The following is a 114,173-nucleotide window of genomic DNA, read 5'->3' on the forward strand; positions in this document are numbered from 1 at the left end:
GCATAACTGTACATGATTATTTGAAGGTTGACGTTTTTTGTATTAAAAACACTTTTCTTTTATTGGTCGGATGAAATATGCTAATTTTGTGAGATAGGAATTTTGGGTTTTCATGAGCTGTATGCCACAATCATCCGTATTAAGACAATAAAAGACCTGAAATATTTCAGTTAGTGTGCAATGAATCTAAAATATATGAATGTTAAATTTTCATCATTACATTATGGAAAATAATGAACTTTATCACAATATGCTAATATTTTGAGAAGTACCTGTATAATAATAATAATACGTCATCAATGCTAAGGCTTTATAGAGCCAAACACAAGAACACTCAGCCTCCTGCCACCAATCAAGGTCAGCATAACATAGATATACATGCAGAATTAGAAAGAATGACAGTTAAATGTTTGTAAGTTAAATTGAAGTTATTTTTCTTTATTTTATTTAGGATCCAGGAAGAAAGAGCTTGATGAAGCTCTTGTGGAGTTCATATGAAGGTCTCCCAGCCTTTCTCTGTATCCAAACCTAAACCACCCAGCTAAACTGTTCCTTGTCACACCAGCCTCCTCTGTTCCCTGTAAAAGAGTATTTTCCATAGCTGGAGAAATTGTCTCAAAAGAAAGAAACCGTTTGAGTCCTTCTACTGTACAGAAATTACTTTTCTTGAATAAAAACACCTGAAGTAACACAAGCTCCCTCTTTATTACATCAAGCACACTCCCAAAGAAAATATGAATGATAAATCAAAAAGTTTACTTCATTTATTTTTTTAGTTATTTATTTAAAATGGGACAGTGGAATTTCATAAAACAAATGACAATTAAAGTTTAAGACAGAAATAATGCCTATATGGCTATTTTTCATCTGTAATCCCCTACAGTTCGCATTGTTTTTAAATTATTATTTTTTCATGAGTTAATTACTCAGAATCTTTAATGAATTACTAAAAACACACATATACAACATGCATATATACATACATAAGTGCTATTATTTACACAAGAGGTGCATCACATTCGCAGGGCTTCATCTGGTGCAACAATCACTTATGCCACTAGATGTCACCCAAGGGAATTGAATGAAGCTTCGGGTAGTGAACCACTTTATGACACAATGCTTCAAAATGATTCTATGCTTCAAAAAGCTTCATTTTGACATCACTAATCTCAAGCCTTTTACAGCCTCTTTTACAGACTCTCGTTGATTTGACAAGTTTGTTACCTGGAGGTTTGTAAGTGTGTGAGAACGGTAGAACGCTCTCACTCGGCCCAACACACCTTCGGGAGCCATAGGCCACGACGGAGGCCCACCACTCCAGTACACAGACAACACCCCACCAACGTGGAGACACCAGGGACAGATAAACTGTGTGTCATCAGCATAAGTAATGGAAATGTGAAGCGTGTGGAGGGTGAGGACAGGCGGATGTGCATCAGCACGGAGTAGGGTGGCTTCGGAGATAACGACTTCCTTGGAGACATCCTGACGGAGTTTTTTTAAATCGCACGTTTTTAACCAAAGTCAAAATGCCAAATGTTAAGTTGCAAAGCTCAACAAAAGTTACCAAGAACTTAACAGAATGAACAGAAATTCAGAATGCAGCTTGTTTGCTAATAGTTTTTGTTAATAGTACAGGATTGTCACCGAGCACAAGTAGCTAATCTTACAGGTTTTTGGAACTTGGAACTGTAACACAGTTAAGTTGGATTTAAAGTAATTTCCAGATTCAAGTTTTAGCTCCAAAAGGTAAATGGAGCACAGCCTAAGCATCCTCCAGCACTTGTTTCTGGCTCACAGTCTTCCAGTATTACACCAAAGATAATTGTGCATATCTTTGAAATAAATACTTCTGAGTATTACTAATGTATAACAGAGTACTAAGGCCATTGTAGTTACTGTAAAAGAATAAAAGTAACGTGGCGAAGGAGGTCACCATGCCTTTGCAGTTAAAGAAAGAGATGTCATTCTGATACAGAAGAAGAACCTGAAAGTGTCAATTACACTTTGGAAAATATCCAGATGCACAGCTCCTAAATTTACCACTTAAACCTCAGAAGATGTCTGGCATTATTTGTTGCAAATGTCTGACTTTATAATTCAGAAAACATTGTTTTTTTTTCTTACAAATATTTAACTCAGAAAATAACCTAGTTTTAATATCGTAAATTTATGCCTTTAGTCATGAAAAATATGTTTTCTTGCAAACTACAAATATCAAAGCTTTTTGTTGTAAATATGCAAAATTAATCTAGAAATGACTTTTTTGCCATAAAGATCCTTTTGCATGTCTATATTAGTTTTTAAAAAAATATCTACATTTATCCTAATACTCTGTCATACTAATGCTGTCTTAACTTGAACCATAGTTGAACCATGTAACATAATGTTGGAATGTTCATCGTTTGGCCACCAGAGGGCAGCAGACTACAGAAACTTGGTGAGATGTTTTTCTTCCTGTCTTGATGATGTGTTGTCCTGCTGCTTTGAGAAGATGATCAGTGGGATGTTCTTGGGGGAAATTGTTTGGCTGTTGCTGATAAAGCTGACGGAGGAGAAGCTGCTGTTTAAAACTGAGGCATCTGCTGCTCTGTTTACTCCCGGAAAGTTCAAGACAAGGTTCATCTCTGAGATTGAAGAGTAGATGTTTGTTCAATGTTTAATCCAATTCAATTCAGTTTATTTATATAGCGCCAATTCACAACACATGTCGTCTCAAGGTTCTTCACAACAGTCAGGTTCATACATTCCAGTTAATCCTAATCATTGAACAGTTCAGTCAGATTCAGTTATTTATTCAAATTGGATAAAAAGTTTTTCTATCTAAGGAAACCCAGCAGATTGCATCCAGTCAGTGACTTGCAGCATTCACTCCTCCTGGATGAGCATGTAGAGACAGTGGACAGTCACTGGCGTTGACTTTGCAGCAATCCCTCATACTGAGCATGCATGTAGCGACAGTGGAGAGGAAAAACTCCCTTTTAACAGGAAGAAACCTCCAGCAGAACCAGAACCAGGCTCAGTGTGAGCGGCCATCTGCCACGACCGACTGGGGGTTTGAGAGAACAGAGCAGAGACACAAAGAGAACAAAGAAGCACTGATCCAGGAGTACTTTCTATGGGAAGGAAAAGTAAATGTTAATGGATGTAGCTCCTTTAGTCATTTCATCTAGAAAGAAAGAACAGATAAACTCTGAGCCAGTTTTCAAGGTTAGAGTCTGAAAGAGAGCACATAGAGTTAGTTACAGTAGAAGCTCAGTCAGTAGCCATGTCTAGGAGAGAGAAAGGGTTAAACACTAAAAGACAGGGCCATGTGGATCATCGGTAGAAGGTGAGCATTAAGTTGTTGTCAGCAGAAGCTCAGACGATGCCCCTCTCCAGAAAGGTGTCACAGGTAGACACAGAGTCAGGCCAGGTGTAGCTTCTAGGAAGAGAAAAGAGGTCATTTAAGGGTCATTATTAACCAGATTTATTTCTTATTAACCTCTCTGTGGTGATTTATGTCTGTGTGTGTTGATTTTTCAGGCTGGAAAGTGGTCTGGAAAATGCCAAACAGATTCTGACTAAACTGAATCTGAAGTGGAATTTGGTTGATGCCCGCGTGGTGCCACCCGTCTGTAACACCATCTCCTCCAGATTAAGGAACATTCTGGCTTTAAAAAGAGTTACAGTTACTGAACATAATTTGAAGTTCAGGTCTTTAAGAAAAGGAAGCTATGAAAGACCAGGCACAGAAATGCATCATTATTCAGTTGCAGAGAAAAACAGCAAAATTATCTAGATTTCCTCAAAGCATATAGATGATTATTAGTATTTATTAAGATGAACAAGTCTTGTGGTGTTACTGAAATGTATTAACATTTTGCTAATACAGTGCATTAGTCTAAAATTCAACAGAAATCTCCACTAGCATTTTTTTTTTTTTATTAGGGTGAGAATTTCCTCAAACACATTTAAATTATTCATTTGTCACATTCATGATTCAAGCATCAGCTGCTGGAGGAATCAATTGGCTGATCTGATCATTTCCAGGTAAAGAGTTTAAATTATATCTGGGTTATTATATAAAGTGGTGTTTTTCAACCATAAGCTTTAGTTGAACTGCAACTCATCTGAATCAGGTGTGTTAAAGCAGGGAACCACCTAAAACTGCAGTGGAGTCCTTTCCATGTCCTCAAGTGGGGTAACTACAACATCCAACATATAAACTGGTGACATTTTACACACTGGTGATATTTATTTAAAAAACAAACTTGTCATGCCAGCTTGTGTTTTGAGTTTTTGAGTTTGAGTTTTTGTTAAATTACCTGTTCTAGTCCTTTGCTTTCTGTCTCCCTGCAACCCAAACCCACACCTGTTCTGTGTTTTCCCCTGATTGTCTGGTGCAACGTATCATTGGTTCCCCCTGCTGTCCAGTTCTGTATTTAAGCCCGTTTGTTGACTTTGTTCCCCGCTGGTTCCTTGTGTTTGTGTGTGATCGCTTGCTACCCCGTCTGTGTCCTGGCATGAGCATTAAAGACTCATCTTACCTGCAAAAAGGAGTTCTTCTCTGCACTTTGGTCCGACCACAAACCGCATTATGACAACTCTACTACAAAGCAGAAGCAGGAAGTAATTTTTACATTGTAAATTGTCCTGCATGTGTCACGTTCCTGGGTTTGGCAGCAATAATAAGACAGCTGAGATTATTTACAGAGAGTCAAGTGAAAATGAAAGTCAATTCACGGCTCTTCAAAGAAAAGAAGGCAATAAATCTGCTTTAAATCCATCAAATGCACTCCATGACGCTCAAATTCATTCTATTATCCAGTTTATCCCAGTAAAATACAAGCAAATGCACATTATATCTGGCTAAAACAATCCAAGAAAGACATTTTCAAAAGAAGATGAGACTAGATAAATATCTATTATTGGACGTGACAATCAAATTTTCCTAAGAAAAAGTTTACAAATGTGAAGGGCTTAGGCTGCATAACCAGTTATTAATCAACAGACGGTTTCGAGCATAAATGGAGTATAAATGGAGTATGTTAATTAATTAGAAACATAAAAATGAATGTAAAGACCGTCTTCAACATGCTGTTTTATGAATTCAAAAGTTTTTCTCACTGGTGTAACAAAAGGAACAGGCACAAGGGAGTAACCACCTTTGTTCAACACCGGATCTGCAGTGGGGTTAAACACTGATGGTCCAGTAATGTGAGCTTGATCCGTTTCATCTGTGATTCCCATCTGACTATTCTGCATAAAAAATACTATGTCTGCATAGTCCGTATAAAACCTCGGTTCTTAAACATACATATTCATACTAACTGTTATATCATTGCATCCTTTTATTAGTTTCAGTTTAATTAAACTTTGCTTATTTTAACACTTTTTTGTAGTTTTTTTCCTTATTCTTTTAATTTTTACTTAGTAGTTTAATTGAATGTTACTGGCCTTGTTAAAGAGTTTCTTGACTAAAGTATTTTAACTGGAGATTGAAGAATTGTGTTAATAAATGCTTGTATTGTAGAGTTTATTCTGTATATGTGTGCAGTGCTTTCTGCTTGAGAACGCCAGTACACAAATTCACTTCATCTGTTCTATAATATTCTATATTTTAAATTGTTCCTTAATATCACACCTCACCAGGCAGGTTTTCATAAAACAATATCTGACAGAGACTGAGGGCTGCTTGGCTGTCATTTCCTGATAATGTGGTGGTGCCCCATCTTGATTATTTAGATGAAAATGAACTCATTTTGTTAATAATCGCGTTTGACACTAATAAATATGCGCAACACGGTATGGTTTTAAATAATATCAGTCATTTGTGGGTTGCTAATAATTTTTGTCTCGCAGCTAAAGGAGTTGAAGAAACCTTAATCACGAGGAAGGATATCTGGGCCCCTGCTTTCATGTAGTTTTCTTAAAGATAAATGACTTGGACTGTTTCCTCTTTCCTGAACTGAAGATGTGTCACACCCACACTTAACCGATATGAACGCCCTTGTAGTGCCTTCGGCAGTCTGCAGTTATTAAAGCAAACACAAAGTATGTGAACTTACATATTTCTTTACTTGCGTCAGGCCATGAGTTATTTCAATGTAACCTATACAGAGATGAAAAGATTTGTCAATATGATATTCAGATCTCAGATTGCAACGATTAATTTTGTTCTTTTAAGTGGGGAATACCTAAAAGTAGATTAATGAGGTTCTGTCTTATTCTAACTGAGATTTAAATTTAATTTAAGATCATATAAAACTGTCCTTAGTCATTCACAGTAAAATCATTCTGTAGGTGATTTTCTTCTACCAAATTCAATTTAAATTGGGCATAAAAGTTTCATTCATTAGATCAGTGTACATGTATTCAGAATATTCATTTTAGCCTTTAAATTATCACTGAACACAGATTTACTCTTCAGTAGACTGTAACAGCTGAAATGACACGAAACGTTTGAGGAACATTGCTTGCTTTTCATAGCTACTGCTTTTGGGCCAGATAAGGATTGCACTCTAAAAACTAGGCAACTTGATTGCTAACTGTGATTTCCTCTGTTCAAACTATATGGGATGTCCTTCAGGACTTTTATGCAGGATTACAGGGGTTGATCAATAAATTACAAGAAAAATCAAACGCAATTTTATTTATAAAGCACAAAAAACAAGCTCTGAGGCCAAAGTGATCTGCAAATAAAAGCAAAATCATATTTTACAAGGTGTGTCTATAATTGTGCCTGTTGCGATTGTATTAAATGGGGAATAAAATTAAAACCAGAAGCTATCTAAAAAAATAGTTTTTTCTAAGAAATGCACTTAATATCTTTATCAGTTTCACGAAGTTTGCCAATTCAATTCAGTTTAGAGAACTTCTTTGTTCAAAAGAAAAGACGGAAACTGAAGATGAAAAGTTATGCATCAGAAAATGGTTTATCGTTTCATACATGGCAGCTCCTTTAACAATTGACATATACATATATATTGTGTCAAGTGATTCTAATTTCTGCCTTATGCAGAAAGCCTACAGTATATATATATTTGCATCCATATTTGCCCCCAGTGCCTCCCTAGATTATTAAGGGCTTTATATGTGAGGAGGAGAATTTTAAATTCTGTTCTGGATTTAACAGGGAACCAATGAAGGGAAGCTAAAATAGGAGAAATATGATCTCTCTTTTTAATTTTCATCAGAACTCTTGCTGCAGCATTTTGAATCAGCTGAAGGCTTTTAACTGCATTTTGAGGACATCCTGATAGTAAAGAATTACAATAGTCCAGCCTTGAAGTAACAAATGCATGGACTAGTTTTTCAGCATCACTCCTAGACAGGATATTTCTAATTTTGGCAATGTTCCAGAGGTGAAAGAAGGAAATCTTAGAAACCTGTTTAATATGGGATTTAAATGACATGTCCTGGTCAAAGTTAACACCAAGGTTTTTTACTTTATTACCGGAGGTCAATTTAATGCCATCCAGGTTAAGTGATTGACTAAGCAGTTTCTTTTTTAAGACTCCGGTCCAAAGACGGCAACTTCTGTCTTGTCTGAATTTAGAAGTAGAAAATTTAACGTCATCCAAGTTTTTATGTCTTCAAGACATGCTTGTAGTCTATCTAACTGGTTGGGTTCATCAGGATTTATGGATAAGTAAAGCTGAGTATCATCAGCATAACAGTGAAAATTTATTCTATGCTGCCTGATAATTTGACCTATTGGAAGCATATATATAGTAAAGAGAATTGGCCCAAGTACTGAACCCTGTGGTACTCCACAATTAACCCTGGAGTTTAAAGATGATTTATCATTTACATGAACAAACTGGAATCTGTCAGACAGATAAGATTTAAACCAGCCTAGCGCTGTTCCCCTGATCCCTACAGCATATTCCAGCCTTTCTAAGAGAATATTATGGTTGACTGGATCAAATGCAGCACTGAGATCTAACAGAACCAGAACAGACACAAGTCCATTATCTGAGGCCATAAGAATATCATTAGTGACTTTCAGCAGAGCTGTTTCAGTGCTATGATGAGCTCTGAAACCTGACTGAAACTCTTCAAACAGGTCATTGTTGTATAAATGTTCACACATTTGATTAGCAACTATTTTCTCAAGAATTTTAGATAAGAATGGAAGATTGGATATAGGTCTGTAATTTATTAAGTCATCTCGATCAAGTGAAGGTTTCTTAAGTAAAGGTTTAATTACAGCTACCTTAAAAGCCTGTGGTTCTGATCCATTTACTAAAGATAGATTAATCATATCTAAAATGGGGCTGGTAATCAGAGGGAACACTTCCTTAAATAATTTGGTTGGGATTGTGTCTAACATACAAGTTGAAATAAAAGAATCCCATAAAGTCATGGCTGCTGAGAGCTAAGGGAATGGATGGCTCAACAGAGCTATGACTCTGTGTAAGTTTAGCAACTGTACTAAAGAGAAACCTAGGATTATTCTTGTTCTCTTCTATTAATGATAAGAAATAAGCTGTTCTAGCTTGGTGAAGTGTCTTTTTATACAACAATAGGCTATTTTTCCAGATTAAGTAGGAATCCTCTAGGTGTGTAGAGCGCCAATTTCTCTCCAATTTTCTAACATTGTGCTTTAAAGTACGCAGCTCTGAATTAAACCAAGGAGCCTCCTATGAATGATTACCTTCTTTTTCAAGGGGGCTGCATTGTCTAATGAATCACGCAATGATGAAGAAACACTATGAACAAAAGAATCAATTTGTGAAGGGGCAGAAACAGAATTATTGTCCTCCACTGTGTATTGTGTGATAATCAGGAAATCAAAAGTGGAGCAGATTCTTTAAAGGTTGTTACAGCATCGCCTGATAATGATCTACTATAATGAAATTTTCTTTCAGGTGTGGATTAGTTTCAAGATTAGTTTCACTTCACAATCAACATTCAAGCATGATTCCAGTCAGACCTGTATGATATAGAAGCTGCTTGATTAGTACGTCTGACAAGATGAGTTAGGCTCAAATTTCTGAATAAGCATCACATCGTGTGCAATCTACAGAAACTCAAGAGCAGATTAGAAACAAGGTTATTAGTTAATTAGCCTGGAAAGTGGTACAAAGCCATTTAAAAGGCTTTGGAACTCCACTGAACCACAATAAGCGCCATTATCCGCAAATGGAGAAGATAAGGAACAAGAGTGAAGTTCCTCATAAGTGTACAGCCGACCTAATTACTCCAAAAGTACATCAACAACTCAACCAGGAGATCACAAAAGAGTCTCCATGGGAGAGTTCTAAAGCAAAAACCACTGCTGAGCAAAAATAACATGAAGACTCATCTAAAATTAGCTCACTTAATGATCAGACTATGCAAGCCTCTGACAAGCTCTTGAATTGAGGTCTTTATTACATGAGAAAGTTTGAGAGTTTGATGAGTCACATGGGGACAGGAGGTGGATCGGCTGGTGCACTGGTACGGTCAGAACTACCTGGAGCTTAGCCGGTTCAAGTCTGTCAAGATAACAGTAGACTTCTGGAGAACTCCATAACATATTCATATATACATATTCAGTATATTTTAACAAAACTGAAACTTTTATTGGCATTTTAAGTCTTGCTTTTTTACTGTAAAACTAAAATTATGTAGAATTTCTGCAAGTGTGTACCATGGTTCACTAAGGTTCATAACTAACTTTATCTCCATTACTCATCACCATACACTCCTCAATAAAGTTAACATGATGCCATCAAAATGGATGCCATGATCTTCAAATAATAGATGTTCTTCAGTTCCACGTTCTTCAAATAATAGATGTTCTTCAGTTCCACGTTCTTCAAATAATAGATGTTCTTCAGTTCCACGTTCTTCAAATAATAGATGTTCTTCAGTTCCACGTTCTTCAAATAATAGATGTTCTTCAGTTCCACGTTCTTCAAATAATAGATGTTCTTCAGTTCCACGTTCTTCAAATAATAGATGTTCTTCAGTTCCACGTTCTACAAATAATAGATGTTCTTCAGTTCCACGTTTTTCAAATAATAGATGTTCTTCAGTTCCACGTTCTTCAAATAATAGATGTTCTTCAGTTCCACGTTCTTCAAATAATAGATGTTCTTCAGTTCCACGTTCTTCAAATAATAGATGTTCTTCAGTTCCACGTTCTTCAAATAATAGATGTTCTTCAGTTCCACGTTCTTCAAATAATAGATGTTCTTCAGTTCCATGTTCTTCAAATAATAGATGTTCTTCAGTTCCACGTTCTTCAAATAATAGATGTTCTTCAGTTCCACGTTCTTCAAATACTAGATGTTCTTCAGTTCCACGTTTTTCAAATAATAGATGTTCTTCAGTTCCATGTTCTTCAAATAATAGATGTTCTTCAGTTCCACGTTCTTCAAATAATAGATGTTCTTCAGTTCCACGTTCTTCAAATAATAGATGTTCTTCAGTTCCACGTTCTTCAAATAATAGATGTTCTTCAGTTTGTTGTTTCTCAAAGTTGGAACTGAACTAGGGAAGAATTAGTTCCAGTTTTCAATTAACTACAAACTAATCTTCAACTTAAACTCTAGTGACACTGAATGAGTCTAAATCTCTACTGAAGCCATTGCAGTGTAGTACATTTGTGTGGAAGTGTTTTATATAAATAAAGTATTTAATGTAATTGGTATTTCTTTACTGTTTTCAGTAATGTAACTGTGTTACTGCCTCCTTGGCCAGGTCTCTCTTGTAAAATAGATATTTAATCTCAGTGGGATTAACCTGATGAAATAAAGGCTTAATAAATACTGCCTCCCCTCACCATCCTGTATAACACTGTGTATCGGGACCTGAGATGGTTCTCACACGTAGAAGAAGAAGGCCAGGAATGTACTTACTGCTGTAACTAAGAATGCAGAACGGTTTACACTTTTACCTTCATTTCTAAAATCCAGCTGTGACTCCATGCCTCATTTGAAAGCTATTTAAGCTATGTCTTACTCACACAGGGAAGATGGAGTTATTAATTGCCTTCAGTGGGGAGGACTTCCTCTTCCTTCTATTGATTCTCTTCAAAACTAGTCTCTTCAAAGAAAACTTTTTCAGACGGACATTTTTACCCAAAACAATTGACCTAATCATCAATGCCTTTTTAAGTTGCTCTCTTTCTATTATTCTTCTGAACTTGTTTGAAAAAGCTGCCACATCTGGTGCTGCAGATACATTTTTGTGATTAATAACACTGAACTTTCCAGACTAACAGAAACAAGTATTACATGCAAGAAAAGATTTGATCCAATAAAAAAATGAAAGCAATTCATCTGAACAAGTTTTTTTCATTATCAAACCGTTACCTTTTAAAACAATACAAACAATTCTTCAAGATGATTTCTTTTCTGTGACCAGAAAGGTTTCTAAGAATATTTGAGGTCACCAGAAAAAAAACATCTATTGAAATTAGGATTTTCTGTTAAAAAGGATCAGCTTTTCTTAGGCAGGAGGCAATGTTTGCTGTTTTCAGATCCATATGTAAAATGCTGTTTACAAGACAATGATGTCAATATAAATCAAATTATTCAAACTTGTTTTGTTTTTTGTTAAAATTGTATTTTAGCAAAACGTAAAATGATATTTAAAAAAATGGGAGGAGACTGAAACGTGACATACAAGCCAAACTGGCTGAGCTCAAACAGTAATTTCACTTGTAGAGTATAAAAGGTGTTGTAAAGATCTCAGATCAGTATAGAAGTAAGAGGACAACTGATCTGCAGGACCCAAGGGAATATAACAATGAACACGCTTTTTGTGACTCTCATCTGGGCCCTCGTCAGCGAAGGTAACACTTGTTTCTACATTTTCACCTGGTGAATGTAAATTAAAGGTGTTTTCCTTTTATTTCCATGAAAACAAAACCTAAACATTCTACAAAAAAGCCTTGAAGAGAAAATACTTTCTAATGCTTCAGTTTGTTAGCAGAAATAGTGAAAAACTGGAAAATCCCAAATGACTAAGTTGTGTACTTTTAATATACATTTTTCTTCTGATTTCAGCTGGAGCCCTGCAGTGTCTCGTCTGCAAAGAGGAACATTGTTCAAGTTCAGTAAGCAAGAAATGTCCCTTAGAGAATATGTGTATAACAGCTTCTATCAAAGGTATCCTTTTCCTTTTGACATATTTTACTTTGTGAGGAAACACAGTTCATGTGCACTAACAAACTGTACTTGGACTATCCAGCTACTTCGTCCGGACAAACTGTAAACCAAATCTACAAGGGCTGTGTTGCATTATCTCTGTGTCAGAACCCAGGCATTCAGACTTTTTCAGTAAATATTGGTTACCAACGAGTAATTGCATCTGCTGAGTGCTGCAACACTGACAACTGCAACTCATACACTCTGAATAGTAAGTGTCATCATATCTTCAGAGATTATAGTCTGTGGTGTTTTGTTTCACTCTTTTAGAAATAAAATCTGTTTATTTGTTTTAGTCCCAAAATCTCAACCCAGAAACAAACTGCGATGTTTTGTTTCTGACAACAAAACGTCTAAACACGACTCTACAACAGCATGTTCGGGAGTGGAGACCAATTGCTTTGCAGCATATTGTAAGTTTTCACATTGAAACATTTGACAAATTTTATCAGTGATATTTTTTAAACAACTTACAATTATTTTAGTTGTTTTTTTACCTGATGAACTACTAGATGTAAAAATGTTTTAAAAATGCATAGACAAATTCATTGTTTAAAATAGAAAAAAAGGGGTCTAGTTTGTGACCAAATATCAGAACAATTCTCAAAGGATATCATATAAAATCATAAAAAAAAATGAATTTCAGTATTCATAATCTAATACAGATTAGTAAAGATCATGTCAAATGAATTGCACATAACTTGTTCTTTACACATGTTCTTTACATTCAGTTATATAAAAATGCGGTAACTTCATTGTTTAATTAAAGTATGTTAAGGATAGAGAAATCATTTAAGTAAAAAGAAACTTTTTTTTAAAATCCATAGTAACTAAAGACTCCAGAACCTTTCCTGGACTGGGCTGTGTGTCTCCAAACGCATGCGATGTTGCTATGGACCTGAAAACTTTACCATTCATAGAAAATATAGGTGTAATAACAAGGGGACCAAGCTGTTGTGAAGGTAATAGATGTAATCACTTAAATCGAATTACCAAGAGCACTGCTGCTCCAATAGCTACAACCACTGCTGCACAAAAAACCACAAACACAACTGTATCACCAACTACAACTGCTGCACTGACCTTCACCGCTGATGTAAAGACCACCACAACTACAGCACCAACCACTACAACTGCAGCATCAACCACCACAACTACAGTACCAACCACTACAACTGCAGCACCAACCACTACAACTGCAGCATCAACCACCACAACTACAGTACCAACCACTACAACTACAGTACCAACCACTACAACTGCAGCATCAACCACTACAACTGCAGCATCAACCACTACAACTGCAGCATCAACCACTACAACTGCAGCATCAACCACCACAACTACAGTACCAACCACTACAACTGCAGCACCAACCACTACAACTGCAGCATAACCACCACAACTACAGTACCAACCACTACAACTACAGTACCAACCACTACAACTGCAGCATCAACCACTACAACTGCAGCACCAACCACCACAACTACAGTACCAACCACTACAACTGCAGCACCAACCACCACAACTACAGTACCAACCACTACAACTGCAGCACCAACCACCACAACTGCAGCATCAACCACCACAACTACAGTACCAACCACTACAACTACAGTACCAACCACTACAACTGCAGCATCAACCACCACAACTACAGTACCAACCACTACAACTGCAGCACCAACCACCACAACTACAGTACCAACCACTACAACTACAGTACCAACCACTACAACTGCAGCATCAACCACTACAACTGCAGCACCAACCACTACAACTGCAGCACCAACCACCACAACTACAGTACCAACCACTACAACTACAGTACCAACCACTACAACTGCAGCACCAACCACTACAACTACAGTACCAACCACTACAACTGCAGCATCAACCACTACAACTGCAGCACCAACCACCACAACTACAGTACCAACCACTACAACTGCAGCACCAACCACTACAACTGCAGCACCACCCACTACAACTTTAGCGCTAACCACCACAACTGCAGCTCCAACAACAAGTCATTCAACAAGTCCAACTACTGCACAAACAATCAGAACTTCATTAGCTACTACAACTGGTAAACCAGCAACCACAACTGCTGCAACAGTATCAATTACCACAACCACCACTCAATTTACACGTCCAGTATCAGTTACCACTACAACAACCACTAGTGATGCATCTGGTTTCAAGCTTGGTATCCTCCACTTGCTTCTCGGACTGCTGTTGTTCTTGTTATTTAGATAGCCAATGATTTTTTTTCATTCTTGAAGAAAGCCTTGAAAGGTTTTTTGTTGCTGTTGTTTTTTTGTTATGGGGGGGTGTTTTAAAAAAGTCTATCATGAGTAAAAAAAAGAAAAAATGGAAATGTGTCATTTTCACCATGTCATTCATACATTTATAAATGTCATAATACCACATTAAATATTTAATTAACAAGTTAAACATTCAGTTTACAAACTAAAAATATTTTTCCAAACTAAATGTTTAGATCTAGCTAAATATTTTGTTTAGAAACTAAATATTTAGTTTGGAAACTGAATGTTCAGCTTGCTAACTAAATATTTAATCGTACTCGTCGTCTTCCGCTTTATCCGGGACCGGGTCGCGGGGACAGCAGACTCAGCAGAGATGCCCAGACTTCCTTCTCCCCTGACAGCTGCTTATATCCGGGATCTCGTTCTTTCGGTCATGACCCAAAGTTCATGGCCGTAGGCCATATTTAATTTGTAGCTAAATATATAGCTTGCTAAATAATTATTTATTTATTATTTATTATTTATTTCTAAAATAAACATTTACCTTGCTAATTAAATATTTAGTTTAGAACTGCCATATTTCAAATTGTATGAACAATATGATGAAAATATGACTTTGAAAAATGAACACCCAATTTTTCCTCTTATGACAAACTAAATAACCCAAAATATTGCAGTAACCTTTTGACTGTGTAACTTTACAAATGACATATTTTTTGTCCCTTTATTTGGCACCTACAGTATAAATAAGGAAACATCTTTAGAGTGAAACTACAGAATCTGCACATATTGCTCTTTTAAAGCTCTTTTGATTTTCCATGCTTCCAGGCTTCAACATGAGTTCATGGCAATCAATATTTATATTAGCAAACATGTCAGGATTATTTTATGGGTAATGTCATACCCTATTACATGTATTCTGGTATGAGTGGTACTTACTTGACATATGCGAATTTTAGATTCTATCACATTAAGATGACAATGGGATTTTACTATGTAATTGTGTTGATGCATTATTCTTCAATCAATGTTTTGTAGCCATACTAATCCAGTTAATGTATCTTTTAATAATGGTTTCAAACAATAAAAATATTATTTTGTGTTAATCAATAATGTAAAATGTTATTTTGTATAGTGACTTATGGGCCCTCCAGGTGTTTCATGATTAAAAAGACACAATGACTAACTAGACATGAGGACTGTGTACCTGTTCATTTTTGTTGTGAAAAGATTTTAACACATCGTTGTGTTTGCTAAAACGTAAATTTCACCTGTGCTTAAATTTAACATTAAGTTGACACAACTTAATGAAATGTATGTAAAAACATGAGATTAAATCTTGAATAAATTGATTAATGAAGTACTGAAGAAATTAATTTTTTGATCAATCTACGTGACAGAGTGACCACAACTGTTGCAGGATAAACCAGTACAGAACCCAGCATTTAACTGGTTTATCAGCATTTCTAACTATAAAAGAGGCATCAGGAACAAATTATCTTATGACACTGTATATTTGTTGGTATTCTTCCATTAGAAAAAAGACTTTTACCTGAATTTTACAATGGCTTGTAATGGGATGGATGATGGTCTCACTGGTAACCTTACACACAATGCATGGCAAGCATTAATATTAAATAACACATCAGTCACAATTGTGTCTAAAGTCTATTTGTATTTTTATTTCCGAGGAACATCAAACACAGCATGTCCCTTTAGTTAAGTACAAATAGCAAGCAGGGCAAAGCCAAGCCAGTCCATAAAGAAGCTTTTTTTATTGACTCGGTCAACAATGCAGAAAAACTCAAGGCAGATGTGAGCAGATGTCAGGCTCACACCTTCATATCAGGGGCCCAAAATACGGCCTTACACTTATACTGCACCTGAACTGCTCTTTGTGAGAAAAATCTTACTCTGACAAATCATTTCCCAGTGTAATAGTGTCAAATGTGTGGTCTTCTGCTGCTGTAGTTCATGTCCTTCAAGCTTTGAGGTGTTGAGGTGGTATTAAACAGACCTTGATTGTTATGAATGAACCAGTCTGAACATTCTCCCATATATTGTCGCTGTTTTTGGGCCATTCTGTTTCAGTCCAAGAGGTGGTTGTACATCAGTATTTCAGTGGATCAGCTGTTTTTGGTCCCTGTCTGGCAGGAAGTCATTTAAACCTCTTTTTTTATCCCGTTTGATAATCAGTTTGAACTTTAACAAGTTTACATCACCTTGTCTGGATGCCTAATTGCATTGAATTGTTGACATGTAAAAAAGCAATTGAACAGATCTCAGATCTAATAAAACTAGCCAGTGAGTTTTATTGAGTGGCTGCCTTTAAAACTACTGTACATCTTTTCCAAGGCATTTTGTTCGCCAGGTGAATGAAAAAGCTATTCACATTCTTAAAATCATGGCTGAGGGATAAGAGTTTATTGAGACTGGATTGGCCTGCATGCAGTCCTGACCTGCCCCAGAGAATTTAGAAAGCAACAATTCATGACCATGTCAACCCTGTACTGTTGGACACCTTAAGTCGTGTTTGCAAGATGAATGGAGAAAAACAATAACTGTAACTCTTCTTGGCCTGGTATCTACAATGCCAGAACATTCCAGATGAGAAAAAATAGGACATACTTTGGATTCATTCTGTTTGCAGTGGGATGAAAGTCAAAATACATACACAAAACATAGTTCTTTTTTTACATTTCATCTTTTCTTTTGAGTTAAACTTTTTAGGGTTAAGATTGTAATTTATTCCTGAGAAATAAAAACAAAAAGTGTCCTGTAGAGTCATCATCCTTAAATTTAAAGTCCCAAGGAGTTTCTTTGAAGTTCGTGTTTGAAATAACATGCCCAAATCTAATTGAATTTTTCCCAGAAATTACGTACTCTAAATAAAATATGAAATAATCATTATGTTAATAATTGTGTTTTTCAAATGTTAGTGATGAGTGATATTTCTGGTATTTGCTGTAACAACATTTATATTGTAAGATCTCGGCTTTCAGCAGACATATAGAATCACCTTTGGCTGCAGTCACAGCTGAAGGTCTTTTAGGGTATGTTTCTACTAGCTTTGAGTACTTTCTTTGCAAAACAGCTCAAGCTCAGTCAGACTGGATGGAAAGCATCCATCACCATCTGTTTTTCAGGTCTTGCCACATATCCTCAATTATATTCTAGATTTAGATTTAGACTGGGCCATTCTAACACATGAATGAGCTTCGATCTAAACCATGGATGGTGTGTCAAGGTTGATGTTGACTGTAGGTTTTCTTTAATGTGTCCCTTGCATTGCATCGGACAAACTGAAAATAGGCCTTCTTCTCAAAGTTGCCATGAGCTTCTCTTAGCAATGCTTTCCTTGGAGATCCTGTTTGTTCACTAATCTTCTGCATTAACCTCTGAAGCCTTGACAGAACAGCTGGATTTATACTGAAACTAAACTACTGATTAGACATCTGGATGCATTTAGTCTGGATTTTCTTAGGTCTATCAAATTTAAAGCAGGCTGAATATAGACACACAACACATTTTTTAAAATGTTATTTGTAACAAACCATCCATCATTTTCCTCCCCCTTAACAATTAAACTTTCTGTTAGTCTGTCACATTAAATCCCAATAAATGTATAGATGTTTTAACGGGGCAAAATGTGAAAATATTCAAAATAGTTTTGCAAGCCACAGTATTTTATAGATTACATGAGAATGTCTCTTTTCTGTAATGGTATCTACTTTATGAATGGCTCAGTTATAATTCTGAGAAAACCAAAGTTCTTCAGTAATATAAAGCATTATTCAGTTGTTTCGACTCAAGCTTCAAAGGCAAGAAAAAACTAGAACTTTGTATTTCTTTATGGTATCATGAAACTTTTATAGATTATTTGTAAAGTTAACCAATGAAGAAAGCTTTTTTAAAGTTACATGCCCCCTCTAAATGCCATAAACAATAATAATGTTCTTTGTTTCTCTGCTTCATTAGGAAGTTTTTGCTGAGATCAAATGGTAGCACCCAAAGCTTTATAACCACCCAGCTCATATTGTAATAATGAAAAATCATCTGGAGCACACACACAATACCAGGGTGGAAAAACGTGAGCAATGACTTCAGTGAAGCAACTGTCACTGCCCATCATTCTTTGAAAGAAAAATGAAAGAATATTGTATTTATCCCAAATTTCCAGTTTACCTGTTCACTGCAGCCTTAATGTGAACAACCTAAATGATCGCTGTTTACTCCCCATGCTGAGTAGAATCATTTCTAAAGCAGCACTCATCTGCTGTCTGGTGGATCTGCCTCATTTTTTTCTTTAACACCAACTTATTCTCATATATTGGTATTTATATTATTTACTCACTGGTTATGTAATGATGAATTTAGTTAGTTTCTATTGCACAAAAAATGTTTTAACGCTAATACATACTCCCCAAGAACAATAAAATGTATTCTTCCACCTTAGATTGCAAAAAAAGAACAAAATTCTTTCTGGCCAGGACATTTCATACTTCACAAGAACTAAAGTGCTGAATTCCTGAAAAGTCCTCATAGGTCTCTCCAACTGCAACCCACAACTTTCATATTTCTCAAATACTAAACAAGAAAATAGATCTGCCCAGAGTGTGTGTCAAGAAAAAGCTGCAGGTGTCAGGTTTGGTATGGCGGAGGAACCCGGAATGCAGACAGGCAGGAAACATGGGTGGTGAGTAAATTATTTAATAAATCAAACTTATTTCAGCAAGTGGTAGCAAAAACAGGTATGGAGAGACAGGCAAGACAGGCTTGACATGAACGAACGACATGACATGAAGGGAGATGACGTGATCCAAACTGTTTCTGCGAGAAATGAACAGAATGAAGGTGAATAAATGGAGCATGGTACAGGTGGACCGAATGAGGCTAATTGCAAACAGACAGAAGAGAACAAACCATGACTGGAGCAAAATAGATATTCAAGGATACAAACTAATCAGGAAAACTTAACGTACAGAACATGCCCTTTGTCACCGGTCCTGTTCATATCTTTTATGGACCGTGGTTCCTACAATATTCATACCTTCAGTCTATAATGGTTTATTTGCAAAGAGATTAAGCTGATAAGAGCCAAATTATAAAGTGTGGATGTGTGCCAAATTCTTGGCATCATCATGTACCAGCTAGCAGCTAAAACCCAAAGGAGAAATGCTCACTAATTGAGGTCAGGAGTTCTCCTTACTGGACATTTAAACTCTGTTTTTAGCCCATTTGTCTGCATTTTCGAACATGGCGAAATGGAGGACCATCCCCTTGGAGTGCTGTCCTCAGATTAAATGCCTTATAATATGTCAGACCTCTTGTCACCAAGGTGGATGGAAAAACAGCTCCCATGCCTATTGGTGATGTGGGTGAGTAAAGTCTCAGTGCTGCTTTATTCATTAAATACAACTATAATAACTTCATCTGAGCAGCTGCAGCAGCTGCTGCTGAGATTTCAAGTCAATGGACTTGTCAATCAGAGTCTCTCTGGGATGCAGTGATGCCTTTTCAGGTCCTGTAGATTCAGAGCTGGTGGGTGGAGAAAGAAGCATTTTAAGTGTCACAGCAGTCAAGCAACTGTCTGATGGAGTTGACATGATTCAGATTACCTCACAAAACTTCATTTAAATAACAACAAATGCAAATAAGAGCAGAATCAGTGTTGATAGAGGCTTGGTGCACACAATACAAACATACAAATAAGCATGTCTTTAACTGAATGTTTGTCAGACTCTGTGTATCGGTCTTCTAGCAAAGGTATACAGCACTGATGGTCTTATTGTTCACCTTAATGTACAGTTCAGCCACACCATCAGTACTACCGTGGGGGAAAAATATGTATTCAGTTAATTATTTTTTGCAAGTTTTCCCACTTGTAAACAAATGACCAGTCTGGTATTTTAATCAAAAATGTATTTAAAAAATACATAAAAGTTAGAAAATAGATTGTTGGTCACAGAGTGACGTACACATTTGTTCACCAAACACATATTTCTGTGTTGCCACTTGGCAGCTCAAAGCTTCTGCTCCCTCCACTGATTTTTAGTAGGATTCAGGTCTGCAGACTGGGAAGGTTACTCCTTGTGTTATGCTGTTATGCTCGAAGAGCCGTTTATGACCCATCTTCTACAGGAAGGAAAGTTCTTATCCAAGGTCTTTTAGTATAGGATTGTCCTTTGGCCCTTCAGTGTGGTGAAGTTGTCCTGCCCCCTTATCAGAAATACAGTCCCAAGCATAATGTTTTATCGTCTTTTCAACCCCTCAATGCTTGATTAATGGGATCGTTTTGCTTATCTTTATCTTCAAACATGGTGAGTTGAGTTTATGCCAAAGTGGTCAAACTTTCTGTAGTCTTATCAGGCCACACAGCGTTTTAATGGGCCTTCTCTAACTCGTTTAGATGTTCAGTGGCAAACCTGAACTGAACATGTACCTTCTACAGGTTGTAAAGTTAATTTATTTCAGTAAATCAATTAAGAAAGTGAAACTCATACTTTAAATAGATTCAGTATACACTGAATGATATACAAGGGTTGGACAATGAAACTGAAACACCTGGTTTTAGACCACAATAATTTATTACCATGGTGTAGGGCCTCCTTTTGCGGCCAATACAGCATCAATTCATCTTGGGAATGACATATACAAGTCCTGCACAGTGGTCAGAGGGATTTTAAACCATTCTTCTTGCAGGATAGTGGCCAGGTCACTACGTGATACTGGTGGAGGAAAACGTTTCCTGACTCGCTCCTCCAAAACACCCCAAAGTGGCTCAATAATATTTAGATCTGGTGACTGTGCAGGCCATGGGAGATGTTCAACTTCACTTTCATGTTCATCAAACCAATCTTTCACCAGTCTTGCTGTGTGTATTGGTGCATTGTCATCCTGATACACGGCACCGCCTTCAAGATACAATGTTTGAACCATTGGATGCCCATGGTCCTCAAGAATGGTTCGGTAGTCCTTGGCAGTGACGCGCCCATCTAGCACAAGTATTGGGCCAAGGGAATGCCATGATATGGCAGCCCAAATCATCACTGATCCATCCCCATGCTTCACTCTGGGCATGCAACAGTCTGGGTGGTACGCTTCTTTGGGGCTTCTCCACACCGTAACTCTCCTGGATGTGGGGAAAACAGTAAAGGTGGACTCATCAGAGAACAATACATGTTTCACATTGTCCACAGCCCAAGATTTGCGCTCCTTGCACCATTGAAACAAACGTTTGGCATTGGCATGAGTGACCAAAGGTTTGGCTATAGCAGCCCAGCCGTGTATATTGACCCTGTGGAGCTCCTGACGGACAGTTCTGGTGGAAACAGGAGAGTTGAGGTGCACATTTAATTCTGCCGTAATTTGGGCAGCCGTGGTTTTATGTTTTTTGGATACAATCTGGGTTAGCAACTGAACATCCCTTTCAGACAGCTTCCTCTTGTGTCCACAGTTAATCCTGTTGGATGTGGTTCGTCCTTCTTGGTGGTATGTTGACATTACCCTGGATACCGTGGCTCTTGATACATCACAAAGACTTGCTGTCTTGGTCACAGATGCGCCAGCAAGACGTGCACCAACAATTTGTCCTCTTTTGAACTCTGGTATGTCACCCATAATGTTGTGTGCATTTCAATATTTTGAGCAAAACTGTGCTCTTACCCTGCTAATTGAACCTTCACACTCTGCACTTACTGGTGCAATGTGCAATCAATGAAGACTGGCTACCAGGCTGGTCCAATTTAACCATGAAACCTCCCACACTAAAATGACAGGTGTTTCAGTTTCATTGTCCAACCCCTGTATATATATATATGTTTGCCTGACATAAATATTTGACAGTTTAAACATTTAATCTAGCACAATTTTAAAACCAGTAGATGGAATGGTCTTGAATACCAGTAGTTTTCTCTTTAAATTAGCTTGTTAGTTGTTAGCTAAGTTAGCTTGTTGGTTAAGAAAACATCCTCACTGTTAAGAAGAGTAGAGCAACGATGTTGATGGGTATAATATATACCAACATCATCTTATCCAACAGGTATAATAAACAACACAACTAGAGAAACTAGAGACAAACTACTGTGGTGGGTTGCAAGTTTGAATCTCTGCTCTTTCTGTCTCAGTCATTGTGTCCTTGGGCAAGACCCTTAGCCCCAGAATGCTCCCCGGGTGCCACACAATGGCAGCACATTGCTCCCTAACGGATGGGTTACATGCAGAGGAATATTTCGTTGGAATTTACGATTGAAATGACAAATAAAGATTATTATTATTATTACAGTACAACCACCTGAAAAACTGTTTAGTAACCAGACTGCGCATGTGCAAATAGACGGACCAAAACTAACAGGCAACTGTAACCTGGATAGTGTCTTTAAATGTTGGAACCTTAAAGTATTTAACAACACTTCGCTACCTAATTATCAATCCGGACAATTCAATGCTTATAACGTAGAGTCTGTATCTGTCTGCTCTGGTCTTTCTGACCAATTAACTATTATCTACTATCAATTGTCTCTATTTCCTCTTGTGTTCAGTGATAATATCACTAGTCGAAAATACAATCCTCTTCTAACAGTCCCTCTTTTGTCGGAAAGGTGCTGAGTAGCTTAGTTAGCCACTGTGCTAAGAGTAAATAACTTTCAGCCTAAAGTTTTTACCCCCACATCACTCCAAACGGAATACTATCTTTTTTTCTTTTTTACAGGGTGACCGGGGTTTTCTAAGTGCATGAAACCATCTTATTTAGGATATTGTTATAAACATGATATAAGGCTCATTACCCGGGATTCTCAATTGAAGTATTCGAGGAAGTTAGCCTCTCTAAGCTAGGCGATGCTAGTCCTATCATGAATTCAAAGAATATTATGTTTAACATGTACATTCAAAAGATTTTATCTTTACCGATACATACATTAATTATTTCACGTACCTTGATCGTCTTAGTTGATCATTTTAATCACCATGGTGGCTCCTAGGCTCCACACAGCATCAAGTATTCAGTGCTGCTCACTCAAGCAGTTCAGAAGTTCAGAAGCCAATGTGCTGCACAGTTTAAAATACTGAGAATAAAAGTCGTAATTATGATTTTTATTCTTGTAATTATGGACTTCCGGTGGTGACGCGCCCAAGATGGTTGCATAGGAGAAGCGGGCCGAGCCGGCTTGGCTATTATCCCCTTTTTTTTCAAAAATACAATTTACAAGCGTATGTATACTGGTGACGAGACAGCAACCTCAAAGAAATATGTCAGTTGAAAGCCATTATTTTACCCGCAACGCCTCACAAAATCAACGCAACAAAAACACTGAGGAGACAACGGACGCACTTAAGATGGCAGACTCATCTCCACAAGAAGCCAGAAATGTGATGACGGAGCTGCAGGGTATCAAGAATATCCTCGAGACCCTAGCTGTTGAAGTCTCGTCTGTAAAAAGTGGAGTAGAGGCATTGAACGAAACAGTGAAAAGCCTGGGCTACAGAATCACCGAAGCAGAGTCCAGAATATCCAAGCTGGAGGATGAAGAGGCAAAAAGGGCCCCGGTGGTTTGTGGCTTGGAGAGACAGAATCACATACTGAAGGAGAAAATAACAGTGCTGGAAGGCTTCTCCCAGCGTCAAAACATACGTATCGCAGGGGTGAAAGAAGGAATGGAGGGCCACAATTGGGATGGCTTTATGAAAACACTGTTATCAGAGGCACTGGATATTGATGTTGTCGACTGGTATGAAGTTGACAGGATCCACCGGGTTGTCCCTGACCAGGAGACTACGCCAGGCCAAGACACATCATTGTCCGGTTCCTACTGGACAAGGCCAAGGCTGCCGTGTTAATGGCTGCAAGAAAGAAGAAGCCAGTTACCTGGAACGGCACAAGGATTTTTTTTTTCTTCCAAGACTATGCTCATGAGATACAGGAGAAGCGCAAAAAATAGGAGGAGGTGAGACAAATTCTCAGTAAACATAATGTGGAACACGCCCTCCATTGTCCAGCAACTTTGACTTTTTTACTGAACAACCGGCGGTACGAGTTCACATCTGCGGCTGATGCCAAAACATTTCTCACCCGCAACATAGGAGATGGTATGACGGGGGCCGGCGGAGGAGAAACGATGGAATAATACCGAAAATGCGTTGAGAATACTGATCTGATCGAAAGAGGTTTAAGTTGCTTTATATGGCATGAGGTCAGGTAAGATTTAATTGGTTTTCTTTCCTTAATATGTGGGTAAGTGCATATGCGCTCCTTTGTTTTTGCCGTTGGAGTTGCTGCTTGTTTATCATACAGTTATCACACATCATAACACCCCTGTAAATTTAGAAGTTCAGATAGTCACCTTGTAAATTTAGGCTTCATAACAGGTATGTTTCTTGTAAGGGTTAGAAAGAATACTTAGAATACAGGGGGAATGGAGAGTTGACTGACCTCTGAGTGGCAGCTGAGGAAATCATACATGAAGGTTTGATGTTGGAAAATAACATGTTCGTAGGCAGTTTATAAGTTTTTATTTGTTTGCTCAGTGTGTAACCCTAGGTGTCTCATGCAGTTGTAGCTGCTGTAATATTTGTAACGCTGTATTCCTGAAAACATATAATATCAGTGGAGGGGCATCCAAGATAGTGGGTCATAATATAAAGGGATGGTTGTATGATAGTATACTAAGAGAGCAATATGGTGCTGTGTAAAATTGTAATATATCAGAGTCATAGCTGTCAAGTCTCCCGTCCGGGAAACTACCGTATTTTACCCCTCTTTCCCGCCGTCCTCCCGTATTAGTATTCTCTTTCTTTGAATTCTGTCACTAGCCTCGCGAGAACTGCCACCTGCAGTAACCTGGGTGGCAGTTGTCGCAAGATTAATGCCAACGCCGGGAACAAACCTGGAACAACAGAGGAGAGAGATGGATAGATGTGACGAACGGGAAGGCATTCCTGACAGAAAAAGAAAGACATCGACACAGTCACGCGTTCTGTAAGATTTGTAACTGCGATTTTAGTGTCTCCCATGGGGGAAGGAACGACATCAGTCAGCATGAAAAATCGACCAAGCACAAGCGCTGGCTAGAGGCACAGAAACATGCCCAGGCAATGACAACATTTGTGACTAGAAATACCACCGAGGCAGACCAGGTCATAAATGCGGAGGTTAAAATGGCAATGCTGTGTGCCAAAAACAATGTTGCTTTCAACTTCTGTGATGACTTCAATAAGTGTGTAGCTGAAATGTTCCCGGACTCTGCTATCGCACGGAAATTCTCGGCGGGAAAAACCAAGGCTACCCAACTCATCAAAGGTAAGCTCAGTCAAATTAAGTATGAGTATTGTTTATGCATATGACTATTTAATAATGTCCCGTATGCATATTGTAGGGTAATGGTTAACTAATTTTAATTACTGGGCTCTCTCAACAGGTGCCATAGCAACAGAGCTAGATGACGAGTTGGCCAAAACATGCCGATTTCAGCCATTTTCTGTGATGTGCGACGAATCGAACAACAGAAAAGCAAATAAAGAATTTGTCATCCTAACTAGACTCTACAATGAGGCCACTCTGCAGGTCGTTACAAGATTCATGGAGATGTCTGTATGCAACGTGGGAAATGCAGAAAATCTGTATGAAAAACTGAGTGAAGCACTAAGGTAAGGGAACTGCACTGTGTTGTTGACGTGTGTAATAGTTTGCATGTAATTATAACCATACGTTTTGTCTAAGTCGTTTTATGGCATTTCTTTCTGTTATCCATAGAAAAAGAGGCATCCCAGGGGAGAACCTGATAGCCTTTAACTCTGATAATGCGAGCGTCATGAAAGGCAGACACAACTCTGTTATCAGCAGACTGAAACAGAACCAGCCCCACGTCCAGGACCTCAGCTGCATCTGCCACCTGGCACAGCTGGCCACTGGCTGTGGCATCAGAGCAGCCCAGGTACCGGTGGAAGACATCCTGGTGGGGATATACACCCACTTTGATAAAAGGTAGATGCAAATAAATTAAATAGGACTTCTATTTTTTCTAGGTCTGCAGTTAATATTTTTATAAACATTTTTCTATCTTTCAGTGCAAAAAGATGTGAAATCTACAAAAGGTTTGTAGATTTCACTGATTCAGACCACCTGGAGCTCCTCGGGTACTGCAGCACCAGATGGCTGAGTCTGCTAACCTGCATCCAGAGAGTGTTGAACCAGTGGGATGCACTGCAGGTAAGGATGGTAACTCCAGCAGATATATACATAGTTAACTATGCTAGATTTCCATTTTAACCATGAATTGCTACCCTGTGTCCATATGTACTGTAGGCCTACTTTAACAGTCATGAGGAGGTGGAGAGGAGTGCCAAAGTGTGCGATCTAGCAAGCCACGTGCATGATCCAATCGTGAAGGCTTACTTCATGTACCTGAGTGCCCTTAAGCCTTTATATGAATTTAATATTGTCTTCCAGGTGGGTGTCAATCATATTGGATGAATTAAATATGGTTGTACTTATTGTAGCCTTTTTATTACAGTGTGACCAATTATATGTTCTTCAGTCAGAGGCCGTGCAGATTCACAGACTTGAAGAGGAGATCTGCAGGCTGATCAAGAGGATCCTGGGGTTCCTCATACCAGCCAGGGCCATCATGGGTGTACCTCTCAAGGAGGTGGAGTATGGAGAAGGACATCAGTTGGCTGACGAAGAGCTCTTTATAGGAGCAGAAACAAAGGCATTCATGGCAAGGAAAGAGCTCCCTGTGTCAGCGGAGAAGAAAATCTTTCAGTGAGTATATTACCCAGCAGTTATTTAATTATATCATCTTTTCACAGTATGAGATTATAGGCTGTAGTGTTTTTTGTTTACTCTTATGCTGTTGTAGATCTGTGAGAAGATTCTATGAAGCAGTGCTTCAGAAGATGTTCTCCTCTTTTCCTCTTGACCATCCACTCCTGAAGGACATGAAAGTGCTGGACCCTGCTGCTCGCCTTGACATTACTCCAGGGACAGGTAGATGTTAGAGTCAGTTCCTCATTGATTAAATGAATATTGCATGGTTTAGATCTGCAATGTTCAGTCAAACTCTTGTTTTACTTTACAGTGGCAAGGCTAGGGGCCCTTTTCCCTCAGTTGAGCTTGAGTGAGGATAGGCTGAGAGAGGAACTCATTGACTACCAGGTGACAGATAGCAAGCATCTCCCTCAAGAAGACAAAACTGACAGATTCTGGGGACTGGTAGGGAAAGATGTGAGGTTCAGTGAGCTGCCAAGATTAATGAAGGCTTTACTATGCATTCCCCACAGCAATGCCAGTTCTGAAAGAGTGTTCAGTATGGTAAGAAATATTGTTACAGAGAATAGGATGTCATTAGACAACAGCACGGTTTGTGCTTTACTGTCATGTAAAATCAACCACTCTGGCCCAGGCCACAAATACACTCCATCCAAACGAGTCTTAAAGGATGCAAAGTCTGTAACAAATCTGGATAATAAGTCTTTAGTGAATGCCAGAGAGCCACCTGAGTGAACATGAGAAATTAAAAAAAAATGTGTAATAAAAATAAAATGTAAATGTTTAATCTAAAGACAGAAAATTTCCCTTATTTTAAAATCCAAAATTGGACAGGTATGATCAAGGTGCAATAACGTGGTCAAAAGAAAAAAAGTCCTAACATACCTTTAAAAAAAGGCTGATATAGCCCTCATTCAAGAAACCCATCTTAATGACGAGGAAGCAACCAAACTAAGAAGAGAATGGGTTGGACAGGAATATCATAGTACATTTTCCTCGAGGAGAAGAGGAGTGAGTATTTTGATAACGAAAAATATTGACTGCCAGATACATAGACATGTCTTACACAAGGAAGGTAGATGGGTTATATTGGATGTCACTCTAGAGCAGTGATACTCTGCGCGGCTCATCATGCTGGATCATGCAGCTCGCAGCTCACAATCTTATATAACTATAACACAGCAAAATCAATACATTTTTACAACATAGCTCATTTTAAGAAGCTACAACGTAGCGATTTCTAATAAAAAGGGACAAAACAGATGGACAGAGCCACAGTGTTGTAAAGAACACAGAAGATAACGATTCAGAGGACGAAGAAGAGGAAATTCAACACGAAGATGACGCAGTAGAGGGGACGAGCAGCCAGGTGCACATCCACAGCGATAAATCACAAATGCAGCTGTCGGAAAAATTCTATGTTTACGTGACATGTGGGCAGTAAAAGATGATTTTACCTTAAAAGTATTTGTGCATCCTCGTACTGGACAAGTCACCTCGTGTCCTTCCACAACATGGCTCTTTAGATGAGCTATTAACGCTTTTGAATCCCGACACTGGTGTTCACACATCGACATTGCGCATTTAAAAGCGGTAACCGCCTCAACAACCGTGACATTGGTAGAGGCAGCGTGCCTTCGATAAAAATGTGCCTTAAATGCTTCATACCTGGTGAATGTCTGCTTGCAGTCAGCTTCAATGCACTTGAACAAACAACGTGGCTCATTACGATGTTGTTTGCAATGAAGCACATAGCCCCTTAATGACTGCACCACCTTGCTGCAGAAATTACAGCGCAACATGCTAACTTCGCACACGTTCAGTGCAATAAATTCCTCTCCAACACAAAGATAACACAAAATTAAATCTGAAAAAATTGAAACGAATTTCGAATTATGTTTTCCCTCAAGACTGGACAGATGTACTCACCTCACCTAGAACTTTTGGCCAGTCGGGGTGTGGAAAATGTCCCAAGAAGTTCAAATGTGCGCAGCCACAATGGCGCTGGCACGAGGTCGCAAACTGCGTCATTAACGTCGAGGAATGATGGACAGGATGTCTCCTCCTGAAGGCAAAAAGAGCGGTCTGCACACAGCTCAGCAGCACGCCACGCTATTGGTCAAAACGCTCCGTAACGTCGTGAATTGGATAATATGTTTCATGAGAAGAGGGTCCTACCAGAAAACTAATTTTTCTTCCAATTTGAGGCTCTGCAACTTAAAATGTCACAGTGAAAGACTTATGAAACGCGTTTAAACAGTAAACCAGCAGTTCAGCTCTAAATCAACAACCACTACACCAACTCGACATTTAAGGCTCATAAAAGTGGTCTGATTAACAGAAATATACTTTACTTTTTCTTTTTTCTGTAAATAAAGAAACAGAAAATTGAGAAATGTAAATGGTATAAAATATATGGTATATAAAATGTTCTTATCAGTGATAATCAGTACCATGGTTAAATATGGGCAGATTTGCTAAAGTAAAATGTATGCCAAACCACTTCTACATGTATTGTTCTGTATTTTTTGTAGTAAAATATCGGCAGCTGTGTAGAATATGCATCAGCAGGTATTAGTGGGATATATACTGGCTTTGTAGATTGAGGTGAATTAACAACCATTCTCTACAAGGAGTTAAATTTAAGATCATTTCATTTAATTGAAAATTGTTTATTACAGTGGATAATATTTCTTTTTCCGAGATCCATAGACTAACTTATATTTAGACAAGTCTTGCAATATTGAAGATGGATTTATAAAAGTGTAATAATAGCTGAGGAACTTCAAGTTTAAATCTTTCAGTTTCTCTTTAAAACTTAAATATTAAAGAAATATTTAATAAGAATATGTTTGAAACTTTGTAAAATCTTTATGAGCTTAGCAATTGAAATCTAATTTCTACTGTAAATCAACATCCTTGAAGGTTCAGCAGCATCTTTGTTTTAGGTGTTTTTTCCCTTATCTCCTCCAGGTTATCGCTCCTCCAGAGAGGAAGTACTCAGTCTGGATCGGATGCTCCGTCCTGGCCTCCCTCTCCACGTTCTAGAACATGTGGATCACTAAGAAGGAGCACAAGGAGTCTGGTCCTGGGATTGTTCATCAGAAGTGTTACTGAGCTGCTCATGTTCTTTCTGTCCTGATGGTGTTTGTCTAATGGGACATTTCCAACAACCTTCACTAAACACAGTGTCAAGAAAATAATATTTGACTCGTTAAATGATGCCGTCACCTTTAAACTGGAATTACTGTCAGTAATATATTTCCGTTTTATCTGTACAGCAAACAGCAAGAGTAAAGACCAAACACTTCTTTGCATCTTTATGTTCTGTAAAATAAATGTTAGACCAGATGATACGGGTCATCCTACTGGTGGAAAATAAACAAAGTGAAAAAAATCAAACATAAACCTGCAGCCTGGTAAGTTTGAGCATGGAAAATTTATTTCTGTCAGTTTTAGAGTGTTGGATAAGATGTCTTCCTTTCATCAGTCGACAGAGATAGAAAAACTATTCTAAACGCTTTAAGGAGCTTCCATTTCTGCATCTCAGCAACAAAGGTGAGACTCTGACATGGAGACTGCAACCTTTCTGTCCATGGTTGCTGTGGTGAACGTTGTGCTGGCTGCAACATTACTCAGCATGGTCGGTTTGGTGGTGGGTCAATGTTGGTCTGGGGAGGGATGAACAGACCTATACAGGGTAAACAATGGCACCCTGACTGCCATCAGTTATCAGGATGAAATCCTTAGACCCATGTTAGACCATTCCATGGTGCAGTGGGTCCTGGGTTCCTCCTGGTGATAATGCCCAGCCTCATGTGGCAAGAGTATGCAGGCAGTTATTGGGGGATGAAGGAAATGATAAAGACTTCAAGTCAAGTCTGCAACACAAGTGTGACTCATTCCTTTAGGCAGGAGGTTGTGAAGACTCAAAGCTGGTACTTCAAGGCTGAAGAACAGTTGTTTTCTGAGGCTGTACGTCTCTGGGGGCTGTAAGTCTCTGGGGGCTCATGAACAGCTTATTTCTCATCATTAAAAGAAGAGAAGAAGAATAATCCTAGGTTTCTCTTTAGTACAGTTGCTAAACTTACACAGAGTCATAGCTCTGTTGAGCCATTCATTCCCTTAGCTCTCAGCAGTGAAAAATTACAGACCTATATCCAATCTTCTATTCTTATCTAAAATTCTTGAGAAAATAGTTGCTAATCAAATGTGTGAACATTTATACAGCAATGACCTGTTTGAAGAGTTTCAGTCAGGTTTCAGAGCTCATCATAGCACTGAAACAGCTCTGCTGAAAGTCACTAATGATATTCTTATGGCCTCAGATAATGGACTTGTGTCTGTTCTGGTTCTGCTAGATCTCAGTGCTGCATTTGATCCAGTCGACCATAATATTCTCTTAAAAAGGCTGGAATATGCTGTAGGGATCAGGGGAACAGCGCTAGGCTGGTTTAAATCTTATTTATCTGACAGATTCCAGTTTGTTCATGTAAATGATAAATCATCTTTAAACTCCAGGGTTAATTGTGGAGTACCACGGGGCTCAGTACTTGAGCCAATTCTCTTTACTATATATGCTTCCAATAGGTCAAATTATCAGGCATAAAAACTTGGATGACTTTAAATTTTTTGCTTCTAAATTCAGTCAAGACGGAACCTGTCGTCTTTGGACCGGAGTCTTTAAAAAACAAACTGCTTAGTCAATCACTTAACCTGGATGGCATTAAATTGACCTCCGATAATAACGTAAAAAACCTTGGTGTTATTGTTGACCAGGACATGTATTTAAATCCCATATTAAACAGGTTTCTAGGATTTCCTTCTTTCACCTCCGGAACATTGCCAAAATTAGAAATATCCTGTCCAGGAGTGACGCTCCTATTTTAGCTTCTGTTGAAGCACCCCACCAAGGGGTCTTCTGCGTGTTCGTTTATTCACTGTAAGCTGAAAGAATTCACAACATATTAGAATAAATCACACGGAGACAGCTGTATATCATTCAAGTACCTGGACCAGGGGAAGCTCTCTGTAATGTGATCTGACCACACACCGAGACGACTTCAGAGCTTCTCACTGGGCACATGGCTTTTATTAAAACACATGAAAATGGACATGTCCCTTTTTACAGTTTTTTCACACATATGATTACGTACACACATTTCCGGCTTACTATATTTGGACAGCTATTGTCCTGCACCTGGACTCTGCTTTTCTGCTGATATGAAAAGGGAGTACTTGGCCCTCAATCTTTTTCACATCCATTCCCAAGCCTTACAGTTCTTCAGTCTCATTCTGCTTCACCATACTCAAGGCCAAGTTTATGCAACAACAATTCTGCAGGCCACAATGTCTTATACTAACACAGGTTATACATTTCATTTCCCACACTGTTTATGAACACAATAATGATGCACACACATTATAAAATAATGCACACACATAATATATCTCCACAATTTCCCCCTTTTGAAGTCACCTATGTGACTTCACCACTGCTTGGAGATGCTAAATAAAAGAGTTCAACAGTCATTACAACCTGTGGAGCAGAAGGAAATGTTTGTCATCATGCTTTTTGACCCTGCCTCCAATGCCACGCCATGTGCCCAGGGACTATTGCCTGTCGGGCCTTTGTAGTCCCAAGGATGCTTACAACCTTCTAAATCTTGACAGGGAGTCGTGACCCCTCTAACTGGAGGGTGTCCATCCGTGCTTTATTCCATAGTCTATCAAATTTTGCCAATATAATATTCTACCGTCCTTCTGCTCCCTAGACAGTAATCATTTAGTACCCTACAAAAAGAATTCACACTGTCAAAAGTTTTCACACCCTACAAAAGTATTTGCACCCTAGAAAGTAATACATGTCAGACACGTTTTAGCACACAAAAACATATTAGCACTCAGAAAGTATTATCACTCAAAAAGTTTTAGCCCTCAAAAACGTATTAGCCCTGTGACTTACTCTTACGTGTTACTCTTCGTCCTCCTCCTCATTAGCATCAACCGCCAGGAAAGGCATCATATGGGAAGGAGGAGGTGCGGTTTTCCCTTCAATGGTTGTAGTAATAAAGCGAACAATTAAAGATCTTATACATGGTACACAGCAACATCCACAGGTAACCATAATAGCTACGAAAACAGCAATGGATATAAACAATGACATAATCAACCCTTTCCAGTGTCCAAACATGCCCGTCATCCAGTCTTCTAACGGATTATCTATACCTGAGTGCTCATGCATTGTGGCAGAAAGTGTTTTTAACCCTTCTAAAGCTTTTGAGACGGAACCATCGGGTGCAGTGTTGTTGGGAATAAAAGTGCAACACATATCCCCAAACATCGAACAGACGCCCCCTTTTTCTGCTAACAACATACCTAATGCCATTCGGTTTTGCACAGCCATAAGGGAGGTTGGTGCCAATTGTTCTGACAGGCCTTCTACTGCATCCCTTGTTAAGTTAGCTAGACGTAAAACATTGTAATGGATGTAGTTGATGCGGTCTACGTTTTTATTGGGAGTAACATGGAACAAAGCTGTTATAATGGGGATGTTTTCAAAGCATGCTGAGACTTGATCCGCTAATTTATATTCATTAGGTATGCCTTGAGGAACTCCTATTGCATCAATGTAAGTGGGTGAGTCTTTGCTTAAGTCAAAGGTGTTTGCGCTCCGTTTTATGTCTACGCCTTCTCCTAGTTAAAGCTGTGCTTTGGGCGTGTGTTGAAGGAAGATACTTAAGGTCTTTTCCTAACAAGAGGAGAGGTGCCTGCAACCTAACCATGGCACACACTCCAATAGTATTATTTTGGATCCTAGTCAGAAGGCGGTGTCCTCCACAATAATAATAAAGTCCTGATCTTGCCCAAGGACCTATCACTGAGCCTGACACCGTGGAGTTGCACCAATCGCGAGGAATTTGTCCTACATTTACCTGCGGGGTTTTGGAAGTGAAGTTAAAACAAGTGTATGTGCCATTTCTCCGTAGAGGGGTTAAAGGGCCAGCCCTGGTTTTGTTGGCAATGGGTGGAGCGCTGCGTTTTGATACTTTATTGTCTGGATGACTGGAGCATGCTTGGAAAGGCAGTTCAAAGAACAATCCGAAAATCAATGTGACAATGAAAAATGCTAAAACACCTATACCTACCATGATCCAACCCTTAAGGGGCCTGGGTCCTAGATTTTCACCTCCCATTCGTTTCGAAGGTACCTGCAAAGGAAGATGAGGATTAACAATATGGTGAAACACAAAAGACCTTTTTATTATTATTTTTTTTTTTTAAGTTCAGAGTGTTCAGTTCAGTTCTCGGTGGGAGAGCAGCTACAACCACCAGTGAAAGAGAGGAAAACTCAGTCACATCTGCCTCTTCTGTGTGATGTCCTGGTCTTCACTCACAGGTGTAGACTGACCTGGAGCTAAGTGGTCTCACCAGGGGATTATTCTGTCCCTATTTGGTGGGACCACTGATTTAACGGTGCACCTAAGGTGTAGACTAACCTTTAGTTGTAAATGAACGTTTTCTCACCCTAGGGGATTATTCTGCCCCTTGAATTGGGTGAGAAAGATCTTCTGGTGTGCTGGTGTTGTCCCTCAGGTTCTGCTGGACCTCTGGCAGCGATCTCTGTGGTGCCTCTGCTGCTGCACACTGGCTCCAATGATACCACGTGTCTCCTTTGCCCTTGACCCTCACCGCATGTGAGGTTCTCTCTGTGACCTGGAATGGACCCGTCCACCTGGGCTCTGACCACTTCCGTTTGATGACTTTCAGAAGGATCCACTCCGCGTCTGAGATGGTAGCTCGAGCCTCGGATGGTTGGGCGGCCACCTGTTTTGAGAATGCTGCAACCAAGCTGTGGAGAGATCTATAGTAATCACGGTGAGACATAGATTGTTCACATTCAGTCAGAAAAGGTAACCTGTTTTTTGGGCCTGGAAAAGGTCTTCCAGTCTGCAGTTCATGGGGCGTCAACCCATGTCTCTGAACCCATTCACTCTCTCCGTCATGTCCGTGTAGTCTATGATGATTTCCTTACCTGCTACCGGGTCCACAGGGAACTTACCTGGTGCAGGCTTCAGAGTGGGTCTCACATTGAATTGTTGGCAGGTGCTACACGAGCTTATCCAATGACCTACCGTCTGTTTCAGGTATGGATGCCACCAGTGCTCAAGACTCTTTATCATTTGTGCAGTTCCTGCATGTCCCGGTCCATGTGCTTCTTCCAGCGCTGCTGTGGTTAGTCCTGGGGGTAGGATGGGACGTCCGTCTGGACTTCTCCATTGTTCATCCTGGTCTTTTCTTCCCCCTCTTGCCTTCCAGACTGATTTCTCTTCTGGTGAGGCCCCCTTTTGCAGTCTACTCACCTCCTCCAGAGTCGGTTCTGGTGTCCATTCGACTTCAGAGTTCATCCAGATGTGTATGGGCAGATATCCAGCTTTGGTTTCTGCAGCTTGATTTCCTTGAGCCACCCTGGTGTAGCTGTTATCATGTCCTTTGCATTTTATGACCGCTACTTCTTGGGGAAGTAGTAGGGCCTCAGCTAATCTTCTCATTTCTTGCTCATGTTTAATGGGTTTTTGTCCTGCTGTTCTAAACCCTGTTCTTATCCATTGCTTTAGTTCCACGTGCGCTGCTCCCGTGACATAAGCTGAGTCTGTGTAGATGTTCACTTTTTGTCCTTCCCCTAGTTCTAGGGCTGCTATTACTGCTAGCACCTCTGTTCTCTGTGCTGATTGGGTGTCTGTCAGCCCTTCTGCCTTAAGAGTCACAAAGTTCGTTCCTGTGTCTTCCACCACTGCATAGGCTGCTTTCAGACCCTCTGTGTCATGTCTAAAACAACAGCAATCTGTGTACAGGTTTCTTGCTTCTGTTAGTGGTTCTCCTTGTAGGTCTGGTCTGATTTTCTCACTTACCTCAACTTTTTCGGCGCATACGTGGGGCTCTCCTTCTGTCATTCTGTCTGCCATGTTGATCCCTTCATGGCTGTAGATAATATTTGGCGCCTCCAGCACCTTACTCAATCTCTGTTGTCTCAATGGTGAGAGTGTGAAAGTTTTGGAATTGACAAATGCCACTACTCCATATGATGTTAAAATGTGTAGTGGATGTCCCATCACCACATGGGCTGTTTTTTGAATTATTTTTGTCAACCCTGCTGCATGTCTGGTACATTCATGGTGTCTTTGTTCCATGTTGTCAAGCATCACGCTAATATACATTAGCACTGTTCTTACTCCCCCTTTTATCTGGAACAGCACTCCATTCGCAGTATGTGCTGTTACAGAAACATCCAAGTGAAAGGGCAATGTGTAGTCGGCATGTGCCAAGTTAGCAGCTTGGGAAAGGCTGGTTTTAAGAGCAATAAAGGCTTCCTCTGCTTCTGTTGTCCATTGTAGAGGTGCCGTCAAATTGCGCATGCCCTGTTTCTTCACTAAGTCGCGGAGTGGGGCAGTTAGGTCAATGTATCCTGGAATAAATGACCTGCTGTATCCAGTGAGTCCCAAGAAGGAAAGCATGTCTTTCACCCACACCGGTTTTGGATGAGAAAGGACAGCAGATTGATGTGAAGGGGACATTCCTGTCCCAGGCTGGGAGATCACCCTGCCTAAGAAATCCACCTGTTTCCGGCAAATTTGTAGTTTGGCTTTGCTGACCTTGTACCCAGCTTTTGCTAGGTGTGAGAGTACCACAGCCGTGGCCTCCAAGCATTCAGAAACAGTTGGTGTCGCCAAAAGAATGTCATCCACATATTGGATCAATGTGGTGTTTGGGGGGAGGGGACAGTCTTGGAGGGATTTCTTAAGGACCTGATTAAAAAGTCCTGGTGATAGAGCAAAACCCTGCGGCAAACGAGTGTAGCGGTACCTGTTTGACTTATATGTGAATGCAAAAACATCTCTGCACTTTCAGCTAGAGGCAGGCAGAAGAAAGCGTTTGCCAAATCGATGCAGGTGAACCATGCATGGTCAGGGTTAAGGTTAGTGAGAGCAACGTATGGATTAGGCACTGGGACTGTGGGAGTGGACAGTGCTGCATTTACTGCTCTCAAGTCGTGGGCCATTCTCCATTTCCCAGTTCCCTTCTTTTCTACTGGTAAGATGGGTGTGTTCCAAGAAGAGCCGTCAGCTGGTTCCAGCAACCCAGCGTTCCACAGCCCTTCTATGGTGTCAGAAATTCCAGTTTCGGCTGCTGGTTTGTGAGGGTACTGGGATTTCCAAATGGGTCGGTCAGTGTTAAGCTGAAAAGTGATGGGAGAGCAGTGAATGAGTCCCACGTCCGTGGGGCCCTCAGCCCAAAGTGAAGATGGCATGCTCTGAACTACAGCTGCAGCCATTGGATGATCTGTTTTTTCTCTCCCATGATGTCTGTGAATTTGCACATGTTCCAAGGTGCCAACGTCTGTGGACATGTTGGTAATGCGGTAGGTGTTACCTGAGGGTGAATAAGATAGATTGGGTGCGGATGAAGAATGCCAGTCAGTGAGAGCTAGGGAGCGTTTTAACACTCCTCCCAGCTCGCGAGCTTCGTGGGCAGGGTGGAGCGCTAGTGAAACAGGGGGTACACCATCAGACCACATTTTGAACCAGTCCTTCTGCTCTGCAGACAACTGTACAGAGGCTACGACACCTTCAGGGGCTACATAAATGTCCGCGGTGGCAATCTCCCAGGAAGTCCCCTCCAGCTCCACAGCAAAGCTTTCCTGATAACACTCACAGTTATTCCTGTCATAGAAGAGGGTGACATGTGGCGGGTCAGGGGGAGAGACGTAGGGCACCAGGGTCGAGATCCAGGATTTCCACCGAAGGAAAGACGAGAGGATGCCTCTGCCCGCTGTGGTTTCTGGGTGCAGGAGGACCCATTATATGTCAGCCATAGGGTCCGCCAGGGGTTGTATGAGATACTGTCCATGAGAGAGGCGGGAATTGTTGCCACAGGCTAGTTGAGCTCCATTGGGCAGATGCACAGACAGTCCATCAGGTCCACATAAAATGGTTGCTCCCATTTTAATCAACATGTCTCTGCCCAATAAGTTGACAGGGGTGTCCGCTGACACCAAATAGCTGTGGTTCAAAGTCTGTCCCCCTATCTTGGTTTTTAGGGGTGTGGTGTAAGGTAGGACCTGTTTAGCCCCATAAAGCCCCATGACAGTGGTAGTCCTTGTGGAGAGGGTGGTAGGAGGGGCTCGTTGAATAGTTGAACATGTGGCCCCAGTGTCCACCAAAAAAAGAAGATTTTGTCCATCCACCGTGATGGACAGTAAGGGGTCCTCAGTCCCTCCGTCCGGGGGGTTCTGTGGGGACCCTCAGTAGTGGTCCGGGCCAAGGCTGGGTTCATCCCAGGCTGGCAGCTGAAGTGAAGGTTGCTGCTGTTGACCTCCACGTGGTGGACCACCCCATCCTTGATACGGGCGTCGCCCTGGGCCTCCTCTGGGCCCATATCCACGACCATATGCCTCAGGGTTGCATGGACAGTGTCGGCTCCAATGACCCTGCTCTTCACAGTAGTAGCAAACGTCAGCACCCCCCCATCGCCTTGGTGGTCCTCCACGGAATCCACGGCCCCTTGGCCCGCCCCTGCCCCTGAACCGGCCTGGTTGGGCAGGATAAGGACCCGAGTTTGCAGACCTCGATGCAATCGTGTCCTGATGATCAGGAAAGGGAGGAGTCTGGGGACCCTGAGAAACCGCACCTTCATACATTATTTTTGGGGTTTTATTGTCCTTCTTCTTGTCTCCTGCTTTTTGCTTGGCTTCAGCTAACTGCATTTTTAACAATTGGGTCTGCAGATTTTTAAGTTCCTCCTCATCTTTCTTATGGTTCTCTCTTATTTTGGACAGGTGGTGAATCAGATGGCGATCCCAAGTTCCAGCATCCACTCCAGCCATGTCCGGATTGTCCTCCATGCTGGCTTTTATCTGTGGTGGTAGTCCATTAAGGACAGCATCTCTGAACCAGCCTCGTTGTGCCCCCTCATTAGCCAGATTAGTTCCTGTCTGAGTTTGCCACATGGATTTACAGCTGTATGTTATTCCCTGGGGTTAATTTTAGGGTCCCATTCAAACTTAGGGATGGTGCGCCCCCTGGTTACAGGGTAGGCTTGTCTCAATGCATCACCTAGCCAGTGGACATGCTGGGTGAAGAGGTCAGAATCCGGGGCTCTTGATGTAAAAGCAGCTGTCTCAATCTCTCTACATGTGTGGTGTGGCATGCACCGTCCTGCCACGGCTCTATAATCTCCCAATGCTAGCGTGGTGCCTGCCGTCAGGGTGTCTAAAGTCTGGAGCCAGACTGCTGCTCCTTCTGAGATGGGGGGCAACTTGTCACAGAGAGCCGTAATGTCGCCCAGAGAGAAAGGTTTATACCTACAGGGGGCTCCAGAGCCTTGTTGCTGTAAAAGGGGGTAATTGGTTTTTGGGGCATAACTAAAGCCTTCTGGTTTAGCTGAAGCATTGCGGGGTAAATGTTCCATTAACTGTCCAACTGTGTTACAGTGTATTGGGAATCCGTCCACAGGATGGTTTTGCTGCGGGTCTGCTCTGTCTTCTTCAGTTTCCTGTGGCATGCTGTGCCTGCTTACCTGCACCTCAGCAGCTGGGGTAGAGGTGTAACAAGGTGTGGGTGTGAGAAAAGGATTAGGACACAAAACCCTATCTGGCCTCCAGAATCCACTTAGCATTAAAGACACTGAACCTTCCGGATCAGTCCCCGGTCCTTGTAAGACAGAGCCTGGCCCCCGTGCCCCAGCCTCTGAATTTAGACTTGATTGTTGTGGGGGTGAGCGAAAGGGATTTGTTTTGCTCAGGCTTCTTTGATTTTGTTCTTGTCTTTCTCTTACCTCTCTGTCTTGAAAGGCTGCTTTTTCTGCATCCTGAAATGACCCATCAGATGCTGGCATAGATAATCCAGAAGTTCCACTGACAGATTTGTTCACCTCTTCTGGGATCTGTAGTCCATTCACCACCAGGGTTCCATTCTGTACTTCCAATATGGGGTACAATCCACCAGGGGGCGGTGTGGGTGCATCAGTGAGGGAGCTGCATGAGGAGGAGGGTCTATATGGTGGAGGTGTGTCTGAACACCTCCCCTGAGCTGATTTTGACACCTCCTTCTCGTCTCCTTCTCTGGGTTTTTTCCGCTGCATTGTGTGAATTCCGCCCTGGTAAATCAAAAGAATATCTGCCCAAAAACGTTGTTCTTTGTCCAATTTATCTACGTTTGTCCGGTACTTACCTTTGGACCAAACAGTAGCTTCATTCAACTTACCTTGTGCTTCCTGTGTGTTTTTCTTCGCTGTATTCAGTTTCTTTCTAAACCAATCACCTAAATCGCACTTGTCCGTCAAATTCATTCCCTCCACCTTCAGTGGTTCTCTTACCTTTTTTTCGATTTTATCTTTGATCTTGTCCGCGTCGTCTGTACCCCTGGTTTGGAGAACCAGTGTTTGTATGTTATTTAATTGTGTTTCTAAATCCACCCGTGATGTTGTGTCCGGAAATTTACCTTCCATGTTGTTTAAAATCCTACGGAACAAATGTTCAATCAATTTTTCACAATATGCGCACAAAATCCGCTTATGAATGTATTATTTTTGTGAACAACACAGTGCATTTATTCTGCAATGGCAGGCCGTCCTCTGCTGATCTGTCCCAGTCACACACATACGCAGTCAGGTGTTTCCCACAGTCACTCCCGTTTAACATCAGCCAAAAAACACTTAATATTCACGTTTATTCTATAATCCGCCACACAGACAATTATCCCTAGTAGTCGACAGTTAATTTAACCCAAATGATTATCTAGTTCAGTCACGCACACACATTCCAGCTTGGACTTGCTCAATTCAACTGCACTCTTAGACACTCACACACAGAAAATGCATAAATATGCAGAAACAATCCACCACAAGCCACTTCACCCTATATTCAATAAATGCATTTCATTTTCGCTCAAATAATTAAAAATCCAACCGCATGTTTAATTCAGAACGAATGTTCAAAGACTTAAGACTGACTGCACTCAGTCAGTTGTGTAATTCCTCCGTGTGGCCACTAGATTGAGATTTTTAACCCCTTAGTAAAATTTCTGAGCATTAGGGGTTCACAGAATCAGCTCCCTTAAACTGCAGCTGCAAGAGGCCTAAAACAAAACCAAACAAGATATTCTGCACCCTGATTAACAAAAATCAGAGGTTTCTGCTCACTGATTGACAAAAATCAGACTTTTATCAGGCCCTTGACCTGTCAATACTTTGTGTTTCGCCAAGACACGGGACTGTACCCAGCTTTATCTCATTAATTCGTCAATTAATGAGTTGAGCAGCCACGCTCAGCAATAAAAGGACTTCAACCTTTTTGACCTTTGACCCAGGCGGACTGCACCCCTGGTCTCATCTCAGCTTTTCATATCTGACTCCATTTTAACACATTCAGTTAATGCACAGTCTTTAACAGTTTTACAGAGTAATAACAAATCAGAACCACTGACACCCTGGTAAATAATTTAGCCTATACATAAATCCAATCGGCAGAATTTGATACAACAGGTACTGCCCACCTTTTGATGACATATGGGCGCCCCGGATGTCATAGGTTCATCTGTCACACTCTCTCTTCGTCCAAATTCCCTAAGTCAGCCTTGAATCACGTCGGGGTCACCAAATTGTTGAAGCACCCCACCAAGGGGTCTTCTGCGTGTTCGTTTATTCACTGTAAGCTGAAAGAATTCACAACATATTAGAATAAATCACACAGAGACAGCTGGATATCATTCAAGTACCTGGACCAGGGGAAGCTCTCTGTAATGTGATCTGACCACACACCGAGACGACTTCAGAGCTTCTCACTGGGCACATGGCTTTTATTAAAACACATGAAAATGGACAGGCCCCTGTTTACAGTTTTTTCACACATATGATTACGTACACACATTTCCGGCTTACTATATTTGGACAGCTATTGTCCTGCACCTGGACTCTGCTTTTCTGCTGATATGAAAAGGGAGTACTTGGCCCTCAATCTTTTTCACATCCTTTCCCAAGCCTTACAGTTCTTCAGTCTCATTCTGCGTCACCATACTCAAGGCCAAGTTTATGCAACAACAATTCTGCAGGCCACAATGTCTTATACTAACACAGGTTATACATTTCATTTCCCACACTGTTTATGAACACAATAATGATGCACACACATTATAAAATAATGCACACACATAATATATCTCCACACTTCCCTTCATTGACTCCCTGTTAAATCCAGAATAGAATTTAAAATTCTCCTCCTCACATATAAAGCCCTTAATGATCTAGCTCCATCATACATCAGAGATCTGATTGGTCCATATGTTCCTAACAGAGCACTTTGTTCTCAGACTGCAGGTTTACTGGTGGTTCCTAGAGTCTCTAGAAGTAGAATGGGAGGCAGATCCTTTAGTTATCAGGCTCCTCTCCTGTGGAACCAGCTCCCAGTTTTAGTCCGTGAGGCAGACACCCTGTCTACTTTTAAGGCTAGGCTTAAAACTTTCCTTTTTGATAAAGCTTATAGTTAGAGCAGCTTAGGTTATCAGGGAGGGAGCCTTCTTCCCTCGTTGGTTGGAGTAAGGAGGAGTCAGGTTTAGCCTAAACCGGCTCAGTTATGGTTGAGGTGCAAACACACCCTCCATTTCTGCTACCTGTATGACCCCTTCTCTTTTCCAATGGTTATAATCAGTCTGACAGAGAGAGGTATCCCAATCCTTGTGGTTTTTAGTATAACAATGACCATCAGTGGGACCCTTTGTGGGGTTCCTTGAGACGACATTGTTGTAAATAAGCGCCGTTTAACTAAATAATCTGAACTGAAACTATCTCTGTAGTTATGCTGCTATAGGCTTAGGCTGCTGGAGGACATAATGACCACTTTCACCCTCTGCGCTACATTCTCACACTACTCTCCAATTTTCCATTATTTGCTGTTATTTCAGCTTTTAACTTTGTTCTCTCTTTTCTCTTCCTAGAAGCTACACCTGGCCTGACTCTGTGTCTACCTGTGACACCTTTCTGGAGAGGGGCATCGTCCGAGCTTCTGCTGGCAACAACTTAATGCTCACCTTCTACAGATGATCCACATGGCCCTGTCTTTTAGTGTTTAACCCTTTCTGTCTCCTAGACATGGCTACTGACTGAGCTTCTACTGTAACTAACTCTATGTGCTCTCTTTCAGACTCTAACCTTGAAAACTGGCTCAGAGTTTATCTGTTCTTTCTTTCTAGATGAAACGACTAAAGGAGCTACATCCATTAACATTTACTTTTCCTTCCCATAGAAAGTACTCCTGGATCAGTGCTTCTTTGTTCTCTTTGTGTCTCTGCTCTGTTCTCTCAAACCTCCAGTCGGTCGTGGCAGATGGCCGCTCACACTGAGCCTGGTTCTGGTTCTGCTGGAGGTTTCTTCCTGTTAAAAGGGAGTTTTTCCTCTCCACTGTCGCTACATGCATGCTCAGTATGAGGGATTGCTGCAAAGTCAACACCAGTGACTGTCCACTGTCTCTACATGCTCATCCAGGAGGAGTCAATGCTGCAAGTCACTGACTGGATGCAATCTGCTGGGTTTTCTTAGATAGAAAAACTTTTTATCCAATTTGAAGAAATAACTGAATCTGACTGAACTGTTCAATGGTTACGATTAATTGAAATGTATGAACCTGACTTTGTGAAGAACCTTGAGACGACATGTTGTGAATTGGTGCTATATAAATAAACTGAATTGAATTGAGCTCAGTTATAGACCTGAATATTCCTCCCAAATGATGTGAAGAACTTTAAACCTTTCATGATGTCACATAAAAAGACAAAAAAACATCACCTTAGAAGCCATAGAGCAAGAAGTAGTTGCATAGTGAGAACTTGAACTGGCACTGGTGACCCGGTTCCTGCTGGTTTCTCTCTGTAACACTGAGGCCAGCTCCATGCAGAGCTCCAAGATGATTGTCCTGATCAATCTAAAGCAGCTAATAAGCCATGCATCATCATGTACCAGCAGATCAGTACGATCTCTGAAAAAAATGCTCCATCCAACTTCTTTCAACGGTGATGTCCTCCAGCTGAGCCAAAGCTGCCATCGTTCCTCAGTTACACGCAACTTTAGCAGCTATTTATGGACATGTGTGATTGTCTCCAGCTTGTCCACCTTAGGAATCATCAAACCTGACTTGTTAGGAATGAATCTGCTGATCTGACATCGTTTTCTTCCTCAGTGAGAATGAAAGTGTCCCTTGGATGATTCTCATGCATTTTATGCTCCTCAGCGCTCAGACCGATGAACATTTCCATCTACAGGCGACAGAAACAGGAAGTTTCACAGTTTCCATCATTTTCTGAGGTTGTTTCCATCATTTTCTGAGGTGTGTTACCTCACTGAGGCTTAATGTGATTCAGGTTCATCTCTCTGATTTAAACCATAAAAACTCAAAGTTATGTAAAACATCAGGTTTGATGCTCCATGAATTAAATAAACTGAATGGATCATATTTCAGTGGATTCAGGGGAGATTTAGTTCTCTGTAGTTTATTGTTGGCGATTGAAAAAGTTTGCGTGTCTGCTGCACATTTTCACACAACATACATGCTGAGTTGAGCCTTAAACGTTGCGCCTCATGGTTTATGTGTGCTTCCTACATGAAGTCCCTGGATATTGTTTTTGCTTTTCCATGAATCTATTTGTGTTTCTTCTAATCTATTTTCCTACATTTCTTTGTTTATGTTTGTTACTCTGAGAAACAAATTATATTCTTTCATAGCTCAGACATGCTGAATGACAAATAAATATGATTCTTATTCTAATTCTGATCCAACAGGACCTTTAAAGCTGGAATATTATTTTTGCCATATTTCAATTAGTTTCTGCCTGCATTTTCATTTAAAATCTAGTTTTTAATAAAGATCTCTAAGCTGTTCAAATTATAAAATAAAATGCTGCAATAAGAACAAAATGGTCAACCAAATAAAACTATTAGACTGGTTTATTAAATGAACACAGAACATATTTCAGTTTTGTATTAATAAGGATTTAATCGAATATTTGTATTTTAATCATTAGTACCATATACTACTTCTAACATATTGATATCACGTATGATTACACGCATGAATTAATGAAATAACATTTAGAAAGGTTATATAGAGCCAAAGAGACCTAAAAGTAAACAGAAAAGACGTAATTCATTCATAATGAGACATTAAGTAGTTTGTTTCTTTGCTCTTAAGCTGATTTCTCACCTGCCACAAAATAGAAGTTATTGTGTTTATTTCATACTCTGCTAATGTATCCTTTGTGTTTACATCATACTTTTCCATTATGATGGTGAACTGGTAAGGATTGGTTACTTTCCCAGTCTGCTGGATTGTAGATTCTGTGTCCCTGAATTCTTGTCCCAGTAAAACCAGTTAAAGTCTCTCAGCTTCCAGCCACTTCATTCTTATAATTGACAGCAAACTTATAGTACACTGTGACAGAACTTCTTAACTCAAAGGATTTTGTTATCATGGTAATTATGACACGTGAAATGCTTCATTACATCACAGAAGCAAACATGCAACAAACCATCGTGTTCTGGTGTTAGATGATCATCAACATAATACTGAGAGCTGCTAGCAGAAAGGATCATTACAATAAGGTACAATCACCCTGTTTCTTTTTCAACTCTTCCAATTCTTCTTGTTGCTTTTCCTTCAAAGATTCTAATTCTTTGTTTTGTGCTTCTTTTGTCTTGATTTCAGCTTTCAGATCCGTTTCTGTCAGAGTTTTGAGATCCTCTAACAGTTTGTAGTCTTTGCTGTGTGTCTTCTTCAGATCATCCAGTTCTTCTTCATGTTTCTTTATCAGATCTTCAAAGTCTTTCTTGTATTTCTCTTTAAACGTATTGAATTTTTCTGCTTGCTTCCTGGCTTCTCCCTCATATTCCTTCTTCATTTCATCAATTTTCTTCTGAAATTTTTCCTCTAATTCCTTTTTCTCCTTCTCCTCTTGTTCTTGTCTCGTCTTTTCATTTTCTTTTCTTTTCTTGTCATCTTCTTCTCTTTCTTTCTCAAATTCATCTTGAAGCTTTTTCAGTTTTTGTTGTTCCTCTTTCCGTCTCTCTTCATTTTCTCTGCCACGTTTTTTCCTCCACTTGTTTCTTTCCTTCTTCCAGGCTTTTCTCTTTTCCTCCGTCTCTTTTCTCATCTCTTCCAGTTTTTGGTCGATTGTCTCCTTTTCTGCTGATTCTGACATAATTTTTCGCTCCAAAGCTTCTCGTTCTTTTTCCCACTGTTTTTGTTGTTGCTCTTCCTCTTCTCTTTGTTTCTTCTCTTCCTCTTTCCTAATTTCCTCGTCTTTCTTTCTCTGCTCTCGTTCCTTGCCGATGTTTTCTTCCATCTCTTTAAGTTGTTCAGCTTTCTGTTTTCTCTCTTTCTCCATCTCTGCTCTCTGTTCCTCCATTTTTCTTTTTATTTCTTCCTTTTCTTCCATATGTTTCCTTTCAAGCTCCTCCTTCAGTTTTTCCATCTCTTCTTCCTTCTCCTTCAGGATTCTCTTCATTTCTTTCTGTATGGCAGCTTCAGCCTCCTGCAGCATCTTGTTGGTGTAGCAGCTGCCTCCATTGTCTTTCACCATGGTGTCGATCTTTTGGATCAGCTCTGTGACTTGTGAACGGTGTTGCTCGTTGTAGTTATTAAACACATGGTATCTTCCTTTACAGTCATTGATCAGCTTTTTACAGGAAATTTCACAACCTGCAATGAACTCAGTAGCAGACGTTTTCTCACGTTCCAGCTTGTCTCCTCCAGTAAAAAGGACGATGGTGAACTTCTCTGAATTCTTTCCAAAAACCTTCTTGATGAGTTTTAACGTCTCCTTCTCCTCCTCTGTGAATCTTCCGATCTGCAGCACCAGCAGGAAGACATGTGGACCAGGAGCCAGAAGACTCATACATTTCACCATCTCTTCACCAACTTCTTCATGGGACAAATTGTTGTCAAACAGACCAGGAGTGTCGACAACAGCAACAGGACGACCGTCCACCTCACTTTGGGCTTTCTGACAGCTTTTTGTAACTGATTGTTGAAATGAACTGGAAATGAACTCCTGTCTTCCCAGAATGGTGTTTCCTGACAAGCTCTTCCCACTCCCGGTTTTCCCGACCAGAACAATCCTGAGACACTCTGGGCTCTTCTTCTCATCAGTGTCTGAGAAGAAGAAGAAATTCAAAATAATAATTCATAATAAGAATGATCTGTTAGGGCAACAATAATTGTGATATTTGCAGTTATTGTGAGATATCTCACCCCAACAGTTTAGGTTGAAAAAAAAAAACAATCACATGTCTCTGGTCAATGTTTGGAATGATGAGAAACCACCTTCTTATGACTTGGATGATCAGTTTTCTGTGTGTGGCAAAACCAGCAGTATTTCATTCAACCTATTGGTGAATTGAATCATATAGATAACTCCTGGTTTAGTGATGTATTTGATAAACTTGTAATTATTGAACACCATGCCATTAGAATTTTATATGATTAAATAGTTATGTTTTAAGATATTTAGTTTTATTGTAATTAATTAACAATACTTTGCTCCGTTTTTTTAACAGTGTCAATAAATTACAGTGTGAGGATAAGCAAAGATAGTTTTAGTTTGTCATAATCATACAACCTGCAGAGGTTTGAATGGTGGAGTTTAAAAATGTTGCATAAATCTTAACATTGTTATTAATGTATTCTGATGAATACAGTTGAGCCCAAAACAAAGAAATGAATAAATAACTGGCAGATTTGGGTTTAAAGTCATTTTGTTATTTGACCAACATGTTTCTTCTGACTGGCAGTAAAATGTATGTTTTAGAACGGCCCAGCCCTAGTCCTGACCAGAATCTGACTGAAAATCTGTAGAGGGAGCTAAAGATTAGGGTGATGGTAAGTAGGGCTTCCAACCTCAAAGGCTGGGAGCTCATCACCGAAGATAAATTATCAAAATATCAGAGGAGACATGTTTAAAGCTGCTGAGTTGTTATAACAGTTTTTCATTCATTATTTGAAATATAGAATAAAAAAGTTAAAAAATATTTTTTTTGTTAAAAAGAGGTAATTTTTCTATCTCTTAAACTTTATATTGTTTTATTATCTTATACCTGAGAGATGTCTGTCTCATTTCCAATTAGGATCAAACTTCTTGGTTAGATTAAAATTACCTGAGATGTAAACATGTGGGGGTATGTATACATTTTGGGCTTGACTGTTGTTGGGCCATCATACCGGAAGAAAGACTGATCAAACTACACCTCCCATCATTCATCACAGACAGAGGTGATATAAGCCGGTGCAGCACAAACCTCTGGTCAGTAATGGTTTCCCGTCCCAGGACGACAATTGCTGGACGAAGACGACTAATAGTAAGCCTTTTGTATCTGGGCAGAGATTAGGTTAAAATAGGATGATCCAAGTATCGTCATTGTTTTAATTTTGTGTGTTTTTTGGACTGTTGCAATAAGGCTTCGAGGCAACGCTTCCCTGTAGCTGAATTTTGAGTGTTGGTGTTTTACTGTGTTTTTACAGTTAACTTGGGTTCCACAGACTGGCTTGAAAAACAGCCTTTGGGTGAAATCTTTACTAATTTAAGTTTTTTTGGCATGATACGACAGTCCTGAGCTTTGTTTACGCTGTGGTGTGCTGTTTCTGTTTTTCCTTTCTCTCTCTCTCCTGCTCGCTTCCTACCTGTGGCTTCCTTTGGCCAAGAGGCTAACACACAAGCTAACTAGTGCCCCTTTTCCACTGGCTCGTTTTAGGCAGTGCGGCTCCGTTCCACTCGGTCTCTCTCTACTTGGTATGGTACCAGTTGTGTTTCCACTGAACCGCTGATGGCTGGAGCTATGACTTGAAGCCACCAGCCGTCAGGTTGCTGTGCCGATATTAAAGTTACTATGTGACATTGTCACATTAAAGTAATCTGCATAAAATGATTTAAAAAAAAGAAAATAAAAGCATAAATAAACTTAATACTACAAATTGTGTATCATTGTATATGCAAGAATGTCTTATATATGTTTCTTCATGTATAAAATGATCCACTGGGATAATTATCTGCACCACAGCCCAGCCAGAACCTATAAATAAGGCTCAAGGGTTCTGATGTGAAGGGGTTGGCAGGAGAAGTGCTATTGTCTGGACCTGAAGAAGGACCAGAAGAAGTTACAATTTTGGGCCTTTATAAGGAAGTTTTTGTCTCAGTCATGGCAATAATGAGGACAATGACTTTAAAGCGCAGAAGTGTTGAAGTTAGGTTTAGGTTGGATTTTGAATATTTGTGTTCCAGAGATTCAGTAGCTCGTCCTCCTGTTTGACCCGATGAAGGCAGTCTTTTTACGGGCAGCTGCTCTCTGCCTGCTCCCTGCTCCTGCAGACTCTGGTTTTCTTAAGAACCGTCAATAAATGTCAGAACCAAACTGTTTCATGGTGGTTTTGTTTTGTGTGTTTTGGGGGAAGTGTTTGTGCATCTGAACAGCTGATTTTATATGTGATCAGCTGATTTAGGATGATTTTAACTACAGCGCCCCCTACCTGCATGTAACTCAGAAAGCTGATGTGTCCTTTTTCTTTTTCTTCAGCTGTGAAGGCCTATTGTAATTCGAATGTTTATTAGGCCCGAGTTGAACTGCAAGGGCCTATTGTAATCGTAGGATTTCTTATTATTATTCCGTTGCGTCTTTGCGGGGCAATTTGGGGGCTTTGCCGTGCACCAAAACGCGTATGATTTTACCCAAAATTGTCCTGCGCGTGAAATTTTTGTTCTTTAATGCCCTCGTCAATGGGCGTGGCCAAACCTCTTAGCCACGCCCCCAAACGTGAGATAGCCCAAACTGTAAGTCGTAGAGATCTGAAATTTGGCACATTGAGTCAAACCAAGAAAAAAAGTATCTTGGGGGTATGCCCTAAAACACACAGGAAGTCGGCTATTTTGGATCAAATGTTAATTTTTGTCAATTTTTCACTTTTACTCACCTCGAACTTTAACGAACTCCTCCAAGCGATTTTGAGCTATCGGCTTCATATTTGGTCAATATGCAGTGAAGGGATGCGGGATTAAAAGTTATCAAAATCCTGAGTTCTCGGCCATGTTTAGGGGGCGTGGCCAGGGCAGGAACTTGGCATTGCGTAGAAAGTAAGAAAATGCAATGACTTTTCCAAAGAAACGCCAAATCACACCAAAGTTGGCATGAAGGAGGACCTTTGGGTTCCCGACGATCCTATGGGGTCAGATGCTGACATCATCTTAGCCCCGTGCCCTGAGAACAGGAAGTCACTTTTTTTACTGGGAAAGGTAACTATCTGCCTGTCTACATTCAATCCGCTTCAAACTGTGTCAGATGACTGATAACTGGTGGGTCTAACTTTGTTTGAAGCACAGTAACTTTTCATAAAAGGTCGTGGTGGCGCGGCGAAGTTGGACGTCACGCCATGGCCATACGTTTGGCTTTAATTTCCACATACATCATCTTTTCTGCACCAAATTCAATGTGATTGATCCTTGTCCAGTCCCCAACAGAGATCTGATGACATATTTGGTGGGCGTGGCCTAATTTGTCCACAGCACCTCCTAGAAAATTTTTAAAAATCAGCCCCATGCCATGCTTTGATCGAGGATTGTGAAATATGATACACATATGTAACTTCTCAGGACCTACAAAAAAAGTCTCTTGGAGCGTTGGTCCAAACCCCATAGGAAGTCGGCCAGTTTGGATTGAATTTGCCCCCGTTTTTGCCGTTTCTAGCCCGCATATCTGAGCGAACTCCTCCTACAGCTTTTGACTTAGAGACGTGAAAATCACTCAGTTTACTGTTAAGGAACTGGGGATCAAAAGTTATCAAAAGCTTTTTGATACATGAAAGTGTGTGGGCGTGGCCAAACCTCAAAATATGACTTCTCGCCATAAAAGACAAAATTGATTTAGCTTCTACACGGAAAGTCACAGAGACCTGAAACCTTCTAAGACTGATCTGCCTCTGGGCCTGAACAATATTCACTGATAAGATGCTGACATCATCAAACCCCTGCCCCCTCATAACAGGAAGTGCCATGTTTTCCTTTTGATGGTCCATATTTGGTGTCCTTCACCTTATCAATGTGAAACTGTCCCAAGTGACAGATAACATGATGGTCTAAGACAGTTGCCAGTATTGACTGGCTTGCTGGTGGGTGTGGCTGTGGTGGCGTGGCAAATTCTGATGTCACGCCACGGCCATACGTTTGGCTGTAAATTACACATGAATGATCCAATTCACTCCAAACTGAATATGGTTGATCTTTGTCAGCCTCCAAACAGCTCTATTGGATTACAATGGAATTTGGATCAACAGCGCCCCCTAGGACATTTCAAGTGCTCTATCTCCATCATACATCATCGGATCCACTTCAAATGTAGTATACATCATCAGGGAACAATGCTGAACATGTTGCCACACTCAGTTCATGACATCATTTCAGCTCCGCCTACTAATAAACAACTGAATGCAGCTTCCATCTGGAAGGTCAGATTTCCCCCACATTTTAAATGCTTCTCCCCAAACCAGAACTCTGTATGACCGAAGATCATATGACATGTCGCTCACAGCTTATAGTTAGAGTGGCTTAGGTTATCCTGAGCTATCTCTGTAGTTATGCTGCTATAGGCTTAGGCTGCTGGAGGACATAATGACCACTTTCACCCTCTTCGCTACATTCTCATACTACTCTCCAGTTTTGCATTATTTGCTGTTATTTCAGCTTTTAACCTTGTTCTCTCTATTCTCTTCCTAGAAGCTACACCTGGCCTGACTCTGTGTCTACCTGTGATACCTTTCTGGAGAGGGGCATCATCCAAGCTTCTGCTGCCAATAAATGCTCACCCTCTAGTGGTCACCCACTTGGCCTTGTCTCAGCGTTTAACCCTTTCTCTCTCCTAGACATGGCTACTGACTGAGCTTCTACTGTAACTAATTATATGTTCTCTCTTCCAGACTCTAACCTTGAAAACTGGCTCAGAGTTTATCTGTTCTTTCTTTCTAGATGAAACCACTAAAGAAGCTACATCCATTAACATTTTACTCTTCCTTCCCATAGAAAGTACTCCTGGATCAGTGCTTCTTTGTTCTCTTTGTGTCTCTGCTCTGTTCTCTCAAACCCCCAGTAGGTCGTGGCAGATGGCTGCTCACACTGAGCCTGGTTCTGGTTCTGCTGGAGGTTTCTTCCTGTTAAAAGGGAGTTTTTCCTCTCCACTGTCGCTACATGCATGCTCAGTATGAGGGATTGCTGCAAAGTCAACGCCAGTGACTGTCCACTGTCTCTACATGTTCATCCAGGAGGAGTGAATGCTGCAAGTGTGACTTGAATCTGTATGATTCAATTGACTTTGTAAAGTGCCTTGAGATGACACGTGTTGTGAATTGGTGCTTTAGAAATAAAACTGAATTGAATTTACATATCTATTGGTGTTCATCATTTGTTAGTCATATTATCACTTGATCCAGAAACTTTAATTATTCCTCATTTTCCAGTTGTTTATTACTCATTAACTGATTGATCTGTCAATTACTATTGGTATCTTGTTCTTAATTTATTAGTTTAGTGACGGTTGCTAGTTTTAGGTATAGTGTTTATTGGCTTATATATATATATTGACTGTAAAGGTTGTGCTATTTTATTTGATAAATTCACGCATATAAAGAGAAGCGTTTTGTGCTTTTTTTGTGTGAAATTGATTTGCTGTCTGAAGGTCTGTGCTCGTATCATCCCTTTTTTGGTTAGTTGTCTCAAAATCTTGTTACATTTATGATTACTTTAGTTGATGATTATTAATTATAATTATTAATAAGTTCTAGTAGTCCAACAAACACAATTTCATAGTATATTTCGAATATCAAAATGTGGTGGATGATGTTTGTTAGGAATTATAAATTACTAATAATAACTTTTACTAAATATTCACAATCATACCTGCAAAACAACTGTATACTACATTTCAATGAGCAATATTATTTCCAGGGATGTAAAAATATTTTAATACCTTCATCGAGATCTGCAAAAACTAAATTTAATTATAAACTTTCCTCTTTGAAAAGTGAGAGCTCTGAAACTAATTTAATTATATCACCAATTTATAGTTACAGACAAAACAGAATTCATAAAACTGTTCAGTTAAATAAGAAATTGAAAATAATTTGAACATTCAAGTTATTTTTACCTGTGAGAGCAGTCTCTGTGTTGAACTCCTTCAGTTCAGTCTGTAGCTGTGATTTTTCCTCCATTAGGCCACATGCTAATGTTTTCGTTGTGAAACCGGTCCAATTCTTCCTGTCAGAAATGCGTTTCTCCACCTTCTCCAACAGTTCTGGGATCTGCTGCTGGTCCTTGATGTTGAGAACAACATATCTTCCTCCACAGCTCTGACAGAGCTTCTGGATGTCCTTGTTCTCCTTCACAAAGTTAACAACAGCTGGAGCTGCTGGATCTGACTCCACAGTGAACAGAACCATGGTGAAGTCATTGACCCGAGAGCTGAAGGTGTCCTGGATGGTCTGTAGCTCTCCCTTGTCTTCATCAGTGAGGGGACCCACAGGTAGGACCAGGATGAAGGCGTGGACACCCTCAGGATCACAGAGGGAGATACACCTGAATGATTCCTCCATCACCTTCTGCTGAGCTTCTCCATACAAGGCAGGCAGCTCCACCAAAGAAACCCAACGTCCACACACCTGTCCCTGGTTTCTAACACACTCTGATGAGTTGGAGGCTGAATGAAGCTCTGTCTGACCTAGAATGACCTTGGCTGCTGAGGTCTTCCCTGCTCCTCTCCTCCCACACAGAACCAGGTTCAGTGGAGGTTTCCTATGTTCATGTTGGGTTCTGCTGGTCTCTTTTCTGAAGGTCAGATATGTTCCTTCGTTCCCATACATGATCTTTTTAATCTCCTCCATTAACAGATTGAGGTCATTATTATCCATGTTGTAGCATCGTTCCTGAACTAGCTTGAGGAGCTCAGTGACAGATGAACTTTTTTTACTGTTATTTGTTAAGACGACCATTGAATGTTTGAAGGCATCTCCATCAAACAAACTCAGGATGAACTTCAGTGTTTCTCTGTTTTCTTTAGTAAATTCTGAAGGTTTCACCAGCAGCAGCAGAACATCTGGTCCAGGAGGACAGAGACTCACACAGTTCTTCACTTCACTCTGGATTTTCTCCTCAGTCAGACTGAACATATCAGAAGTTTTTACTACTGTTACTGGTTTTCCTCTCCACTCCCCACAGGAGGCCACACTCTGCTTCTGTTGATGAAATCTCTGCTCTCCAAAGATCAAGTTACCAAGTTTTATCTTTTTGTCCTCACTTTTCCCCAACAGCATGATCCTAAAACCAGATGCTGCAATAGAAGAGAAAATTATGTGATAAAACAATTACTTGCAGATCTTTTTCAGCCATTTGTAGGCTACAGTTAAAATTATAATAACAAGGATTTAATGTAATGTCAATATTTAAATTCTATAGAGATACAGTGCAAATAATATATATATATATATATATATATATATATATATATATATCAATGTCATTGATTACATGAATATGCCAGTGAGCTGACGTGCTTCGACGGATCACAAAGATGCCAGCCACTGCTCATTTATTTCAACCAGGTTTTTCTAAAATTACAAATCTGTGCATCGATCCAGAGGAGTCAGGGCAGATTGTATATGTATTTCATGTTGATCCCTAGAAAAAGCTTTTTTATAGACTTTGAAATAACAGGGCTTGTGAATGGACGTCATGACGCATTGCACGATGGGATTGCCGAAGCCATTTTGACGGTGTCGCTAACAGAAGCTACCTTTAACAATAATGAGATGAGCAGAGCAAGACACGGATTCCGTACTGCAACAAATTAAACAGCGTCTCGAGAAGGGGATACCTGGAGAAAATACAGTCAGTTAACAGAACACTGAGTGGATAACCGACTTAAATGAGCATCCAGAGGTAACATTATCTGACGTGTTTGGTTACCTTGTGTGTGGAGTGAGTGCCTACATACACGAGCAATTATGAAATTACAAATCCCTGGAAGGTCATCTGCAGTTCACAAACAGATGGGTGCAGGATCTTCAGATTTTCAAAGTAAATCACCACAACGCCATCGTTCTCACAAAGTTATGTGCAGATAACATGCACACAAAAACATGTCTCTTCCAAACGTTTCTAAGCCTGCTACACGTTTGGAGCCACTGCAATGGAAAACAGTACCGTCATGTGTTGTTTCTGATGAGTAGTGTAAAAAATGCAAAACATTTTTTGTTTGGTGTGGTTCTCTTTCACATTTTACTTTTTGCAAGTGAACTATAACTTTTAAACAAAGCCACGCGTGTGATGACCATTGCTCCCATTGGACAGAGATGACCAGAGCAGTTCAGCGCACAGTGTGGAAGTGGAGGAAAACTCGTGTTTAATGCGTCTCGTACCTCAAGACAACTTTGGTGAAGTTTTTTCATTTCAACACAGCATTGTTCAGAAGACCGCCAAACCTCTCCCGTATTTTCTCCCTAAACATCCTGAACACAACCGCATTCTTGTGTCTTTTCTAGCAGTTGGGTTATGTGTGCATCTGCCCAAATATCGAGATAGCACAATCTCTCCTCGTTGCTCCAGGCCCGTCTACTGCTCATCGTTTGTAGCATCCATGCAGTAGTAGCGTTAGCAACACGAAAAGGCTAATTGTCCCCATGATGTTCTGCTTTGTTAAGTCCAAAAGGGCGTACGTTTCCTGTATTTGGCTGGATAAAGGCCGGTCTGTATTCACACCAAAAAGCAAACTGCACCAGAGTCGGTTTGGAAGCTGACTGAGACCACCTCAAAAAGTGGGTCTCGGTCTGGTTGTTTGGTCCAGTCCAGGATTCATTTTAGTGTATTCACACCTGCACAAAAAGACCAGACCAAGGGGGGAAATAAACTGTGGTCCATTTAAAGCGTACCAAACGTGGCGTGTCTGAATACACCCTAAAGCTATACCTATTCTCTGTTTCAAGGACCTTTTCTCTCTTAACTTTAATAATAATCATTATTTTTGTCATTGCAATTGTACATTCCAACAAAATTGTCCTCTGCATTTAACCCATCCCTTAGGGAGCACTGGGCTGCTATTGTGCAGCACCCAGGGAGGCTAAGGGTCTTGCTCAGGGACCCAAAGACTGAGACAGATGGAACGGGGGCTCAAACCGGCAACCCACCAGTTACAGGACAAACTCTAACCACCCAAGCCACACCTTCCCCTCTTACTTCTGTTTGGTGTAAAACAAGGCCTGCTTCAGCACAATCTTCACAAATCCACACATAAGCACCATCATAGTGAAGTACTGATCACCACACCTCATGTGTCCTCATTAGTTATTTGAATTTACTAAGACAGACCTGTGTCTTCCCCTTCAGCCTTCCGTCTCTTCTGTTTCTGACATGGCTTTTGGGCCGGGTCGAGATGGACTCTTTCTGTGTGGAGATTGCATGTTCTCCCAGAGCATGTCTGGGTTTTTACCTGGAAGCTCTGGTTTCTGACCAGTCTAAAACATGCATGTTAACTAGTAAATTACTCTTAACTGTGAGTGTATAGAATAGAGAAGTGACCTCTATAGGCTGTCTGCAATTTGCATTAATAACTCTTTAATTAATTCACTCACCTTCATATGAGAGATGTTTCCCGACTATTTTTCCACTGAGACCTTTAAAAGCAGGACATGAATGTTTATCATAATTGATCAAATCAATAATTATTTGTCTCAAAGTTTTATTAAAATTGTTTCTGCACTTACCAGCAGCTGTAACAGCAGCTACAATATAACCTGCTGTCTTTTCTTTCCGGCTCTGATTCCAATCTTCTAAGCCGGTTGATGCTTCCTTAAACTCTTCATAACTCACATGTTCTCCATTGTTCTCCTTTACAATTTGACCAAAACGAGTCAGCAGCTCTGAAAGTTCAGTTTCTTCCATCTTTAAATATCTGTATCTAAATTTTCTGATCAGTTCCTTTATAAGAGGCTTTTTCATTTGATCTTGAAAATTGATGATGCGATGTTTGTATCTAGACTGTAAAATGAGTAGAAATGAATGATCAAATGACTGATCACTGAAAGTGTCAAGGACTCTGTAGATCCTGTTTTTCTCTTCTTCGGTGAAATTTTCAGGCTGCAGAACCAACAGGAACACATGAGGTCCAGGAGAAGAGATCCTTGCACAGTCTTTAATAAACTCTGTCAGTTTGTCTGCTGTGAGAAACTGAAGATCTGGAGTGTTGATGACAGATATTTTCATGTTTTCCTTTTCTCCACTCATTCTCATAAATGACTGAGCTTCATTTTCAAAAACATCCACTCCCAGTATGAAGTTTCCCACTGAACTCCTCTGGGACCAGCTGCTTCCCAGCAGAACCACCCGGAGCTCGGACACTGAAATTACAGAAATAGAAAGTTAACTGACAGCTTACTCAATTGGAAAGATTTCAAAGTGAATGTTTTTAAAACCATAAATCAGTATTGTGGCAAAATGTTTGTGTTGAGATATCTCAGTTACCCAAGTGCTAGCAAGCTATCTGTTCAGCTAATATGAACAGACATCTCAGCCAGGAGCTAATTATTTGTTCTGTTGTGTTTTAAAGATGTCAGGATCTGCCATTTTGGACTTTGTGGTTTTGTGGTTTGTTTACGTTTCAGCTAGATGTTTCTATTCCTTTGGGTTTAGTAGTTATGTTTGTTTATTTCCTTCTGCTTCCTGATAGTTTTGTTCTCTCTCCTGCCTCCTAGTTTTTAGTCGGTATTTCTCCCCTCGCCCATAGTTCCCTTGGTGGTTGCGTTCTCATTTGTTTATTACTTAGTATGGTTTTCTCCTCTGATTATTATTATTATTACAGTTCTCTTTGCTTCTTTGGGTTTTCTAGTTTACTCTCTCGCTTAGTGTTTCTATGCTTGTTTATTGTTAGGTTATTTGTTCTTGCTGCACTCTTCTAGTTTATTAGCTTCTTTTCCCTGTTCCTCGTCTTGTCATTAGTTCCCCTTCAGTTATTATTTACTCAGTGTTCATTTCCCTTTATATTTGTAGTTATTCCCAACCTTATCCCTAACACAAGATGTTGGTTCATATCTTTGGAGCTACTTCATCACCAAGCATTGCAACATTTGCGCTTCAAAAATGTGCAACAGATTTTGAGGAAGAGTTTGGTCATGAAGCTCCTAACACAGTTAGGAAGATCTTTTATGTGGACGACTGTCTTAAATCCACTGTTGATGAAGACACTGCAATCTCTCTGTTCGGGGTTATGATTTTGAGTGATTAATCTTGATCAATAATTATAAGTAAAAATCATAATTTGACAAAATCAATTTCTTAACCAAAATCCTCATTTATGAATCGAGACCAGAGATGTTTCTGGTGTTGTAATTGCGGCTGATCGCCTTTGACAATTACAACCGTTAAATACTCCGTAATAATTAATAACTATTGCCGGAGATGTCACTGTTTAATCGACCGTTTCTGCCGAAACGTGTGGAACTTTGAACCTTATCTTGACTGACGAATCACTTTCGCACACAATGAACACAAAACGCTCTCTTTTTATCTATGTGAATATTAATCTTCACCTACTCAACATGCAAAATTCTACATAACAAGGGTAACACATTTAACTAAGCAAAAATAAAGAAAACAGCAGTGGGTGTGTATTGAATCAACCAGCGGTTATGGCAAAATTGAGAATATGACGAAGAGGTGTGGTGGTGAGTGGCGAGTGGGGGGGCGCAACTCCAACTGTAACTCAGTTATTCTGACCATAAAACTTCCCCCAACTCCTGAGCAGACAAAGGGTTATAAAGCTTTTGGCGGCAAGCTAGCGAGCAGTGATATTGGAGACAAAGGAAAATGGAGAATTTTACCATGAGGTTATTTTAACAGTCCAGTCTTACCTGCGTTGACTCTCAGGTGGTAAAACACGCACAGAGCTAGGAACGCAGCGGCTCCAGATATCAAAATAACACATCAAAGTTTCAATAACAAAGTTACATGCACATATCATTCAGAACACATGAGATTCTAACTAGCGATTATCATCGCACTACAACCTCTGACCCTGCCCAGGCCTTCTAATAAAGAAATAAAAATAAAGGATGGGTTTTACTTGGTGAAGTTTCCTTCTGGGGCAGCGAGTGAGAGGAAAAGGGGGGGTTTGAAGCGTTGCTGCGTGTCCACAGTTAAACCCCAAGAAAGCGGTCAGTCCCCGGCCTTTGGCTTTCTTGACGAAAAGAAAAAATAGGATCTGACCATCAGCAGTCGACTAGGGATGAAACACAGTGGCGATTCGTTTCCTCGAACTCCGTGTTTTTAGTTACGTGTTAAACTCATGTCTTCGATCGGCAAAGTGAAATTTCTGGCCTTCCTAGTCCAGAAACCTCAGTTATGAATTGTTTGTTGGCCAACGAGAGAGAATAAATGAAATCCACTCAGGACTCTTCTCCAGGTGATGCTTCAGATGTTGGTGATCGGGTCACGATCTCCAGCTGAAGGCGTGTTTTCAAAATGGGCGCCTTCCTATATAGCGTCCTGTGACATCAGACTTGGGACGCCCAGTCATATCAGTCGCAATGCTCGATGGGATATGCAGGAGCGGGCTGTCCTGGATACAAAATGGCCGATGCCATTGGAGAGGCACAGTGACGTCCAACAACGTGCAGATAGTCCAATACTCAGCAACAAGTGGTCCAACATCTCTTTGCAATGATTTAAGATGCATGCTTGCAAAGGATGGATTTCAACTAACAAAATGGTCTAGCAACAGCAAGAAGTTGCTGAGTTCTATTCCTGAAGAGGAAAAGGCCCCAGGGTTTCAAGATTTGGACCTAAATAAGGACAATTTGCCAGTGGAGAGGGCATTAGGAACCCAGTGGTGTGCTGAAACGGATCAGTTTAAATTCAAAATCAACATCAAAAATAAGCCACAAACAAGAAGAGGTCTGCTGTCCCAGGTTAGTTCAGTCTTTGATCCTTTGGGATTCATTGCTCCTGTGGTACTGCCTGCCAAAAGGATCCTGCAGAATCTGTGCCGAGAAAAATGTGGATGGGATCAAAATCTCCCAGAAAACATTGTAAGGAACTTTAAACAATGGGCTGAAAGTTTGCAACTTCTAAAAGGCTTTGGAGTTTCCAGATGTGTTAAGGAAAAACAGTTTGGTGCTTCAGTCTTTGCACAGCTACATCACTTTGCTGATGCTAGTGAGGATGTTTACGGAACAGCAAGTTATCTGCTCATGCGCAATGATAAAGGAGATGCTCAATGCACTCTTATGATGGCAAAGGCAAGGATTGCACCAGTTAAGGCTCCAACTATTCCAAGGATGGAACTGACTGCAGCCACAGTAGCAGTTAAAGTGGACCAGATTCTCAGGAAAGAAATGGAGTTAGAGCTTAGTGACTCCGTGTTTTGGACTGATAGCACTGCAGTGCTAAAATACTTAAATAGTGAAAATACAAGGTTCAAGACGTTCGTCGCTAACAGAATTTAAAAAATTTTAGAAAGCACTAAAACATCACAATGGAGGTATGTCAATACCGCTCTTAATCCAGCCAATCGCGTCTCTAGAGGACAGAGTGTTGAAGTGTTTTTGGATTGTAAAAACTGGCTAACAGGACCAGTATTCTTACTCAGTCCTCAAGATCAGTGGCCCAGAAACCCAGATCCTAAGATGGTTGACTTTGATAACCCAGAGGTTAAAAGAATCACTTTCGGACAAGTGACTGTTGTTCAAGTACAACAGGATGTAACAGATCAGCTGATGAAACACTTTTCTTCTTGGATAAAGTTACAGCGTGCTGTAGCATGGTTTCTGAAATTGAAAGACCTTCTGAGAGAGCTGACAGCTAGCCATAAACAGCTAAACAGCTCTAATAAGAAAGAGAGGAAAGTTCAAACTCTCAACAGAACTGGCAAAGAAAGGCAGCTAACCTGTGAAGATTTAAAGAAAGCAGAAGCAGAAATTGTGAAACACTGTCAAAGAAAGGAATTTAATGAAGACTTAGCAATGCTGAAGGAACATCATAAGGTAAAAAAGTGCAGCTCACTATACAAGCTTAATCCAGTTTTGCAGGATGGGGTCATTCGTGTAGGAGGAAGGCTGAGTCAGGCAGCTTTGCCACATGATTGTAAGCAGCAAGCCATTCTGCCAAAGGATTCCCACATTACCAGGCTTGTCCTAGGACACATTCATAACATGACAGGTCACGCAGGAAGGAATCATATGTTGGCTGAATTACGTCAGAGATACTGGATACCTGGAGCAAACGGAACCATTAGAAAGTTTTTGTCCAAGTGCATCACATGCAGAAGATTGCATAGCAAACCTGGCAACCAACTTATGGCTGACTTGCCAAAATGTTGGGTCCAACCCAATGATCCACCATTCACAAGAGTTGGAGTTGATTATTTTGGGCCGTTCATGGTGAAAAGGGGAAGAGGACAGGTAAAAAGATATGGTGTTATTTGTACATGTCTCACCATACGTACATTTAGAAGTTGCATCATCACTCGACACAGATACATGCCTCAATGCTATAAGAAGATTTATAGCCAGAAGAGGACAGGTTAAAGAGATGTATTCCGACAATGGAACAAACTTTGAGCCGCTGATTTGGAATTGAAGAGATCTATTAGTGAATGGAACGAAACAAGATTTCGAAGACGCTGCAGCAAAAAGGTGTTCAGTGGTACTTTAATCCTCCAGCCGGTTCCCACTTTGGAGGAAGCTGGGAGCATTTGATTTTCTCTCGGTGAGAAAGATTCTGAACACCACTGTTAAGGAGCAGATGTTGGATGAAGATGGGATCCATACCTTGCTGTGTGAGGCTGAAAGCAATCTTGAACAGCAGGCCCATAACAACAGCATCTTCAGATCTGAATGATTTAGAAGCGTTAACACCTAATCATCTGCTTTTACTCAAAGTCAAACCTGATTTACCACCTGGTGTTCAACAAAGATGATCAGTACGTTAGATGCAGATGGAGACAGGTCCAGTATCTTTCGGATGTCTTCTGGAAACGATGGTGTAAGGAATATCTTACCCAACTTCAAGAACGACAGCGATGGTCCACATCAGGAAGAAACTTGTGTGTTGGTGATGTGGTGCTTATTGTTGATGACAGCAAACACACTAAATGGATTTTGCCTGCTATTCTGCTTATTTGACAGATGCAATCCTCGATGCACCTGGTTAGTAGATAAGCTTTGCACCCACACTATCAAGTTTTCACGTTTTTATACACACAAACCTTTTGTCATGTCCTTTATGTGATTCAGCTTTAGTGACTCAACCTTTCAGCAAACAAAGGGCTCTACATAATATGAATGGCAGCTTCAAAACTGATCAGGGAAAACACAAAAACATTTTTACAGTTCAGAATAAGTTGACAGCACTTCGGGTGATCTTTCGATGTAAGTTTGAAATTATAAACTTAAGTTAAACTCACTGTTAGGTGGTAAAAATTCATAGCTTCTGCTTCGTTTCAATGGCTGCCCATCTGTCAAGACAAAAAGAGACAAACTCATTAATGAGATCAATATGTTGTTTCTGCAAAGCATTTCCAGTTTGAAACTAACCAAAAATATGTCTTTATTAGGAACTTATTTTTGAAAGTACAAATTCTTGTTTGAGAGAATCCTTTTAGGGTTCGACACAGATGATCATCTCCCTCCATCTCTGACATCCTCTTTTGTCATACAAACCTTCTGCATATTGTTAGGATTATGATTATTGATTAATTAATATATATCAAAAATTAGAATTAAAAATCATAATTCAGAAAAAACTTACTTGCTTACGAATAGAAATCAGAGATGTACTCTGCTGTTGTGATTATGGGCTCAAAGCACTTAATAATTACAATTAGTAAATTATCATTAATAATTGAAAATCATTGACCAAAACCGCGCTAATGTCACTGTTTAATCAGCTGCTCCACCGAATGGTGGAGGATCTTCGACTTTATTTTGACAAATGAATCACTCTAGCCAAGGACCGCGGAACCGGTAGGGCCGGTAGGGCCAGGGCCCTACCTACTTTTGGTCATCAAAGATGTAAAATAATTAGAAAAAGTTACACAAATAAAATGGAACTCTTTAATAGATAGGCTTTTTAAAATACAGATCAGACAGCAGCATCATTCTCCAATGAGAGCGATAAATGATTCTATCTAAACATTTATTGGCTCTTTGTGTCATGTGATGTGAACAAAACTTTTCCCACACAAACGTTAGCCACCTAGCATTGCTTCTGATCGGTATCAGTTTGATATCCTCGTTAGGGTCCATTTTTATTGTTTACGATGAAACGTAAAATAACAGATGTTTTTGGCACAATGCCACCAAAAGTGAAGGGAATTTCGGCTGCAGATATTCCACCTGTGGTTTAATGTTATTTAACCCATGGGGATGCTTCAGCAGATGGGTCTGCTGCTTCCCCTGGCTTGTTTGTCGCTACAGCAGACATGGAGGATAACCCTGGGTGTGCCGCTGCTGCCTCGGCTGTCCATACTATATCTGGTGGTTGTCATCCAGTGAGCAATTTAATCTACAGCACATGTTCATCTGTCTGCCTTTGTTAATTTGGTCACTCTGTTCTTTCACCGTGATAGCCGCTCCTCCAGAAAAATGTTTACCGCCTTCTGGCCCGACTGTATAATCCTCCATTGCTCCAGAGCTCCCAGCTTCCACATCTTCTTCTTCTACAAGCCAGGCAGAGGTTCACTGCTCCAGCGACTGTTGCAGGGATCTGACAAAGTCTCACCAACCAGACGACCCAGCAATTCTCTCTGGGACAAGACGGGTACAAGGTGTAACACAGAACAGCCGGTTTGTTCAACCACAGTGGTTTAAAGATTTCAAGTGGCTAACGCTGGTCCAACGCGGGCAAAAATATTCTGCACTCAGTGTCGCCTTTAGTCCATTAAAGGACTGGGTTTGGGATGAAGCAAAACTAATGAAAACGCTTTCTCTGTGCTTGGATTCCAAAACTGGAAAAATGCTGTGTGCTCTTTTCGAAAACATGAAAGCAGCAAATATCATAGAGAGGTTGTAGTTTATTACAACATGTATTCATCCCAAGAGCAGACTATTTGGTCCCAGCTTGACGCCCAGCTCAAAGTTAAACAACAGCACAGACGCAACATGCTGGTTAAGGAGATAACTTCCATCATGTATCTCATGGGTCAGGACATGGTACTAGATAGTAATAATCCAACAAACAGCAACCTTTACAAGCTGTTGGAATTACGCACACAGGGTTGTCCTGAAATGTACCAGTGGTTGGCAGACAGAAACTATATGAGCCATGACATAATAAATGAACTGATTAATTCAGTTTCTCATTCAGTATTGTCACAGATTATTTCACCTATTCGTGGGGAGTTTTATGCAATATTAGCAGATGAAACGAGAGACATTTCAAACAAAGAGCAGTTAGTGGTTCTTTTCCTCTGGGTTGACGACAGTTTTGTCCCTCACCAGGACTTTGTTGGCCTATTCGACTTGCCGCAGGCTGACGCCTCCACCATCCTCACTGCACTAAACGATGTTCTTGTCCGCTGCAACATTTTGCCCAGTATGTGCCGTGGACCGGCATATGATGGGGCAGCAAGTATATCTGGACATTTGAATGGAGTTGCAGCAAGCTTCAAACGGGACAATCCGGCAGCTGTTTATGTGCATTGTCTTAATTTATGTTTGCAAGAAACAGGAAAAAAATTTAAAGTCATGAGAGATGCGCTGGATTTTGTGCTAGAAGTTGCACATATTGTGAAACAATCTCCCAAACAGAGCCACAAGTTTCAAGTCTTAAAACATGAAATGGCCCCCGGTAATAGTAACCTGCGCACTCTTTGCCCAACGAGATGGACAGTGCGCACAGGTGCAGTGAAATCTGGCCTTGATAACTACGCTTTACTTTCCACATTGATGACTGAAATAAATGAAGAATCATACAGCGATGAAGCTGGGGGAATTTTGGCTGCGCTGGACAAATTTAGCACATTTTATGGTTTGCATCTGGTGCTCATGTGTTTTTCTCCAACTGAGCAGCTGTCTAGAACCTTACAGACTGTAAACATATCATTACAGGATGCACAAAAGGCTGTAGCTTTGACGAGGAACTTAATTCAGGGAAAGAGGTCAGATCACGTTTTTGAGGAGTTTTACCAAAACGTTTTGAAACACTCGCAAGGTCTCACAGACGCCCCAGTGTTGCCCCGGTAACAGAAACGCCATACTAGACTAGATTCAGGAAGAGAGTCTGCACACACATTCCAGAACCCAGTGGATTATTATAGAAAAATATACTTTGAGCTCCTGGATCTACTTGATGGTGAATTGGAGCGGCGTTTTGAACAGAGAGACTTGCATGTCCCAGCTGCTCTGGAGCACATGATTATTTCTGCCACTAAAAAAGAGACTCCATCTTTCCCTTCTCTAATAATGGATCTCTACAACAGTGATTTTGACAGTGACACTCTCCGTGCGCAGCTGGGAATGTTGCCGGGCGTGATTCAGACTTCTGGGATTGAGCGAGGCCCAACAATAGCCTCAGTAGCGTCGGCAATGAATGCCACTCCTGTGGCAAAAAATCTACTCCCAGAGGTGCACAAACTGTTGAAATTATTCTACACCATCCCTGTGTCCGCTGCCAGAGCTGAGAGGTGTTTCTAATCCCTTCATCGTATCAAGACGTATTTAAGATCAACAATGACCCAGAGAAGACTGAATAGCTTGATGCGCGCCCACACACACAGGGAGGTTTTGACCACAGTGGATGCTTTGAGGATAGCCAGAGACTTTATCCAGCATAATGACAGACGGAGACACTTCTTCGGAAATATTTAGAACTGGGGTGAGTTTGACTTTTTATTTTTATTCTGAGTGTTAATACACTTTTTGTTAGATGTAGCCTAATATTACGATCACTGGTGAGAAAAAAACGTCGTGTTTGAACGTAAATATTCAGTGTCCGACTTTTTATTAATCAGTTGTATGATCGGGGGCAGTACAGCTGTAAGGCTGTGCGGACTGCATACCTTACTTTGATTTTAAAAAATCAATTATTTTAATTATTTGACTTAATTTTCTTCTTAAATTTGATCTAAATTATTAACGAAAGACCATAACAAACAGTCTTTTGTGTCAACATCGGCAGTAGACACACAGTCCTGAACAGTAATTTACTTTTGTCTTCTGCCTACACTCTGATAAAATCCTGCAGGCGCCCCTAATCAGGGGAATGGTGGTGTTTTATATGTCAGCGTGTGTGTTGGGTGGTGAGGTATATGATGGGCCCGACCAATTTCAAGTGCGTTCCGCGGTCTATGACTTTAGCACAAAATAAACACAAACGCTTCTAGTTATAAATGTGAACATTTATTGAAACCATCAAGGTTTAATAACTTCACCTAACTAAACATGCATTATTCTACAAAAGGAGCAAAATGACTATCTAAAAATAATAATAAAAAGAAAATATGTGCGCATTGCAATTTGGGTTAACTTGGAAAGTGAAGCCCTCCTGGTGAGCTGATGTCTTGATAGCAGCGATCAGCTAGTAGAAAAGTGGAGGCGCACCCCTTAGCCACTAACAGCTAGAAAACCCCAAATCTCAAACAAAGGGTCATAAGACTCTGAGGCAGGAACTCAGTGGAAAAACTCCAGTAATAAAACTTGGACAAAGGAGTAGTCAGGACATGAGGTCCAGACTAGCTACTTTGAATGAAAAACTTCTAAAACTCCAACTTTAACACCTGGCTGATTTGGGATCAGCCAGACAAAACATGAATATGCACCTTGTTGACCGCATCCGCTCTGCGATTCAACGCTACTTGCACAGCAAATCAAAACAGCTCAGCAAAAAATACTTCAATCAGTATTGCCTGCAACAAGTTGATACCTTGGATTAACTACTGGTGATTCTAAATCACCTTAAACTATTCCTCCTCTTCTCCGTCCAAAACGGGGAAAATATGAGGAATTTTGTAGTCGACTGAACAACAAGGAGAAAAGCTTAACTCCTTGGAACAAACCTTTGTGGGTTTTCCCCTGCGCTTCAGTGTCAGGGGAAAACCCTTCTGACCTTCTTGTATCAGACTTTCAAGCTCTTCCGGGATTGGCCATGTGGAGGAAAGTAATCTCGCCTGCGAGCTTCGATCGCTCCAAAGATGCCTCCAATGAGTTGTCCCGTGAGATACGCTGGAAATGGCAGCGAAAGTTTGTCTTTCCGCGGTTTTTATTACTCTGGTGACATCAGCACCCCGATGCGGTCTGAGCTGCGCTGTTGTTGAGCTGCAATGCATGCTCAACAACAGCATGCAGCAGTGAAAATTTGACATTTTTAAATACATACAACTAATTTTGTCCCTCGTCCAAATGAATATTTATATTGGGAAAGTGATGGTTAGGATTATTGTTGGGCAGATGATGGCCCAATAATATCCTGCTTCACTCCATCCAAGGACTTTCCCTGTGATTGGTCTCTTCTCCTTTTCCCTGCATTAATCAATACAGGTCCTTCTCAAAATATTAGCATATTGTGATAAAGTTCATTATTTTCCATAATGTCATGATGAAAATTTAACATTCATATATTTTAGATTCATTGCACACTAACTGAAATATTTCAGGTCTTTTATTGTCTTAATAAGGATGATTTTGGCATACAGCTCATGAAAACCCAAAATTCCTATCTCACAAAATTAGCATATTTCATCCGACCAATAAAAGAAAAGTGTTTTTAATACAAAAAACGTCAACCTTCAAATAATCATGTACAGTTATGCACTCAATACTTGGTCAGGAATCCTTTTGCAGAAATGACTGCTTCAATGCGGCGTGGCATGGAGGCAATCAGCCTGTGGCACTGCTGAGGTCTTATGGAGGCCCAGGATGCTTCGATAGCGGCCTTTAGCTCATCCAGAGTGTTGGGTCTTGAGTCTCTCAACGTTCTCTTCACAATATCCCACAGATTCTCTATGGGGTTCAGGTCAGGAGAGTTGGCAGGCCAATTGAGCACAGTGGTACCATGGTCAGTAAACCATTTACCAGTGGTTTTGGCACTGTGAGCAGGTGCCAGGTCGTGCTGAAAAATGAAATCTTCATCTCCATAAAGCTTTTCAGCAGATGGAAGCATGAAGTGCTCCAAAATCTCCTGATAGCTAGCTGTATTGACCCTGCCCTTGATAAAACACAGTGGACCAACACCAGCAGCTGACACGGCACCCCAGACCATCACTGACTGTGGGTACTTGACACTGGACTTCTGGCATTTTGGCATTTCCTTCTCCCCAGTCTTCCTCCAGACTCTGGCACCTTGATTTCCGAATGACATGCAGAATTTGCTTTCATCCGAAAAAAGTACTTTGGACCACTGAGCAACAGTCCAGTGCTGCTTCTCTGTAGCCCAGGTCAGGCGCGTCTGCCGCTGTTTCTGGTTCAAAAGTGGCTTGACCTGGGGAATGCGGCACCTGTAGCCCATTTCCTGCACACGCCTGTGCACGGTGGCTCTGGATGTTTCTACTCCAGACTCAGTCCACTGCTTCCGCAGGTCCCCCAAGGTCTGGAATCGGCCCTTCTCCACAATCTTCCTCAGGGTCCGGTCACCTCTTCTCGTTGTGCAGCGTTTTCTGCCACACTTTTTCCTTCCCACAGACTTCCCACTGAGGTGCCTTGATACAGCGCTCTGGGAACAGCCTATTCGTTCAGAAATTTCTTTCTGTGTCTTACCCTCTTGCTTGAGGGTGTCAATAGTGGCCTTCTGGACAGCAGTCAGGTCGGCAGTCTTACCCATGATTGGGGTTTTGAGTGATGAACCAGGCTGGGAGTTTTAAAGGCCTCAGGAATCTTTTGCAGGTGTTTAGAGTTAACTCGTTGATTCAGATGATTAGGTTCATAGCTCGTTTAGAGACCCTTTTAATGATATGCTAATTTTGTGAGATAGGAATTTTGGGTTTTCATGAGCTGTATGCCAAAATCATCCGTATTAAGACAATAAAAGACCTGAAATATTTCAGTTAGTGTGCAATTAATCTAAAATATATGAATGTTAAATTTTCATCATGACATTATGGAAAATAATGAACTTTATCACAATATGCTAATATTTTGAGAAAGACCTGTATATCTCCTATCTCCTTATAATTCCTAACCTCCCCCCTCCAACTTAATCTCCATATGACAGAACTAGGGCCTGTATTCACAAAGAATCCTGAGACCAAAAGTAGCTCTTAGTGACGTCATTCTAAGAAAAAGTTTAGAATTTCTCGAGTTCTAAGATTTTTTTCAGAGTTTTACCTCAGTAAAATAAATGTTATTCACGAAGCATCTTAGGCCTTAAGAGAGATCCTAAAGTGAACAAGTGTTAAGAGTGAGGAGGTTCTTAGGCTCACCCTTAGTGAACCTAAGAGTGTCTGAAGCAGAGAAGATGGAGGAGGAAAGACAGAGAGAAAGGAGGCGTATTCTCCTATAATGAACAACAGTGAATTAATAAAACGCTACCGACGTACCACCATATTGGGCTGGTATTCACTAGACAATACTTGACAAACCGAATGATTGTTTAATATTAAATAATATAAGCATCCTAATTGCACAACAGTCAGTAGCCATCAGAATCAGAATCAGAATTAGAAAAGCTTAATTGCCAAGTACGTTTTTGGACATACAAGGAATTTGTTTTGGCATAGTCGGTGCAATACAGTACAAATTAAACAATATAAACATATCTACAATATAATATAAATATATGTGCACAGTTTTAAGTGAGTGAGAGTAAATATAGAGCAGTATAAGATGCAAGAGCAATACAACAGTACAGGTGATCATTGTGCAAGTAAAGCAGGAGTCCAACCTGAGCGTTAATGTCACGCATAGAGTTACAGGTTACAGGTGTCCTGTCAGCAAAAAAAGGGGGGGTGTGGGGAAGGGGGAGTGTCAGGGTGGTTTCGGGGCTTTGTTAACCAGGCTGGTGGCAGATGGGAAAAAACTGTTCTTGTGGCGTGAGGTTTTGGTCCGGATGGACCGCAGCCTCCTGCCAGAGGGGAGAGTCTCAAAGAGTCTGTGACCGGGGTGGGATGGATCAGCCAGAATCTTCCCGGCCCGCTTCAGGGTCCTGGAGGTGTACAGTTCCTGGAGCGACAGTAGACTGCAGCCAATCACCTTCTCAGCAGACCGAATGACACGCTGCAGCCTGCCCTTATCCTTGGCTGTAGCAGCGGCGTACCAGATGGTGATGGAGGAGGTGAGGATGGACTCAATGATGGCTGTGTAGAAGTGCACCATCATAGTCTTTGGCAGGTTGAATTTCTTCAGCTGCCGCAGGAAGAACATCCTCTGCTGGGCTTTCTTGATGAGGGAGCTGATGTTTGGCTCCCACTTGAGATCCTGGGAGATGATGGTTCCCAGGAAGCGGAAAGATTCCACAGTGTCAATTGTGGAGTCACAGAGGGTGATGGGGGCAGGTGGGGCTGGGTTCTGCCTGAAGTCCACAACCATCTCCACTGTCTTTAGAGCGTTGAGCTCAAGGTTGTTCTGGCTGCACCAGTCCAACAGATGGTCCACCTCCCATCTGTACACGGACTTGTCACCATCAGAGATGAGTCCGATCAGGGTGGTGTCGTCCGCAAACTTCAGAAGCTTGACAGACTGGTGACTGGAGGTGCAGCTGTTGGTGTACAGGGAGAAGAGCAGAGGAGAGACAACACAGCCTTGGGGGGAACCGGTGCTGATGGTCAGGGAGTCAGAGACGTGGTTCCCCAGCCTCACGCGCTGCTTCCTGTCAGACAGGAAGTCAGTGATCCACCTGCAGGTGGAGTCGGGCACACTCAGCTGGGAGAGCTTCTCCTGTAGCAGAACTGGGACGATGGTGTTGAAGGCAGAGCTGAAATCCACAAACAGGATCCTGGCGTAGGTTCCTGTGGAGTCCAGGTGCCGGAGGATGAAGTGAAGGGCTAAGTTGACTGCATCATCTACAGACCTGTTGGCTCTGTAGGCAAACTGCAGGGGGTCCAGGAGGGGGTCGGTGATGTATTTTAGGTGTGAGAGCACAAGGCGCTCAAAGGACTTCATCACCACAGAGGTCAGGGCGACGGGTCTGAAGTCATTAAGCCCTGTGGTCCTTGGCTTCTTGGGAACAGGGACGATGGTGGAGGACTTGAAGCGGGCTGGCACATGACATGTCTCCAGTGAGGTGTTAAAAATGTCTGTGAAGACTGGAGACAGCTGATCAGCGCAGTGCTTCAGGCTGGCTGGTGAGACCAGCAGCTTTCCGGGGGTTCTGTCTCCTGAAGAGTTTGTTTACGTCCCTCTCCTGGATGGAAAGAGCCGTCCTCGGCGTGGGTAGGGGGCTGGTGGGGGGGAACTTCAGGGTGGGGGTTGGAGGTGCCAAGGCCCCTCTTGAGGTTGGAGAGATGGGGGTGGTGGATTGTGGCTGCAGCTGTTGGGGGGCGTCGTGGGGGATGGTTGCAGGACTGTCCCTTTGTCTTTCAAAGCGGCAGTAGAACTCGTTCAGGTCGTTGGCGAGGCGTCGGTCGTTGATGGAGTGGGGGGCTTTCGGCTTGTAGTTGTTGATTTGCTTGAGCCCTTTCCAGACAGATGCAGAGTCGTTGGCTGAGAACTGGTTTTGGAGCTTCTCAGAGTACAGTTGTTTGGCCTCTTTCACTGCCTTGCCAAACTTGTACTTTGCCTCTCTGTATATGTCTTTGTCCCCACTCCTGAAGGCCTCTTCCTTATCCAGTCTTAACCTTCTGAGTTTAGCTGTGAACCAGGGTTTGTCGTTGTAACTCACCCTGGTGCATGATGGTACACAGCTGTCCTCACAGAAGCTGATGTAGGAAGTCACAGCCTCTGTGTACTCGTCCAGACTGTTGGTAGTAGTCCTGAACACATCCCAGTCTGTACAGCCTAAACACGCCTGGAGATTCTCCACAGCCTCACTGCTCCACTTCCTTCTTGTCCTCACAACAGGTTTGCAGAGCTTTAGTTTCTGCCTGTATGCAGGAATCAGGTGGACCATAATGTGGTCGGATTGGCCCAGTGCAGCACGTGGGACGGCGTGATAAGCGTCTCTGATGGTGGTGTAACAGTGATCCAGAATGTTGTCCTCTCTGGTTGGACATTTTATAAACTGTCTATATTTGGGGAGTTCATGGGTGAGATTACCTTTGTTAAAGTCACCAACGACGATTACTAAGGAGTCCGGGTTGGTCCGCTCCACACTCAGTATCTGGTCGGCGAGCTTGCGCTGTGCGACCTGTACGTTAGCTTGCGGCAGGATGTAAACACCGACCAGGATGAACGAAGCGAACTCACGGGGGGAATAGAAAGGCTTACAGTTTATGATGAAGGCTTCCAGGTCTGGAGAACAGTGCTGCTGAATCACTGTCACGTCGTTGCACCAACCACTGTTGAGGTAGAAACAGATTCCTCCACCTTTCGCTTTGCCGGAGAGTTCCGTGTCTCTGTCCGCTCTGTAGAGCTGGAATCCTGCCAGCTGCAGCGCAGAGTCCGGTATTAATCCATACAGCCACGTCTCCGTGAAGCACAAAACTGCCGATGAATAAAAGTCCCTGTTTTTCCCCAACAGCAGTTGTAGTTCCTCAATTTTGTTGGGAAGTGAGCGCACGTTAGAGAGAAATATTCCAGGTAACGGTGTTCGTAGTCCACGCTGGCGAAGACGTACCAGCACCCCAGCCCGTTTCCCTCTCTTCCGGCGTTTCACCGCGTGAACAAAGGTGAGCGCACCTTTGACCAGAATGTCCAAAAATTCCAGAGCAGTAGGCAGAAAAGTTGGAAATAACTCCTCTGGTGTAGTAGCCCTGATGTTCATGAGTTCTTCTCTGGTGAGAGAGCTCCGGGTACCATCACAGAAGACTGTTTTAAAGCAAAAAACAAAACAAAACAATGCGCACCAACACGCCGAGGCGACCATCTGCGGCGCCATCTTGGAGAGATAGCCTAAAGTCTGCCTCTTTGTTCCCTCTTTTTGATCCCAGGACCAAATCTTCATTTCAACACTCCTCTCTTCTCCTTTACCAGCTGTGCCAACAGCAGGCTCTGCTCCTCTGTCTAACAATTTTTTCTCGGTTTTGTTTGGGTCATTTTGTCAAATCAAACCTCTTTATACGAGAAGGTAATTACAGTAAAATGCTGACAGGTGCGTGTCAATAAGCAAATCAGAATAATGATAAGCATGTAAATAAGCTACATTCCAAATTTTGTTTTACTGTGTTATCTTGAAATTCCCTTGAGATGGGATTGACTGTATCCAGCATCAAAGTAGGCAGGCCACATTCCTATAATAATAACCTGTGCTTGGTTGACCCATTGCCATTTGGATTATCTGTGTGTGGGTGGGTAAGCATGTGAGTGGTATGGTAAGAATGGTGAGAACAGTACAAAGGCTGAAACTCTTAGCACTGAACAGCAGCAAAGGGAAGGTGGACTTGTACAGAAGGCCACAGCAGCCCAAGGCAGAGAGACACATGGCTTCACCCCAGAGCAGCCATGGAACTGATACAGGTTGTTAATGAAGCACAGGAGCAGCAGCCCCAGGCTAAAGAGGCACAAGGAGAGATGTAGGGCACCGAACCCCCTGACCCAGCACAGCCGCCACCTCCCACCCCCCTCTGGGCAGCCAGGGACCCCAAAGCCTTCCCCACACCTCCAGGCCCCTCTTAATTTGCATGGGTGCAAAGGAATAAGTGTGCCATACCCCGCTCCCTGTGCCTAGCCAACTCCCAATGGTGTGGTAATGTCAAATGTTGCTATGATATACAGTAGATGTGTATGTCCAAAGTGCATTACAATTGAGGTGCAGAGTTGGGCCAAAAACAGTGGAGGGAGAGAGCACAGCATGGTCCCCAACCCCCCCACACACACACCCCCACACCCTTGCTCATGCCTGCAAGGTCCATCATCCCAAACCTAAAAACCTGCTGATGTGTGCTTTTGTATTGTCAAAATAAGGTGAGATCTTTCCATGTAATCCATGCAACATTTAGTAACTGTTCTCAGTTAAATCCATAAAAGTTACAATAAATATCCTTATATCCTCATGTGTAATCCATGCAATAATTATTAAAACACACAGTTGAAGCAGTGGAGAGTGAAACAAGCTTGTTTTCATATTCTGGAGCTGAGAGGCTGGAGAGGCCTGTGTGGAGCCACATATTATCTGTCTTATCTTTTGCAAAAATATAAACAAGTATATCCAAAGAAATGATGTATGATGATTTTATATTCTTTCACAAGTATTGAATAAAATTAGTAGTCTTTGATTAACAAGTTAAAAGATGTATGATTGAAATGTGGTTAAGAACTGAGAATTAGAGGAAAAAAATAAAAAACATTAAGGTTTAGAAATTCTCAATCAGCTGTATATGAAAGAGATAATGTTGTGGTGTATGAATAAAAAGGATAAAGTTTAAGTAATGTTTTAAACTGTAAATGAAGTAAATGCTGTAACTAAAGGTTGAGCAGCACCAATGTAAGAATTAAAGCCTCTGTTTAAGAGGAAGTGTAATGTTGAGTGAGACTGGAATAGAGCAGATGTTCAGGAATTGGGGAAGTGAGAGCTGCAGCTTACAGCACAAGACTGATGACTGAGGCGAGGTCGCAGGTCAAATAAGAGGCCAGCAGACAGCTCAGGACTGAGGTGATGATGGCATGTCTGATATGGACACGACTCTGGAAATTCCAGAAAATCACCTTATGTCATGGGTGACCAATGGGACAGCCATGGCAACAACCACTGGCCAATGAGCACAAAGGGTTTGGTGGAAATGCTCTATAAAATGGGCAAGAATAGAGGAACTAGTTTGTTGTTTCCTCGCAGAAGACCAGCGAACAAGATCAGAGAGACGCTACAGATGAATCAGAGGACCAGAGACACAGCATAAGAGGATCAACCTGTTTGCCTTAGAAGGACTGTGCCTCAAGATTAAGAATCTGATTTAATCTAAAGCCTTTTTATCCAGACAACAGAAGTGAACTTGATCGGTGAACAGCTGATTGCTCTACGTTTCAGGCTTCTGGAAGTCCTGAATCAACCTCATTTTATGTCTCTGGGTTTCCTTCAACTCTTCAGCCTCTGTAAACTACTGTATTCTGAGACATATAACAACAAAGATCCTGTTTAACCATTGAAGCCAGAAGAAGTAAGACATCGGTCGATGGTTAGGCTGGTGGATAGGGTTCCTTGAACAGTGGGGACCGGGGAAGCTGATCTCACTGTACAGTCCATCCGAAAAATATGACCCGATTGTAAAGATGGTTGCCAATGACACTGGATTGAATGGGTACCTCACAAACCCCACTGCCAGAGCCACTGCAAGACTGAGAGATTATGAACAAGAGATCAGAAAAATGACCCAGTTCAAAGAAAAGATGCAAGCCATCCAAGATGACGACAAAGATAGTTTGCTTGAAGAATGTAGTGAGTATAGCAGACCGGAGCAAAGGAAAAACCACAGAGCTGACTCAGAGGTACCAACTTATGACTTAACAGCAGGAACAAAGAGTGAAGAAGAGGGCAATGAGTAAGAACAAGAGCAAGACCAAAGAGAAGCTGCCCAGCCAAGGACCAATTATTACCCCTACATCGTAAGGCCGAAGGGCGACATCATTCAACGGATTGCTCAGACCAGACAAGAATTGCTAGAGACTGCCAGGCACGGAGCCCTCTTATCAGCAGCCCTCGAGCGCCATAGGGAAACCCTCCAACGTATGGCCAACACCCCAAGCCACAGGGAGCATGACCCCACACAAAGTAAAGTGAGAGACCTTACCTTCCAATGTGAGCAAGAAGCCAAAGAAAACAGTGCCAGTAACCAACTCAGAATGACAAGAAAGACAGATGTCGAAGAAAAAGAGCCAAGAAAGGTTAGTCAGAAGTCAGACAGAGTCATGATGAGGAAAGTTCTAGACCCGATGCCACTAGATGCAAGACGAATTTCCCTGCAAAATGGGACCCGACTCTACCAAGTTATCGGAGACCCCTGGGGCATAGATGTAGGCGGACTGTTAGTTTTCACAAATGACAACTTTAAGATCCATAATACCAAATTCAGAAAGAGGTTAAGAGCCCAGGCAGGGGAAGATTACAAACAAGAGGTTCGAGAGCTGAGGAAAAAAGTGAGCCAGAACAAAGAAACCAAAGTGCATCTGACTAGTGGGGCCGACCTCGCTTATTATGCTGTAATCCACTCTCCCATTGCCGCTTACAAAAAGGGTAAAGACTTGAAAGAGTACAGAGAGAAAATGTGGGTGGCCCTGGAAGAAGGACTGAATGCTGCCATCAATCACTGCCTCAGAAGGGTGACAATATGCCTAGACGGACTGAGATTTCATAACCTGCCATGGGAGTCGGCAGAAAAAGTAGCCGTTGCAACAGCACATCTTGTAGTCAAGAATCTGCTGACAGATGCCTCACTGACCGAAATAGTCATCGTCACTTCCCTTAGCCAGCATGAGTCGGAGGAAGAGAGAGCTAGCGTTAGTAGAAAGGATGGATGAGAAGAAGCCGAAACATTCTCCTCAATTAGAGATACCAAGAATCCAACAAGGGAACGAAATCAAACCACACCCTGATGAAAAGCGCTACCTGCATAAGAGTGAGACCAACCAAGTGTCCCGCCTGGAGAAAAGACCAAAATCAGCAAAGAGGGACGCAGCTGCCCCTTCAACCTCCGTGCAGGCTGTGGAACGTAGCCTAGCTAATTGCAGCCTGGAAGATCTAGATAAAACAGAGCTGGTTCCAACAAAAGATTTAAAAGCAAAGAAGAAGATAAAACAAAGTCCGGCCAAAGATGAGCTCCTGAGTCAATTCAAAATGGAGCCCCTGAACCTAGAAAGAGAAGATAGTGAAGTCAGTGGCTCGTAAGAAGAAGAAACATCAGAACATGAGACCTCTGGGGCAGAGAGTGCTGACAGTGAAAGCCTGTTTTCAATCCCAGTGCAGCCGGCAACCCCTCACAAGCCACTCAAAGTAGGACAGAGAAAAGGAGAAAAGAAAGCAGCGGAAGTGTTTGACATCTACCGGGTCTCAGAAAGAATGGCGAGAGACCTGACATGGGGGCCGGTTCAAGCGAATGATGGCCGTCGAGCGTACATACCAGAAGCTGGACAGAGAGACTATCACATCCCGGCTGTATGTGCTGACCGCCTGGAAGACAAAGTCGAACTCAGGGTAAAAGCAACAGTTGGAGAATGGGCCAACATCCTAATGATGCCATCCTACCACACCCTAGCAACTTATCAGCTCCTGACCAGCAAGTTCAGAACCGCTTATGTAGGAGTTGTGCATGATGTGATGTTAGGAAGACTAAAGAAAGCCGCATACCAGTATGCACAAGAGATCGAGCGACAGATTGATGAGCTGTCAGCCGAGGAAGAACCTCCACTGCCGTCAGCACTACGCCCCACAAGCAAGCCCTTAGGGAAAATGTCTGAGCAACCCACGGCATACAGCCCTGAAGCTGATGCTTTTCGTGAGTACAAAAAGATCAAGACCTTAGTTAGAGAGAAAAGATCAGAAGAAAGTAGTGAAGATTACATCAAAGATGTGTGGCCGATGATTACCAATGCTACTGAGATTGACGAAGCTAAAAAATTGTGGCTGAGCCATGTAACAGCACATCCCTTAGACAACCAAGGAAGAGCTCAAAGTCATTATGAGAGGTTGGTGTTGGAAGACATGGATGATGAAGACTCCCAGATCAGAAGAGCTAGACTGCGCATGGATGGAGGTCAGCGCCTTGCACCGGTGTGGCATGTTCTTAAGCAAACAATCTCACCAGCTAGATATGTGAAGGCCTTCCGAGAAGTAACCAAAGGGAGGAGAGGAGAGATTGCTTTTGCCAAAATGCCGATGCAGGGTACAACAGTTCCACAGATGGATCAAGCAGTAATCTCTTATGATCTGGAGCGGCAGTTTAATGAAGAAAGAAGAAAGAAAGAGACAGGACAAGGGGCCAAACCACCAACTGAGGCCAGTGTGAAAGCTCCAGCCAACCCCCCTAACAGACCGCTGCTTCAGAGAAGAAGCCATTCCAACACCTTGATACGTTTATTTGTGAACCATTCCATTGTAGATTTGGCTTTATGTTTTGGATCATTGTCTTGTTGGAAGATAAATCTCCGTCCCAGTCTCAGGTCTCTTGCAGACTCCAACAGGTTGTCTTCCAGAATGGTCCTGTATTTGGCCCCATCCATCTTCCCATCAATTTTGACCATCTTCCCTGTCCCTGCTGATGAAAAGCAGGCCCAAACCATGATGCTGCCACCACCATGTTTGACAGTGGGGATGGTGTGTTCAAGGTGATGAGCTGTGTTGCTTACATCCAAACATATCGTTTTGCATTGTGGCCAAACAGTTCGATTTTGGTTTCATCTGACCAGAGCACCTTCTTCCATATGTTTGCTGTGTCTCCCAGGTGGCTTGTGGCAAACTTTAAACGAGACTTTTTATGGATATCTTTAAGAAATGGCTTTCTTCTTGCCACTGTTCCATAAAGGCCAGATTTGTGCAGTGTACGACTGATTGTTGTCCTATGGACAGACTCTCCCACCTCAGCTGTAGATCTCTGCAGTTCATCCAGAGTGATCATGGGCTTCTTGGCTGCATCTCTGATCAGTCTTCTCCTTGTTCGAGATGAAAGTTTAGAGGGACGGCCGGGTCTTGGTAGATTTGCAGTGGTCTGATACTCCTTCCATTTCCATTTCAGAGTTTATCTGTTCTTTCTTTCTAGGTGAAACGACTAAAGGAGCTACATCCATTAACATTTACTTTTCCTTTCCATAGAAAGTACTCCTGGATCAGTGCTTCTGTGTTCCTTTTGTGTCTCTGCTCTGTTCTCTCAAACCCCCAGTGGGTCGTGGCAGATGGCCGCTCACACTGAGCCTGGTTCTGGTTCTGCTGGAGGTTTCTTCCTGTTAAAAGGGAGTTTTTCCTCTCCACTGTCGCTACATGCATGCTCAGTATGAGGGATTGCTGCAAAGTCAACACCAGTGACTGTCCACTGTCTCTACATGCTCATCCAGGAGGAGTGAATGCTGCAAGTCACTGACTGGATGAAATCTGCTGGGTTTCCTTAGATAGAAAAATGTTTTATCCAATTTGAATAAATAACTAACTCTGACTGCACTGTTCAATTGTTAGGATTAATAGGAATGTATGAACCTGATTGTTGTGAAGAACCTTGAGACGACATGTGTTGTGAATTGGCGCTATATGAATGAAACTGAATTGAATTGAATTTTAATTTGATTGCTTGCACAGTGCTCCTTGGGATGTTTAAAGCTTGGGAAATATTTTTGTATCCAAATCCGGCTTTAAACTTCTCCACAACAGTCTCTCAGACCTGCCTGGTGTGTTCCTAGGTCTTCATGATGCTCTCTGCACTTTGAACAGAACCCTGAGACTATCACAGAGCAGGTGCATTTATACGGAGACTTGATTACACACAGGTGGATTCTATTTATCATCATCAGTCATTTGGGACAACATTGGATCATTCAGAGATCCTCACTGAACTTCTGGAGTGAGTTTGCTGCACTGAAAGTTTTTTATTTGTTAAAAAAGTTTGACACGTCCAATAAATTTCATTCCACTTCACGATTGTGTCCCAGTTGTTGTTGATTCTTCACAAAAAATTAGAATTTTATATCTTCACACCTTTTGCCACATCTGACATGTGGCAAAAGGTTGACCAGTTCAAGGGGGCCGAGTACTTTCACAAGGCACTGTAGTTTTTTTCAGGGAAGTTTGGTGCCTCTCTCAAAACTGAAGCTCTGAGAAATCTAGTCATTTGTTTTCACACGGGCAAATCATTCAAGTGCAAATCAATATCGGCTGGGGTGATTTTAACTAATCGGCCAATAAAAAGGTTTCTCAATACTAAATTATTGCACAGAGTGGTATGTTGTGTAAAAACAAAGAAACCATTACAAATTAGTCTTATTGGTATAAAACATACTAATGACAAATTCTACAGTTGCATTTCTAATCTTCTCAGTGTTGGAATAATTGTATATAGATTTATCTTACATTTCCTCTTTTATTAACTTTACTATTTGACCTTTATAACCTTTCATGCTGTAAGCAAACATGTGATGAGTTCTTTTGCAGGCAAGGAGGAAAGGTGAAATCGGGATGATGCAATCACAGTTGGGGACTCATCACAAGGATAACAGCTTATCATGCTGAACAAGGGTCGCACATATCTTAAGATTATGGAGACAATGCAAGCGTGTCTGTACAGGATAATGGTGTGCATGACCTATGTCACGTTGCTGCTGTTTGCTTTCATCCCACCCTTTTAGAGCAGCAACGTTCAGGTAACTAGGGACCACCCTAAATAAAAAGAGGGTTCAGCGAGATGTGTTTCAGAGCAGTAGGAGATTTGTAAATGAAGCACATCTCTGTCCTCGCAGCGAGTAAGAAACTAATTTTCTTATCTTTCTCTTCTTTTTGTGATGTTATAAGTATTTTAGGTTGTTTAAACCTGACACTCAGTGTTCCACTTAACAACTTTTAAGTCATAATTTGACTTAATTTAAAGTGGAAAAAACATAAGATCACCATAAACCCACTACTCTCTTGTTCCCCTCATAGGATCTTCGACAAAGCAGTCAAAAGAAAAGTTGTCCAAGAATCAAGGTGCTTCAGAAAACCCTGGAAATTGCAGGTTCCATTTTTCCATGAAAACAATGATTATTGTAAGTTAACCACAATTAATTATTAGCACTCTTACTGTGCAAGACTCCACTGCTAAAAAAAAGCATGTTGAAGCATGTTGGACAAGCCAGGAAAATACAGGGAAAATATAGTCTGGGTAGAAGAGGCAAAAACTGAACTATTCGGATATTATTGAACACCACACACATGTTTGAAGGGAGAACACTTCTCCACATTACCTCAAAAACACCAGATGTTTGCAGGTGGGAACATCATGCTGTGGACTAAGGATACGGTACCGGCAGATCTCATATAAATGAAGAAAGGATAATTGGACAAATGGAGTTTTAAACGAAAATTCAACATGGAAAACTCATCATTACCTCCAGCTTCGTCTGATTACTCCTCCATGCGGCTCTGCTCCACCAATCAGCGTCAAGTCCGCATTTCTCCCCGGCCAATCATCCTTCAAGGCCCCACTTTAAAAGATCTTCGTCCATGGAACCCTCTGTTCTTCAGCTGAACTTTAACCCACCTCCACCCCATCTCCACCGTTTGGCTTCCAAACTCCTTCCAAATCTCCTCAGGCCTCCACTCCACCACCAGGATCGGGTCCCGGGGGAAGACATCTTTAAATCTAACCCTAAGATGTTCATTCAAGCACATGTCATTCTCAGATTTCACGTCTTCCACTGGGGTCCGAGCACCAAAGATATAAGCATTCACTAATAAACCTTTCTAATTGCATCCCTTCTTCTCTTTGTGAGTCTTTCCAGGTTGAAATGTAACAGTTCCCTATAGGGAATCTGAAGATAAAAAGAGTTTTTATTTCTAAACTAGACAATAGTCCTAAACTCACTGTGATAGAAACTCTTCTCTGGTTCTAGTGAAAATCTGAATTGTATGCAACTGAAAATCTATGGGAGGACCTTAAGATCAGAATGCAGAGACTGGGGCCCCCTAACCTTCAAGATCTGTGTGGACAAATAGGTCAAAATCACACCTAAAGATTGCAAGAGAATATTTTCTCCATATAGGAGACATCATAAGGTTGTCATTACAAAGTTACATTTTCCACAAAGTATTTATTAAATGTACCTAAGTGTGTTCAACTCTTATTCCCTGTGTCCTTCTAATGGTTTAAATGTTTGTTTGTGGGCACTACCAACCTTTATTTTTCAAAAGTAAGTAGACAGTAAATAGTGTGGAGAGAGCAGGTGAAGGGCATGCGGTAAACATCGACAAGCCGGGACTTGAACCCGCAACGGCCTGCATCGAGGACAAAGGTTCAAACACTTAACCCCCTACGCCACCAGTTCCTCACCTTCAAATGTGAAATACAAACACTATTGAGCAAAGGTTTCCAGAGCTAATTCTTGACAAGTTTCTTCTAAGCAGGACGACATTTTGTAATCTTTGAAAGTCGTCTTGATCAAACTAAACAGCAGATGAACAGCATGTTAGTTATGTCTTTAAGAAACAGGAAAGAAATGCAACAAAGAGTTGACATGAGACCTGAGCGAGCCATCACCCTTAAGTTGATTATTTACTGAATGCCAAGTTTTCTGCCAACATTTCTTTGGAACAAAATGCCATGATTTGTTTGTCAAAATGTTATATTTGGTCTTTTTAAACTATAATATAAACACATTTATTATCACTGATCTTTTGTGTTTTGTACCACAATGATTCATAGGTCAGAGTTAAGACTAAAAACCAAACAAAACATTCCTCCGACAACATTCAGGCGATGGAAAAAAGTGAAAAATACGTCAAATGTCTTTGTGGAGTACTGTAATTTAGACAGATGCTAGAAGCACCGAAATGATCAGAGTGATCTGGTAATTTGTGCGTAGCTGGGTATGGAAATATAGGAGTTACTGCTGAGTGTTTATGTATTGTGCGCCCTCCACCCCATATTACAAATTCCATTTTAAACACGATTGATCACTTTTCCTGCAGCTGTTGCTGACATGAACTTCATGTTCTGTCTCTAATCTGTCTTAGTAGAAGTTACACCTGGTCTGGTGTTTCTGTTTAGCTGTATTACATTCCTGGAGGGGTCCATCGGCTGAGCTATTGCTGCAAATAACTATATGTACCCTGTTTTTTATTTCACAGATTTTACTACGGGCTTAGAGTTGACTTGTTTTTTCTTTCCTTTTTCTGGCAGTCAGCATCACAAAGGATTTCAATTCATACGATTCAAGCTTCCCTGAATTGGCTTATGCTTAAAAGAAATTAATATTTGGTTCCAACACTTTTGGTTGTAAATTGTTGTGGTTCACGTTGTGAAAATATGTTTCATCTTTTACGTAAAACGGTTTATCTTGCCACAAAGGACAATTGTGGTGAAATAACGTTACTAGTCTTATTTTAAATAAATAATTGTAAATGGTTCTCTGGTGTCCTTTCCCTTTTTTGTCATAATTGATGAGCCAGGCTGTGACTATGACCCACACCAGCGTTTAACAGTAGATTTTAAACATTTAGATGTGACAGTGGTTAAATTATCATGCAGTAAAGAAAATATAAATGGAATTAGATCCATAAATGCAAATAAAGGTGCAAAGAAAACGTAGGAATGTTTGAGACACTTTCACCTTCACAATTAGACTCAAACGTCTTGAGTAGAGGTGTGACACTGTTCATTTTTTTATTAGTTTATTTTGTATTCTCAAAAGCATCATATGATTAGGAACTAAATGAATAAGAAATGTGTTACTATTGACAAAATATATTTTTTAAACCTGTCGCTCACATTTCAATAATTTTTTTTTTCTGAGTAGCATGCATTTATCCACCAAGATAGCACCCCCTCTCGAAGATAACAGATGGAGTTTCATTCCACATATTCAGACTTTCATCATATTTCTTCAATCTTTTATAAAATACATTCATATTTTATTCACAAAGTATTCAGTGTTTCATCCTTGATTTTTAGACTTTTTCACTTTATCTGGACATCTGAGCTATGTTGTGGAACATCTCATTCTACTGTTGTGTCAGTTTCATGTTTCAGACCATTTAGCACTATGAAAATCATACTTCAGCCTAAATTTTGACTGAATTATATTAGGAGTTGTAATAAATAATGTCTATATATAAAATATAACAAAGCTTTTATTGTAAAGTGCATATAAAAACCATACAAATAAGCTGTTTTTAAAAGCAAAAGTTGGACATTTTCAGAATCTGATTATTTCAGAACAGAACAACAAATTTTCAAAGCAAAACATAATTTACGTTCAAGTAATATAAAGAAATTATTTTCAGAGAAAGATGAGGAAATGAGGTGTCCTGGGCCTCCCCCTGGTGGGACGTCCCTGGAACACCTCCTGAGGAAGGCGTCCAGGAGGCATCCGGTATAGATGCCCGAGCCACCTCAACTGGCTCCTCTCGATGTGGAGGAGCAGCGGCTCTACTCCGAGCTCCTCACCCTATCTCTAAGGGAGTGCCCGGCCACCCTACAGAGGAGGAAGCTCATTTCAGCCGCTTGTATCCGGAATCTCGTCCAGTCATGACCCAAAGTTCATGGCCATAGGTGAGGGTAGGAACGTAGACCGACCGGTAAATCGAGAGCTTCGCTTTTCGGCTCAGCTCTCTCTTCACCACAAAGGACCGGCACAACGCCCCGATTACTGCGGCAGACGCACCGATCCGTCTGTCGATCTCCCGCTCCATTCTTCCCTCACTCGTGAACAAGACCCCATTGAATGAATGTAAGCAAAGTTAAAACAAACATCAGAAGGAGAATACGCAAGATGCTTATTTTAAATTAATATAATGATGGTAAGCAGTTGTTTAACTCTGGACAGTAATGGTTCTATAAAATATAGATATCATGCTGTTGTTTTTTTTATTTCTAATGCTTTCCAATGAGCAAACTCTTGTTTCTATTTTATTTGTTTTGCAAAAACAAAACTAAATTGCATAAAAAGTTGGGTAGTTGTTATATTGGAATATTCCAGAGGTGTAATTTCCACATCAGATATGAATGAAGTGACATATAGAGATGATGTAGCTTCATTCTAAAAAGCTACACTTTTCCTTTAATGGCGTTATGAAAACACTAAAATGTTAGGAGATATTGCCATATTAGTATTGCTTTAATTCTGAAATACCACATTAGATGTGAATACAATTTTTTTATAGTTGTTGGGACCCAGCCATGAATTTCAACATTAAACTCTGGTACAAACTCTTCTGGAACTTTCAAAATAAAGTGCATTTAACCTACTTCCGGCACAGCCAAGCAAACTGTAAAAGTGGAGTCCCCATGATGCCACTGTCTGTATAAGAGCACCCCTCTCCAACAAGCCAATCTCTTCCATGACGGTGACAACCGGGACAGGGGAAGCACAAGTGTGCTAATGTCTCTTTGCTGGCAAACATACATAAACTCTTCAAACTGGATCCAAGGGTGTCATACGATCATCGATCATACAGTACAGACCAAAAGTTTGGAATCACCTTCTCATTCAAAGAGTTTTCTTTATTTTCATGACTATGAATATTGTAGCTTCACACTGAAGGCATCAAAACTATGAATGAACACATGTGGAATTATATACTGAACAATAAAGTGTGAAACAACTGAAAATATGTCTTATATTCTAGGTTCTTCAAAGTAGCCACCTTTAGCTTTGATTACTGCTCCGCACACTCTTGGTATTCTGTTGATGAGCTTCAAGAGGTAGTCACCTGAAATGGTTTTCCAACAGTCTTGAAGGAGTTCCCAGAGATGCTTAGCACTTGTTGGCCCTTCTGCCTTCACTCTGCAGTCCAGCTCACCCCAAACCATCTCGATTGGGTTCAGGTCCGGTGACTGTGAAGGCCAGGTCATCTGGTGCAGCACCCCATCACTCTCCTTCTTGGTCAAATAGCCCTTACACAGCCTGGAGGTGTGTTTGGGATCATTGTCCTGTTGAAAAATAAATGATGGTCCAACTAAACGCAAACCGGATGGAATAGCATGCCGCTGCAAGATGCTGTGGTAGCCATGCTGGTTCAGTATGCCTTCAATTTTGAATAAATCCCCAACAGTGTCACCAGCAAAGCACCCCCACACCATCACACCTCCTCCTCCATGCTTCACGGTGGGAACCAGGCATGTAGAGTCCATCCGTTCACCTCTTCTGCGCCGCACAAAGACACAGTGGTTGGAACCAAAGATCTCAAACTTGGCCTCATCAGACCAAAGCACAGATTTCCACTGGTCTAATGTCCATTCCTTGTGTTCTTTAGCCCAAACAAGTCTCTTCTGCTTGTTGCCTGTCCTCAGCAGTGGTTTCCTAGCAGCTATTTTACCATGAAGGCCTGATTCACACAGTCTCCTCTTAACAGTTGTTCTAGAGATGTGTCTGCTGCTAGAACTCTGTGTGGCATTGACCTGTTCTCTAATCTGAGCTGCTGTTAACCTGCGATTTCTGAGGCTGGTGACTCGGATGAATTTATCGTCCGCAGCAGAGGTGACTCTTGGTCTTTCTTTCCTGGAGCGGTCCTCATGTGAGCCAGTTTCTTTGTAGCACTTGATGGTTTTTGCGACTGCACTTGGGGACACTTTCAAAGTTTTCCCAATTGTTCGGACTGACTGACCTTCAGTTCTTACAGTAATGATGGCCACTCGATTTTCTTTACTTAGCTGCTTTTTTCTTGCCATAATACAAATTCTAACAGTCTATTCAGTAGGACTATCAGCTGTGTACTGTGTCCACCTCCTGGACAACACAACTGATGGTCCCAACCCCATTTATAAGGCTTGAAATCCCACTTATTAAACCTGACAGGGCACACCTGTGAAGTGAAAACCATTTCAGGTGACTACCTCTTGAAGCTCATCAACAGAATACCAAGAGTGTGCGGAGCAATAATCAAAGCAAAAGGTGGCTACTTTGAAGAACCTAGAATATAAGACATATTTTCAGTTGTTTCACACTTTTTTGTTCAGTATATAATTCCACATGTGTTAATTCATAGTTTTGATGCCTTCAATGTGAAGCTACAATATTCATAGTCATGAAAATAAAGAAAACTCTTTGAATGAGAAGGTGTGTCCAAACTTTTGGTCTGTACTGTATGCACTAAGTTAAGTACTGATGAATTACTGTTGAAAAAATCCGGTATTCATTCATAAAAAGGGGTCAATTAAAGTATAAGCATTGCTTACTTTCTCTCTGAGGCATGCAGAAGCAAACTGTCCCAGAGAAGTCCCCAGTAGACACTGTCTCTACAAGCTGAGTGAAGCTGTTTTCCCTGCTTGAGAGAAGTACGACAAGTAGCCGCATCCCCGTGGTTACGGCAGTTAACGTGCAGTGTGGTCAGCGGACAGAATGGGCGCCCAGCCACTGCTCCGGAGGTTAGCTGGAAGCAAACCCTTTGTTCACAGAACTCTCTTCAAACTTCGTCGTCGCCCGAACAACTCCTCAGCATGGTTCATACGAGGTTAGGTTTTGGGCAGAGAGACATTTAGGATGAAATGATCTAAACATTTTTCATTTTATGAAGTTTGGTTTTGTTTGTGTTGGACTCAGCTATCTTGGTGCTAGCAGAATATCTGCAGCACATGTGTTCAGTTTTGTGTTCTTTGTTTGTGTGTTTTAAAGTTAAGACAAACTTTATTTAAAGGGTGATTTTAAACACAGAAAATTGATCATAACGCGCTGCCCGCACTTATGCATTTTAACCCTTTTATTGACGGTATTTTTAAAGGTGTGTGCTTGATTCTGGTGCTAAGCTAGGAGCTTCTTTGCCAGCTTTAAATGCTAACTGTTGCTTAAGAGTATTTACCCGGAAAGGTTGTTAGTTTTCAATCCAGTAAATAATATGTCCCCAACATTATTTCACTAAATTTGATAACTAAGTAAACACCATTAAGCCCCATTTCTCCAGAAAGATTTGTCTCTTTTCCAAAATATTTCCTTAATAATATTTCGTTCGTTCGTTCGTTCGTCGTCTTCCGCTTATCCAGGACCGGGTCGCGGGGGCAGCAGACTCAGCAGAGACGCCCAGACGTCCCTCTCTCCAGACACCTCCTCCAGCTCCTCCAGGGGGAGCCCAAGGCGTTCACAGGCCAGCCGAGAGACATAGTCCCTCCAGCGTGTCCTGGGCCGTCCCCTGGGCCTCCTCCCGGTGGGACGTGCCTGGAACACCTCCCGAGGAAGGCGTCCAGGAGGCATCCGGTATAGATGCCCGAGCCACCTCAACTGGCTCCTCTCAATGTGGAGGAGCAGCGGCTCTACTCCGAGCTCCTCCCGGATGGCCGAGCTCCTCACCCTATCTCTAAGGGAGTGCCCGGCCACCCTACGGAGGAAGCTCATTTCAGCCGCTTGTATCCGTGATCTCGTTCTTTCGGTCATGACCCAAAGTTCATGGCCATAGGTGAGGGTAGGAACGTAGGCCGACCAGTAAATTGAGAGCTTTGCTTTTCGGCTCAGCTCTTTCTTCACCACAATGGACCGGCACAGCGCCCCCATTACTGTGGCAGCTGCACCGATCCGTCTGTCGATCTCCCGCTCCATTCTTCCCTCACTCGTGAACAAGACCCCGAGATACTTAAACTCCTCCACTTGAGGCAGGAACTCCCCTCCAACCTGAAGAGGACAAGCCACCCTTTTCCGGTCGAGTACCATGGCCTCGGACTTGGAGGAGCTGATCCTCATCCCAGCCGCTTCACACTCGGCTGCGAACCGCCACAGCGCATGCTGTAGGTCTTGGCTAGAGGGGGCCAGCAGGACCACGTCATCCGCAAAAAGAAGAGACGAAATCCACTGGTCCCCAAACCAGACCCCCTCCGGCCCTTGGCTGCGTCTAGAAATCCTGTCCATAAAAGTTATGAACAGGACCGGCGACAAAGGGCAGCCCTGCCGGAGTCCAACATGCACTGGGAACAGGTCCGACTTAGTGCCGGCAATGCGGACCAAACTCCTGCTCCGCTCGTACAGGGACCGGATGGCCCCTAATAAAGGGCCCCCGATTCCATACTCCTGGAGCACCCCCCACAGGGCATCACGAGGGACACAGTCGAATGCCTTCTCCAGGTCCACAAAACACATGTGAACCGGTTGGGCAAACTCCCATGAACCCTCGAGCACCCTGTAGAGGGTATAGAGCTGGTCCAGTGTTCCATGGCTGGGACGAAAACCACACTGTTCCTCCTGAAGCCGAGGTTCGACTATTGGTCGGACTCTCCTCTCCAATACCCTGGCGTAGGCCTTACCAGGGAGGCTGAGGAGTGTGATCCCCCTGTAGTTGGAACACACCCTCCGGTCCCCCTTCTTATAAAGGGGGACCACCACCCCAGTCTGCCAGTCCAGAGGCACTGTCCCCGACCGCCACGCAATGTTGAAGAGGCGTGTCAACCATGACAGCCCTACAACATCCAGACACTTGAGGTACTCAGGGCGGATCTCATCCACCCCCGAAGCCTTGCCACCGCGGAGCTTTTTAACCACCTCGGTGACTTCAGCCTGGGTGATGAAAGAATCCAACCCCGAGTCCCCAGCCTCTGTTTCCACCACGGAATGCGTGATGGCAGGATTGAGGAGATCCTCGAAGTACTCCTTCCACCGCCCGATAATGTCCTCAGTCGAGGTCAGCAGTCTCCCGCCCCCACTATAAACAGTGTTGGCAAAGCACTGCTTCCCCCTCCTGAGGCGCCGGACGGTTTGCCAGAATCGCTTCGAGGCCAACCGGTAGTCCTTCTCCATGGCCTCACCGAACTCTTCCCAGGCCCGAGTTTTTGCCTCTGCCACAGCCCGGGCCGCAGCACGCTTGGCCTCACGGTACCCGTCAGCCGCCTCAGGAGTCCCACAAGCCAACCACAGCCGATAGGACTCCTTCTTCAACTTAACAGCATCCCTTACTGCCGGTGTCCACCACCGGGTTCTGGGATTGCCGCCACGACAGGCACCGCAGACCTTACGGCCACAGCTATGGGCAGCAGCATCGACAATAGATGCAGAGAACATGGTCCACTCGGACTCTATGTCTCCAACATCCCCCGGGATCTGGTCGAAGCTCTCCCGGAGGTGGGAGTTGAATACATCCCTGGCCGAGGGCTCCGCAAGGCGTTCCCAGCAGACCCTCACTATGCGCTTGGGCCTGCCGAGTCTGTCCGGCTTTCTCCTCCTCCAGCGGATCCAACTCACCACCAGGTGATGATCAGTGGACAGCTCAGCCCCTCTCTTCACCCGAGTATCCAAAACATGCGGCCGAAGGTCTGATGATACGACAACAAAGTCGATCATCGACCTCCTGCCTAGGGTGTCCTGGTGCCAAGTGCACTGATGGACACCCTTATGTTTGAACATGGTGTTCGTTATGGACAATCCGTGACTAGCACAGAAGTCCAATAACAAAACACCACTCGGATTCAGATCGGGGAGGCCATTCCTCCCGATCACGCCTCTCCAGGTGTCACTGTCGTTCCCCACGTGGGCGTTGAAGTCCCCCAGCAGAATAATGGAGTCCCCGGGAGGGGCACTATCCAGCACCCCCGACAGGGACGCCAAGAAGGCAGGGTACTCTGCACTACCACTCGGCCCGTAGGCTGAAATGATAGTCAGAGACCTCTCCCCAACCCGAAGGCGCAGGGATACAACCCTCTCATCCACTGGGGTAAACCCCAACACGAGACGGCTGAGCTGGGGGGCAACAAGCAAACCCACACCAGCCCGCCGCCTCTCCCCGTGGGCCACTCCAGAGTAGAAGAGAGTCCAACCCCTCTCAAGGAGATGGGTTCCAGAGCCCACGCTGTGCGTGGAGGCGAGCCCGACTATTTCTAGTTGATATCTCTCGACCTCCCGCACCAGCTCAGGCTCCTTCCCCCCCAGCGAGGTAACATTCCACGTCCCTAGAGCCAGCCTAAGCATCCGGGGATCGGGCCGCTGAGGTCTCCACCTTCGTCCGCCACCCAATCCTCTTTGCACCGGTCCCTCACGGTTCCCCCTGCAGGTGGTGGGCCCACTGGGGGATGGCCTCGCGTCTCTCGTTCGGGCTTGGCCCGGCCGGGTCCCGCGAGGAGCAACCCGGCCACCAGGCGCTCTCCGACGAGTCCCGACCCCAGGCCTGGCTCCAGGGTGGGACCCCGGCTCCGCCGTACCGGGCGACGTCACGTGCCTCGATATTGTGTTCTTCATGAGGGTAATAATATATTTCTTCAAATATTATTTCAATAAATAAAAGCAGCTAATTAGACACCATTGAGAATTAGTCATCCAGAAGGTTGGTTTTATTCAGCAGATCATTCTTTTAAAACATTATTTTATTAAAATAATATTTTACCTGATCCTGCATTGTGAATGGTTGTCTAGATGTTGCTGATTATTGTCTAAGTTAGTTCCAAGACTAATTTAACTTCACTTCCAGATTCTTCAAGATAATCATTGGTTCTCGAACATAAACATTGCATGGTAATGTTGCATCACTCTTTTTGGTCATGATTATCAATCATCTTTAATCAACTTGTTTATACTGTACATAGTCCATTAGTCTTCATTATTCTTTCATTCTGCTTGGTAGTTTAGTTGGATTGTTTTAGCAAAGTAAAGAGTTTGTTGATTGAAATATGTTTGACTTTGAGTTGATTTATTTTTGTTAATAAATTCTTGTATTTTAAGAAATTGTGTGAATTTATTCCATATATGTGCAGAGTTTATGATGTTTAATAATGTCAGAGCTCGTCTCACACCTTTCTATTTTGTCCTAATACCATCGCCTTATTGGGGCTGGTATTCACAGGACAACCCTTAACAGACCCAAATATTATTTGATAAAATATTAATAATAAATATTAAATAATATTCTCAGATTCATAATCACAACATAGTCATACCGAGAGGAATCAGCCCAGGACATCAGACAGATTTATTTTACAAGCATTATGATTATGGTGACGTATACATAAAGTCTCTATGTTTATGGGGCTTTCTTTATTCCACATCAGATGTGGATGAAACTTATTGAGTGACATATATAGAAACTGAACTGTTAATCACGATAGAAATTATCCTTGAATGACAGTATTATGAATAATATTGGTCATATTATTAATTATTAATTCTGTAAAATGCATAGAAGTTCCTAAAATGTGTTTCGTCTGGTTAGATTTTGGAAATAGTCCGTCATTGAGTCATGCTTTTATTTTGAAAGTGGGTCCGTAAACATGACTTCCTTTTACTTCTTTGTCAAACTGAAGTATTCTCTCAGTTACAGTCAACAGGATACAGTAAACTATCCCAACAGCGCTATCTACCACCAAATCCACAATGCTGCTGACTTTAGCAACAACATGACAGAGGTTAAGTTAGCCGTTTCTGCTAGCTGCTTTTCAGAACAAGGCTGCCTAAATGAGACTCAGCAGGTACTTCCTAGAGCAGGGGTCCCCAACTAAAATAGCAGGAGGTCCACATCATTCAAACTTTGGGGTCCAAACATTTTAAATCAACTGACAAAAATATTTTCTTTTATTTTTACTTAAAATTTAATTAACACTAGTTTTTGTTTTTTAACTACTGATTATAATTCATGTCTTTCTATTTGTTCTAATACTCTCATCTTTCTCGCTGATTCCAAATTTATCCAAACAGCATTGTGCTGTCCTTTATACTTCGAATCACGCGCAAACCGGCCAACCAGTTCCTGAATCAATCACGTGGTAAGTCACCACATACGTCATCGACACAAGCCTCAAAACGCACTTCACAGAAAGTCTGCCTGGATTACTCAACACAAGCATCCGCACACTGGACACATCACTAGTCTCTGGGTCCGGATTTGGACCGAAGTTCGGGGTTTGGGGACCCCTGTCCTGGAGGCTTGACCTCAGCCAATAGGAAAGAAGCTGAGGTCAAGCCAAAGACCGCCCCCTCTGCCTCAGTCCCGCCCCATTTGTATTTACATTTCCACGAGGATGTTGAGGAGGGAAAGATAATACAGACAGAGTAATGTAAAAAAGAAACAGGGAAATAAATGGACTCAGGGAAATCTGTTGGGTAAAAAAATACAACAAGGATATATTAGAGGGGATAATATATCAGTGTTTAAAAAATAAAAGGCCAGTAAAATGATTTGCAAAATAGATATTTCAGGAAAACAAAATGTTTTAAATACATTTCGGTGTTGATTAAAACAGGTTTGGTCCTCCATAACCGTACCTGCTGATGGAATAGTAATAATATTTGTTTTTTGGTTTCTCTAAGCCAGACATGGTTTTTTCTATAAATATTTAAAATATGCAAGGAAAAATTAAACCAAATGCAAATTGTTTTGGCCACAAAACAAAAGACATTTGTATTTGGTTTGTATTTGAATAACCCATTTTATATTTTAAACATAGAATCAAAATCAAATAACTACTTGTTCAAATTACCAAAAACAAGACCCAGACCCTTTAGATTGGGAGATGTTTCTTCAGTAAACAATGACTTGCTTTGAAAGACAAACTTTCTGTGCAAAAAGGTTGAGTTATTAGATTGTATGAATTTATCAATGTAATGATAAATAAAGAGCAAAGTGTTTGCTAACTAGTGTCCTGTGTCCATAAATACAAATCATTCAGGCTTTCAGAGCGGAGAACCATTCTCCACATATGATGTGTAATTATGTAAATAATAATAAAATGCCAATTAGTTCTTTAACTAGCTCAGTCACAACATCTGCCAAACGGACATGTAAAATTGTTGCACATTTTATCCTGAAATTTGGGACCTAAATGATCCAGAAGAAGAGTTGATGCTCAGATATAAACTATTCTATGGGGCTTTCCCACATTCCAATTACCTTAATATGGACAGACCAAAGAGGGGTTACAGTAGTGAGCTAGGAACAGAACAAGCAAGAAACATCTGGAATTCACCACAATATTTTAAACCTTTCACCTCAACCAACAGAGGGAAGCAAGAGGCTAAATTTTCCTACTTCCTCCTTTCAGATAATATCACTCACCTGATGCAGGTGTCGCCATGTTAGTCCGAAGAAAGCTTCAGAGATTCCAGTTAGTCTGATCTGAAATCATCTGCAAAAACAAAAAAAACAAAAAAAAACACTCTAACACATTAAAATAATTTGTTTAATTTCATGAAAATAATTACTCCAACAAACTCCAGGAAACATGAATGTTTCTGTACTTCCTGATCTGACAGCAGAGTTGTCGGGTAACATCTCAGGAATAAACAGAAATAGTTTTTGGTGTGAAGATATTATCTGCAAGTCTAATTAATTAAATATCAAATATATCACAGAAGGCTCAAACTAAGTAACAGCTCAAAGTTAAAAAAGTTATGTCCATAATAACTGGAGCTGCATTCAAAATGGAGGGAGGCTGAGAGACACGCTGCAGTAAAGCAAATGTCCGGATCAAGGCCTTCGCTGCTGGTTCAGCCTCCAATCAAAGCTAAATATGTTCTGATTATCGGTCTAAACGTCAGTAGGATAAACAAACTAAATACTGATCAGACTTATTTATCGTCAGATGACCTGAGAGTCTACTTACCTTCAGCCAATCTGTTTGTAATTCTCCAAAAAATCTGTCCTGAAGGTTCACAGCAGAGAAAAACTCTTCAGATTCATCCAGCAAAGAAAACGAGTTTAAAAGAATCCAGGATTTCAGTTTAAAGTGTGTTTAGTCTCAGACTTCAGGATCAGCTCTGCTGTTTTACGTCTCACGGCTGAAAGTGAAAACAGAAGCGTAAAGTGAACATTTACTAACCAATGAGACTGAGAACTGGGTACTAAAGAGTTCTGTAGGACCTGGATAAAAACCAACCAAAGAAACTACATTCCTGTCAGAAAAACATTTTTCACTGGAAGGTTAAAAGATGCAACAATAAAACTTTCAGCTGTAAACTGATATTCATCCAAATAAGGGCGGGCAGCTATGGCTCAGGTGGGAAGAGTTTGTCCTGTAACTGGGTTCACACCCTCGTTCCATCTGTCAGTTGTTAGGTCCCTGATCAAGACCCTTAGCCCCAGAATGCTCCCGGGCACCGCACAATGGTAGCCCACTGCTCCTTAAGGGATGGGTTGAGATGCAGAGGACAATTTCTCTGTTATGAGATCCATTAAGTCTAAATCATTATAAGAGGTCATTGTTTTAGATTCATTAGAGTCACTTTTTATCTGGAGTTATTTGCTACAAACTGAACTCAGTGAGTCAGAAAGAAAAGCCTTTTAGTTATTTTCTCTGCTTTAAAACTTAACCTAAATCTTTAAAGTGATTTAATGAACCCTCCTCTGTCTGTAAATATTTTCTGCATGTTTCCAGGTTATATCTTGCCTTATAGTGCATGAATTTTAATGTGAGTTGAAAACTGTGTTCAAAAACTATAACTGATGAATGATTGTTGATCTTTTCTTCAGTGTCTTTGATGATTGTTCATTTTGAATCAAACCTGCAACACGCTAACCTAAATCTGGTGAATCTGTGTCTGAGATGTAGCTTCTGATCTCCAAGGTGCTGCTCATCATTCAGAATTGATGCTTTATCTGCTGTTACTTCAACTTTTAACATCATGTTCTCTCTCTGCTTTTTTCTTTTTATAGAAGCTACATTTGACGCTAAGTTTCTGTCCCACCGTGACACCTTCCTGGAGGTGGTCCATCAGCTGAGCTACTGCTGCTAACTTTATGTTCCCCCTCTAAGGATGACCCACCTGTCTGTCCTTCAATGTTTAACCCTGTCTCTCTCCTAGACAAAGGTATTGGCTGAGCTTTACTAGGACTAACTGTATGTGCTCTCCTTCATTCTATTGCTGCTTGGTCCAGACGTGGACCAGTTTTAAAAGGAATGTTGTTCCCCCATTATCAAGGCGCATAATAGGTCAGAATAGTTCTAAGGAGTTGCCTCCTCCTCCTGGGAGAAACGTTTGACAACATCACAGGCACTGGACTGTTTTATGGGAGTTCTATAGGGGATCCACAGGGGAGCATTTTGGGACCACTGCTCTTCCTGATGTACATCAGCGAACTTCCTCAGGTGCTAAATCACTCAAACCTTCTCTTGTATGCTGATGACACTGTGCTTTTTGCTTTTGATTCAAATGTTGACACAATTAACAACCAACAAAATACAGATCTTCAGCATTTACATCAGTGGTTGCAAGAAAATCATCTAATTATTAATGTTAAGAAAATAGAGGATCAGACCACTACAAATCTACCAAGACCCGGCCGTCCCTCTAAACTTTCATCTCGAACAAGGAGAAGACTGATCAGAGATGAAGCCAAGAGGCCCATGATCACTCTGGATGAACTGCAGAGATCTACAGCTGAGGTGGGAGAGTCTGTCTATAGGACAACAATCAGTCGTTCACTGCACAAATCTGGCCTTTATGGAAGAGTGGCAAGAAGAAAGCCATTTCTCAAAGATATCCATAAAAAGTCTCGTTTTCCACCAAACATGTGGAAGAAGGTGCTCTGGTCAGATGAAACCAAAATCCAACTGTTTGGCCACAATGCAAAACGATATGTTTGGTGTAAAAGCAACATAGCTCATCACCCTGAACACACCATCCCCGCTGTCAAACATGGTGGTGGCAGCATCATGGTTTGGGCCTGCTTTTCATCAGCAGGGACAGGGAAGATGGTCAAAATTAATGGGAAGATGGATGGGACCAAATACAGGACCATTCTGGAAGAAAACCCGTTGGAGTCTGCAAGAGACCTGAGACTGGAACGGAGATTTATCTTCCAACAAGACAATGATCCAAAACATAAAGCCAAATCTACAATAGAATGGTTCACAAATAAACGTATCAAGGTGTTGGAATGGCTTCTTCTCTGAAGCATCGGTCTGTTAGGGGGGTTGGCTGGAGCTTTCACACTGGCCTCAGTTGGTGGTTTTGCCCCTTGTCCTGTCTCTTTCTTTCTTCTTTCTTCATAAAACTGCCGCTCCAGATCATAAGAGATTACTGCTTGATCCATCTGTGGAACTGTTGTACCCTGCATCGGCATTTTAGCAAAAGCAATCTCTCCTCTCCTCCCTTTGGTTACTTTTCGGAAGGCCTTCACATATCTAGCTGGTGAGATTGTTTGCTTAAGAACATGCCACACCGGTGCAAGGCGCTGACCTCCATCCATGCGCAGTCTAGCTCTTCTGATCTGGGAGTCTTCATCATCCATGTCTTCCAACACCAACCTCTCATAATGACTTTGAGCTCTTCCTTGGTTGTCTAAGGGATGTGCTGTTACATGGCTCAGCCACAATTTTTTAGCTACGTCAATCTCAGTAGCATTGGTAATCATCGGCCACACATCTTTGATGTAATCTTCACTACTTTCTTCTGATCTTTTCTCTCTAACTAAGGTCTTGATCTTTTTGTACTCACGGAAAACATCAGCTTCAGAGTGTAGAGGAGAGAATTCTTTGGCGCTAATTTGTGTGTTGGTATGCAGGAAACAAGATACGGTGTCGGTCAGGACACAGGAATAATGAGTGAGAGATGGTTTATCTTCTTACAACAGACTCCACTGGCTGTGCACTTTATTGTGAGAACTCAGCGTTGGTACAGTTCTGTAAAAATAACAACAAGATATTTAAACATCAAGTCTTTACATAATTACTTAAACAAAAATATAAACTGGGCTATACACCATAATAACCACTTAAAAGTCACTATCTATAAGTTCAGCAGCTTAGTTGATTCAAAAGCACCATCTACTGGTTAACTCCTGCATATTACACAGGTGATTACACCCAAACTACACACCGTTCTACCCTGCTTCTTCCTCCCCTCATAGAGCAAGAAACTGTACCGTCCTGCAGCGGCACCGCAGCTGCCAGCCACTGCACATGCAACCACATTAACAATATAGAATCGGTTTACTAATAAACTAGCATAAACATATAAACAGACAAACGCTGCTTATTGAGGAAGAAATAGGAATACACAGATAAACAATCACATCACGTTTAACACTACATGCATGTCCAGACAGACAATACTTACTTTTGTCATCTACTAAACACTCAGAGCATCACAATAAGGCACATCTCAAACAAAGACAGAATTAATCTCTGCCAGACTAGCAAAGTCACCCATATGGACGAAATATGAGGACAGAAACAGTAGTAGCTAAGCTGTTTGCTAGCTCTGCCGATCGCTCCAGAACACAAAAACCCGAGGAAGAAAAAAACAAGTACGTTACCGCCCCCTAGTGTTCTGACTTTAATTTCAGAATTCTGACTTTAATCTCAGAATTCTGACTTTAATCTCAGAATTCTAACTTTAATCTCTCTCAGAATTCTGACTTTAATCTCAGAATTCTGACTTTAATCTCAGAATTCTGACTTTAATCTCAGAATTCTGACTTTAATCTCAGAATTCTTTAATCTCAGAATTCTGACTTTAATCTCAGAATTCTGACTTTAATCTTAGAATTCTTACTTTAATCTCAGAATTCTGACTTTAATCTCAGAATTCTGACTTTAATCTCAGAATTCTAACTTTAATCTCAGAATTCTAACTAATCTCAGAATTCTAACTTTAATCTCAGAATTCTAACTTTAATCTCAGAATTCTGACTTTAATCTCAGAATTCTAACTTTAATCTCAGAATTCTAACTTTAATCTCAGAATTCTAACTTTAATCTCAGAATTCTGATTTTAATCTCAGAATTCTGACTTTAATCTCAGAATTAATTCTGACTTTAATCTCAGAATTCTGACTTTAATCTCAGAATTCTAACTTTAATCTCAGAATTCTAACTTTAATCTCAGAATTCTAACTTTAATCTCAGAATTCTAACTAATCTCAGAATTCTGACTTTAATCTCAGAATTCTGACTTTCTCAGAATTCTGAGTTTAATCTCAGAATTCTAACTTTAATCTCAGAATTCTAACTTTAATCTCAGAATTCTAACTTTAATCTCAGAATTCTGATTTTAATCTCAGAATTCTGACTTTAATCTCAGAATTAATTCTGACTTTAATCTCAGAATTCCGACTTTAATCTCAGAATTCTAACTTTAATCTCAGAATTCTAACTTTAATCTCAGAATTCTAACTTTAATCTCAGAATTCTAACTTTAATCTCAGAATTCTAACTAATCTCAGAATTCTAACTTTAATCTCAGAATTCTAACTTTAATATCAGAATTCTGACTTTAATCTCAGAATTCTGACTTTAATCTCAGAATTCTAACTTTAATATCAGAATTCTGACTTTAATCTCAGAATTCTGACTTTAATCTCAGAATTCTAACTTTAATCTCAGAATTCTGACTTTGATCTCAGAATTCTGACTTTAATCTCAGAATTCTTTAATCTCAGAATTCTAACTTTAATCTCAGAATTCTGACTTTAATCTGAGAATTCTAACTTTAATCTCAGAATTCTGACTTTAATCTCAGAATTCTAACTTTAATCTCAGAATTCTGACTTTAATCTCAGAATTCTAACTTTAATCTCAGAATAAATTCTGACTTTAATCTCAGAATTCTGACCTTAATCTCAGAATTCTAACTTTAATCTTAGAATTCTGACTTTAATCTCAGAATTCTAACTTTAATCTCAGAATTCTGACTTTAATCTCAGAATTCTAACTTTAATCTCAGAATTCTGACTTTAATCTCAGAATTCTAACTAATCTCAGAATTCTAACTTTAATCTCAGAATTCTAACTTTAATCTCAGAATTCTAACTTTAATCTCAGAATTCTAACTTTAATCTCAGAATTCTGACTTTAATCTCAGAATTCTGACTTTAATCTCAGAATTCTAACTTCGTGCAGGGGAACGTCTAGCAATCTTGGGGAACATGTCAGATTTACGTGACTTTTTACGTGGCTGAGGGGTTCCTGAAGATGCCATTTCATCATTGGAAGAGCAGAAGGTGAGTAAAACAACAGAGTTAGTTTAGTGTCCAAAACGGAACCAGCTGTTAGCATGTTTGTTAGCTTACATCGTTAGGAGGAATAAACGTGTTCCACAATGTTACATCACACGCATTGAATATAGGGTTATTAGCTGCTGATTGCTGGAATTATCCCAAAAGTGTTGGTTGTGTTTTATTTTATTGTTCATTGTGTAGAATGTTTTCCAAGGAAATTAACCAGTAGTTGAATTATAGACGCCAACCACCTGCCAACATGAAAAATGTATTTGATGCGTTCAATTGAGTAACTTTTCGTACAGCAGAGGAGAGAAACTTGAATGAAATTGAAGGTGAAATACATGTTTATATATATTAATCAGGAAAATGGATGGCTTGCATAAACAGCTGCCGATCCCCGATTGTTGTTCTGATTGTGGTTGACTAAAGATCCTCTCAAACCATTTGCTAGCACCAACTAATGTTGTGCAAATAACTATATATAGGCTATGTTAGTGGTACAATGTTGGAAAAATATACAAACTGTTAAAATGTCAGAATCACAAAATAATTTTCCTGCTCTGTGTTTTATGTGCCAGCTCAAGACTTAAATTACATTTTATACTCTGAGCTACCCTCATTGTTGTCAGTGCAGTTATCGCCAAGGTGTGGAAATGTTGGGCTACAGTTCACTAAATCAAACTTAATACGCTGATTAATGTTTCTTATAAAACAGTAAAACTAAAATTGCTGGTTGGGGAGCACAGCCGTCTTGAACTTTGACCACAGGGTGATGTGATGTTGTTCGCACAACCAATGGAAATGCAAAATGGTGTGATGGATGGATGATCCAATTGCTGTTCCAAATAATGATATACAATGTTTCATTGTGTGTTCTATGTGTAATAGCCTTTATTAGACTGTATATTAATGAATCGGTGTTATTGTACCGACATGATATTCAATCCAATCCTTTCATTTTTAAATAAAGTAGAGGATGGTCCATTTACTGAAAGGCTATGCTTTAGCTCCTTCTTTCACCATTGTATGTCTCCCTAAAACAGTATATAGCTTTTATAAATAAATAATTAAATAGGCAACACCTTTTTTCAGCAAGAAGAAGAAGAGCAGATTTATTATTAAAACAACAGAGGAAGAGAAAAATGTAGAGGCCGAGGACAAAAACCACAGGGGTCAGAGAGGAGTGAGCAGAGGAGATTACAGACAATACACATCAGGGTGTTGATGTTAAAAGGAGTAGGACCACCTTATTACCACTATTAACTGGATGTTCTGAATAAGCCACCCCTAGACGTAGGGACAGCTTTATTAACAGAAGGAAGAAATGTCATTACTCAACTACAAGATCAAATGACACCAGATGATCTACATATTACCATGTGGTATAAAAATACTCCTGGATCAGATAAAACTTATGAAGAAGCATTAAATAAAGTAACCCCTACCAAAGTCATGGTAACTTATGTTTATGCAGATGGAAAAGTACGACAGTTGCTGAAGTAGTGTTAGAGGAAGACACTAGGAAGCTCTGCAACATGTGGACACCTCCACACATATCTTTATTCAAGGATAAAGAACTCAAGTGGCATGACACGGGAAGAATAGTACACCCAGCATCGGAAAGCATTGTTCATCCATCTAGAAATCATTTTGGCTGAAATTTTGACTCCTCTAAATGGTTCCAGTGTCTTAATTTTCTTCACTAACTTTCGGGTCTCTCCAGACTCTAAATGTCTGGGTCCACCCTATTATCAGTCTATAAATCACTTCCCCTGACGGAGCTTTCAACCAAAATGATCTTTTTACAATGTATAAGGTGAATCCAGGTTGATCTCTCAGTTATTTTACTGCCCTGGCAGTGGTTAATAATACCTAATATGGATCCTCCCACTAAGGTAAATACCAATGTTTCTTCTTTACACTCCTTATTAACACCCAGTCTCCTGGTTTCACTAGTTAGTTTTCCTGCTGGGAAATAGAACATTCCTCATTAGTTTGAATTTGTTTCTGTTGCTTTTCTAACATACTCCTCATATAATCAACTAGGTTAGCTTCTTCATCTAACTCCCACTTATTTTTTAACTGTGGTAATCTGTATTGTCTTCCAAATACCGGTGCTTGTAATGTTTAGTTGGAAATAGTTCTATCCGTTTAGAAAATGCATCTATAATGACTAAACAGAACTTTTTCCCTTTACTGTGGTTTAACTCAATAAAATCCATATGAATTGTTTGAAAGGGGTATTTTGGTTTTGAAAATTGTTCCCTTCGTGGTCTTAAATTTACGGTGGCCGGGGGGTGCAAAACACTTTTAAAAGTACCGAAACAAATTTACATTTCAGAAAACACTTTTACATTTCAGAAAATCAACCGGAAAGGGAATGTACCAACGCCGAGGCTGACCCGGAAGTCAGCCTCAGGGCTGCATCCTTCGAAGGCCATATTTGTAGGCCGATTACGTCACAGCGCGGCGACAAAGGCTGTCCCAATTCATGAATCATTCCGAGCAAATGCTGCCGACAAATGTGTCCTTATTTTTGCCCGATTTGAAGGATGGGTCGTGAGTATCCTTCGCGGCCCATCATTTCCCATCATTCATTGCAGGTCGAAGCGGATTGGTCAAGCAGGGGAAGCCATGGCGGACCATAGCAACAAAAGCTGTGAGTAAATTGTGGAAAATTACACTTTCTGTGACACAAATTAAGTTCTACAATGTTTTTAGTGCGGGAATATAACTATGTAGACGTGAAATATCTGCTTGCTTTATCAAGACATCGCTTAATTTCAAATGTGCTCCGACGTGTTCGTAGTTTTCTGCTCCCGGCGTAGTAACTGGCTCGCCTCGCCAGCCTTCCCGGTGGTGAGGTGAGCTAGCCCGGTAGAGATCGGACCGGACTCCTGGCGCTGAGCTCCTGCTGCCAGTCATCACAGTGAACATTAAACACAAGTGATTTCTAACAGTTTATGTTAGTATTATTTTAATGTATTGTGTCATTTGTTCATGTAAGTCGATTTGACATTACAGGTGATATTAAAGTTAACCTGAATAAATGGATGATTTTATGTAATCTTACCGTATCGCTGGAGAGTGTGATTGAGAATAAATACGTTTTTAAATATTCATTTTTGATAAAGAAATGCGCTGGAATGTGCTAACAGTTGGTAAAGGTTAGACCGTCCCAATTCGCAGCTGCTCACTTCCGGCCTCCATGGTTTTAGCGGTCGACGAAGGACCCAGCCCAACTGGGTTCTTTGAAGGATGCAGCCCCTGAATTGGGTCATATCCTCTGTGTATCTAAAAATAATAAAGTCGCCACCTTGTGGTGAGTGTCTATTGAGCAGCAGAAGCCATACTTTTGTCAGCAGTCATTGATAAACTCTTAATTGAGTGAGTTTTAGAAATTTAGCACAATTAAACTGTACACTGCAGTATTTTTTCAAAGCAGCTGCAACTAAGTATATAAGTAACTTAATGTAAAATTATGTTGTTTAATTAGGCATAACTAAGAGTAGTTGCTGAGATTATGACATTAGTTGTTCATTCAACAAGATTTAAATGTGTTGTCCTAAAGTTCTTAAGTGGTGTAGGATGAGTTAAAACAACGTAAACTCTACGTACCTCATTCAAATATTTGCATTCAATGGGAAGTGGATATTTTGATCCAACGCAATATAATTGAATTCACTCACCAAATGGCCGTGTTAATTTGACACATTTAAAAATGGGTGATTGTACTTGATACACTTATGTGGAAATAGGTGCCACAATCAAATTACATTCATCCAACAAGTTATTTTTTTGAGTGTAGGATTAAATGCTTTTATTTTGACTGAAGTAAAGGACCAGAAATTTTCACATCATGATGCAAATCCAGAATGCTGGGTGAAAAAGTGATTAGCTGTAACTTACAATTAGCCTATTCTGAGTCTGTCATGCTCCACTGTTTAGGGTTCTGTGTTGGTTTACCTTTTTCCTGTCAGGTGTTTTTCTGTTCCTTCAGATCAGTTAATTACTTCTGTGTTCATGTGTTTGTTTATATTTCCCTTTAGATCTGTTTTTTCCCCCAAGGTTTTATTATTTAGTCTAGTTTCTTTTTTGCTCAGTCTCTTATGTTTATTTCATTCTGCTGTCAGGTCTTATTAGTTGTAACTTGTCACATTCCCTCTGTCTCTCTGCTACCTGGTTCCACACCTGTTTCATGTTTTCCTCTGATAACTTTCCTCTCTCTCTCTCATTGGTCCATACTCCACCTCCTTCTGCATGTAAGCTGGTTTGTTTGCATTGTTCCTTGCTGGTTCCTCATGTTTACTTTCTTGTTGTCGCCTGCTCCATATCCATGTCGATGTATCTTGAACCCACGTAAGCGTTGCTTACCTTTATTATTAAAGAAGATAAATCTTTCAACTTACCATGCTGCTCCCGAGCGTTCATCGGCACTTTGGCCCAAATCAACCTCAAACCGCATTCAGATTTTACCGCTATTTTCTCCTGGGTTATCCCGCTCTGCTTCCACCTGTTCCTGAACACACCCACCAGGCTTCCTCTCTCTGGTTGGCTCCGCTGTTGCTCTGAAATGATCTCTATTCGAGGCGCTCAGTGTAGCTTTTCGGGTAACGAAGGAGGCAGGTCGACCTGGAGTAAACTGCTGTTCTGGACTTCTCCAGAATGGAGTCCTTCTCTGCCTGTGCGCGTAGTTGTGCATTCGCGATGTCGCCAGTGCCCAAATAAGTGTTCGTTGTCTTTTTCTTTAACTCATTGTCAGGTTAGATGGAGTGGGAGGTGTTTATATGGAACACAATTGCAAAAAAACAGATTGTTTTTAAATAAAAATGGGAAATCCAAAACCATTTTGTGGCTGCATCTTTTTAATACTTCTAAATATCTTTTATCAAGAAGTCCGGGGCTATTCAGAACGAACCGCCTGTGAAGGAGTGAGGCTGATTAATACAGATGAGCAGGGAGTCCAGGGAAGTAACAGAAACATCTACACACAAGAATGAATCATAAACCTAAACTCCAATGAATGAAGTAAAGTAAAAGCAACTGAAGAACATTAACAGGAAAGTGTAGAGAAATCAGACAAGGAACTCAAAACCTAACACAGGCTGGTTATGACGAGCAGAGTCTCTCGTCACTCCTCCAAAGATAAAATAAAATCAACATAAAAAAACACAGAACTCCAGCTTTCGTTGAAAGCTCAGAACATCTCTATGAACTTTATTTATTTTCTAAATAGCAGAAGGACAATAATTCCTTTAGCCACGATTGGGGGATGCAGTATTTTTATCCTTCCATTGAAGAAGTATACACCTGCAAGCTGTGAGGGAAGCAAAGGCGACCACGTTTGTTTCTCTGGAAGAAAAACTGTTAGATTGTTCAGGGACACCAAATAGCGAGATCAGAGCCCTGGGATCCACAAGCCTGCAAAGGAAATTTGAAACTATGTCATGAAAAGAAGAGCAGAAAGGGCTTTGGACAGGAAAAAGACATGTGTGTGATTAGCAGATGAAAGAGAACACCTATCACATGCTTCACTTGTGTTAAACGATTTATTAAGGTTGGACTTTAGTCAAGTGAATCCTATGTAGAACCTTAAACCACATCGGTGTCAGACTAGCACAAAGGGCAGAACCATTGACCCTTTCTAGGTCTTTTTTCCACCACTTATCTGAAAAACTAGTTTATTTCTATACAACAAAACTATACAACAGAAAACCTCATTAACATCTGAACCTGAAAACTGAAGATTTGCCCCAGGAAGAAGTTCTTCCAGGTTTGACTGCAGTCAACAGTCTCCTGCTTTACATCTCACATGCTCTCCATTGTTCTCCTTAAAAATCTGAACCAAGCGTGTGAAAAGCTGTGGATGCTCCAGGTTCTTCTTCTCCATGAAGTGTGAAGCTTTGGTTTTGGGTGTTGATAGAAGAACCAGAGAGTGATCAAACGGCCGATCACCGAACAACTTCAGGACTCTGCGGAGCCACAGGTTGTGTTCTTCAGTGAAGTATTCAGGCTGCAGAACCAGCAGGAACACATGAGGTCCAGGAGAACAGAGTCTCACACAGTTCTCTATGAAGTCTGTCAGTTTATGCTCAGACATGTTGGGGTGCAGCACATCTGGGGTGTTGATCAGAACCACTTCCTTGTCGTTAAACAGTCCTCTGATGGGCGTGCAGTCTGGTTCCTCCTCTCTGCTGAACAGCGGCACCTCCAGGAGGAAGTTTGCAACTGCAGTCCTCTCAGACAGACTGTTGCCAAGCAGGATCACCTTGATCTCAGACACTGGAAACAAAATGCTGCATTAAAATCAAAGGAAACAGATGAAAACATGGATGTAGGAGAACTCTGGACCAGAGGAGGATGATAAAGCTCCTGTAGGTGGAGCTAAAAATGGAAAACAGATCAAACAGCGGATTCTATTTTATTTTATGTGAGCCTACATGGTAGTGTGGTGATCAGCACAGCTAGAAGGTTGCAGGTTCAAATCTCAGCTTTCATCATCAGAGTGACCAGAATGAAGCCTTTAGAGCAACCAGTTTAATAAAGAACCGGGTCTGGGTTCCTGCTGCTGCCTGGTGAACTCACTGTCAGGTGGCTTCAGGTTATAGCTGCTGATGTTCTGCAGGTCTGGATTCCCTAAAACTAACAAACAGAGAAGATTAAAAATCCCTCTGATTTCAGAAAAAAACAGAAATGTTGTGATAATTTAATAAAAAATGAATATTGATACTTTTGATGAAGCTAGACTGAAGTTTTGTCCACTTCTTAAGGCTCAACGGGTTTTTTCATCATTTTCATCCCAACTAAACAACCTCCTAACCTCTGAGAGTTTCACTGTAAGGATTGTTGTTTAACATGGACTTCACTATTAAACATTTCAGTTGTTTTTTAGATACAAAAGTCTAATAATTATTGTGTTGAGAAGGAAGAAAGTAAAAGTATTTTTCTATTTCTTCACAACAGCAAGGCATTAATTCTTTCTGTAGTATTGACTGAGGTGAATTGGAGCAGAAATGCATCTAAAGGAGCCCATTCCAGAGTTTGAATGGGTTCTGCAGAACCAGATGATGAATGCCGCTCAGCTCCAGCCACATTGAAGGGAAGTGAGAGGAACCCAGATGTAACGTCAGACCATTAGAAACCGTTTCCATCAGCGTGGTCTGAGTGCTAGACGACCTGCAAGGGTACCTGAACACACCTCCAGGCACAGGCAGCATCTTCTTGCATGGACCAGGGAGCATCTACACTGGACCAGGGACCAGTGGACCTCAGAGTTGTTCTCTGATGAAGGTCGATTCACACTGAGCAGAAATGATGCTCCAACGATGTTGGAGACATCAAGGAGAGCTCTATGCATCAGCCGCTGTTGTCAGCAGAGGAGCCTTTGGTGGTGGTGCTACAGTGTGAGCAGGTTCTAGTCCATACAGAACTGACCTACACTGGGAATGGAGCAGAGACAAGCCCATATTACCTGAATAACATCATGAATCCAGTCATTGTGCTCCTGCAAGAACAACTCAGGACTAGTTTCATCTTCATGGAGGACAATGCTCCAGATGATCGAGGTCTTATCATCAGGGAACAGCTGCTGGAGACAGGGGTAACTGGAATGGAGTGGTCTGCACTTTCTCCAGACCTGAATTCCTTAGAACACCTATGGGATCATCTGAGTCTCCGTCTAGAGGCTCGTAACTCTGAACCCCAGAACCTCAATGACCTGAGGACCATCCTTCAAGAACAGCTGGATGCCACGCCTCAGCAGACAATCAGTGGACCTCTGAACAGCAGACGTCGATGTCAAGCTGGAGTTGATGTTCAAGGTCACATGACACGTCATTGAGAGATGTTGAGATCTTCCCACCACTAATGTTGGCTTTGGGTTCAATAAATACTTTGAGATGAAGGAATCATCATCGCATGCTTCTACCTCAATGCTCCACTTTCATGATATAAAATCACTGTAGCATAATCTTTTTACATTTTCCATGAATTTCCCCCGGAAACCGAAAATATCCGTGACGTTTTGTAATGTAGTTGTGGGAAAATGTCTTCTGGTCAGATGAAACCAGGGATGAATTCCAAAAGTCACGTCTGATGCAAAAATAACTGCACATCACTAAATGTTTGTTATACCTAGAGCATGGCAGGGGCAGCGTCATGCTGTGGGGCTGTTTTTCTTCAGGCTCAAACATTCCTCAAATACAGATCTTTACGTTTCTATTAAAGACTGGTCAACAGGGGTAGAAAACATCACCAGGCTTCAGGTTTTAACGTCTGTTTTCATGTTTCACTAAAAGCCTTTCAGGCTCTCAGGCTGTTTATTGATGCCAGCCTCCATGGGGTTCCTCAGGGATCCTGTTCTGAAAATAAAATGATAAAATCAGTCTTTTTATGAAATGGTGTTTCTCGTATCGACCTTCATAGTTTCTCTGAACCTAACATGTTTCTGTATATCTGGAGCCCAACCTTCTAGTATGCTGATAATTGGAGACCTCTTGACCTAGGAACAAACTCCAACATCTTAAATGAAGAAGTTACGTTTCTCCAGCTTGTCCCTGCTGTCCCCGACCCGACAAGGTCACTGACAGGGGGGACAAGCGGGTCAATTGACCCAGACCCAACAAGGCTATCATCCGGCCTCTGGACCCAGAAACATAACAACTGTCCTGCAGGAGCAGATCCCTTCAACTGTTGCTCTGGAGTAAATATTCAGTTTATTTCCTCGTTTATGAATCATCAACCTGCGGTTCAGCTGATGCAGAAACATCCACAGACATGACAACTTCTCCCGCCACCAGTACCTAATTAAAACCTATTAATGATTAATTATCCCACTGAATATAAGCTGATTTAAAGTTAAAGGTTTACTGAACCAGGAACCAGCTGGAATAGAGGAACATTCAGGTGTTCAACATGGTTGAAGGTTTAAATTTAGTTTCCTCTGGTTGTAAATCTGGAAATATCCATCAATGTGGTGAAAATGAGGACAATAATAATATAAAAGACATTATCATGTGATGCTGTGACCTTCCTCATAACCACCTGCACACATCCAGCCAATAAACACGATCACCTGGTGGTGGAAACATCTCACCAGACTTAAAACACTAAATGTTTAGCATTGTTTCTCTAAGAAGAAGAAGTTGAGTTGTTTCTCATCTGCAGGAATCTGGACCCTGATGATCTGTTCACATACAGACACATTCCTGCAGCTCCAGAAACCAACAAGAAGCTTTCTGAGTCAGAGAATGGAGTAAAGGAGCCAACATGAAAAATAAAAACCCAGTAGGATGATCTGGAGCTGTAGCTTCACCTCTAAAGCTGCAGAACTCAACAGACGTTGTTGCTGATGTTCCAGACAAGCTCCATTTGATGTTCACCGTAACAATCTGCTGCGTTTGGAAAACAACTGCAGATAAACTCCTGAAAAAACGAGTTAATAAAGCAGAAAACATGATAAGTAGAGAAAAGACATCAGAGATCAGCTCCACAGGATGCAGCCCAGAATCTGAGGGACATTCAGACGTTAAGATGATCCACAGACGTCTGATTCATGAAGATATATTAGATTCAAATCTGCTCACGCATCATTTTATCCCCGAGTTTATTAAGAATCCTCGGATTTGGCTGAGTTGGTGCTGAAATGTGTGAAGACCAAACCATTGTGGCAAACATGAACTTTTATCCAAAACGTTCTCACCTGAAGCTCTAACACACCTCCCTCCCTCAGACTGCTCCCAGCAGGACACAACTCTGTTTTCTGTAACCAGTAATGGTGGATGTACAGATAAACTGATCAAACATTAACGATACAAGAAGAAGCAGGAAGAAGACTCCAAGAAAGGAAGAACTGTCAGGTTTTATTTTGGCAGACATGTTAGAGGCTCTAAAAGCAGTCAAATGTCCCTTTAGGATTTCTGACTCAATGTCTTTTTATCTCAAAAACTAAAACATCAATTAGTTTGCTGCAGCAAATAAAGTAGAATGGATTAAATAAAAATTTACATAAAATTGTCTTTACATTTTAAAGATTATGTTTTTATCTTTTACATCATGAAATAAGAAATACACTTTGGGAACTCAAATATTTTCTATTCCCGTTTCCATTTTTCCATATTAATCCAGACCTGGAGAATAACAACATTGTTAACAACTTTTTCAGATTTTCCCAGCCTGCGTAGGATCCCTGTTTGAGGAAGATTATTGTATTAGGAGCAACACCAACAAAGAATAAAATATGACCTATTAATAAGAGAAAGTCCAGTCAGTGGAGGCTGCTTCAGTCAGACATTAGCAGCTTTTAGTTGTTTTCTGGTTTAGTTCAGGATTTTCTGAACTCTTCATTAAAAACTCCTTCATCTGCAGACATACTGGGGATATGCAAAGAACTTCAGCTTAGTGACCCATATATGCAATGCAGAAAAACTCAATATGTTCTTTAATTTGTTATTTAACATCTTTGTTGTTCTAAAAATGTTCCTGATCATTTCAGTTCAATTCAGTTAAAAATAAAACATTAATCAAAACCATCAGAATGAGCCTTATGCAGAAACTGGATGTCAGGATCTGTGCTTTGTGTGTCTGTTGGTGCTCAGCCCCTAGATGGCGTGGAATCTGGAGGAGAGGTGACAGGTGTTCGCTATTCCCCTGATTATTCTGCAGAGGTCTATTTAAGGAGGAGGCTGCCAGCTACTTACTGCCAGAGTGTTGCCCTTAGTGGTACTCCTCAGCCACGTTACCTTTGCCTTTGACCTTGCCTTGTACACCAAGTAACTTTGTATTTGTATCCTGCAGGTTTCCTGAACCTGATTTTGCCTTGCAATGAATCCTGCCTGGATAAACCGTTTTCTGGAAGGAAGCAATCCGGTTCCATGAACAAAGACTCAAGTCTCTCATGACTTCGTTGGATCACACCGGCTGGCAGCCTCCTGATTCCTGCGTACCTCAGACCACCATCTGCGAACCCTGTCCACCCTCCTCCCTCCATCGCACCCCGTGGATTACAAACACTCCTGGCTTACCATATCCACCAACTTCAGTCTCACCGGCAAACAACCATTTGGTTTCTCCACTCCCTCTGGCAGATACCTCCACCATTCTTTGTAAGACAGATTTATTATTTTCATGAGTTCAGCCCCAGAGTTATCCCTGCTTACCTTGTTTTATTTCTACAGTTTGCATCCTGGTTTCAGTTCCCTGCATTATTCACCCAGTTGTAAATAAACACTTTACCAAACAATACCGTCTCCTGAATTGCTTTCTGCATGTGGGTCAAATCCTTTAAACTCAATATGACACTGGATACATACATTTAATTAAACATGTGAATTATTGTCTTTGTGGAAGCTGATAGATCAGCCAGAAAGTGATGCAGATGTCTGAAGATGATCCACAGACCAGAAACTAGAAGCTCAGAGTGACCTGTCTGTGGAAATCTATGCAGGGTTTTAATAAAGTCAACAGAAGTAAAGCAGGTTGTATTTTGCTTCTGTTATGATTTGGGGGCTTTTGGTTTTGGGATTTCTTTTCATTTTTGTTCTCACAGTTGAGTTTTGAAATCTTTCTGTTTTAGAGGTGGTGCTGTAGTTGTTTTGGTTTTTCTTGTGGATATTTTCAGTTCATAGTGCTTTCAGATTAATGTTCTGCTACACTTATGTTTCTTAGGTTTGATTATGTTCTTGAATTTCTGTTGTGTTCCAGTCATGTTTTATTTCCTCTCCCTGCCTCTGTCAGCCTTAGCAATCAGCTTCATTCGGTCCACCTGCATCATGTAATCTGTCTCCCGGTTTCACCTGTACGACGCTCCATGTATTCACAATCATTCTGTTACTCATTGCAGAAACATCCCATTTATGTCCTTGTCTGTTGTCACGCCGAACTTGTCCAAGCCCATCTGCCAAGCCTGTTCATGTGTGATCCAAGTTGTAAGCTTTGCTTTTGAGTTCTTTTATTAAATTTCTTTCTACTCACCACACCATGTGGCTTCCTGTCCACCTGCATTCTGGGCTCCACTCCGATCTGGTATCCTGACAGCTTCTGAACAGTATGAACAAGTTATTTAATTAGATCTGAGTGCCTGTTGGTTTGATACAGTTTTACAGTGAATATCCTTTGAACCAGAACTTTATTGGACCATCCGGTCTCTGTACAAGCGAAGCAGGAGTTTGGTCCACATTGCCGGCATGAAGTCGGACCTGTTCCTGGTGCATGTTGGAAGTTAAAAAGTTAAAGGTTTATTTATCGGAACCAGTTTGTTTCCATCCACACTTCCCCTAAACTAGTCTCAATCACACAATTATGTAAACTAACCCCAGGAAGAAACTGTCACAGCTCCCCCTGCTGTCAGGGTATGTAAGCTGCAATCAACAAAACCAACAGTGAATATATTTTATTTACATCAGAATATACAGGTCCTTCTCAAAATATTAGCATATTGTGATAAAGTTCATTATTTTCCATAATGTCATGATGAAAATTTAACATTCATATATTTTAGATTCATTGCACACTAACTGAAATTATTCAGGTCTTTTATTGTCTTAATACGGATGATTTTGGCATACAGCTCATGAAAACCCAAAATTCCTATCTCACAAAATTAGCATATTTCATCCGACCAATAAAAGAAAAGTGTTTTTAATACAAAAAACGTCAACCTTCAAATAATCATGTACAGTTATGCACTCAATACTTGGTCGGGAATCCTTTGGCAGAAATGACTGCTTCAATGCGACGTGGCATGGAGGCAATCAGCCTGTGGCACTGCTGAGGTCTTATGGAGGCCCAGGATGCTTCGATAGCGGCCTTTAGCTCATCCAGAGTGTTGGGTCTTGAGTCTCTCAACGTTCTCTTCACAATATCCCACAGATTCTCTATGGGGTTCAGGTCAGGAGAGTTGGCAGGCCAATTGAGCACAGTGATACCATGGTCAGTAAACCATTTACCAGTGGTTTTGGCACTGTGAGCAGGTGCCAGGTCGTGCTGAAAAATGAAATCTTCATCTCCATAAAGCTTTTCAGCAGATGGAAGCATGAAGTGCTCCAAAATCTCCTGATAGCTAGCTGCATTGACCCTGCCCTTGATAAAACACAGTGGACCAACACCAGCAGCTGACACGGCACCCCAGACCATCACTGACTGTGGGTACTTGACACTGGACTTCTGGCATTTTGGCATTTCCTTCTCCCCAGTCTTCCTCTAGACTCTGGCACCTTGATTTCTGAATGACATGCAGAATTTGCTTTCATCCGAAAAAAGTACTTTGGACCACTGAGCAACAGTCCAGTGCTGCTTCTCTGTAGCCCTGGTCAGCCCTTCTCCACAATCTTCCTCAGGGTCCGGTCACCTCTTCTCGTTGTGCAGCGTTTTCTGCCACACTTTTTCCTTCCCACAGACTTCCCACTGAGGTGCCTTGATACAGCACTCTGGGAACAGCCTATTCGTTCAGAAATTTCTTTCTGTGTCTTACCCTCTTGCTTAAGGGTGTCAATAGTGGCCTTCTGGACAGCAGTCAGGTCGGCAGTCTTACCCATGATTGGGGTTTTGAGTGATGAACCAGGCTGGGAGTTTTAAAGGCCTCAGGAATCTTTTGCAGGTGTTTAGAGTTAACTTGTTGATTCAGATGATTAGGTCCATAGCTCGTTTAGAGACCCTTTTAATGATATGCTAATTTTGTGAGATAGGAATTTGGGGTTTTCATGAGCTGTATGCCAAAATCATCCGTATTAAGACAATAAAAGACCTGAAATATTTCAGTTAGTGTGCAATGAATCTAAAATATATGAATGTTAAATTTTCATCATGACATTATGGAAAATAATGAACTTTATCACAATATGCTAATATTTTGAGAAGGACCTGTAAAACCTATTGTCCATCTGCTAGTGTACAACACAAATGTCATGTAAATCCTTTCTAATCCATTCTTTGTCCATCTTGACTCAGTCTAGTTTAAACTCATTTAACTTTTAGAGATGTTTTGCTTTATCTTTTACTCTCTGTCCTGTGTTAAGAGGAAGTAACTAACTTTCAGAATAAAAGCCTTTTCTGTTGTAGGTTTTCTGCTGTTTGGGGGAGATGCCACTTGAAGCAGGTCTGACTACATGAATGGAAAACATCTTCCAGATATTATGAACATAGGAGCTGCAGGATTAATGTGGACGAATGAGTGAAGCTGAACTTGCTGACCTCAGCCCAAATGGACAGAGCTCCACTGAGCTACATTAAAGTTATGTTCTGACTCGCATCATATCATATCTTAAAATCTGCTGAAAATGTAAAACATTGTGTTTCTACTCCAGCGGTGTTGAAGGTTTTTTAAAGTGTGGAGGATGTAGTTTGTATGTGGGGGGCATCAACTTAATGGCTCAGTTTACACAAAAAGCTTAATCCAAAAAAATGTATCTGGTATTTTTTTCATTTAAAT

At 41.2% G+C, this 114,173-nt stretch overlaps 3 protein-coding genes across 3 annotated transcripts; 2 read left to right on the forward strand and 1 right to left on the reverse strand.

The window, feature by feature from the left end:
• The first annotated feature begins 24,585 nt into the window (after nt 1-24,585).
• Nucleotides 24,586-27,951, forward strand: LOC124877498. Its single transcript, XM_047380736.1, has 8 exons — nt 24,586-25,694; nt 25,813-26,041; nt 26,148-26,378; nt 26,462-26,603; nt 26,700-26,843; nt 26,932-27,158; nt 27,256-27,383; nt 27,475-27,951. Exons 1-8 carry the CDS (start codon nt 25,490-25,492, stop codon nt 27,897-27,899), a joined length of 1,731 nt encoding a protein of 576 aa, XP_047236692.1. The 5' UTR covers nt 24,586-25,489; the 3' UTR covers nt 27,900-27,951.
• A 17,186-nt stretch (nt 27,952-45,137) lies between these two features.
• On the reverse strand, nt 45,138-93,896 carry LOC124877810 (GTPase IMAP family member 8-like). Its single transcript, XM_047381356.1, has 6 exons — nt 93,863-93,896; nt 62,685-62,735; nt 56,992-57,624; nt 56,860-56,901; nt 53,385-54,563; nt 45,138-47,358 (listed from the first exon to the last, which is right to left on the reverse strand). Exons 1-6 carry the CDS (start codon nt 93,879-93,881, stop codon nt 45,800-45,802), a joined length of 3,483 nt encoding a protein of 1,160 aa, XP_047237312.1. The 5' UTR covers nt 93,882-93,896; the 3' UTR covers nt 45,138-45,799.
• LOC124877813 (zinc finger MYM-type protein 1-like) lies at nt 63,350-66,077 on the forward strand. Its single transcript, XM_047381361.1, has 2 exons — nt 63,350-63,756; nt 63,849-66,077. Exon 2 carries the CDS (start codon nt 64,303-64,305, stop codon nt 65,461-65,463), a length of 1,161 nt encoding a protein of 386 aa, XP_047237317.1. The 5' UTR covers nt 63,350-63,756; nt 63,849-64,302; the 3' UTR covers nt 65,464-66,077.
• Nucleotides 93,897-114,173: the final 20,277 nt, after the last annotated feature.

Source organism: Girardinichthys multiradiatus, chromosome 12, assembly GCF_021462225.1.
Source record: "Girardinichthys multiradiatus isolate DD_20200921_A chromosome 12, DD_fGirMul_XY1, whole genome shotgun sequence".
Lineage (NCBI taxonomy): Eukaryota > Metazoa > Chordata > Actinopteri > Cyprinodontiformes > Goodeidae > Girardinichthys > Girardinichthys multiradiatus.

What these genes read in the sequence shown, in the direction of transcription:
- LOC124877498 (XM_047380736.1), top strand. Translation starts at nt 25,490, where the DNA reads ATGACAACATTTGTGACTAGAAATACCACCGAGGCAGACCAGGTCATA. An exon ending in AAACTGAGTGAAGCACTAAG is followed by an intron (nt 26,042 to 26,147) that starts GTAAGGGAACTG and finishes TGTTATCCATAG; the next exon opens with AAAAAGAGGCATCCCAGGGG. An exon ending in TGACATTACTCCAGGGACAG is followed by an intron (nt 27,384 to 27,474) that starts GTAGATGTTAGA and finishes TTTACTTTACAG; the next exon opens with TGGCAAGGCTAGGGGCCCTT.
- LOC124877813 (XM_047381361.1), top strand. Translation starts at nt 64,303, where the DNA reads ATGTATTCATCCCAAGAGCAGACTATTTGGTCCCAGCTTGACGCCCAG.
- LOC124877810 (XM_047381356.1), bottom strand. An exon ending in AGCTGCTGTTACAGCTGCTG is followed by an intron (nt 56,902 to 56,991) that starts GTAAGTGCAGAA and finishes CTGCTTTTAAAG; the next exon opens with GTCTCAGTGGAAAAATAGTC. An exon ending in GAAACATCTCTCATATGAAG is followed by an intron (nt 54,564 to 56,859) that starts GTGAGTGAATTA and finishes CTTCTATTGCAG; the next exon opens with CATCTGGTTTTAGGATCATG.